This window comes from Plectropomus leopardus, chromosome 11 (genome assembly GCF_008729295.1).
Source record: "Plectropomus leopardus isolate mb chromosome 11, YSFRI_Pleo_2.0, whole genome shotgun sequence".
Lineage (NCBI taxonomy): Eukaryota > Metazoa > Chordata > Actinopteri > Perciformes > Serranidae > Plectropomus > Plectropomus leopardus.
The window spans coordinates 9,893,561-10,037,739 of record NC_056473.1 but is presented as its reverse complement, the minus strand read 5'-3'; the positions used below and the strand labels follow the sequence as shown (position 1 = coordinate 10,037,739).

Sequence of the window (144,179 nt, the reverse complement as noted above, 5' to 3'; positions counted from 1 at the left end):
TAGGATTTCCCATTTGCCTCTTACAGTACACGGACAAAGTGCTTGCATGGTCTGAGAGCACAAGGAATTAAGGCTAGATGGACTTAAATGCAAGATCAAGATAAAATGCACAGTGTAGTCTCTTCAAACATGTAGATTTCAGTGGGAACGCAGGGGACACTCTCCCCTCTGTAATTAAGACGTGTGCATTTCTCTCTCTCCAATAAGAACAAATAGCGTTTCCATATTGGCAAAATTAAAGACCCACCATAAAATTATACAGAAAAGCCCAAAATGTATGCATCAAAATCCACTAGACTGCAAGAAATTAAGTGTTCACGCTCAAATTGAGTAAAAACACGCCACACCTGGTGGCTGTCAAGTGGATTTCACACACCTGCCCAGTAATGAGGGTGCCTTCTGAGGGAGGACTGTGCCTCACTTTTGAAAAGAAGAAATTTGTGAAAAGAGTAGAAAGATTTTAGGCCTCAAGAGTCATAAATTTAACAATACTGAAATTAAATTATGTTTTTGGCTGAAAATATGTTGCGCTCTAAATTGTTTCAAAATGGATGTAAATGTCATTTAAAAAGTTCTCTTCAGAGAGACAATATTTTATTTAAGTTTTACAAAAGCCTTTGAGCTTTAAACACTATGCATGACTGTACTTTGCATGCAGAAACAAAACATCCAGAAAAGAATAAGAAACCACACTACATATGACAAATATCAGTTGATTTCTGCTTACTCTAATGACCCTAGTGCAAGTGAGATATAGGTGTTGCTTTTATACTACTAAAAACTTTAAAGTTCTAGTGTGTGAATTACGTAGTATCTAGGAGGTTGCAGATTGCAGCAAACTGAAAATTCTCCAGTGTGCCAACTGCAGAGGAGACCTACGATAGCCAATGCATAAAAATAAGCGATTGGCCCTAGAGTCAGTGTTTGGTATGTCTGTTCTGGCCTACTGTAGAAACAACATGGCAGACTCCACGAAAGCTCCACATATACAGTATATGAACAGCTTTTTCTAAGATAAAAAAAAACATGGATTTTTATTTTCAGATGATTATACCATAATGAAAACATAGCTGTGAATATTTATTTCTGCCAATAGATGCTCCTAAATCCTAAACACTGGGCTTTATAGTAAGCACCACTGCTGTGTACATAAATCAGCCTTTTGCTCAGGACGGTAGATTTTCTTTATCGTTACCTGGACATCTTTAAGCCATTCTTTCTATTAATTGTCTAATGAGTCAAAAAGATGAAAAAAACCAACAGCTTTGATCCTAATTGCTACTCTGAAAGACATTTCATTGACAGGGCAGTGCTAAAGTTAACGCTAAGCATTTTCCTCAACATATTTCAGTCTTGTTTTGTGCCAGAGGGAGCAGAGGTAAATAGAAGACTGTCAAAGTGGGTTGTACCTACAAATCACAGAGATAGTGGGCCCAATAGTAAATCTTGTCGATGGAGAGTTGAAAAATGTGTCTCCATCTGCCCCGCAGTGGAATGCGGCGTTGTCTCCGATAAGAGTGAGGTCTCTCTGGAAAACCTGAACATGCCATAGGGGCAGAGGCCCTGGAACCATTGCTGATCTAATGATACGCTGCACTTTTACTTTGCACGTCTGCCAAGAGAGAGTAATAGAGAGGGGAGGGGAAGTATGAAAAAGAGAAATCCCCTGTTTAGAAAACCATCATTTAGAAACATGTCTGCAGCAACACAGAATATTCCAGCCTTGAAATAAAGGGCTGTGTTCAGCAGAATTATCTTACTGAAGCTGCAGCAGGGGTGGATTTTGGATTCACGTGTGCACTGTCATGAATCTCAAATTAAATACTGATGCAAACTTCACCTGCCATTTATAGTCAAAACTAATAAATTACAGAAATGAATGAAATCCATCGATCTTGAATAATAATGAAGAAAAAGCCAGCGTTGTGACTCATGTGACCTGTCTCAGTGTCAGCCATGACCGCCAAGTACAGCTTACCAACCACAGGTAACACAGAGTTCAGGGATAATCTGGGGATAGCAGAGGTTTTATAAACTCTCAGCAAGCTGTGTTTGTGATAACATTCCCAAAAGCCTTGACAAAATATTGCCTATAGTTCTAAAATCAGCCTGGAGCAATTGAAGTAAATTGATGTTTTTCTTTGGACAGTGTCAAAGACTACAGCTCCCGGGATACTCAAATGCAATCAAATTTGGCTTGTTTGTAGAGGCTTTCAAACTGTTGTCGGATTCTACGCTGTAGGCTAATGCCTCTGCACTCATTTTGACTCTTTTCTCATGTGGTAGTGTGAACGGCAGATCGAAGAGCTTGAAGTGATGGACAGTGGAAAAAATCAGATCCACTGATGACCAAGTGCAGAATGGATACTAGAGGGAAGTAGTTGGGGCTTTTTGAGTATTCCTCAAGTTCTGCTCATAAACCTGTGTGAAATGTGGCATTTAAAACTAAATGCTTGTTTTGTCTAGAAACTCTCCATTCAACACTCAAAATGCGATTTCAGTTTTGAGTATGACCCCATTCAACCCCATTTATTCTACGTCAGTAGATTTTTGTCTGTAGGTTAGACAGCTGAAGTACAGATGGGTTTGTGTGTGTGTGTGTGTGTGTGTGTGTGCGTGCGCGTTTAAATTGTCTATCACTTTTCTCTGTTATTTGTGTTTTACTGAAATAAAAAATTACAGGAAAAGGACTTCTTAAATGCCTTTTTTTCTATATTGTTTTCTGCTTGAAAAATTGTATCACTGCAATTCTTCACAAAAAGGAAATTGATTCAAAAAGAACTGCCCTAAATTGAGATGCAGCCTTAAAGAGTGTGTTGCTGGACTTGACAATTCTAGTTTCCTGTTGCCTCACTACTAACAAAATGCCACTCAAAAGGCTTGGGATTGGTTGACATAACCCAACAGTCATACAACCCATACAACCACATACATTGTTTGTTGCTACTCTCTAATACAACCAATAGAAGCATTTTCTAAAATAGCACCCCTACCGGTGCCATACCTAAATGACAGAATAGGTGTTATATGGCTGTGAACAGTCACAGGCTCAAACAGGTGGTTAACAATGTGAAACGTTCAGTTACATGAAAACTACATCGTAAAGACTTATCGTTAAGGTGAAAAAATGATTATCGTTTGGGTTAAAGGTTACTGATGTATTGTGACATATGTCATGTGATGTAGAACACACACATATATACATACTACATTAAAATTACTCACACAATCAGTGATTCCCAGAGTGAAGTCCTGTAATTTTAGCCATCCATCCACCTATGACCATTTGAGGTCACTGCCTAACAATAACGTAAACATAGGTTGTCAAAAGCAGCTTGTATTTTGGAGGAGGACATCTTTAAATACCCGGTGTTTATAGCTGCTCCAAACGGCCATACTCGACGACAGACTTAATGCCTGCCAACATGGAAAAGGGTAAAATGTGAAGAACCCCCAGTTCTGCAGTGGAAAGGTATGGGTTTCACAGACTGTTTTGAAGATCCAACAGGCACTTTGTCTGAAGCATACGGACACCTCAGTCTAGTTCGCCTAAAATCCCCCATTTTCTCAGAATGACAACTATTGCAAGATGTTTACTCATGCAGTTACTGATGAACCACTGTCACAAAACACTTTATTTACCTTCCAGTTTTGTCAGTCTGTCATATTTTGTGGCTTCTGTGGGAAACCCGGGTAAATATAAAGCTATTATTTACATATTTCCTGCCAGTCGTTTCACAGTCTGGGAGTTTAACAGAAATGCAGTGGGTCTGCTCACAGCCGATTTGTTTCCTGTTGATATGTACAATATAAGTGCTTAATATGGGGACTGATGAGGCTCAGCCAGCTGAAACCAATAACTCCAGCACGAGTGGAAAACATTTTTGGGACTGAATCATTTTGTGGCATAATCAGGCCCAAAGGGAGTGTTGTTGATTATGTCAGCTCTGTGTATTCACTGACAAACACTGCTGAGTTGGAATTTTGATAGGCGACTCAAAGATTTATGAGACTACATATCTTACACAAGCATATTTAACAGAAGAAACCTGCTCTGTAAGCTGCTTGATTAGCAAGCAAACTTGGCAGGATGTCACAAACTCAACACAGCTGGTGGCAGTTTAAGATCCAGTCCTCTTGACTTTGCACAAACTAATCATGAAGCAAAACATTAGAGCAGATAGCAGGGTTTTCCCTCCATTTTTACAGTCATGACCCAATGAATTTAGACTAAGACCCACTGCAACAGTGACCTGACCCTCACCACTCTAATAAAAGTCATGTTATCGGGCTCTTAACAGAAGCTTAGCACACACTGGGCCCCATGCACCACAAGCCATGCAACCAAACCTCCAGAACCCAATAGACTTATTAAAAGCGCAAAATAGCTCTTCCTTGGCAGGCTTGCAGCTCTTTCCTAGTCCAATACTTAATGTATGATATTAACCCTTGGAGACCTACCATAGACCCATTTTTGTCTTTTTTAAGGAGGGAAGTGGATCTTTAGGGATGTATGGCAGGTCAACAGTGCCACATAGAAGTGGTATACATGATCTGAAAGCTGGGAATTGTCAAGTTTTTCTTGTCAAAACATTGTGATGGAAGTATACAATGGCCATTCACATGCTCAGTTTTGTCTTGTGAGTTGTGGCAGCAATTTTTATTACACAGATTTGATGCAAAATGTAACCATTTTTGACCACTCAAATTAATAAAAATGGTCAAATCCCTCCAAAATGTCACATTAAGACACAGAGACTTTGGCAAATGCCACAGAAAAACCCATGCTCTGATTTGGTGTCAAACTTGGATGTTGACATGAAAATTGCATTTTTCGGCAGTTACATGGCAAGAACCCCCTTATAATTATTAGTATACCAAGGAAACCCTTCCCACTTCAGGGTTTTTAAGTACATTAACCCCACTTTGACCTTGCAGACATTTGGCGAGCAACCCTAGTTTACATCAGGACCAGGTTCAGGAGGGGAGAAAGGTCCAGTTGGGTCAAAGGTCAGCCTGTTGATTTCATGCTCCAATTTAGACAGTCACACACACATTACAATTGGAGACAACTAGAGAGAGAACTTGAGGCAGAGTTGTCTTTAATTTCTTTTCTTTCACAAGGGTCAGAATGACCTAACGTGTGTAACTGTAGCTTACCACTGAGCAAAACAATGCCGACAGGAAGATGCTGGGATACTTTCCCACTGCAGAAAAGCTAATGTGAAACACTGCAACATTAGCACTTTCATTTATCTGCTACTCTGTTCAGACATATGTTTGAAAGTATTTTGATCCATGCATCTTCACACAGTCTATGAGAATGTGGAAGAGTGTAGAAGCTGAAATCAAGAAAATGGAAAATTTTTGCATCCTTCTGAAATAGAAAATGTATCACCCATTTAATGGTGTTTAAGATGGGATGCATGTGTTCAGGAATGAGGGTGTGGTAAACAGCAGATGTATTTACTTTACACACAGGATATACATTGAAGACTCAATCGCCTCCTTTTCAGTAACACATCTATCAAATTCATCTCCACTGTAAACCTTTTACATCAGTCTGGGATGTTGTACCGATTCAATGATCAGCAAGCCAATATTATTGAAGCAAATCGAAAACATTGGTTCATATTGTTATTTTCAAGATACACCTTTTAAAATTCCCATGGCACATCCAGGTCACCATTTCTGTCCAAGCACACCTCTTTCCTAAAGATTCAAACCTTACTAGTATTCTACCGCCACACAGACCTCTGAACTGAATTGAATCAAAATTGCATCGTGGCAGACTTTGTAATATCAGCAAACATTGTATGGTCATCCAAAGAATTGATATGAAACTTGTGACTTGCAACCCAAGTATTTACCCATGCATCAAGTATGAATCCATCTTTAGTTAACATGCTGAAGTAAGACCATGATGCTGTATGACAAAGTGACATTATGTAACTTCGTTATTACTGCGCTGAATTGAAACTAATTCCACATGTCTTGCTAACTTTCTCCTCAAGCAGTGCTTATATTCTTATGAGATAGAAAAAACAAAATCTACACATTCCCTAGGATGGGATTTAGAAATAAGGGTATAAATTCAGTAAAACATCAGATTTACAGTAATACAGTAAAGCCAAAACAACACCACTCAAAGCACAGCAGAGCGATAGCATCACATTTGAACCTGATCAGGGCAACTCTCTGTGGACCTAACCACCCAGAGGCTTGCAGCCTCCCACTTTGGCCCACCCTGGACACTTCCTGTTGGGCCACTCCTCTCATCTTTAGTTGTGGGGGCTGCTGGATCTCAGTGGAGTCTGGCAGAGTTGTACTTAGCATTAGGCAGCCTTGCTTGGCGTGATTGTGGCGAAGTTTGTAGATGTGGAAGTGGGTTTGATGTTATCAAAGGTCCTGGTTGGTTGGGGTTGGGGGGGTTGGAGTGTCTGGAACGTGGGCAGCAGCTCTCTGTCTAATGACCCTCTGTCGGCTGGTAATTGTTGCCTTGGCTTAGGCTCAAGCCTTTGTGCGTTCCAGGAGCCAGCAGTCGTGATCAAAGTTGTTCTTAACCTAGCAATACCTTAATCCCTCAGTAATAAACGAGGCTCGGTGACAGAGGCCGCTCTGGTTTCACTGTGGATTAAAGCGGCCTTCCAAAGCTCCTGCGTCTTTATTGATACCCTGCGTTTTTACCTTTGGCCAGACAGAATGCTGGAATTTGCTAGGCCTGATCAGCAATCGAGTCCCACCTGGATCTGAGCCATGTTGGTTTGCCACTCATGTCCTATAATGACCAGTGATGGATACTCTGGTCAGCGGAGGGACTTCTTAGCTTTACACAGAATCCCTTATTGACAAGATGAATGGAGCTATTCTTTATATCACCTGAGATATTGCAGGATATGCCATATCTGAGTGGGATTACAGGTGGATCAAGATGATCTTATAAGAACTTCAACAAGACGTTTAGCCATTCCATAGATTCCACTGATACCTTGGAGGGTATGATAATGTAAAACAGAGGTATATAGAAGGAGAGAGGTGTTCCCAGTGAAAAGCTGTTGGGGACTTTTCTGAACACAAAATCTTTATTAGCTGTTTTTAGTGGTACTGAACAATTTTTAAATATAAGGTCAGTATAGGACACCACAGTATGTTTTAAACGGGGTAAAGTTCCCCCTAGGTGTGGTACCACAAGGGGTACGTGAAATTTAAAAAAAAAAAAAAGTTTATTTAAAAAACATTAAAACAAAAAAAACAAAAACATTATTCTGTTATGCATTAGTTATGATACTATATTACTTTTTTTAAGTAAACTCAACTTTGATAAATCATATTTTACATTTAATAGTCCTGTTTTTGATGCAGCTGGTGACTGCTGTAAACTGTCAGCTACTGCAAGGAATGCAATAACATTTACATTTTTTCACTGTGTGTCTCTGACCAAAATGTTTTGCACTGGTCAGAGCAAACTTGGGTCAAAAAATATTTCAAAAATGATTAATTGTTGCAAAAGGTTTATGAATCACTGGCATAACACACCTGAATGTCCAACTGAACTGTGGACAGTTGAACTGTATTGTGTACAACCTGGGAACCAGGTTTTGACAAATAAAAAGACAATATTTTTGGTTATGCTGCATTGATCTTTATATGTTTTAAATGGCCATCATGAGTCTGCCAGTGTTTTAGCACTGCAGTGCTAAAGCAGTGGACTAACCTTTAAAACAGCTCCTTGCCTCATACTTGGCGGTGGCTACCAGCTTACAATGTGGTGGTGTCTGAAGACATGTGAAGTTACACGTTTCATTGCAGAGAGGTCCAGTCTCTCTTCATTCTATCGGGTTCCCTGAAAAAAGTCCTATAACCCACACTGTTTCAGCAGAGGATTGGGTTGTATCTGGCAGCTCCCAGATGGATGTTCATAACTGTAGGAATGAGATAAAGAAATACTCATACAGTACATTCACCCAAATGTATTTGAAGTCATACCTTTGCTGCAATCAATTATCTGAGTCAGTGAAAATACTCACTGATCAATAATCCCTCAGTGATACAAGTCTGTTTTCAGTAGAAGTCCAATAAATCTTCCCTTCCACAGTGTAAACATGTTATTGAGGCAGACAGTGCTCTAGCAAACACATGCTCCCTCAGTGATTGACAGCGGTGGTGTGAGCACAAGCACCAATTTATAACTCCAAATGTCACACAAATATGCCACAATGTCCTGAGTGTCGCCACAGTGTTCCTCTGTGGAATATGTGGTCTATCCCTGTACCATAAACCAAATGTAGCTATTGTAAATATAGTTTTTGATATCCCCCATGATACCTTCAGTACCTCTGGCCAAGATTGTAGATTGGCAAACAATTCCATAAACTATGGTTTATTCAGTACAGAGCATGAGAACAACAGCATGAGCAATGATGAATAGAGAGAAAAATTATAGGTCGATAGAGGGGAGAGCGGGGTCTGTTGGAACATTTTTGCACCAACATTAAATATCCTTACATTACTCACAGACTACTTGAACAGTCATGATGTTAATCTGATCCATAAACAGACAAAGATGTCTGCTAACAATTGATCAAGTATTTAGAGCCCAATTCAAACATGAAAGGCACATTTTGGGCTTTAAAAATATCTTCTAAATTGAAAAAATCTGAATACTTTATTATTACAATGTCAGTTGTTCACACAGTTCTTTTAGAAAATGACAACGTATTTTGAAATATTACATTTTCGCAAATTACTAAAATATGTAATTTGGCCAGGTCAACATTTAGTGGCATATCAGATCAATGTGTTTAAGGCTACATACAGCCTATAGATTTATGCAGGCTGTTGAATTTGTTGCATTTACTTAAAAATGTGTGCCTATATGATACTCATGGAGTAAACATTCAGTCAGGGACTTTACAGTGGGGTTATTTTCTCCAATTAGGACAAGCCCTTGTCTTGTTTTTGTCTACTTTTTGTGAATTAGTAACAAGGTAAGACCTATAGGCCTACAGTAGATGCATGATAATACACCACATAGATACAGACATACTGCAGACAGTGTATGTCTCCATACCAGCCACAGCACTGGACACCTGTTTTCACTTACACAGCATACCAGTATCCACTTGCTTAAGCCAATAAACAGTTTGAGTGAATTATTGTACTGTAAAAGAAAGTAGCAGTCAGCTTGCAATTTTCCTTTTAATGTTTGAGAATGTTAATCATTTTCCACTTCTCTGATTAGAGCTTTTGATTAAAAATCTTCAGATGGTATGCTCTTTAAGATCATGCACAGATGAATAGCACAGAGTAGCTTCACATTTGTACTGTATAGATAATGAGGCCCTGATGTCTGCCTCAGTCAATCATGGTGATGAATACTAAACCACTTATTATAAGAATACTTCTAAACTTAACAGAAGTGAGTCGTCTCCTGGAAAATATTCACCTTTTCTTTCTGTTTCTGCTTTTTGGTTGAATCAGAAATTGTTTTGGAGCGTTAACAAAATTGGAAAACATGATTCATTCTAGGATTCACAAACACATAAAACATCATGTGATCATCGCAGAAGATTTGGAATATATTAAAAGTACAACACTGTCCAATCTACAGTAACTGCTTTGTTGTGCCATGAGTGCTACTCTTTTTTCATCTTGCTTGCTTCAGAGCAGACAGTCCATATAGAGCCTGAAGTTCTTGGTGTGTTTCGTCCCGTCTCACGAGCCCTCTGTCACAACAATCATCGCTCCAGAACAAAAGGCGTAAACAGCCAGCTCTTTGGTATATTTCTGTGTTTGAGCTCTTATGATTTATTATCCAGCTGCCCTCAAATATGTTCCAACTTGGCAGCGACTTCTGCTGAGGATTAGCAGCAGCCGTGGCTAACAGGCAATTGAATATTTATATACTGCTGAGCAGCAGCAAACAAACCCCCTTTTGAGGGTCAGCAGTGCAAGCTGTGAAATCGCTCTATTTATGCGCCTGTTTACACAACTCTTACAATATTTTCATGGTGAATGAATGCAAATTCTATCTCAGTCATGACCTAGCGCCAGGGTTAAGTGGTAACAAAATGCATATGCATAAAGTGCAAAGGGAAAAGTCAAACAATCTGTTCTTTGTGCATAAAGGGCTTTGAAATAGGGGTGGTCACCCTCTGGCCAAAATGGCCTCTGGTAGCGGTTACAGCCAATAAGGGCAGTGAAGGCCGCATGTTGTTTGCAAACAGTGGACCGGCTTAGCAGCCACAGAGAAGGGATCTTCCTCTGGTCCCTAACCTGAAGGTGTGCGTATTAACTTTGTATGGCTAATCCTTATGCCATGGAGAATAGAGGAGGATTAAGACTTTAACCCCTTCAGAGAGGGAGTCTCATCCTGGAGCAGAAAGCGCCCTTAGCCAGCATCTCTCTGCTGGAGCTCCCCTCTGTCCCGTCACGAAGGCCAGCTGTCAGTGTCCTTGGGATGATGAGATGAATGAGGAGCCCTTGAGCAGTGCGTCTGCTCCCTCTGTTTACTGTGGGGCCTCTTGCTGTGTAAATCACAACTTCAGGGCAGAACAGGGCTTAACACTGGCAAAAACATCAAATAACTTTCTTATATATAAATGAGTCTAAACTTTACAAGGCAGAATAATCCATTGTTGTTAATTGTTTATTTATTTTGATCTATTTAGCTCTTGCTGGCCAACCCTGTCACCTTGACTTTAGGCGTGCACTACTTAGCTGCAACAGTAAATATTTTTTGAGAGAAACAAATACTTTTTTCAAACTTTCTAAAATCTTACACCCCTCCCCAGACACCCAAAATGTGGACCAAATAAAGAGAAAAATATCATAGTCATAATCATATTCATAATCATAATAATCATTATCATAAAACATAAAAAAGAAGTTAACGAATAGTGTGAAAAATACATGTAAAAATAAATAAGCTTTTTAAAAAAGATAAATGTGGAAAAACATACATGCTTGTTACAATTGGAGCAACTCAGTATTTAGCCTTTTACAAAAGTATACATGTACTTTATTTATGAATAAATGAAGATTTAAAAAAAACAACAACCAACAAATCAAAGCCACAAGATGATGCAAAACATTCAGGGACCATGTATTTATTGGTTTTCTCTACAATATCCGCTCACAGCAGCTGTAGCATGATTAATGGTTCTTATAGTTATGTTTAGACACTTGCAGCACATATTAAAGTTAGAAGGATCATATTCTTAGTTAAATATCAGAAAAGTGAAAGATGACTTGTCACATGAGACACAGCGCGTTAACTTAATAAACATGCACTTCACTTCACTTTGTAGTGAAACCAAACACAAACATGCCATGTCTCTTTTTGTGTATTGGACTTTAGATTGAATTAACTGCTAGTGGTCAAGGCTTTGCAGCCATTTTGGTTCTATTTTGTTGAAAATACTGTAGCTGTCACTAATCCCAAATATCTCCAACTCTTATTGTCAAAACAATATTATGTGGTCATAAAACTCAGAATCAAAACAATTTGAAAATGTTGCTCTTTACCTGTATGCTGTATGGTTCCTTGAGTTTATTTTAGGGCCTCATAATAATAAACTGTCTGGTGGTTAAATAGAGATGTAAAGACAGGAAGACAGAAACAGAGACATGAGGAGATGAGACAAATCCACATGACTTGGAACTGACAGCCTTGGTACACCTGCACTGTTTAGGGGGGGCTGGGAAGGAAATGTGTCCTCTAGGCTCCGACTGTAGGTGGTCCGCTCCTCACACCTGCCTCTGCATCCTGGACTTGTCATCCACACAGCTGCACCATAGCAGTGTTTCTCACTTAACACCATGTTTAAACAGTGTTTCTGCTTCACAGATATTCACCCCCTTTGGCTTATATGATGTGGAACCTGTGGGGGCTCCACTGAGTGATCCCTGATCAAAACACATGCCCACTGATAAGGGTACTGGGTCACCAAGCTAAAAAACTCCACTGGGCTGCTTCAACATAAGGCCAATCGGTGAACCAATGGACCTAATGTGTAATGTTTCACCTCACTGCTGCTCAATTGGTGGTCTTCCCCTCTCATACCTCCTCCACATTTTTCTTGACTCTTCTCGCTGTTCCACATCCATTATGCCACCTGAGACCCCGCATGGGCTTGCATGATCAGACTTCTCATTGTCACTCTCTCAGGTTCAACATACGGCTAAGAAAATACCACCAACAGGAGGATTTCCCACACACAGATGTCCTGAGAAATCCCTCACATAGGCTTTCACAGTCACCCTACAATCATCCAAGACTGTCAAAGCTCCCATTGATGGTGTAAGCTTGAGATAACAGTCAACTGTCTGGGGGTTGTGGTTGGCGGTAAGGGGAGTGTCCACTTGATGTGTGACTCAGCTCTTGCTAAGTGAGATGAGTGATGGAGGATGGTTGGCAGGACCAGCTGTTTTCCTGATGGTTACCACAAAGGTCTGGACCCTGTGGATGATCCTTACCCATCTTGACCTGGAAGTCAGCTCTGCTGTCAACAACTCTTGGGAATGAAGACATTCATCCCTTTCATCTTGAAGTCTCAGTGAGATTGGCAGCACCTTCCCATCCCACCATTTCAGTGAATCAGCAGCTAATGCCTGTGGGGTAAAGAAAGCTGATCCTGCATGTTACAGTCAGCTCAGAACAATCTCTCAGCTGAGAAAGAGCTCACATTCATTGATCTTTTCATATGTAACACTGAAATGATTTCACGACTCTTCATTTGAAAATTATTTTGTTCCTGATGCAGTTAACCTTCAACACATTTAGACTAAGGATGTCAACAGCTAACCATTATATTGTTAACCACTGAGAATATTTTTGACTGGTTATGTAAGTCAGTCTATTGGTTAATTTTGCTACTCTTCTGTTAACTGCACCGTGCACCACCTTGGGTCTGGTGGGAGCTACCCAGCTAGTGGCACTGATTATTCAACAATTCTAGCAAGTTTGAGTTTGAGCCCCCTCTAGGTTTGTGTTGGCATGGCTAGTTTTTGAAGCACATTATTATGTTACAGTGAAGTTGACCTTTTGGTTATGAAATGTAATCACTTCATCACCAAAGTCTAATCAGCTCAAGTGGACGTTTGTACAAAATTTGAAGAAATTCCCTCAAAGCAGTCACGAGAATGGGACGGACGGAAACCAGTAAACATTATGCCTCCAGCTACAGCTATCACGCGGAGGCCTACACGCAGAAAATAAAAAGGCAAGACATTTACATCACAAACATTAAAATTTCACCACTTCTAAATGGATAGAGCTTTGAAATGGATGGAGCTAAATCTCACTCAATCAATGACGCACCAGACTTGTATTTCATCATTTTGTGCTTTTCTCTTTAAAAAATCAAAAGCAAAATTAATCATTCCAAAACTGACATCCCTTATTCAGAATAAAACTACTTGACAGTGCCTTGGGAAATGTCAGTGATACCTTCAGGATGGTTAACCACGATAGCTCCCCCTCCCCCAGACAGTCTGCCCACTGTTTCCAGTGCAAGTGCTCTCCATTTGTCTCTGTGGATCAAATGTCCCAGCCACTGCTCTGTTGATCAGCGAGCCTCCTTATAAGGTCTGAGCAGAGCACAGCCTTGTGAGAGCCCTACCAGCCCTTTCCCTTTTATTTACACAGACTCTGGGTGCACACAACCATGGAAAATCTACCCTATCAGACTTTCTTCACGAGCTCCGGGAATATCTTTTATTGTCAGAGACCCTGAATGTGGCACAACCAATTCACTGTAATCTCATTTTATTCACTGCATGTCCTCTCAATTTTGTACCAGACGGTGGATATGCTTTACACAAAGTTATGTTTGACCTTTAAACAGGCTGTGTGAAGTTGAATTTTTTTTCATTGCCATCCCATTAAAAAGCCCTGTAAACGTATGTGTGTGGCTCAGTATTTCAACCATATACGAAATGGCCAAAGTCTGACATGTTGCCAAACACTGTAGAAACAACCATCTGTAAGACTTAAACGACTGATTTAATTTCAAAACCCCTTAAATTTAAAGATTACATTCGCAGAGGTCGTTACAGCACAGATCAAAATTCATATTGTGCCTAATGTAGAAACGACAGAGTCCCTCATAGCATGTGAAACAGGAATTTCCTGCGCTGGAGGGCTGTTAACCTGAATCTTAGGGTTAATCTGTCTGGAAAACGGTAATATGGCTTTTTTTTCTGCTTAGATTTGGACATGTGACCGGTTGAGTAAACATGTATTCAGAGAGGGCCTTACATGAACAGTACCTGCATTCAGCTCAGCAGTCTCTCTTAGTCCCTTTAAACCACTCGCTACAACACGTGGTAACATTACTTTGTACTATGAAATCTATTCTGAGGAGTTTTAAAGCTTATTTAAAAGTTTTAAATCAACTCAAAACATAAAAGGAATTAAACATGAATTGTTTTCCACCACAGCTGCCATTGATTTTTGTTTTGCATTTTTTTTCATCAGCCAGACATTTTCCCAGCTCCTCTACATATAGTTAAAATGCTTAAAGGCTCACACATGCTTAGTTTATTGGTAAACCACTAATGGAGGCTAAGGTACAAGGATTGTGGAGCTCTGCCGTAGTAGCAGCTCATTTGCCGAGACTTTACATTTTAATTATCACAAGTTGCAGTCCACCCCATCCAATTAAAAATGATGTATGGCTTTATGTTGAGAGGAGTGCTGGCCCCCAGGAAACACACATCCATCAAGCTAACAACACGCTCATTTACCATTTAGGGCAGAGGATTGTGTCACTTTGATTGGCTGAAGTGACTGCTGTGGCGAAACAACTTAAATTTGAAGAAAAACTGTGCGTGAGAGGGATGTTGTTATTGTTATGGGTCTCGAGCTGAATTTAATGAAAGGTTATTCATGTTTTCATTTGCCCTCTGCAACATTTTGTGTTGCAGCTATTGTCATTTCATTAATTCACTGACAATAGACATGCATATTATGCAAATTCTTGATGATTTTTATTTTTAAGTTTTCCATACCTCTTTCAGCATTGTCTCTCCAGGTACATTTAGCCTTTGTTTCTTTGGTAATTTGTGGGGGGACATGCTTGATGCATGTCTGCACAGCAAAAGTTTACTTATAGAGGTATACTGTGATACTGTGAAGGACTATCAGTTATTGTTTATTACAATACAATACTTGTGTTTTTTGGAGCTGTGTCTCTTGGTTGCCTGCTTCTTACACTCTGGCAGCTGGTTGTTGAACAGCGCAAGGCTTTGAAGTTAATTTTACTTAGCAGTCACAGGTGGACTTACACCTTCTGGGTCCCTCACATGATGCCATGGGGCCCAAAAAGACTTTTCCTCAGAGTCTAAAATTGTGAAAAAAGATGTCTGGAAATCAGTGAATACATTTTCTTGAGTGTCACAGCCCCCACAATATGACTAATTTCACTGTCTGGATTTGATCCATTCTATCTGCTAATATTTCTAAAGTCTGGAAGAGCCACAAAATTAAATCATTTTATCCCTGTTCAAGTTCGCAGAGCGAACCTTTAGGCTGGTCGAAGTAAGGCGCTTGGCTACATTTAACTTCACTCAGCCACTTTAAGTCTCTATTGCACTTGGTCTATGGGCCCTACAATATGGAAGTCCTGCATAATTTTATGGAAACAGAGGTTTTTTGGCTTTGTGCACTACTAAGCCACTTTTATATGAATGTATGGTGCTCTGCCTCGAATGCTATATCCAGGTGTCTTAATACATCCATGATACACACCCATCAACGCACCGAACACAGAAAGAAATTATTATAAAGATAAAATAAGGTCATAAGTGATGATTGAGAGAAATATTTTCTCTCTTTTTCTTTATTTTAGTCCATACATTTTTTTTTAGAAAATCTTTCAAATTATATGTTTTATCACAGTCCTGCAAATATACAGTCTGAATTGATGGATTTGATTCTCAGTCCTCCATGTGAGACTCTTTTTCCAACAGATTTAATGAACATCACGACAGCATCAACGCGTCAACATCTTAACCAAATTAGTGAGGCGAGACAAACATATTCATGTCTCGGAGGTGAATTATCATGGCTGGGATGTTTGTCTGCATTGTGGAGACTTGGTTTGGCTGCTGAGCAAAAGGTCTCAGACATGCAGTTACACAGATAATGAGGGAGTGGAGCCGGACACAGGACAATCAGACCTGTGTGTGTGTGTGTGTGTGTGTGTGTGTGTGTGTGTGTGTGTGTGTGTGTGTGTGTGTGTGCATGAAAATGTGTGAGCACACGGGCAGAAACAGCCGTCAGTGCGTCAATGCAGCATGAAGGCAGACAATAACAACTACTGCAACTGATGACTGCCTTTAGTGGTCAACATACCTTGATGAATATACGCAAGGAGGCACAGAAGCCCCAATGCTGCAATTCACTGAGTTGACACATCTGGGTAGGTTACATTTCTAATGCAAAAACATTCCGGATAAATGACAAGAATGGAAAAAGCTGAACACATCCATTAAAACACCTCCAAGCTGCTTTCCATTAGAAAGAATCCCCCTGCTTTGAGTCTGACTTTTATGAAGGTGAGTTTACAAGCCCCTTGTGAATGCACTCCAATTCGTTAATGTGGGGTAAACCTGTTAGGAAATGCATGCATGTTTCTTTGAATGTCTGTTAGCTAGTAAAAATCAGCCAGCCAGCCTGTTAGCCAGCCAGGCAGCGAGCAAGGCCCTGGGGCAGTCTGGGTAATTACTGGCGAGTCATGAAGGCCAAATGGAATGTTTACTCTACCCTGGGGTCAGCAGGCGTTATGAGAGCGCTCTTCAAAAAGCCTTGACAAGATTTGCAATGGGCCACTTTGTTGTTGATGTCCCTCTTTAAAACATAATTAGCTTTGCACCATAGCTAGTGTAAAACATTAAAAGCTTCACTGTATGTACGTTTTTATGGCCTTAAGATGAATATGGTGGTGTGTTCAGAAAGCTATTTTTGTCGTACAGTGAGAAGATTTCCTCACTTTTCTGTGACATAGTTACGCATAGCTTCCTGTCTTTGCTGTAAAATATCCTGTGTGTTGTAGTTTTACAATAATAGGCTGTAAATTATGTTTCAGGGGCAGGACTCAGGTAAACACTTAGGCCATAAACAGCTTTGTTTGACAATCCCGCCCATGCTCTATGTAAACCCCACAAATCAGCTTGCTGAGTATGATCCGTAAGCATAACTGTCAGCTGCTGAGGCTGTGGCCTGGCCCCGGGCTCTTGACCCTTGACCCCCCAGACACTGAGTTCACTGAGTGGTGAACCTTGTGGCTCTGAGGGCAGACCCTCCACGACTGGTCGGGAAGCAGGCAGACGCCTCAAGGGCCAGGTAGACATCAACTTCTGTGTTCACATGAGTCAGGACCATAGAAATAAAATGAGTAGAAAGGACATCAAACTCTTTGCTGTGGTCATTTGACTAGTACAAAAGAAAACTATGATGTTAGTGGGGCTCTAAAGTGTATCACACTCCTGAGTTTTAGAACTCCATTTTGGCCTTTTCTTACTATTATTTTTTGTTATTAAACTGCCTTGTCAACTCACCATAAAACACACCTCAGGCAAACTCGATTGAAACACAATAAAATTCACCAAAACTGATCCTTTGTGAGTCATCTAGTTAGTTAGTTCGTCTACTTTTCCAACAATCGTCAGGTCAAAACAAATCCTTAATTCACAGAGTGACAATTACGCTGGCTCTATACATACTTTTTGTCCCGCAACTGTCCTCTAAGCAGCAGCTCCTTCTTCGGAAGCAGCTAGAGTGCATCATGTTTCAACAAACATGGAAATGATAGCATCAAAAGAAACATGGAAATAGAACTTGAAACATCATGGTCCTAGTTCACTGCTCATTTGGTTGTTACTGCAAAATGTACTTGTATGGAAGTTAGGGCACTACAATCAGTGCCCTCAAAAGTGCAACAGGCTTTAGGCCAATGTTTGTAAACAGTGAAATTACAACTCCCAAATCTGTCATGTGATGCCACTGGGCAAAAAAGAAACACTTTCTCCGATTTACTTACTTGAAGAGACATCTGTAAAGCAGTGGATAAAGTTTTTTGATTGTCACAACCCCCATAAACTATCTGGGTCTGATCAATTTTTGGTCTGCAAACATTTAGAGAGTCTAGCAGAGCTGTAATATTACATGATTTTAACAATATTAGTTAGCGGAGCGCTAAACCAGAAGTAGTAGCCAGCTCAGTTGTCTCAAGTGTGTTTATTCTGTGAGCCCACTGATGCAAAATCAGTGATGCTCATCTGGGTAATTCTGCCTTTATGTGCCACTGAGCAGCTTCCATAGAAATGATCAGTTTCAGTGGGAATGTCCATTCTATTCTCATTTTGTTTCTATGGTCAGGACTACACGGACCTCAAGACAGCAACAAGCTCAACCTTTTCATGTTAGACACTGCTGAGACTTAACTTTATAGGAGGTCAGCCTTTTCTCTTGTGCCTTTCTTTCCTTTCTCTCTGCACAAGGAGTGTTACTAGACACCTCCAGCATCGTGATGTTTATCTGACCCCTCATGCAACCCCTGAAACTCGTGTCTGTGCTTTAGATATTATCCTGTCAAGAGCAGATACTTATTTACAAAGCAGCTCATATTTATGGGAGAAATGTAATGTGGGAAAGCCTCCCTTCCAGTGACTTAAGTTATGTGAGCACAGCATTGTGTTCATCCAAGTTACAACCATATAAAGCTTGAAATCAATTTATTCTTAATTAAACTTGGTCAGTAAATGGCGTGTTCCACAAGAGCCGGGGACTCGTTTGGAAAGTGTCAGAATGATCTTGTTTCCTCGGCTGAGTTGCTGTTCTTGGCAGTAAACAACCCATAACGTCCAAGCCAAAGTCTGTGCGGTCGTAATCATTTTCCCTTTCATTCTGAGACGCCGCTTTTGCCTTCAGCTTGTTTTCAACAGTTTGTCCAACCTACAGAGCCAAGTGAGTTTTTGACATGGTTTCTTGTTAAAGGGAGACATAGTTTGTCTTTCCCTGCTTGCTATAGGTGTTTTCCTTTTAGTCAGGCCCACAACACAGTTTTCGGATAACATCTTGGTTTGTGGGAAAGTTTCAGCTTTTATGAGATATATTGTATCTCACTATCTGCTCACATGATGTAATGTAATGATGTGAGTCGCTGTTGCCTCTGCAAAAAGTCAACTGGTAGAAATTAAATAAATATGGGTTAAGTTACCCCCACGATAAGGAAAGATAGGATCTGTTTCCGCTGGGTAAGGTATAGGGGAAGTATGATGGCACAGTAGCAACCAGTTCAGGGGATTTCATATGAAAGCCCCTCTTGTTGGCTTTCCTGCTGTCCGAAATCCGTGCGACAGAGATCTCTGTTGGGATAGCAGCGCTGCTTCCCACCACAACAAAGCAAGCCGGGGCCTCCTGCTTAAAGGCCAATACTCCAGCAAAAACTATGCCAGCAGATATCCGCTGGAAACTGAGCAGTGAATCATATCAAGATCCTGCAAGAAGGGAATGTGTTTCAGTTCTCCAAACTGGACTTCTCAGTTTGCTGTGGAAGAGTGATCACACTCAGGCATGGGGAGAAAACTGAATAGTCGAGACAGGACTAGCGGAAGAAGACATATGCTATGTATCTTCAATGTCTGGCCAAGTCGAGGCCTCCAGTAACCTGCTGCAGCTACAGTGGAGACTTGTTCAGCTCATCCACATATCACGCCATCCGTGAGAGGAAACGGAACTGGCAGCGTTGTTTTGAAAGCCTGCCCTGTTGAGGGCTCTCTGTGTGGTGCTAGAATCTCAGCTCTTCGTCAGTACAGCGCATCTCTCTGGTATGAGGTCATCTGTGTGATCCAGGATGCCATAGGGGCAACTACCAAACTGTGAGACAGACAGTCATCCATGCTCCTGGAAATGAGATATGCAGAGGCATTTACCTCTTTATCGCACCAGCAATCGAACAAATCATTCAGTAAATATGCTCGTATAACACAAACACAGCACAGTCACACGCTGACAAGTTTTGGACTTTTCTCTTGTTTGTGGTGAGAGTAATAAAACTGCAATCTCTTTATTTTAGTCCCATGAGGTAGATTAAAGTAGATTACCTTTCATAATCACCACAGTTGAAAAATGCTTATTACATACTTCCACATTTTAAAGTAACCAGGTTTCCAATGGAGGAGCTAAAATCATATTGTAAATCATCAACCCTAACACGAGAATAGATGTTTGCATTGCACATTTCTGCAAACTACAGATATGTTACATTAGTAAGGGATACATTTAAAACTGAATGTTACAACAACACTGTGGTAAATATGACTGATTTTTTTTACAAAAAAATCTTGGCTATGGTTAGGAAAAGATTATGTTTTGGCCTTAAAACATCAAGTTTGGTGGCAAAACATTGGAAAAGCAGGGAAGCCTTTCGAAGAAAAAAAAAACCCCACCAGTGTTTGGTGGCACAAAAACCGGTGGAAATGCTATGCTGCCGCTAAAGAACACAAACGTCAGTGGCACTAACACCAGTAAAATACAGAGGTTCAAATTACCACATTGTAAAAGCCAAATAGAGGCAGAATGATTCATATTTTCAATTCAGTCTGGATGTAATCCAGCAACATTGTGTATCCGATTTGTGGAAAGAAATGTTAATGTAACTTAAACAAAACAATGAGATACATAAGACAGATTTACTGTACACGCTGTAGCTTGATTAAATCCAAATTAAGAACCAGGTCTCAAAAAAAAAAAAATCCAAACAGAATGACAAATGTAATTACAGATTGTTAATATATGGTGGTACAGGTTTCTGAGGGCAGGAGGTGTTCAGCCAAGTCTCATTCCAGTAACAGGGCTGTGAGATGACACAACACGTTCAGCTCAAACCATCTGCAGAGCTGCTGGCCAGACTCAGGATGTGCCAGAGCATGCCAACCGCTTCCTGTCTGCTGCCCAGGCCCAGAATGTCAGAGGATGTCATCTGGATCAAAGCAAAAAGACTCATTAGCATCAACATGGAGTAACAATGTTATGCCAGGCTTGATGAAACCACGATGTGTGTGTTTATAGAGCGGTTGGTCATGGTGTGGTGGTGAGTGTTCTTGTTAGCTTTTCACTGAAAGCAGAGGTTTAAACGTTGACCCCAGGTTGCCTATAAGGAGTAGAAAACCTAAAACTCTTCTTGGAAAATCTGTGTCGCTTTATTTGGGAAGGATCAAACTGAGGGTGAGTTCTCTAATGAAAAACTAATAAATGAATGTGTACTGGAGGAAGTTTCGTGTGTCTTCCATCCAGGCTGCGCTCTGATCAGGAATGTTAGTTCACTTCCTTACCTTCTGTATCTGACTATAATTACAGGCCTTGATATTTCCTGCTCCAGTTTACAGTGCTAACAGAGTGATAGGGCCCCTTTTTGAGTGAAACAAAATCATGTACATACAGCTATTTTCAGCAGCACTAATGGCCAAGATAAATGTAGATTTCTCTGATAAATGAAGGATTAGGAAATATGTGTTTAATCAAGCTTCACCTACAGTTTGTTTGCATGTCTGGTGTGCCAAAACGGTTTAGCACAGAAGGAGAAATGGTGCATATTTTTTGGGCTGTGCTGCGTAATTGAAAAATGTTGGGTATCAAATGAAAGGCCGCGATCCAGGTGTGTGTAAAAGCAAATGCTGGCACTTTTTTTTTGGTGGAATGTAAAGACTTGAGAAAACATTTTTTTGTGCACCTAGCGAAGGTGGGGGAATGAAAACAACGTGGAATGAATGCAGGGCCTCAGAGCGCTGTGTCCGGCATGTGCTGACGAGAGCCAGAGACCAGACCTAATCCGCACTGCCGGCTCGGACGCACACAAGCAAATGCATACATGCAGAAAAGTGCCTACTCATGCACAAACACCTCTGAAAACTGCTCATGTTGCTCAAAACCAGGCAAATGGTATGGGGGTCAAAATGTGACAACAGTCTTTCAAGCTAATTTGCTAATTATTGAACTAAACAGTATCCAGTGGTGGAATGAACTACCTGAATGAAGTACCTTTACTCAAGTACCTTGCACTTTACTTGAGTATTTCCATTTTATGATACTTTATACTTCAACCCCAACTACATTTTACTCGTCTGTTTTTATTTAACAGCTATAGTTGCAAGTTATTTTTCAGATTAAGATGTTATACTCAAAACCTCTGGTCAGTTTATAAGTGATGCTTTATTACAAATACTCAAGTACTCAACAATCATTCATTCAGTATCTGAATGGTGCTTTTTTGCATATGGAATGCCTCAGTTCTGATACAAAGAGTACATTTTGCTACCAATTCTTCTGTTCTTTTATGTCAAGTAATGAATGCAAGACTTTTACTTGTGATGGAGTATTTTTCTGATATGATATTATACTTAAAGGTATCGTGTGAAGCATTTAATGGTTTCTAGCAGGGAAGTGGTGCTAAGCTTGTGGAAGAATTACCATAACACAAAAGGCCTATCTAGAGCCAGTGTTTGGTTTGTCCATTCTGGGATACTGTAGAAATAATGAGGTGAACTCTGTGGAAGAGGACTCGCTCTGTATGTAGATACAAATGGCTCATGCTACGGTAACAATTACACAATGATTCTCAGTTTCAGGTGATTATGGTCTTTAGAAATTACAGTTATGGATATTGCATTCCATTTCTGCCAGTGTATCCCCTAAATCCTACAGACTGGACCTGAAGAAAAAGCCTTTATCTTAGTATTTCTTCCACAACGGACTGTATTCAGTCAGGTAAGCATTCACGCCAACGTTTAGGATTAAGGTATTTAAAATGTCTTCTGAGACACTAAAAGATGGGTTTAAACATTTTTCCAGCATGTTTAACATCTGCTGATAGTTTAGTGGTTTGGAGAGCATTCCAACAAGGTGATGTTCGGAAGATGACACATTAGGAACTGTAATATCCTCCGTCTGTGCAGGATAAAGTCATGAAATCACTCCCTTTCTGTATAAAATGTAAGGGAAAAACTCTTTGCACCCTCTGAGGACCAGACAAGACCATAGGGTTACATTTAAATGCCCGAGACTCAAATGAAATTGATATTTGGTATGTAACAAACTCACTTGCAAACCAACTTCTCATTTAATGAGACCGCTTGCTCTCTGCTGTTTGGAATAAGCTACAGTGCTGCAGTGCATGACTGGCCAAGACCCAGCAGGACCAGAGGCCATAAAGCATCCTCTTTATTCATTGGAGAAAGCCGTCTTGGGGTATGAGTGGGAGCTCTGGCTGGACTGCAAGTACACTGGCTGGCCTTAACTCATGGATTCTCCACCCTCAAACTCCACACATACATTTTTTGCACACATGAAAAAAGATTTGGTATGCAGCTTATGATAACCTGATGAAGAGTTGAGCATGTATGGTTCCAATTTTCCCTACATGTGGACAATCATGGCTCTGAAACAAAGATTTTTTTTCACTATGAATATCATTAGATTCTTTATCAGACATATTTGAGTAATCGCCACTGTTTATTTTTTGGAAAAATCTACCTAGTTATGTATCCCTTGTTTCCAAACTGAAGCAGTAACAGTCGTGCTTCCATAAAAAGAAAAGCCGACTCGCCCCGTATCAATCACTGAGCAGTTCATTAAAAACCCTCCCTCACATGGATACACAGGGAATTCCTCTCCTCTGAGTTCTGTTGTGACCTAAATAGAAGACCACACCTACAAAAATGGAAACAGGAGCTTTTCAGAGAGCATGTAGGAAAGTATATTCCTCAAAGTGAAACCATATGAGTCAATCCCTCGCCATGTTTCTAACTGCAACATAGCCAGTCAGGGGAAAAGGTGTCGGGGAATACAGAATTATTCTCAGCACGACTGAAAGTTTATTATGGTCTTCGCACATTTTAGGCAAGCACAGCTCGGTCCTTTGGTTCTTTGCAGTTATTAATACAGTATCCCCAGATCCCAGTGTGAGGAGAGATTGGATTCAGAGTACATTTTGCTTATTCACAGCCAGGAGTTTCTGTGTTTACATAGTTTACAAAGATGTTGAAAGATTACTGTCAAACGATATAGAGGGGGAAAGCCACCATGTAAGTTTCGTGGTTGCTTGACCAGAGGGTGTCTGCACCACATGGTCTTGTGAAAAATCAAGACCCTAACCACGTGCCTTTGTTGCCTAAACCTAAAGAAGTTACCTTGGAAATATTTATTTTGTACCATTATACTTACTTTATTGTGGAACAGACTGAGCATTTAACAAGCATAAACTGTACATTTCGGATGAAAACTTTTATTTTGAAAAGAAACAATGCTTACAGTATAGGTTAACACACATTACTTGAATTTCCAAAACTGTCACAGGAGGGGTACCTAGCGTGTCATATTTTGATGCTGATAGCTACTGACCAAGCACTAGTGTTTGATGATTTGGAAGTAAGAATGAGCTGCTTTTTTAAGCCTGCAGCACCAAAATTGCATCCTCCTTTTTCACATAAACTGCAAAAGTCAAAATTTTGTATTCAGTATTTTAGGTACACCCCTTCTCCATTATCGTGCACATGCATCAGTGCATTTGGGAACAATTGAGTCTGTAGTTTCCTGTGACAATCTCTCTTTTACCAGTCTCTTGCCATTACTCATCAGTGACATTCAATTTGTCAACGTAGTACTCGTCGTCATCTATTACTGTCTGGCTGTAGATGCTGCACAGCCCCCTGAGCAGGGATTGCCTGTTCTCCCTCCTCAGAGTAGACACAGTCCCTTATCACATCTCACTGAGCTCACATCTATTAAGATACACCATCTGCACTGCAACGTTGCTCTTATTTCATCCAGGTTTTTCTTAAAGTCTCTCCCCTGGCTCCTTTTTTGGGGGCGGATCAGTGTGATGTGGAACGAAACTTTTGACAGCAGCTTACCCGCTGAGGATGGTTTGTTTTAATGCTCCCTCTTTTATTGCTCAACATGAATGGCTTATTTAACTTTGTAAAGACACCTAAAGTGTGACCAAGAGTTTCATGATTTTTTTTCTATCTACAAATAGTGTTTTTTTTTTGTTTGGATGATTTTTTTTGCTGACTAGTTGTCTTTGCTCTAGTATTTCTTGACAACAATTATGGTGGCGAATTCTGTAATGCCATTTTTCTGCCTTTTGTGTCGTTGAAGTTTGACACTTCACCACTTGTGCATAGCTGTAATTTAAAAACTTTTTTAGTGTAGCTAAAAGTGTGAAGTGCACAATCTCTGCACACCAACACACCAGAGGACGATGTGGTGTTTACTGCAGCAAATATCTAAGTGTGTCATTGGCTGGGAGCCACTACTGAATCACAGTGTTATATGAACTGACAGAGAGAAAAACAGACTTTTTTTTCTATAAATGAAAAAAATGTCACAGATTATTACTAAAAAGCAGCAAACCTACACCAAATCTGTCTACCTTCCCCTGTCTGTAAGAGCAGCTGAGCTGTCAGGGGGAGGATGGATGGGCCCAGGGCCTCCACATGTCAAAAGCAGAAGTTACTGTAGCGTGGAGAGAGAGAGGGCTTTTGGTACACCCTCAAATGACCCACGCCCTCGCCTCCCTCCCACCATCACCAGCTCCCAGACACAAGCAGAGGGTGTGGGTTGTTTGGACACAGCTGGTGGACAGGCCGCGGGCTCTGACAAAGATCAGATTGAATCAAAGACCACTGGTCCCGCTGCTGGATCCCTCACTCCATAAAACAAAGCCTAAAAACCCCTCCTTCAGTTGTGGCTTTATAGTAGAATAATTTATTCTGCTTGATTATTATCATATCCTGTAAATATGGCTTTTTTCTTCTTCTTTTTTTACACAGTTAAAGCACATAAAAAGATAATGTTCCCTATAATTCATGCTACTCACTTGAAGTGGCACCGACTGCTTGAGGGTTTGGACCATTTTGGGTTATTTCAGCTGTGGTTTGTGCTCAGGCAAAAGGGTGTAAATCCTTGGAGCTCAGACCTAACATAAATCTGTACAGACTGTCAGGCCTTCTTGTGCTTCCAATTTGGCTTTATGACAGTGTACACTTGATATGTGTTTTATTATGAACAACCAGAGATATCTTGGAGGGACTGGTGCCGCGGGCTTTTATTAGATTGTTAAAATGAATCACAAACTAATAACATGGCATTTAAAAAAAATGTATACAAATATTCTGAATCATTTCCAAACGCTATCATGCAGATGCTAGTTTTTTGTAATTTAGATGTCAGACTAAACATTTTTTCTTCCCAGTACGGTGCTGCTGGGCTCATTTGCAACTGTTTATTTAACAGTCTGCAGTCTAGTCATTAAGAAGATTTAACAAATGACAATGAAAACATTCAGTTGAGACACAATCACCTCTTTTCTCTTTTGTTTTCTCTCTGTTTCACACACATACACACTCACTCTTCTGCCCTGCCAGCCCAGAAATATGTTGCTGACTTGGGCAAAGGAGCCAGTCAGATGGCTCAGCATGAGAAACAACAGGGAGGAAAACAGCCTGCACGGTGACTCATGTCTCTTAAACTATGTCATTCATGACACCGCTTCAATCCTGTCATCATGGCTTGTCTCATTCACAGTGACATCTGTCTGGCATTGTTCTGTGGTATCACCATAATAACAGACTGGAACCAGTCTCATTTTCCTCTGATGCTTCATTGTAACATTCACCAGAGTTTAACTGCCCTGGGGGGAAGTCATGAATAGCTGTTCACATTAGCTGCAGTCCCCTTTTATGTACAGTTAAGCAGTTGTTAAGACATGAGTATCACTGTGAAGGGTGAGTGTCGACAGTTGTCTCCTTTATTTAGGATCTTAAATTAAACAGAAACTAACTATTCTGTTCAAGTCATAGTGTAGGTGCAACCACTTCTGTTCGTCTGTCTCGTATGGAACTGTCTATAGACCTGCAAGAAGAGAGCAAGCAAACAATGCCTTAAAGCAACATGCATTTTTGGGCCAGAACAAGTTGGCCTTATGGTTTATGTTAGCAAACAGTTGCCTACTTACATTCAGCAGACATGCAGAAACTTTAGAATTTATTTGGAGTTGTATTTCTGGTGATGTGAAGAATTTAAGTCCAATATTTACTTTTCCTCAAGCTCTGTTTTGGTCTACACCACCTCTTGAAAAAAATACTGCTTCTGCTTCTTAAGCCGTTTTGTCTGTCTGTTATTATCTTGTGCAACTCAGCAGCCAGATTAAATGCTGGCATTGTACATTTTTGCATGTGTTATATTTATACATTATATAAAGCAGATAAGTTGAAACTTGCTGTGGCTTTCTGTGGTTTGCAGAAACATATAATGCATTTTCTTCTGGTGACTGGTCTAAAATGAGAGCAGTGAAAGTTCACAATGTAGTAAAGTTGTGGCCAGTAAAACCAAAACATTGAGCTAAAAAATATGAAAATGCTCTGTAAAACCAAAAGAAATGTAGAGTGATAATTGTGTATATGAGGATTTGTCACTCTAAGCATCTCAGTTCATATTGCATATGGCTATCTGAGCCCCTGTCATTATAAAATATTATTTAGTGCAGAATTAAAGCTTCCTGCTACATAGCTTGAGAAAGCTCAGTTGAAGCACTGCTTTGCTTTACTTTATATTACTTCAAAAGGAACCAAATAAGCAAGTTTATTTAGAAGTGGGTCTATAAATAACGTTGGGTCTTAAAAAAATGATGGTGATCAAATGTTTTTTTGGTTTTTTTTTTAAGAATATGTGCCTTTTCAAAGATGGATATTTTTTGCAGCGTGATCCTCTCTTGGCCCGCGCTCACTCTCTGAAATAAATCCTTGCCTAATATAACCCAGAACAATATGTGTGCCCCGACAATGAGTTATGCTCCAAGTTTACCCTGTATTTATATCTTCATACTGGCCTGATCGGCCCCATTGTCCAACTCAATTGCTTTTTCAGTGCCGGCTGAAAGAGGATAATTTGTCTTCATCAAAAAGCGCCCGCAGAAAATGCAAACACTTAAAAAAGCTTCCTCCACCCAGAGCTCTTATTTCTCTCTCTTGCAGGCATTTTTTAAAAATCCCAACCCATTATGATGGTGACAGACTATATCCACAGTGATGGACACAGCTCTGTCACTTCAACCGTCACCTCTCTGACCTGAAAGTATGTAGCTGTAATTTTGCATGTGCCTATGTGTCTGTGTGACTGCACACATGATCCATAGCAGAGTATCTCAAATGCCTCACGCCTGAAGTAAGGAAAAGAGGGCAATGACACTCTCGGTTGCTCGCGGCTGTTGGTCGCCTGGGTGCTCGGATCACTCCACACCACACTGATAATGCAGGAGACAGTGAAGGAGTGTTGGGTTAAACTGATGGATGAGCACTTGAAGAGGAGAAAGAGAGCAGTTGACAGCGGTGTATACACAGACGTTATGCTACACCATCTGAGTGGCAACACCTTTTGTTCATATGACAGCTCCTCAGACTTTTCTATAACTGATTTCCAAGTGGCTGCTGCCTCTATTGTATGACAAGCTTAGAGGAAACTCAGGGTCAGAGATTTCTACAACTACGCAGTGTGTAATGTGGAAATTTTTATGAGAGTTTTTATGTTAAACATCCAGAAAAAGTGCAGGAAAAGTACAGTAGGACTGACTTCTACACCCTGCTGATGAGGCCAAATATAGACTGGGTACAGTTATGTACTTTGCGCTGAGATTTTGGGGGTGCTGTCTTTTGTTGTTCTTTACAGTGTTGGCCATGTGGTTAATAAATCAACTGTCAACCAGCTCAATGAACATTCATTTTAACACTCTCTTTTAAAAGCGATAAATTAATACAGAAACCGAACTGATTTTTTGAAATAAATTATAAAAACTTTAGTGCACAAGAAGAGAAATGGTACTAAGACAAGCAAACAAACAGCTAAAGACAAGAGCGTAAAATTGAAACAAAATCTTTTATTGGGTAAAGCATAAATGGTTCATAATTGTTTTTATCATTGTTCGCTAGTGCGCGGTAAATTTCCTTTGGGTTGTGCTGTGAATGTGCTAATTGGACAACTAGCATGCTGTCGGTCTTTTGGTTTTATTTATTTAATGTCAAATACAGACTACTGCCATTGGCTGGTATGACGAGTTATTTCCTTTGTATGATACCCCCTCCAGTTTTCTTTTTTTGCCTTATTGCATGATCATATTGTGGTTTGAATCGCTGAACTGTGTTTGCATAGGCATGTCCCAATAAATGAGTTCAGTTGTGTTGCGCACTTTAATTTGTATTCTTCAAACTTCTGTGACTCAACATTTTGTTGACCTTTATTAATATGCAAATCTAATTTTGCACAGTTGCCTGAAGAAAGGAGCAAAAGACTCCTATTCAGCTGACCATGCAAATGCTAAAACCCCTCAATTTTAAGCTTTACAGTCAAGGTTGGAATCTGACTAAGAAAGAAATGAAAACCCTATTTATCAGCAGTGTGAAATATCACACAATGAGGTCACCTCCATGACTGCTGAAATCAACTTCCTGAATTCTCTTGTTTCAGAGTGTAAGAAAATTATCTTCTTAAACTAAATGAGTTTAAAGTGAATTCATTGCAGTTTCTCCATTTTGTTCCAGGCAGCAGTTCATGAGAGATATTCAGCATGGAAAACTGAAAGTAGCTTTTGATTGATGTATTTCACCATGAAGTCACAATCCATCACTTTTTCCTCAATCACAATCATCAGCATGTCACTTCCATGGAAAACATTTATCTCCTTTCCCCACACATGGCAGCTTTTGAAAATGAGTCATAAATATTATAATGGTGTTTGTCTCTGAACGTCACAGAAGACTGGCTGTTAATGGGCCAGCATGACCTCCAACTCTCTCGCTTTCCATTTGTCTCTGTAGAAATCTGCAACACTACAAAAACTCCCTTTTGAACCTTTAAAATTGGTGTATGCTTACAGTGGCCTTGCCACGTAAACACACGCACGCACACACACACACACACACACACACACACACACACACACACGCACACACACACACACACACACACACACACACACACACAGGATCAAAGGTAATGATTGCTTCCTCAAATATCAGATTCAGTAATTCCCTGCCTGGCACAGGTGTTGGATTGTTTTCCAAATTTCAAAAGGTCAAGTGTGTGTTTTTAGAAGCTGATCTCAGGGGAAATCCTCTTTTTGGCTAATTAGACAGATCCGTCTCTCAAAGGCTACGAGTTGGCTTATTTCGGCTAAAGAAGTGAAATCTCTCTGGTGACACTTTTAATGAGCACAGTGTACAATAGAAATCACACAGTGGAAATGGTAATGATGCACTGTGACAATAGTAATAGCTGGGTCATTAAGAGTAGCACAGAACCCGTGCACATGGTCCAGCTTTCTTTCATTGTCCCCACCTCATTAAATTCCAACTAAGTGAGAAGACGCAGATCGAAAGACGCTCAAATGAAACCAGGCAACATTCACAGATACAGTGTGTCTAATTAGGAAAGTGTTGATTGACAGGCAAACTGTCTTTATGAGGACACATTCCCAGTCATGCAGTTAATGCCACCTTGAGTGTGTGTTTACATAAGAACCAGCAAGCCAGTCAAAGCGACGGAGATGGAAAGATGGTGCAATGAAATGTGTCACTCGTCTCTATTCTGGGCTACTCTCTTCAAATCGCGCATCTGGTCGTCACTGTTCGGTTGGCAAAAGCACATCTAGGACACTGTGTTCAAGGCCGTCAAACATGAGAAAGGCACTCAAGCATTATAAAAGAACCAGACAGCTTAGAAACACACTTTAATATATTTTATGACATGAAATCAAGTAGAGGAGACAATCTTGATCAGAAAAGTAACAGCATCAGTTGTTTGTTCAAATACGTAAAACAACCTGTGTGTACCTTTTCCTGGCAAGTGACCTCCTGTAATGAGCCTCATCGAGGATAATTGTAGGTTATAACAAGCATAATTGTACTTTAAAGAAGTATTTCACCACTAGAAAGGTTGTCCTTTCATAAAACTGGGCTGTCTATGCAGTCAAAATATACAAATACTTGATGCTTCCAAGTAATTTGGTGCTATATGACCAGAGAATACACAGTAAAAGGGCTGGGGCAATCACTTTTGGTCAGGAGTAAAAACATATTCAACTACCAGAATGCACTGAACTGTACCAGACCAATAAACGCTCATGCTGATGGGTGACACAATGCAAGCTTGACTTGCAGAAGCTTCAAATATTACTGAGGGGTATTTACTGATGTGTTTTATGTCGTTGAACAAAACATGAAAATCTGTTAAGGTTGTGTTAACCACAGACCTCATCTAAGGCATCTAACCAAAAACCCATTGACTTCTAGTCAAAGGAGTGCTAAAATGCTAATTCATTACCTGATTTTAGAACTCATCGGGTGCATTCGGAAGTCCTCAATCTGAGTGCCTGAGCACACTCATGATCGTTAATTCATGAAGAAAGAGAAAGGACCATTTCTTCAAATAACAGTGTCCTCCTCTTAGTGTAAAGCATATGATTGGAGTTACGAACGCACATTTTGTGTTCATGGTGGGGGGCATACAAAAATGCGGAAGTACAATCTATAGCTGTTTTACAAATACTGTCCACATTGTTATGATTAAAATCCCTTTAATTGACTTATTTTACCCTCTTTCAGTGTTCAGATAATGTTAGTTAACAATTCACACATAGGAGAAGACTATGACAATGATTGAAGAGATATTAACTAACAGGGAATGTTGGGAAAAGGAGATCATAAGCAGTTGGCTTCACATATGGTGTCCTGTAGTTGCTGCCAACAGCGAGAGCTGAGATGGATTAACACATTTTATTCTCACTGTCCATTCCAACGTTTAGAAGTCTGGGTGGCCGTGCCTTCTGGGTAATGTAGTGTAGCTTTGGAGTCTGACGAGGCCCGGAGTGGTTGGGTGGTAGTGGTCCTCTCTTCAGACTCATCCAGCCTGTTTGACCCGAGTCCAGGGGGGTGAAAGGCGACACCTCCTGCCCACAACCTTGTGTTTTATATCCTGCTCAACATACTTTCCATTCACCATATAATTGCACCAGCAAGGACAAGCGGGCAGTTTTACATGTCCTCTTCATGTTATCTATATTTAGATCTTTTTCATAATGCCTGTTTCCATCTGCCTTTAACTCTCGCTCACTGGCACATTTTCTACCTCCCTCTCTGTCTCACTTTCTGAGTATTTCTCTCCCTCTCCTTTTACTTGTCCGAGGGTTGTTTTGACATTTCCGCTGTTTATAGCCTCCACAGGCACAACCATCTGCGGCTGACCCTGACCACACTGCGTTGTCCCCCAGGCACAGACCCATGTTATTATCATCCCGAGCAACATTCGTAGAGTGGAAAAGGATTGTCACGACCACAAATACACCAGTTTCACATTAGGGCGGCAGAGCTGCAGAGGGAAGCACACACAAATCCCTCATCCTGGCTCAGCGCTTGGTCGGTGAAATAAAACAAAGGCAAGCGGCGAGCCCGTGCAGGGATGGGGCTGCTGATAAAGATCTGTCAATGGCGCATTTCCACAGGACAGAGGGTTGGAAGGAGGGAGGGAGGGAGAGAGAAAGGAGAGTTTATGTGATTGTGGAAAGGGGTGCAGAGCAGGGGCCCTCGAGTTTTCCACAGAAACGACAAACAAGCATCTCTAATTGAAACATGCTCCTCCAAAGCATGTTACCTTGCAAGGAATTTTGGGAATGGGACAGATTCCTATGCTACCCTCAGACTACCTTTCCAAGACGACCCCCACCCCCCCAAAACAACATCCCCCATCAGCCTGTCACTTTTGCAAAGGTGCAGAAAGAGTTGTACTGGCAGAGCCCCAGGTTGATGATCCTCAGGATCTACAAGAACACGAAAAAGCCTTGCACGGAAAGATACCTTTCATCAGAGCAAATTCCACGATCACGGTGTCACAAGTTGAAGTAAAATCCAGAAACCTTTGCCTGCTAGTGCTGATACTAGAACCAGGGCTGTAAATCAGGTTATCTGGCCTTTCTCAGCTTCTAACAAGTCTGTAAAAAGTAATGTGCGGTATGTAAAGTGTCGCCCAGAATTGCGGCTGACCTCATTTTGTTAATGTATTTTTTTGCGGCGGAACAAAGCTGTTGATGGTATTTTACTGAAGCAATATGACCCGGCTCTGAATTCCACAGGCACACATTAAATTACAGCCTAGTGCTGCTGAAAGCTGCACAGGATTGCAGTTGAAGATGTACAGCCCCTGTTATGAGGGAAACAGACACTATCCACTGGGTCGGCCCTTTTTTGCAAAAGGTTCCCATTGCCAAGTCGAGAGAGGATAACGCTGAAAAGGGATTAGAAATTATACAAATAGCTTCCAGGCGACATCTCTCAACCACAAGCCTGTGTTGAGTTTATAAAGGTGTGGATTTCTTCATCAGTTTCTCCCTTGGAGCTGCAATCATGCAATCACACTCTGGGTATATCTATGCATGAAAAATTGCCTGGAGCATTATGTCAGTCTTCCCAAGTTCTTTTAACAAGGGGATAAGTGCTGTGGAGGAGGTGTTGGTTGCAGTCTGACGTGCCAGAAAACTAGAGCGTCAAAGAGCCACCAACAGTGATACCGAAACCAAACACTGGAGCCAGTGTGCTGGTTATGATTGGACAAAGTCTGAAAACTGAGAGATGGAGCAAATACAGGAGCATCAGGAGTCCTTAGTAAAGACAGGGGAGAGGAGGAAGGAAGCAAGACATTATAGATGCAAAAAGAAAGTAGAGAGAAAGCAGAGGTCGTCTTATGTCCCTCGTCTGGGTAACATAAGGAATCTTAATAGTAGTGCAGGTTGTGTGCTCTGCCCTATCTCACAGGCGACAGAAGACTGGCCTGGGGAATGCAGCATGCCTAAAGGATCTTCAATCCACAGCTGGGGAATTAATAGCAGAAGCATTTCAGTGTCTGGGATAAGAATGAAAGGCTGAGGGAGGACACAAAGATGGAGAAAAGGGAACGGAAACCAGCTAACATCAAGGTCTGATCCTTTGACAATTTATGTTTGACCACAACTTTGGAGGGGCATGAAAAATCCAGCGGGAAACTCTCCCACACGAACATAGATGCAGACCAAAGTATTAGAAAAGACAAAATAATGCATTGAACTCAGATCTGTTTGGTGGCATGGCTCAGTCAAACCCTCTCTGTGTTTGTCTTTCGTAAGGGTTCCTGGGTTTCTTGCTTGGAGGCCTACAAACCTTCAGGCAGTGTGCCTCAGACTGGGAGAGCATTGTGTATGATAATTCAGACTCTCCACCGGCACATGCACATTTCATGGCGAAATTAGATAAAATAAAACCCACAAATTGGCCCAAAATCAAATTCATGTTACACAGATGCAGAAGCATCACCCCTGCCCAGCCTCTGATAGGTGTTGTAAAGTGGTTGGATGGTTGTAAACATCTGTAAAGGTGCCTAGCTTTGCATGCAAAACTCTAATTTTTCAGTATGTAATTTAATAACTGGTATTTCATCATAATTGGGTCACACCAAGTCTAATTTTATGGTAGAAATATTACTCCATTAAACAACATACGCTTCAGGGAGCAGGATTATTGCATATGTAAACTTCCCTTGGGCTACACCTAAATCAAAGAGTGGAAACTCCATTTGAAAAAATGCCAAGGATGCAGCTCCTTCATAAATTAAAATGAAATGGGAGAAAAGCAGAAGTATGATTGCAGATGGTGGATACAAGATCAGGAAAAGACATTAATTTTGAATAACCGCTGAAAAGAGCCTCTCCAACCCAATGTGAACTAAAATTTCATGTGTGTTCTTGTGTAACCTCAATCGCTGAATTGATAGTTTGACATTTGGGAAAAACACTTATTCATTTTATTTTCATGAGTTAGATGAGAAGATTAATTCCAATCTCATGGCTCTTTGAGAAATATGTAGCTAATGTGAGTGTTGGTTAGCTTAGCTTAGTTTAGTTAAGCATAAAGATTGGAAGCGAGGGGAAAAAGCTGCATGGCTCTGTACAAAGTTAACTTTGGTTTCTTTACTTGTGTGCTGAGCTGAATAATAATTTGCATCAGAGTGAGTTCATTCACCTTAGGTCCTGCTTTCTCTGATGCTGATTAAACATGCTGAATTGGCCGTAAAAATGCCAACAATGGCCGACAATGGCTGACAAGGGCCAAGGGTGGGGGACACCTTAAACAACTAGGGCAAAAAATACTCACTGATGGCCTGACATTGACCGATGGCTGACTCAGCTTGGTGTGTCAGGGCTCTAATGCATTGTGGGGAAGAGAATGCATGTGCACTGGCAAAATGAAAGCATCCTCTAAATGATTAAAGGGTTCCCTTGTATTCCCTCCTGCTCTGCATGTAGACCATTAACAGACAATGATAAAACTAGCAAGCCCCAATAGAGATACAGGGATGGAGGCCAGCAAATATCATGACATTGCAACGAGCAGTTGGCTGCTTCTGCCACGCTGTTACAATTCCATAATTAGCATGCTGTCAGCAAACAAGCCTTCTCTTGTTTCAGTGGCTGTTTGTAGTTATTTTAGGAGAGCTTGAGCAAGAGCCAATTAGAGACTACAAAGGCTAAAGTAAAGCATATCAATTATAATGGTCTGGTATTCACAGAATGCCTGATCAGCAAGCCAAACAGAGTGCCATGAGCCTATTGTTCCTGCAGCAGCCCATGTGGGCCCTTGAATCTATTGCTGTCTTTCTTACAGTTGAAACCAATCATGACTGACTGGCTGCATCTCCATCCCATGCATTAACTTGTTTGTGTTGGTAATGTGATCCCATTTGTCAGTCTGTGACAAGCTGTCCAACAACAAAACGAGTCAACAGACTGAGTAAAGCCGGGCCTTTTGGGGCTCTGGGATGACCAGTGGTCCTTAATTGGTCACCAGTGTTTGAGTATGGACAGCAGCCAGGTGACTGGTCAAGAGGTCCAGCTGCTCTGTTGACTGGTCCCGCCTTTGCCGTCAGCCATCAGCCTTTGCCAGAGTTACTTGTTTGTTTGTTTTCCTGCCTTTGTTTGGACTGGAGATTTCCTGTGTAAACTCAAAGAAACAAGAACCCTTTAGAAAAAGACTCCCCTCCCAAATTGTTTGAATGCGCCTTGAGTGTGGATTTATTTTCTCTCTTTGAGGGAGTAATGTACCAGCAACAAGCAATTACTGCATATCTCAAATGGAATTACGGGGAATATGTTTCAGGGGCAGACATAGTTTCCATCTGTATCTCTTTACAGCTCAATCACCAGAATAAATGTTGGCATTGTATGTTTTTGCAAACAATGGATATGTAACATTTGTATTAATGTGAGAATATGTTTAAACTCTATATTTCTACAATGCTGACCCAATCACGGCTGGAAATGCTGCTGATGTCTTGGTAGTACAATCACCACTGGGAACGCAGCAATAGCTCGCTTAAATACACTTTTCGGTGGCACAACCACTGCAAGAAATGCCGCCAATGCCTTGCTAGAAAACTACCAGTTTTGATGCCACAATTGTCACTGGAAATGCAGCAATGACTCACTAAAGAATACCCAGTTTCGGTGGTACAATTGACACTGGCAATGCAACGATGGCAACAAACAAAAACTGCTTGTGTTGTTGTTTGATGGTCTCCCACAGTGGCCACGTTGATGACAAAGCCGGCTCATATACACATAATCACAATGGATTCACGTTAGAAACACTGAAATGAAACTTACAAAATGTTCAAACGTGTCTGTGGTTTCTCAGAAACGTACAATGCCACCATTTTCTCCTGACGTCTGTGCTGCTCTTTATCTCACATCGTGCAAATACCCCAGAAGGTTACAGGAAGTCATAACTAGTAATATTTTTTTTTTTAAATCTAACTATCTCAGCAAAATTTGTTCATATTCAATCACCCTGGGCAGCAACCCTCAGCAAACATGCAACCACACATAAAAAGTAGAGCAAACATAGACGGCAGAGTGAACCACTTCATTAAGACCAAACTAACACTCCAGCAAATATCCTCACTCAGCCTGGCAACCAAAATTTTAACTACATCACTGTTGGTGGCTTGAGGTGTTAAACAGAGACTTGTGTCTCTTAGAAAGACTAATCACTTCAGGCCAAATATCAAACAACCCTCGTGGTATGCCGCTGTTTACTACTCAACTAAATGCATTTACACTTCCTGAGTATAAAATATAGATGCAGGGATTCACTAAAGCTGAATGCAGAATTCCCACAAGCCTGTAAAACTGGGTCTCCAAGTCAGCGGCAGTACTTAAAGAAATACTCCATTACCTGAAAACACATAGGTTTTTACATTAAGGATTTTCCTTTAATAATTGATAGAAGAGAGCTTCCACTGAAAGACAAATGTTCTCCAAGACAGAGGTGTGCAAAGAAAAGTGTGAAGTCATTGCACCCTTACATGGGTCTACATGCAAACAGTAAATAGCACTTATAAAGAAGAAAATGTCATCTGTAATTAAAGCAGATTTGTTGGTGAGCTCCTGTTTCAGGGGTTGCAGTGCCTTAAAGCTCCTAATCTTGTTAAAGGGATCGACAATTCAACTGACACACTCACTGCTGCTCTGTCACACAGCATGACAAATACAAAACAGCTGTGACAGGAAAAAAACATATTGGTTTGTTGACCAATTGAGGCCCTAATGCTCAGCATTTCCCCAGGATTACATTTGATACACAGCAATCAGAATCAAGTTCTATGTTATTAAAATCATGGGGGGAAAGTCATATGCCACATAACAAGAGATATGCTGGAAAGTATGCCGAGCATCTTTATGGTCCAGAGTCATGTAAGTGATGCTGCTCAAGGATTTTTTTTCCAGCGCAGCCATAAATATCTCATTAGACAAGCTGGAGATAAGCTCTTAAAAGAGGCAAGATAAGTGATCGAGAGAGGTTTTAACATTCAGGTCTAGCCTGTCGAACATTCTGGTTTAAGGCAAAATGCAAAATGACTCCTCAAAATAATCACTGGTTTTAAAATCTATCTGCTACAGTGCTATGTTACAGAAACTTGAAATTTGTTTATAACTGTCCTTATTTCAGATATTGTCCTATGATAAATGCCTCCTTGCCTCAAGATAATTCTGTCAGGGTTGCATTTTTGGCCTATTCTGTCTTATTTAGATTATTTCCAATGTTGTTTTTTAATAATGCAAATCAGGGAATTTCTTCTTTTTTTTTTTTAAATTAGGCCGATCTCTGATGCTAAAATGAGAAGAGAGAAAAATCATCGACCCCGTCCCCAAAAGAAAAGGTTGGCCATATATGTTTTCTGTAAACCAACAAATAGCAAAACTGGTGGTTTTTTAGCAAGACATCATCAGGTTTTCAGTGGCTTTTTAGGCGCCAAATGTGGCTGTTTTTCAGCAATCAGTCGCTGTATTTCAACCCAAGATAGTGCCAGGAGAAGTAATTGTTTTTTACCAAGACATCGCCGTTTTCCCAAAACATTACTGCATTTTCTGCTGGTATAGTACCATGATAAGCAGTTATTTCTTTTCCGAGACATTGCTATGTCTCCAGCTGAAAAGTTCCATGAAAATGGTTGTTTTTAACCAAGATATCGCTGCATTTTCTGCAGTAACAGTACCATGAAAAGTGGTTGGTCTTTACTAAGAAATTGCTATGTCTCCTGCCGAAAAGCACCACAAAATGCGGTTGTTTTGTACAAAGATATCACTGGATTTCCTGCTGGGATTGTGACACTAAAAGCAGTTGTTTTTTAACAAGACATCGCCGTTTTTCCAAAAAAATAACTGTATTTCCTGCCAGAAAGTACCATAAAAAGTGGTTGTTATTTACCAAGACATAGCTGCAAAAACATTAAGGTTAGTTTAATGGCGTTCTTTGTAATTGATAACTTGGGCTTTATGAGGTAAAGTGATGGCTAAATGAGGTATAACTCATGTGATACCTCAGTAGGATTAACTTGAAAACCCTTGATATCTGCAGCTCTGATGAAGTGGATACACAGTGACCGGTTGCAGTGAAGTGTGATACCAAATAGTCGCTTATATCCATCTGGTCCATATAAGATCTGGCTTGCAGTGCGTTCCTTTGCCTAATGCTAGTACTGTGCAGAGAATGACTGACAGGTTTGAACTTGTTAAACCTGTTCTTACTTAAGATGCACTCACACTCTCAGATCTATGTGACGGTCACTGGGTCGCAACCGAGGTCAGCAAGAGATGAAGCGCCTGTTCCAGTGAGGCAGAGAGAGCCATGACGGTCAAAGGGCAGCCAATTAAATGAGTGCATTTGTCACATTTATGTTTTATGTTTCAGCCATCAGGTTTTCGAGATGGCAGAAGTTCAGATATTGATTTCAAATACGATAAATGATCCAGATTTGGTTGAGTTGTTTTGGGGAGCAGTGTCACTCTTGATGTCATGGAAAGGTCTTATCTGGGTTGCAGGAGGTCAGAGAGCTCTTTAAAGGTCCACCGGTCAAAAATCTTATCTTAGTTGTATTTGGGTTGTCAGCACATGACAACCTGATATGATTAGCGCTCACTCAACAGTGAGCTGATTCTGCAAGCAAAGCAGTTCAACAAAACCAACCTTTTGTGTGACGATGAAAGCTACACAAACCTGAATCTTTATGTATTATGCTCATGCACTGATTTATGGGTGGTGGCTATTTTCTCCTTGGATCTTTGATCATCCCAGAACATTTTGTCTAACTCAATAGACAGTGCAGTAATAGCCTCTTTTCAGTGTATGCATATAGACTTACCTTTCATGGTGTACTGTAAGCAGGAGTAGTGTTACACAGTTTGTGTGGAAGAACATAAAGCACATTGTGATATTTCATATTGGTGATAAGAGGGACAAATAGGTTTGAAAAAAAAAGATCATATTTCTGCACAGAGTGACAAATTGTATGTGGGGATGGAGGTGCAAATGAGGAGGTCTTTGCACACCAAGTCTTTGTTACTGAATTATTGAACACATAGGATTACTGAACAGGCCCTACAAGCCCAGGGACCAAAGTGTAAGGGGGGCCCTCACCTGCAAAATGTCACTCAAATAAGCATGTACTGACCAGGAAGAGATTCAAAATGACCACAGAGAAATGCAAATGAATCACAAAGAGACTAAAAAATAACAACAACAAATGCAAAAACAATCCGAAAGACACTACATTATCCCAAAGAAGCACAAACACAGCAACAAAAATTTACATTAGAACTACAAAGAGATGCAAAGATGCAAAGCAATAATAACAAACAAAATAAAAATAAAAAGGAGAGGATGGGGGGGGGGGGGCCTGGATGGACAAAATTGTGGGGTGATTGATTTAGAATAAAAGGATTAAATTTTAAACTTCATAAAGGCTTTAATGGTTTATATGTGGGCTAGACTGAGACAAAAGTTCATATAAAGGTAAGGTCAGTCTGTAGGGAAAGGTAACAGAAGAAGATTAAGTCACTTAGTAGTTTTTCAAGCACTTAAATTACGCAAACACTTCTTAAACTCTTCGCTGCAGCAGCAGGAGTTAAACTCTAGGAGCACTTGTCCACTGTGCTCCAGACTGCTCCGTCTCTCCAGGATTGGTGGGGGCTGCGTGTTTAAACCAATAGGCAGGGAGAAACGCTAATGTCATTTCACTGTGACCGCCGAGAGGAGCACCATAGCGCACCGTGCGCCGCTGTAATGACTGAGATGTGGTGACAGCGGGTAAAGTCAGACCAGGTTTTCTCTCTCTCTATCTGCGCTCCTCTTCAATGCAGCCAGTATCTGGAGTTTAAGCTTATCGCTTTGCACAACCTCTGGGTTCAGCTTTGTGGCACAGTGGTGTACCCTCTCTGGACGTTTCATCTCATGCCAATGAGACGCAGCGTGAATCGCTTTTCTCACTTCGGGAATATTGGTTCTGGATACTCGGTTCGCTGTGACTGAACGCTTTGGGGGTGAGTGGACCAAGTCATTTGGTGTGTTTTAACAGTTGTTTTGGGACCATAAATCCACGAATCTGGGTAGTTTTTGAGTAATTTTACCGCCAGCGATTCAACCAGTCTACGTTTTACGCAAACAAAATGCTCTAAATGATGCACTGGTTGGAAAAAAAACGGGACGATTTAGACCTTAGTGGTGTGTTTGTCATCAACAATATAAAGTTCAAACAACCCAACTTCCACTCTATAGAGGTCACTCGTGTCAGCCACATAAAGCCATCAAACTTGTTTAATCCTCCAATGCTCCTTTTTGCGTTTTTACGCAGCAACGTTTCACTCTCCCCTCTGAGTAACCTCATTTCTCTGACGCTGAAAAAGACTTGGGTCACTCAGAGACGTGGGGCGGGTGGAAGTGTGCCGTCCCCCCGGGCCTCCAGATGTATGGACTCAGCTGTCGCCTGTCACTTTGGTGACAACTGGTCGGCGCTTCGTGACCGCTGCTTGTCCGCCACTGCAGGGCACCATAGCTGTCAGGAGTGCTGTTGAGTGAAGGAGAATGTGGTCACACAGCGCGGCCACATAACGCGCGAGAAGTAACTCTCACTTTCTTCATTTTCATCCATGATGGATAGGGTGGGAACGACTGGATGTAAAAATCACTTAATCTAAGATTTAGTACTGAAGTGTTTTATGAAAGTAAGAGAATTAATCTGGGAATGATGATTTATATAAACATTTTAAAGAGCAAAGTCTTGAGTCAGTTTCTCAGCTGCACTATACTGCAAATATGTAAACAGAAATGCCCGTCTTTAGTGGATGTTTAAAACCTGAGCATGAGCTGAAAAGAGTTGTGGACATTTTTGCAGTGCAGTCAGCCCCTTAAATAAAACTAAACCTGCTTGATGCTTGAGTGAATTCATCCCTCCTTGTGGACCTTATGCAGAGCTAAACATCCCATAAAGTGTTTCCTTTTGAGAACAATGACACACCCTCAACTTTCAAACATTTCCATTCTGAGCTGTTATACTAAGTGCTAAACCTACAAGGCACAGGAGAGCAGTTATTGTTATATTTAACTGACGCTGTTTAGGATAATATTTTGCTCTCATTGGAGCACCAGTAAACATCACCATAAGCCATTAAGTCCCGTGCATGCCCTCTTGGGAGCTGACAGAATGACAGACCCACTTGGCTCACACCAAGTGCAAAAGAACGCAGAGTCAGACTGGCCTGAAATCTGTCACCATGGCCACAGCTGACAAAAACAGAGCAATGCTGATCCCAGGACAGCCTGACAGCTAGTGTAGTGGGCAGGAGATAGCATGGTCTTTACTTGGACATGTTGGATAGATTGTGGGAGTGATTTGGGGTATTTGCAGGACAACACAAGTGAAAATCGATTTAGATAAATGAAATTAAACATTGGACTTTGACAGTACAAAGGAGGAACTGCTGGCTCTGCGCAATGTCAGCGGTTCCACTTCAAAGTGTAACGCACTAGGTCAAAATCTTGCTGTAATTGTACCAGAAGGTATTTTCAAACATGATCACTTTCATCCATGATTGCAGCATTTCAACCATTTTTCTCACTGGGACTGTGGCCAGTAAAGTTAAAGGGTAAAGAAACAAATACTCAGAGTGAGTGTGAGTGTTATGGACAGAGATACAGGGAGGACAGAGCACAGAACCAAGGTGGTGGTGTCACCTAGTGGCTAGAATAGAGGTTGACGCCTTTGTAGCTCAGGAGACATAGAATCTCAAGTGAAGCATTGTTTTTGCAACCTGAACTACTTCACATTTTCATTAAAAAAATAAAAGTATTACTTTGAGTTTTTTTTAGCTAAGGACCAGGGGTGGATTATAAGACATTGGGGCCTTGGGTGCAAAATATGTAAGAGGCCCCACCACCTGTCTTACATATAAGTAAGAAAGAGGGACTTAGTGGTGGTTGTGCCTTGTTCTTTGTTGTTATTTTGAGTGTCTTTTTGTGGTTTTGTGTCACTTTTTTGTTCTTTTGCATCTGTTTGTGGTATTTTTGTGTCTCTTTGTGGTTATCCTGAGTGTCTTCCGGCATGTGTTAATTTGAGGGACATTTTGCAGAGGTATGCCGGGGGGCATTTGGGCTGACACTTTGGGCCCCATTAGGCCCTTTCAGTAATCTATTCATGCCCAAGACAGCTGTTTAACTCTGGGTCTTTTCTGTCATTTAAACTCTGTCATACATACAAATATAAAATCGTGTCATGTTGAACTCCATCTGAGACCCAAAGGAAGTGTTGCCAAATGATTTATTCTACATTTCTTGGGATGTATCAACATACTGTATAAGTAAAGCGTGGGTCTCATGCTTCACAGCTGCAGTTATTCAGTGTTTAGATGACATAGCAGGTGAGGCTTGAGTTAGGGGAGATGTGATCTGAGCTTTACTTTAATGATCTGTTGCAGGTGAGATCTCTCTGAGAATATTAAACTATTTATAGACTAAATGATTTACAAGTTTTTGGAGGAGCTCCACGTGTCACACGGTGCTTGCTCATGCTTCATTTCCAAGCCTCGAAGAGAATCAAGCATTCCATTAATAGAATCAAAAGACTTGAAAGTGTTTAAGATTTTTGTGTGAACACAGGAGGGGAATAAAATAGCTGGCCTTATCACAACTTTTCTTGGACACAGCAGAAAGAAAATAGAGATCCTCCTCTGCCAACTTGATGTTTATGAGTGCTCGCTCAATAAATGTGTAATATGTTGATGGTTTATTTGAAAGTGCATATAGTCTGCAGGATTTTGGCAGCAGAAAGGCCTGTATTTTTGCATGAGCACCTCATAATGCGCCTTTCAACTAAATGAGCTAGCTATAACATTAGCACTCTTGTGTGCCATTGCATTAGTGCACAGGAAGAGTGGAGGTGGAGACAAATCACAGACATGAAGCCAGTCTCAGACATAAACATTGGGGCATTGCGTGGTGTGTGTGTGTGTGTGTGTGTGTGTGTGTGTGTGTGTGTGTGTGTGTGTGTGTGTGTGTGTGTGTCTGAGAGAAGCTGATGGACAGCGACAAAGCTTTCACCTATATATGTGTGTACAACTGCCACACACTCATACACTCTCCGACACCTCCAGACAGACACCCAGCTGAGTGTGAATGAGCAGAACGTAAAGTCCCTGTGCCCGTGTGTATACGTTCCCCACTGTTGATTTAAAAGCCCAGTACCAGTGAAATGTACACAGAGGCCTGTTTGTGCAAAGCTAGAATGAATCACCCTCGCGTCCGTGTAAATCGCCTGCAAGCCAAACACTCTGGCAGCCTTTTATCCCCAGACGTGGTCCAGCTCACCGCAGCAGAGCTAAAAGCAGAGCGGGACAGGGCCGTGTGTTGTGAGGAGCTGTCAGAGGACGCCAGTCTTTCATGGCTCTGGATGGGGAGATGTGGCACGGAGTCGGGTTGCCATAGACAAACTCCAGAGAGCAGAGCGCATTGACTGTAAACTGTTTGTGGTAGGTTGGCAGGAGGCTGGATGAAATATGGCTTGTTTAAACGCTGGTGGTCCCTGGATCTGTGGTCACTGGGGCCTGGCTAAATGGACGTTAGCCTGGATGGTCAAATTTAGGGCACTGTTACACTGCGGTTGCATAGATTTGGATACATATTGTGGATGCTACTGTCTGTCTCATACTGTAAAGTTCCTCCCTTCAAACAGCATCATGTATGAGCGCCTGGGGCAGTTGCACACATTGGATGCACATGCTAAGCATTATTCTAAAGTGATTAAAGGTAGCTAGTGATTTAGCGCTTCCAGGCACAACTGTGTTTATTAGGAGCTGCAGGATGATGTTAGAGGGAAACGGGTTTGGCTCTCACACTGGAGTTTAATGCCCCAACAGATCTCTGGTAACCACACAGCATAATTGCGGGACTAACCGTCAGACCACCATGATGATGAAAGTCATCCTTGACACACATGTTTCATTATCACCACCATGTATAGGCGTGATGCTCAGCTCTGGATGCAGAATATAAGATGCAGCGCTGCAAACTGGTTGTTGTTGATATGTCTGTTTTTGATAAAAGGGGAATAACAGCTGCTGAGATGCCAAATGTCAGATGGAGTTTTTGGACAGTTTGTCCGAGCCAGCTTGAAACGGACATGGCCGTCGCCGCCTGCAGGAGGTTTTCTCCTCTGTCCTCCTCGTCTGTAGGGATCCATCTAAGCAATCACAGCATCAAGGCCTAGGAGCAAAAGAAAACAGGTTACCTTGAGATAGTCATTAAAAAGCCCAGCTCATTTCCCCGGCGCACAACAGGGGATTCAGTTAAAGCTTTCCGGACCCGCGGCTGGAAATATGCAAAATACACACTGCTCCCCCTCCCCTTCCTGTGGCCCTTGTTCCTCCTTCCCTGTTGGCATTGTCACAGGGGTGGAGTCAGTGAGCGTGGATGATATGGAAAAAGGTCAGCGGGGTTTAAAAATGGACTCTGCAGGGCAAGGGATTTTTTGGACTGACAACAAAGATATTTCCTGAGATTTTTTTTTTTTCTTTTTTCAGAAAGGTTACAGTTACAGACAGTAGGGACAGTTGCTGGATGACTGCCAGAATATTCCTCTCTGAACATTTCCTCATTAAAAACTTTCACCCTGATGTATTTTACTATGCTGTTAATTAGGTTTGGAAACAAATGTATGCATACAGAAGTTTGGCAAGATTCCCAAATCACACAGTGGTGGATTTAAGCATAATAACTCATTTAAAATGTCTCCTGAAATACATCGTAAGAAGATTAAAAAGGATAAAAAGGAACACAAAGCAATAAATCGATACCTTACCCCCCCCCCCCAGGGGAAGATTTAAACTGCTCCTTCTTCTATTCTTCTGTTTTCAATGGGGGAGTTTTTATTGTGAGCTAATTCGAAGATAAATCCTTCACGGGATCTTACATCCAAGAATAGCTTGTGCTCTTTATATCACCAGATATGTACTATGGCACATGCTTTACATTCATAATGAAATACGAGACCCATTTGTTGTATCATCTGGAGCATTAAATTAGTTTTGCTATGGGAGCCTTGCACATTGACAGATTTACAACAACTGACACATTTGTTTCATTTATGCTGATCAGTTGCTTAAAACAAAGTTATGTTTATATCATGCTTACCTGAATGTTCTTATCTTTAAGACAGTTGGAAGACAGCTAAAGTATTTTCATGCAAAGAAGGTAGATCAATCAGAAATGATGGTGTTGTTAAATGCAAGATTGGAGATGATTTTTTGCTGTCCCCAGTTGTAGTCAAATGACCCCTAAATCAGCATTCATCACTCAAGTAAAAACAAGCATAAGACAGCAAACATCCAAGTTGTGCCAGGCCAGAAAATTAATAGATTTGTCCTGATTTTCATCGCAACCAGTAAGCATTACAAAATCTTTCATTGTTGATGTGAAATGACTGTTTACAGCTGCCTCAAAAAGCTCAAAATAAAGTGTTTTTTGCTTTTAGAATATTTTGATATCAGTTCTTAGTAAAACAATTTACTCCAAATTGGAACCAGGATTCAGCAGAAGCTGGATTTGATAATCCATAGTCAATAAAATAGAGTTGCAATCAGGGTTGGAAATAAGCACCAGCCATCAGCCAAATGCTGGTAAAATATGCAAGCTGCTAAATTTGCTTCACCAACCACAAAAACAATAGTAATCTGTTTAGAGGCTGGTAGATTTTGGAGTCCACCAACCACACTGGTGGGTGGACATTTATTTCCAACCCTTGTTGCAATCATAGTTTGATTACTTTTTAACTATAAAATGTATCCCCAGCTAATTTAATAATTAATTAATAGGTTTGAGTATTTTTCTAATGGACAAAAGGTCAAAACTGTCTGATTCCAGCTTCTTATTTTTTTTTACTCCTCTTGTGACAGTTAAATGAATATATTTGGGTTGTGGACAAAACAAGACATTTGAGGGCATCATCTTAGACTTTTGGGAAACACTGATCATCATCATTTTTTTTTAGCATTTTATGACATTTTATAGACCAAACAACTAATTGATAAATCAAGATAATCAAGAGATTAAATAATGAAAACAATGCCCACTTCAGACAAGGTATGTTCCCACTTTTGTACATGAAGAGACACAGGTACATACAGTAGGTACATTGAACCATTACTGACTAAGGCTACATTATTTCAGTCTAAAAATGTTCTCTCTGTGTGTCTGTCTCCCACCTTAATTCAGGAAGTCTAATTTTGAATGACTTCCTGTCAGGTTTTTACTCACAGCGTTACTTTTGTCTTCATTATTTATTTTCTTTTTTTTTACCAAACATTGTATTGAAATGTTAGATTGAAATGCATTTGTCACTTAAATTGGTTTACAGCATTTCAAGTCCAATGACTATGAAATGTGTTCTCCAACCTCTATTCTTACTCAACTTTCAGATTTTGACAGCTTTACTATCGCAGGAGTTACATTTAGAGTTTGATGCTTTACAACCTCACTTATAATTGATCCCGTCACACAGAGGGAATACATTGTATCAGTTGGAAATACATCAGAGAAAAGGTCGATGTTGTAGGATGACATACAGATGGGTCAATATTGACAAAGGCCAACTGAGGACATGTCTTGCAGAGCAGCAGCCTGAGGCCCACAATGAGCCCAGTGAGCTGACACAGAAACAGTTCGTTTGGCCACAACAACCTGACGGCAGCTCCTAGTGAGAGGCCGGTTCAAAGAGCCGGGCTTTTGTTTGCTATACTCGCACTGTCTTCCTGTTAGAGGCTGGGCTCCCAAAGAAAACAAGAGCAGTGGCTCACCAGATGTGTACATCTGTCTGTGTGTGTGTGTGTGTGTGTGTGTGTGTGTGTGTGTGTGTGTGTGTGTCCAGTCCAAACACACACACTTGACCGTTCAGGAAGAAAGTTTCATGATGTTGGAAAGGAATAAAAAAGTTGAGAAAAAGGCACCTCAGATTTTATAGAAAGGGTTTTTTTGTGTTTGTGTGTGAGTGCCCACTCTGTCACATGTTCCTTTATGCTGGTCCATGATGCTGAAAACGGTTTGGTGTCATTAGTGACCTCAGTATTAGCAGCTCCAAAAATAACACCCTGATGCTGACAGAAACGGGCGTATTACATGTGAGGTTTCTAAGAATAAGCTCTGCCCTGGAGGACTGCTATCCTTAATTGGGGGTGATAAGGCAGCCAGTTGTCCTTTTTTCCACTGTGCACATACAGTACATTGTGCCAATATACACACACAGGCATACACTCACACACATATAGATCCCTGGCACTAATGACCCCATGTCTGGCCTGTATATCTGCTAAACTGAGTGAGGCCTCCCAGGGGCGTCAGATTGGATCTTACACACACATACAGTGCATAACATGCACACTCAGCTCACACACATATTATCAATATCACAGGCAGGCTTTCCATACTCCATCCCATGCTAAACTTGCAACAAGAACAAAACTTCACCAGTGTGCGTCATCTGTCTACACCACTATAGTGGTAAGAAAAAAATGTAAACAAAACATGAACTGAGACCTTGCTATAGTGGCATTTGCAGTTGTGGTTGGGGAAAGAGGCCAACTATGAATGCCAATTTTGCAATGAGAGCTCAAAGTATTTATTAGCATCTACCAGCATTTAACTTTCACTAGTCATGCTGATCAGTGCGTCATGTCATTTCTGTTGGGTGGTTAGTAGATGTAAGTCGTAACAGCAGTCACACAGTTTGATGGTCATCCCAAATTTCTGACACTGTAGGAATCCTTGAACCTCTCTCACTGTGCGACGTAGGACCACTGTTTTAGAGCCACGACCAAAGATATTGCTATGTTTCTTTCACATTGGTCATCTTTTGTCTGGAACAGCACAGAATTGCATAGTGTATGGGCTGAAGACATAACATGAGCCAAATAGCAAATAAACACCATGCTGAGTGTTACGCTGGGGGAACTCCAGTGTACTGATGACAGTTTGAAAAACACAGATTCTGACTTCCAGGGTTTGTTACGATACAAACCTAAGCAGTGAATTCTGTCAACTTGTAAAACAATGGGTATTGCAAGATCTGATGTCAACAAGCAATAGGTATCAGTGATACTCAATTCATAATTCACTATGAAAATAAACTGATTACCCTTGGCAAATTTATGTATGTATATATATATATATATATATACACACATACATATTTACTATTATTGCAATAACATGCAGAGTGTATTTTAAAAAAGCACCAAACAGAGATTGTTTATTTTAAAAAATATGACCTAATGCCTTCAGACGTTTGGAAAGACTGAACTTAGCGTCTGTGAAAGATTCACTTAGGTTTCTTATATGTGTTTTTGCTTTTCCAGACCTGCTTTGCTTTGTCTATGCTTTCACTCGGTGGGTTTATTATTAAGAAGGTTATGTTTTCTCTGTTTTTGGGTTTCAGTTTACTGTGTTCTTCCCCTCCTGTGTTCTTGTGCTGCGTTTACCCAGCTACACACCTGTCCTGCATCAGCCTCATTAGTCCCTACCTGCAGCTGAGATTTTTCCTAATCAGCTCTCTGCCTGTTCTTCTGCCTCATCATCTTATTCCCCTCGCCTGAACATCTCCACCTTTTTCTCCACCTGCACTTAATCCCCTCGTCAGTGTAGTTTGCATTTAAGCCCTGGTTTCCAGTCCAGTCTCTGTTTGATCCTTGCTTTGGTTGTGTGGCCCTCTGTTTACTGTTGTCTTGCTCTGACCTTGACTGACAATGTATTGAGTTTGAGTGACAGGACATGACAGGACTCAACTGCCTGAACCCTTGAGTGTCCTTTAATCCCAAAAACACCCCTGTGAATTACTTACTTCTGGCTGCAAAAACATCATCTATCACCAGTTCACCCACTGACAATATATCACAAGTGTCAAAAAATATACGTCAAAGCCACAAACGACAGAGAAAGGCGTGTCAATGTGGAAAACAGATGCACAGATCATCAGTTATATGTTGCCTCCCAAGATGTAAGACCTCCAAACACGTATAACCTTTGTCCTCTTCAGAAAGGCAAATACAGCAGACACGCAAATTACAACCAACATCAATACATTCTCAAAGTCAAACAAGACTGCACCTTCAGTTGGACATCTCATAATGAGAGCAGGTCTGGATTTGAATTTGAAGTGAGTCACGTGAGGGGGTTAAAGGGTCAACAACATCAGAGCAACAGGGAGCCTTACAGCAGAGATCATTTGGCCTCTCCTTTGCTCTCTCTGCTGTTTTTACTACCACCTTAATGACTTAAATTGTGTCCAATTAAGCAGTGCTGGAAAGAAGCATCCCCGCTCTCAGTCGTCAGAGTTCCCTCTGTGCTGTGGCACTGGAGCATGTGTTTAATTAGAACGCTCTAAAAAGACTGTAACGGAGTGTTTCTCCAGGAATGTTAATCATTAGTGGGATCCTGACTGAGCAGCTCTTAACTGTTTCGGAGTATTGTTGGATTCCACGGTTTGCCTTTTGAAGCTGTGTGGCTGAGGAAAATGCTTCCACGTGTTGGAATTGCCAACTTTCCCTCCTTTTAAAAAAAATCAGCATCCTCTCCTTCTACATCAACTTGCTCGTCATGCCAGAGTTTTGCCTGTTTTGTTACAGCGGTCTCATTCATGTGTCTGTTTGAGCCCGGGGCTGGAAACACACAGGAAATAGTTTTCTTGCTATGAAGGATATAGTGTTGAACTTCAAGGAAAGGTGAGGAGCAACACCCAGATGTGTGAAGTAAAAGTGGGGTGTGAGTTTTAAAGTGTGAGGTCATAAGCTAAAAATTTAGTGAAGTCTTGAAGGTTGAAAGTGTTGAACCTGGACGTTGACAGGGTTCTGTTTCAGCCAGAGTGATCAAACCTTTTTTCACATGAAGGCGTGGAAAACGTAAGCTCTCCTGGTCATGTGGAAAATGTTAAGTTTCTTGAAGAATTAAAAAATGATGGTGAACACACTGGTTTAAGGTGTTAATGGGGCTGTTTTGTAATTGTATGTCTATATTCTTAGTTGGTCCACGGAGACCACACATGACAGACTTTGCTGATCCAGTGCTTTTGTCAGTGCCGTGAGTAGTGTAAGAGCAGCCCATTCATCCTCAGTCCGCACTGTGTGTAGACAGCCACAGGCTTTTGTTGAATTATAGTGTCCTCAAATAAAGGGGCTTCCTCCCTTTAACAGCCCCAGGAGCTCTGTCGCTCCACTTCCCATTGTTCACAATGAGGTCCGCCTTTACAACTAGGTGAGAGGGTGTCAAATTGAGGGTGAAATATGAGACGTCCCAATGGTACATCTCTGCAATGTTTGGCAAAGCAGTTAGAGAGCATTGTGCTTTTTGATAAAGCAAAGAGACACAACTAGTGTGCTGACACCGGGCTTTATTCAGCATAGGTGTGTTATGTATTACAGGTTGCTCCATGGAAACTGGACAGCATTACATCATGCATGAAGCAACAGGGTTACAGCAAATTCAATAAATGAGTAGATAAGTTAATATCGTTCATAGATTTCTTCCATGAAATCAGGACCAAAGTGACATCATTGACTCAACAAGTGTTATGTTGTTGGTTTTATCCAACAGCATTACATACCATAATTTAATAATCAGATGCAGACAGCTGAGGATTTAAACACTGTGACCTTTTTTGTTGCTGTTTGGGAAGTCAGAAAATTAGATTTTCAGTCAGAGTTGAAAAGTTCAGGAGTAGTCCAATGAGTTTTTCATTTGGATTTTTTCCTACTCAGCGCTCTTGAGAAACGTGATTTTATTGAGGTCAAGTGAGTAGATATCTGTCTTTTAATTTCCATAAAAGTCTCTTGTCAGAAGCTTAGATCTAAGTTTTGCCCTCAGCTGCCTCCGACGTGTCAGAGTGAAACAGTAAAAGGGGTTATGTGCGGGTTATAGGGCTAACAAGCCCACAGTCTGACCTGAGTTGGTCAGCACCAATCTAGTTAAGTCAATATCAATGCGCTGACTGCTCCACCAGTTGACCTTTCCCTCCCTCTTTCAAGGCGTAAAAAAGGATTGTTGTTACAGTAGAGTGATAGGCTTTTATTGGCCTTTATAAGTGAGGCTTTTGTTGGGCCTGTGTCCTGCTAATACCCGTTGGCAAGTCATTTAAACCTTGAGAATGCCTACTTTTCTAAGGTAGCTCACACACCAGTGAGAGCTGTTTTTTAACAACGGTCATCAATGACGGTGAGTTAGTGACTGACCTTCCCTTTGCCCTCTTTGGCACCCCAGTTTATGGCATTTCTGGGAACTCACATTTGTCTCGTTTAAACACGTTATCTCAGACTTAAATTAATGCTCCATCTTTACACAAAGTCTGTGAGATACAGTGTTCAGCTTTGACCAGATGCTTTGTTTTATGGGTCCCTTTCTTTCAAGAACGTGTTTGGACCAGAGAAGAATGCAGCTTTATCGTCGGGCGTTGGTTCTGATGATCATCATCTCTGTCCTGTCATTGTCAGGGCATGCTGGTCATGGACTGCCACGCCGCTAGCACAGGGCGTTTTTTACAGCACTGAGAAGGTGCAGACCAGGTGTGAGGTGCTGTTCAGGTCATTGTGGCTATGACAGGGGAATGGGCCATAAAGCCCCAGGGCTATAGATTTATGGGTCATCTGGTGCTCTAAGGTCAAAGGTCAGGGATGCATGACTTGTCCAACTTTATATTATTCAACCATCTGAGGCGAACCTTGAACTGTGCAGCCAACAACCTTTAACTATGAGACTCCGATAAAGGTTACACACATTTCAGTGTACGATGTTGAACTTCAGATATCTGTAATCGCTTCTTTAAACTTATTTTCAACTTTCTTAGAAAACTGAAACTTTAAAATCAGAAGAAACCATTCAAGGAAAGGCAAGTGTCTCTCTTAAGCCCAATTGTGACTGTTTAAATCATTGAATTAAAAGGTGATTAATTTTAAGGAAATTGGGCAAAACTCTAGAGTTGCAGAATATGACTAAATTATTTGCAATTATCTGCAAAGTTCCTGCACACTAATTGGCTAAAAAAAGAAAAATATCATAAAATTAATTTAGGTAACCTTCATCTATGTGGGTGTTGATTTCAATTAAATCAGTAATAGTTTATTTTTATGATTTAATCCACTGGAGAAGTGAGTCCAATAAGAGTCATAAGAATGACTATTCTTAGGACTGGTTTCACTTCCTTCACAATTATTTCTTTAACTGTAAAACTATAAAATTCTAGTCTTGATGATATCTACCACCCAAAACTCCTTTCAGTGGTCCCTGGAGTGAAATCTTATCAAATGGGTATCAGTGACCAAATGAGTATCATTTTAGGGGTTGAGAAGCACTGGTCTACACTAGGGATAGGACAATATATGATTTTATTGTGTATTATGATAAAAAAAAACAAACAAACAAACAAAAAACCTACAATAAGTAAACTGTGTTGAATTTACTTTATCAGGATAATTATGAAAATCATGTCCAGCAACACATTAAGAGACTGCTGTAGGACCACTTTTAAAAGAGGCAAAGCCAAAACAGGCTAATGCACCATTTTCCAAAAATACAATATATCCTAACCAAGTATTGGCTTTTTTCTTTTGCATTGTTTTTTTTTTTTTGTAAATTTTCACTACAAAGGATGTACACAAAAAATGTCCTATCTGTGACGCAATAAAACTATTTGTTTCTCAACCAAATGTATTGTAAAGTCAGGCATACTTTGTAGCATTTTAAGACTTTTAAGCATATTTTGATTATTATCGGGATAATAAATCACAGTTATTTTGGTTAGGATAATCGTGACATGATTTTTTTGTATCATCCTATGCCTTGTCTATATGTCTAGTACCAAAACTTTTTTCTTTTTGCAAAAGTCTGCACAAATTTGTCTGCAACTCTTGTTCAGATTAGTTTAGCTCTGCATTTCATGAGTGTCCTCACCCAAAGGCAGGATGCTGTGTTGGCCCTCCCCTCTAAGAATTGCCAGTGGAGCAGGGTGCAGACTCATTTGGACCAGCACAAAGGCCTGAGGTTTGCTCTGAAAGGGTGCCTCTCCTCCCTGGCCTTGGCTCTTACAATGGCTTTGTCCACACACTCACACACCTACAGCAGGTGCCTTAATATTAGTCTGTAAACCTCTGAATGTCAATCGTCAATCATGTCTTTCTGTTTTGGATAACTTACTTTAATTTCATCAGAAAGGACCTCATCCTGTCTAGGCTGCATTAATTTTAATTTAAATGAGAGGAAAATGATGGTCAGCATTCACCGCCCACACTGTGATATTTTAGCACATGATGGTGTGAATGTGACGAGTGTAGGCGAGCAGAGTCACATGCTGTCAGTCATGAAGAGGTGAGCTAAGCAAGTAGTGAGTGTCTATCTTTTTTCCGATCTTTTTTTTGGACGATATTTTAATGAAACAATACAAGTTTATTAGAAGGTTGTGTCCCCAGTTTGCATGTAGACAGTGATATTCTGCTGTCTCATTAAAAGAGACTGTGGACTTTGCAGTAAAATAGCTTTGGATATACTGTTGATTTGTCTTAAATTGGCAGAATTGTGCACACAAATCAAATCCTCTGTAGTGCTTATGCCATTTTATTCAATCTGAAGATTCCCTGCTTCTGCTGCATTTCAGCTGAACTTTGTGAACTCTGTTATATAAGCCCCACTTAAAAAACCCTGCAGTGTAAATGCTTCACGCATGTGTTTGAGTCCACCGAATTACATCCTGACGTCATCTCCACAAAATTAAACAGCCCCTAAATGTTAATAAAGAAAGCAATTGTAGTTGTTTAATAGATTCCTTGCTCCGCAGTAAAACATGCTATGGCTTTGTTTTACTGTCTCAAAGTATGTTAACCCTCTGCTGCAAAACTTTGTGTAGAACAGGAAGAGCTTTTTAGTTCTCTTAGTCACAATTCTGTTCACTATAAAACTTGTCCTTTTGGGAGAATGTAACACTTTGACATTACAACCAAACAACCGTGAAATGATGCAAAAGGTGCAACTGTCCGAAGTTTGACCTGAACTGGTCACTTTTGTTTTTTGAGACCACAGGAAGATTTTCAAGTTCTGACTTTTCTGCAGAGGTGAAGGAGAGGCGGAGGTCAACTGCATCCCAGGGAGTTTCACTGGAAGGATGGATATGTGCATGTGGGTTTTATAACATAACACGTGTATGCTTTTAGTTCCCGTCCTATTTACAAATGATGAAGGCAACAGAGAGATTGGCTATTAGTTAGTACTAGACATGTAGTTACGATTGCTTTAGACTTTTTCTAAAACTTAGTTTCATAAGACATGTTTTGAATATAACTAAACTGTGTCTGAAACTAAAAATGCCCAACACAAGTTTCCAGATTCTAAGTTGCCATATTCAAATAGCTTGTTTTGTCTGAACAACAGTGACAAACAGAAATATATTCACTTTACTGTCATGAAAAGACAAAGAAAAGTAGATTATTACATCTCAAAAAAGAGAACCACCGAATTTCTGCTTTAAAAATGACTGAAATTATAATTTGATTATCAAACTGTATAAGATTTATTTTCTGTCAATGGCCCAATTAGTTAATGGACTTATTGTTTACTATCGGAACTGAACATTGTTTAGTTTGTGTATAAGGCAGTAATAGAAAAAAAACAAGGAAAATAGGCAATAATGATGAAAATAAGCTCTGTGACAAACATGTATGATATGTTTCATTTGGGCAAAATAATCTTCACAAATTAACACCACTTTTGTGATTTTGTTAAGCAAAATTACAATTTCCAGAAGTAAAAAGCTAAAAACACTACAACACAGTCACTTCTTCCACGTCATAGACAGTGTTCGCCAGGCTGTAAAGCCGTGCACATTTCGATGACGCTCAGTAGTCTCATTTCGCCTCTTGTTAGCAACTGCCTTTTTTTAGACTTCAACATTCAGGAGTTCTGGATTTTCTGATGTATTTTATGTCATAGAACACAATGCAAAAGCTTGTGTTGACCACAGACCTTATTTCAAGTATCTAACCAAAAAACCCGTTGACCTCAGGACAAGAGAACCAGGAGTGAAATGCAAACAAATTTCCAGGTTTTAGTACCCATTCCTGCAACAGTATGACTACACTATGATTTCCATAGTAGCCTACAGCTACATTGTGCATTTTGCAGGACTTAGCAAAGTTGAGCTGAACAACATTGCATTTTTAACCTTCAGTCAGACAGTGTTAAACAGATACTTCAAGCTTTGTGGTTGAAGGGATTTCTTTGTATAGGCCCTCTGTGTGTCCCATATTAAAGGCCTTGATTGCTGAACTCATTTAGACTCGCTGACATCATGTTCAGCCAGAGGGATGGGTTATTTGGGGCTGAGCCAGGATGTTGTAGATGCTAGGAAGCAATATTTCATCACAGGATAAATAAAGCGTCTTTTGTTCACTGGATTTGACAATCACTCTGTAATCATAAAGCCGTAGTTAGCAAACAGCTCTCTGTAACTTAGTGACATTTTAGTGCACAAGAGAGGAGAGAAAAACCACTGCATAAACCAAAGGCTGACTCTAATGTTCACCACCTTCCCCACATCTTGGAGCCGTTGATAGGGAAGGAGAACGAAAAATGTCATGTGAATGCTGTTGTGGAGATGGGGCGGTCAGTGTGGTAAAATGATCTCTGCCATCACTGATGTGCTACTTAAAAGTGCAGTTCCTGTGTGCTGAATCTCTACCGGTGGTTCTCATTTGGAAGCATATGTTTGAAGGGAGGGTCAGCGGTGCAGAGCCGCCTTGCTCTTCCTTTCCCCGCCATGACTGGCTGTTCTGAGGTTAAGGGGCCGGCACTGATGTTAGGAGGGCTGGGTTGGGGTAGAAAGGGAGGAGGAAGGAGGAGGAGGAGGAGGAGTGGTGGGTGAGAGAGACAGGGGTGGGATGACCATCTGGTTGAGCTCCTCCATGTACACGCACACGCACACACCCCTCTCAAACACTCTCTCCCACACACTCAGACAGACATCTCCCTGACTTTTTACAGTCTCAGCTTTGATATGGGCTCTTACTGTGCTGACAGCTCTGGTAGAGAAGGCTGACTGCTTCTGTGCTGGATTTAGAGCTTTGAGGAGGATTTTTGCATAGATATGGAACCCAGAGGCTGAGGTTGAATCTAGGACTGGATATAGTGGTGATAAGATCCTTTTTTTTTCCTGCTCACCTCAGGAGAGTTGGCCTAAACTGAGGTAAGTCAGCAGGGAAATGACGGAAGATGTGATGTTTTTTACAGCATTTTTTGTAGTGAGGCTTAAAGAAAAAAATACTTTTATAAGTGGATATTAAAGTATTGCAGCATAACTCATCATGAACTGTCTTTTAGAAGCTTCTTTGACTCTGATGCAGATTTATAAATTTAAGACATACATGAAATCTCTTGGATTATTTAGTTTAATAGGAGGGTGGTTTAATTATTGACCTGTGTTCTGCATGATTCACGAGACATACGGCACATCGCATGAATAGATGGAGATTAATGCATGTTCTGATCAAAATCTACCCTCCCATGAGGTGATGTGAAAGAGTTGATTTTAGGTCCCCTTTGCTGCAAACTGAATCAACTTGGATGTGTTTGATGTCTATGTGACAGCAGCACGTGTGTGTGTTGAGTCTTAGTAAAGTCTGGCTGGCGCATGCAGGTGGTCTCCATAGTGTAGATCTCTGTGGGGATGTCACTCCCATCCATTTGGTCTTGGAAAAACACTCCCCTGGCCCTGAAAGGAGGCTTCAATGAGTTGACCAAGCCATGTAGCACCTCAGTGTTGCATAAACTCAACTTCTCGTTTGGTCTTCAATCAACCAACGTCAGACTTTAAGCAGCATTTTCACCATTGCATCTTCAAGCTAACTGGAACCAAGTCCTCTGCTGACAGGAATGATGTGACTGAACATCCCCTTCAGTTTTTCACCATTGATTTAATGATGATCAGTTGGTTTATTGGATCATTCACTTGCAAGTTTAACCTTGAATGCTGATTAACAAAAAGATATTGCCTATCTGGCATGACAATGTTAGTTTGTTAGATGACTTTTTTTTTCAAAAGGGATGTAACAACAGTGCCAACAGTTGACAGGCTGTCATTTGAAGATATTTGTGTATACAGGGATAGCAGGGAGCAATGATATGCTACAAGTTCAGACATAGCTCTTCTGACATAAAAAACAGATTTGTTTGACTTCAAGCTCAAGTAAGCACATATTTTGAACAGAAAATCTTGTTTTTCTCTTCAAGTAGAGCCTGTCCTGCGCTGCTGAGCTTGCAGGAGCCAAGTTAAACATGTCGGGCCGGTCCAAACTGACAGAGAGCACTGTGTTGGCTTGTGTGTATGTCCATCATCCACCTCCTAGAGGAATATAGACAGTAATTCAGACCAGAAGCTGCTTATTTTCCCTGTGCACTCTCTCAAGGGTTGTTAATGCAATGCCCCAGTGTCGGGGGGGGGGGTTGGGGGGGCTCTGGTTTAAGTGTTGTTGGATACTCTTTAAAAATGTCATTGACTGCTATATTTATTAGTCAGCCATAGTAGGAAGTCCTGTGAATTTGTATTCCAGAAAGTGATAAATAACATCACTCAATAGTTCACACATAGTCTCTGCAGTGCGTTTTTGGGGTGAATACAAATGTAAGGTTATTTTCTTCCTAAATGAATCAAGTTTGCACCCACCTCCTCACAGAGCTCCTGTTATATAGAGCTTCTTGGAATATATGTACTATCAGAGTCATTGTGCACTTTTTTTCTTGAGCACAACAACTTCATTCATTCCAAATATCTTGTGGGATGTTTTAAAATCTTCATTCATAGTGTTCCAGCTTCCCTCTTTCACCGGCCACAACTTTCATTTTATCTCCTTTGTGGAACAAGACAAATTAACATTTTCATACATGTCAGTCACCCTGTTTTAGTCTCAGTCTTGTAGCACCCCCATCACCCTCTGGCCCTCCGTGGGCAGATCAGTCAGATATGCAGGCCTGCAGCTTCCAAAGCCATGTTAACAAGCACCTTTACAAAAGAGCAAGGGGCTGTTAAACATTCAGGACTGCAGGGGTCTGGCCAGTGTGGGAGGAGGGCAGGGCAGGGGGAGTGGAGCAGTGAGAAGGGGGAGATGAAAAACTAAGCTCACAAACCATACATCCCTTGTTGGGAGAGGTACTTAAAAAGCCAGCACAAGTGATGAGTCAGTGAGTTAGAAACATGAATGGATTTTTAAACAGGACTACTGGGCACAGGCTTAAAGTGTCAGGGGGGGCCCTTCACCTGCAAAATGTCACTCAAATTAACACTTACCAACCAGAAAGAGACAATAAAAGACCACAAAGAGATGCATAGGAACTGCATAGAGACATAAAATATCTACAAAATGAGCAAAACAACCGCAAAGAGACATATATGACAAAAAGGAGACACAGAATGACCAAAAAGAGACTCACGATTACCGCAAAGACACATATAAAAAAGACACAATACCCCCCGCGCGTGTGCTACAAATTTAGTTGTGAGAGACTCACTAATACTACAAAGAGACACAAAACTATAAAAAGCGGTGAAACAACCAAAATGACACACAAAATTACTTAGAAGACACACAAAGTGACCAAAAAAGATAATATTACCCTAAAACAATCAACCTCAAAGTGATGCAAAAGGACAAGGAGACACAAAACAACCAAAAAAGACAAAAAATGACTTTGAAGAGAAATAAAATGACTACAAAAAAATTGAATTATCACAAAGTCTGTATGCGTATTTTCAGTGCAGTGTAGGAGAGGTGGCGGGGCCTTTTACATGTCTGTGCACAGGGGCACATTGTCTCATAATCCACCCATGGTTGGCAAGTCAATATGGTGAAGTTAGTTGGCTCAGTGCTTCTGTCATTCAAAAAGTTAAGGAAGCGTTCTGGGCAAGGTTGGAGGAAATGAACTGCATGACATATAAAGGAAAAATTAGCATGCAAACACATGTGGTTGTATCAAAAAGCCCCTTTGCCTCACATCGAGCTGTGTACCTCCTTTATTCCTCTTTGCGGGCCTGGCCTAAGTTCAAGCCTGACATTCCTGTGAGTCAGGTTTGGCTGCATGATACATCCTTGCGGAGACTTAGCCAACATGTGAAAGCAAACATCTTTCTAACAAATGTAGTGCATGAGTGAGTCTGTGCCTGATAAAATGTGGGGCTGTGAAGTTGGAGTCTCTCCTGGCTCCTGACTGAACCTGCCTATAGTTAGCTATCTCCCATGTGAAACCCAAGCCGCTCTCAAACAAGGCCACATTTTTGCAGGTTATTTTGGTCTCATTTGCAAGTCAATAGATGGGAATAGAACAAGACAGTGTTTCTTGTTCGTCCCCCCCTTCTCTCATCTGAAGACAGGTTATCTGGGTTTGAGGGCTTTAACTGTCATGTATAAGGAGATAACACGCTACATCTTCAGGAGGAAAAAAAAATTCCATGGAGATAAACAGGCTCTTGATGGAACAAGCCTTCAGTGGATTCCTCTACAAAGACGCCATTGTTCAGGACATCAGAAGCGTTTTAAGGGGACGTGTCATAAGCCAATCCGCCTGACTTGACACTTTGTGGTAATGCAGGCACAAATTCCAAAAAAAGCACATGAATCCACTGCCACTATCCATTATGCGTAACCCTGATAGCCTTTGGGCAGGCTAGCGGAGGGCGTGCCAGTCGTTGGCAGCGGCGAGGCCACAAGGCTGACTTGTCCTTTAGGAAGATGAGTTGATATGAATAGCCAGTAGCCGCCTTGCATGGTATGCTTTATGTGCGGTAGTTAATCATCCTCAGGAGGGTCTGGTGTGCCACTATCTCAGAGAGAGTTGTCACTGAACGAGAAGCAGGGTACATGAGTGTACAGCTGACTCTGACAGGGTGTTTATGTTACTGTGTGTGTGTGTGTGTGTGTGTGTGTGTGTGTGTGTGGACCAGCTAGCCTGTGTCTCTATGTCCGCACGCCATCATCAGTGTTGGCTCCAGCATAAATGTGTGCATTCCCTCTTCATGTGTACATAGGAGCTGCACACTCCCGGGGCAGCCAAGCATATATCATTCCAGGAGAGAGCGCAGATTTTCAGGCCCTTTACTGTCACACCGGCGTTCAAAGGCTGAACTCGAGTGTGTCTGGTTTTCTCAGCTGTCTCTGAGCGGCCCTCAGTGCCCTTGCCGGCCATAGGGGGTAGAGGCTTTTGGGGGAGGTGGTGTTGTAAGGGCCAGGCTGCTGGACACTGGCTGGGCTCCCATTTGATCTCAGCAAGAGCCGTTGGCCTATGAGAGATGACCACAACTGGACACACATTCATCATTTCGTGTCTGCTTGGTCCTGCAAAGCTAACAGCAGATCAGGAAATGAAGCAGGCTTTTTCTTTTGTCACAAAGAAGAAAAAAAACTACATTTGTCAAATTGCTCATTTTAAATGCTAATATATTACTTAAAGGAAGACTTTGCTACATGTAAAAGAATACACAACACATTCCTTTCAGAAGTTTAACCTGTAATTCATGCAACATGCGTTCTTGCTCAGTTTAATCAACTAAGGGGTATTACTTTCTTAGTGTGGTATGACCAGTAGCATTGTGGCTAATGTTGGCAAACTTCAGACTGATGTTTTTGACAGACATTACTGAATGAGCTGACTTGACAAAGATAACATTAATTCAATGACTTTTAAAAAGATATCCAACTATGCACTGTTTTTTTATCTTAAGGCAAGTAAGACTGACTTTTATTTTTTTTTATTTCACTTGCAGTTAAATTTAAGACAAATTTTAGACTAACCAAAACTGAAAGCAAAAAACATAAGCTGGAATTAATCACAGGACAGGAAAATTTTGCTCAAATTCTTGTAACGTCAGACATGATTTCTTTTTTTTCTGTGTGTGTGTCTTTTGGTGGAGACAACACCTGGATTGGCAAGTTTCCTTGCCCCTTTAATGCTTTTCACTCTGCATAAGGGATTTTACTTCCTTGATTGTAATCGAGATGAGTTTGAAAAATGTTTCACATAAAATACACCGAACTTCGTATTCACTGCTTTTTTTAAATAGCAAAATCTTGATTAAATAGCCAATTTTCATTGAATTTGAACTCCCCAATGTCATCCAGGGTACAGTGACAAATTAGCAGTGGTTCCTCTGCTCTGAGCATCTAACCCAAAAGAAAAATACTTGTCGTTGCTATTTCCTTCATTCTTAACTGCATGTCTTTAATGTCCAAGTCATTTGGAAACAATTTTTTAAATTGATTTTTACCATTTCTCTTGAAATTTTTCAATGTAATGTCGAGGAAAAAAAAAAACCTTGCATTTTTTAAAACTTTGAAAGCTTGATTAAGGACATTTTAATACAAAGAAAAGCCTAACTATAACATTGATGATTTCAGTGCTTTTCAAGACTTTTTAAGGATCCGAGGGGACCCTGCTACTGTAGTACATTCATGTTTGCAAAGGTGTGGATGTAAAGAAAAGCACTGGTGACTATGGCCACCACACACATAGATCAACAGTCTTTCATCTCCTTGCTCTATTTTTCTCCTTCTATTGTATTGTCAGTGTCCAGCCGAGCGTCAGTCGACCCCATCCAGCCAAGTGCCCCTCTGTTCATCTCTCTCTACTACTTCACCTGTCCGCCATTGTTCTGTCTTTCTAAAAGATGAAAGGATGATCAGACATTCACTGCAGCAGGTTGGAAAACAAACAGTCCAAAAAAAAGGGGAGATGAAGGGAGCGACCAGGCCTGTGGACATTCCCCATATGGTGGCCCACGGTCTTGAGGCCAGGCCTGTGTTTATACAGACCTCAGGCTCAACTGATCAAGCCAGCATCAGATCCCATGTGGTGGCCCCTCTCGGGACAAAGTATGACGTAGCACCTCAGCAGGCTGAGTGATGACTCATGCAGACCTAAGCACCATAGATAAGGTGAAACCTACAGATTTAGCAGGCACTGTCTGGTGTGTTCTTGCTTTCGAGTTGGTGGCAAACTGAGTTTACAGCATAGGACAGGAATGTGAGGTCTGTGCTATACAAGCATACATATAAGTAACTGTGAATTCACTGTGTATTTCTGAATAGCTAACCGCTTGTTATTGTCACTATAACGAGATCAGACGTCACCTCATGAAGCTTTGGGAATTTCCTAATGGTTGCTATATCCTCAAAGCCACATGAGGAGGGCACATGTTTAACTGCCACCACAATAGCAGTGAAAGGGTATAGTTCTCTTTATGAGTGTCTTTATGAAGTCGACTCATCACCAGAAGCAAACCAAGAAAAGCTTGCTCAGATGCCATAATGGGCTTTTGAGGGGGGCTGTGGGCCTCATGAAAGAGACAGTGATGGTGTGATTCAGCCGGCGGTTAACATTTGGTGGAATGGCACTGACACGAGAGAACAGGATTAGATGGAGTGAGGAAAGAGGAGATTGGTTAATGTTACGGCTTGTTAACCAGTATGTTTACTTGTCTACTTCAATTCTCCTTCTTCTTCCTATTCTCTCCCCCAATTTCTCTAAATCATTTTCTTTTCTGATCATTTATATTTATTGCATCCTTTATATTTTTTGTCTTGTTTGCAGTAAAAAGAGAGTCTGATGAGCTTGGCGAGTGCGGCAGTGTCGGCGGCTGGCTTCCAGGGAGGGGCACGCCAGCGAGACTTGATGATGGAGCACAAAGTCAGTAAGCTGAACTCTGGCTTCCAACGCAGCTCCACCTCTGACGATGACTCAGGGTGTGCACTGGAGGAGTACGCCTGGGTTCCACCTGGTCTTAGGCCTGAACAGGTGAGCACAATATTTCTCACAAAGGACTGTTTTGTGTGGTGGCTATAAGGGTCAAAACACTACATTTTAGAAAACACAACTTCCTGGGCCTGCATTTTTACACAGAACCAATCAGCATCAGTCTGCTCCAGTGTATCATGATACGCTGCATCGCTGTATCCCGCAATCAAAAGAGGCCTGATGGGCATGACATTTATCGCACCAGCGTCCGCCTCTAGTGTGACATATAACATTGTCAGGGCCTTCTAAAACAATAACAAAGGCATGAATGTGTCAGTCACACCTTCTCTGTTATATGGCTGCTGATCTTGTCCTCTGCTCAGAGGTTTAGGAGCTTCCGAATCTCATTGTTTTCCCAATTTGTTGACATTTGCGGCTGCCGTTCTTCTTTGAATTAGCTGCTATGCTAACAGTTGCTCATCTGTTGTGTTGGGTCACACACATAAACACATCATCAATATGTAACACCCATGCTGCCCAAGATCACGTCTTTCCATCTTTCACGTTTTACACAGACCTCGTTTTGGGCCTGTTGCTACCTCCGTTCCCAGCTCAGAGGCAAGACAACTCCGTCCTCCCTCTCTGTGATCATGTTATATACAGAGCAACCCTTAAGAGGATAAGTCGTTACGGATAATGAATGAATGATTTTCCAAAAAGAAAATGTTTCAGAAAACACCATAACATTTAACAAAACTCTCTTCACAAAACATTGTATAAAGCACAACATTTCAGAAAATACTGCAACATTTTACAAAAGACATTTCAGAAAACATTTCAGAAAAAACGTCATTTAAAAAATACACAAAATTTCACAAAACGCAACGTTCAAAACATTTTGCTGAAATGTTCAACCATCAGGGCCACAGAAATTTTTATTGCTTTTGTTCATGAAATTATTTGAAAAGAGATTGTTCTTGTCAATTCTGGTACCTATTTCACTGGTTCACCGCACTGAATGATTGTGTATCCTCCTGACAGAGAGTAAAAACAGCTCTGACCTGATTTCAACTCCCTTTAGCCCATTTGCCTGGCCCAGATAAATGCTGTTCTGCACGTTACTGAATGACATACCAACTGGATGATGACACTTTGAGACAGACAACATATTTCATAAAACTTTTGCTTTGTCCCTTTGTTTGAGGCAGACTTGTTAGGCTCCACCAGGCAGCCACTTACAGACAGGATGTGTGTAGTTTTATTTACAAACTGCGGTAAGGCAAAAGTCTGCTTGTGATTATCAGAGATCTGTTAAGAGGAGGACTTGGTGGGTCGAGCTTACTGCTGCTGGCGGTATCGGGAATCAAGGGGCCGTCTTTTAACGAGCCCTCTCCTCCACAAACACAAGCAGGGCTGGAAGTTGTGTCCGCAGGGCAGCCAGTGTGATGTGGCACTTTTCCCAAATCGGCTGCGTTTTCCCCTCTTTCCTCTCTTCTCGTTTCCCTCCTTTCTCTATACCGCTTCCCTTGTTAAACAACACACATGGAAGCAATGAGGGGGAGATGGGCAAAAAGAGAGCAACAGAGGATCTTAAATCCCAAACATGCAGGGCCTTTTGTTTTAGAAAGGCAAGGGTCAACTGTAATGCCTTTACTGCGGTCATTGCCTTGAATGGGCCATGTATTATGGGTCATCATTACAGTGAAGACACAAATAGGGTCAGGGTGATAGCTGACTGTTCCCCAGCCCCTAGGGAGCTGGATGAGGGGTAATAGCAGCATGAAAATGTGCATAATTTACGGTGGGGGGCAAACGTTAGGTTGATTGTCAGGGTAAATTGCTGTTTCCCCCACTCTAGACGGCCAAAGCTGCAGGAAGCCCCCCCCCCCCCCCAACACACAAGACAAGCACATCCCACCTCTTTATCTGGCTGCCTATAATAGCCCCTCCCTCATAAAGTTTAGTTTTCAGTGGTCGGCCCCAAGGGTCAAAGTGCCACAGCAACAGGCTGCTTTGTCTTGTCCCTATAGAGACAAGCATATGACTGGAAAACACAACCATTAAACTGATTTGACCTGTTGACCTGTTTTGAGTTGTTTAACGCAGATTCATGGAGAAAATGTTTCCTTCAGTGCCATCATCAAAGAGCATCCATGCTCTGTCAGCCTTTTGAAAAAAAAAGCTGATTTGGGGGTTTGAGCAAACGCATTGATTCCACACAGTCAGTCTTCCGTACATTTTACACAGAGCTGTCCCAGAATGTGTCTCATCCTAAATTAATGTGTCGGCTCTCTGGCTCCTCTGTCCAAGATCATAACAGTAATATATTGCTGCAATTCAACAGACGAATATTTGGGTTTAAAAAGAACAACTTCTCCGGGAAACAAAAAGCAGCTATATGTTCAGATTGATGACCACACAGTCTTAAAAATACATCATTTGGAATGGGTTTCATTTGTCTTGTGTGGGGATTCATTGAATTACAAAATGTTTTTTTGCTTCATAATCAGTGATATATTTCAATTTTTTAAGTGTTTTTTCAGGAGTTACACAAAAAACAAGTACCTGTCAATGAAGCTCTCTAAAATGGCTTTTTTCGATGCCTAATGTCTTTACTCCATGCTATGATCTCTCCAGGTCCAGTTATATTTCTCCTGTCTGCCTGAGGAGAAGATCCCCTATGTGAACAGTCCGGGAGAGAAGTTTAGAATCAAGCAACTCCTCTATCAACTCCCACCACATGATAATGAGGTGAGAAGATTTTGTGTGCATGTGCGTAAATGCAAAAATCATAAAATTCACCCCAGCAAGGCTCTCTCATTTTAAGATTTACTCCGCATTTTGTTTGAGCAGTCGTATCTGTTGCTGCCCGCTAAACCCACAGCGTTAACAGCCTCGCCATCTCCATGCCATCCCACTAATGTGAGCCCTTGGCAATCACGTTGACATCACACTGGGGGATTTTTGTTCCACAATCTTGTAGACATGCAGTGTAGGCACAATGTGACTTTTGACTTGATGATTTTATGATGTTTGCCGGGAGCCCCCACCAGCAGGATTCCTGTCATAGCAGTGGCTTTTACGAGGACCGCTCAGCAGGAGAGAGGGATGCTGGTTGAAAGAGGCTTTATGTGATGCCACCACCGCAGTGGCACCATGGTTCGACTTGGCTGTCTCTCTTCCTTTGTTGCCCGTCCTCTTGATTTCACTCTAAACACAGGCCTTGTTTGTGTAAACGTCTGCTTTCCCTCTTGTTAAGGCTTTGGGACACATCAAAAAGGCCCGTTGTAAAAATGATGTTCTCAATCACGGCTGTGGGTGGAGATATGTAGGGGGTGTAGGAAGGGCAAGCTGGGGTCAAGAGTTGCCTTTGTTCAGCATGCTCTGGTTTGCTCTCTGCCCTCTCTCATACTTACCTATACTTATATCCTTTATTACAATTTTGGCCCTTAAAGGGTTTAATATGAAAGGGCCATTTGAAACACAGAAGGTTTTTCTGTACTAGACATTAAAAAAAAAACCTATTCACTCATGTAAACCATAGACTGTATATAAAGATAGACAACATGTCTCTACTTCCTCCCACATTACAAAAATTAAATCAAAATATCCCAGATGTGACCTCTGCCATCTTGAGCTGGTGGTGTTATTCAGAGCAGGATTTCATGCAGTTGGTATGAAGTTCCAACCCACACATCCATCAGACAAGTCTCCAGAAGCACCATTGATGGTGGGAAAACCAATTGGCACAAATAGCTGTCAATAACGATGTCACACCCCTTTTTTATAGCATCAAATAACTAATTAAAACCCAAAACAAAAACAACAACACTTGAACATACTTCAGAGTGATAAGAACCTATAATGACAGTAACCATCTTCGAGAAAATTGAATCTATACTTTCAAGTTTTTCGTTTGGCTCATGTCCTTTCCTCTAACATGGAGGGGGGCGGGGTTTATCACTTGCCAGCCAGCCAGCAGGAGGGGATCAAGATTTCCTGGCCTCACTTTAGGGGAGCCATCATGTCCTCCATCTTTGTTTTCCAGTCCATTATATAAATGTGTGTGATTGGGAAATTGACCTCTGTACCCCTAACTTATCACGTTCCTTCCCAGGTGCGATACTGCCAGTCCCTCACTGAGGAGGAGAAGAAGGAGCTGCTTATGTTTAGTGTCCAGAGGAAGAAGGAAGCACTGGGGAGGGGCACAGTGAAACTGCTGCCCCGCAATCTTCTGAACAGCATTTGTGAGCATGTAAGTTCCCTGTCTTGCCTGTGTCATTTACCAATATTGTTTCAAATCCCAAAAGCCTTTTTCGCTATTGAAATAAGATTTACTCCCTATTCAGTTCTTTGTACATCTGCATGTATTTGGTATTTGGCAAATCTGAATCCAGTTTCAACCAAAACCCTAGAGAGGAAGCTAAAATAAAGATCTCAGTGTCAACCTTGCTTTTTAAGAGTTCCCTAAACACAATTTGCAGCCATGCAGACCTCACTGCTGAGCGGTTTGGAGCGGCTCGTGACAGTGTTTCACTTAATATTTACAATGCTCATTGAGCAGTCAGAGGGTGCATATAAACCTTGTCAAAACATCCCACTGATGTAGCACTCCACTAGACATCCATACTTTCTCCTGTTTTCTTTTCAATGTCACTAACCGTGTTCCCATAAACTTACTTTTATGCACATTTTTAAGTATTGCATAAGAAAATCTGAATGGAAACAGCAGAAGTTCTAAAGCTTGCTTGAGGTGGTTTTAGGCTCCATCAAAAAAGTCGTTTCACTAAATGGGATATGAAAGCGCCCTTGTCGAATTTGTTCTAAAATAGCAAACCTGTAACTCACACGACTGCATCTTCACAGATATACCCATTTCATTACCAGATTGCATGAAACATGGCCAGTACAAGCTGACGTGAAAGAACAATTAAAACTTGCCTAATTGAAACAAAGTCTAGATAACTTCTCTCCATTTTTCTCATAGATGGGTTAGATGGCCAAAAGGGCTTGTTTGACTTCAGGTTTCCCACGTCTACCTTTTCTGCTCTGTTACTGGCAGATTACAGCCATGCAAAAAAGCAGATCCTATACCACCAACTGCTTAAACTGCTCTGCATAGCCTACTTTATTAGCTCAAAACCAGTTGAGTTAAGATTGGCTTGACGACTGAATAGAAACACGGCCATTGTAGTTGATTTGAAAATGCATCCTCATATAATATGTTGGCCAGGAAGACAGGCCATGAAAGAGACACAAACTCTGGAACTGCACTTTGGAGGACTTGATGGAGTATTGCACAGATTGGGACATATATCCGCCTCACATATGGGCTTGAAGCAAAAACCAAGTCCATGCAGTTGTTTGATAAATGTAAACACCTATGCAGGATTCAAATTATCTTGTTACAGAATAATTGATCTACAGTCATTACAGGAGGCTCTAATCAATCACATGATCATGTCTGCATATTACAGTGTGGTGAAAACATCAACGGTGGAGAAATGGCAGTGTTCTCCTCGAGGGCGGGCCCTGGGCTTTGCTGGCACCCTGCATGCTTTGCCTGCTCCACATGCAGTGAACTGCTGGTGGATTTGATCTACTTCTACCATGATGGAAAGATCCACTGTGGAAGGCACCATGCTGAGCTACTCAAACCACGCTGCTCAGCCTGCGACGAGGTATAAACCACCAGACTGAAATGCTGACAGAAAACGGTGTAGAGAAGGAAAAACATCCAGAGTTTGAAGTTTATGGTCTTTCAGAATTACTCTGGGATGGCAATAAAATTTAATTTATAACTCCACAACTGTCTTGGATAAATCCAGCATGAAAATACAGACTGATGGCAGTCAGGAAGGCAAAAGCTGGCAGTTTTATCTCATCCAGTCTACATCTGTGTCTACAGATTATCTTTGCTGATGAGTGCACAGAGGCAGAGGGGCGCCATTGGCACATGAAGCACTTTGCCTGTTTTGAATGTGAGACAATCCTGGGGGGACAGCGCTACATCATGAAGGATGGCAGACCATACTGCTGTGGCTGCTTTGAGTCTCTCTATGCAGAGTACTGTGAGGCCTGTGGAGAGCACATCGGTAAGATGGTATTTCCAAGAGTAAAAATAAAACTCCTGTCATGATTGCCTAGCCTATAGAGAAGTATTGCTAACCACCTCAACATTCCCCATTTTCCAGGTGTTGATCATGCTCAGATGACCTACGATGGGCTCCACTGGCATGCAACTGAGAGCTGCTTCAGCTGTGCCCAGTGTAAGAGCTCTCTACTGGGCTGCCCCTTCCTGCCACACCAGGGCCGCATTTACTGCTCCAAGGCCTGCAGTCTCGGGGAAGATGTGCATGCCTCGGACTCCTCTGACTCTGCCTTCCAGTCAGCGCGCTCACGTGAATCCCGCCGCAGTGTGCGCATGGGCAAGAGCAGTCGCTCAGCTGACCAATGCCGACAGTCACTCCTCTTCTCACCTTCTGTCAATTATAAGTTCCCTGGCTTCAGTGGAAACCCTGACGACACCCTGACCAACAAGCTTGCACACACGAACTTATCTGATGAGCATTTCTGGAGGGAACGTGGTGAGGAGACTGAGGCCCCCGAGGACCCGGAGGAGGAGTGGGCTGAGCATGAAGACTACATGACTCAGCTGCTATTAAAGTTTGGGGAACATGGGGTCTTTCAGCAAGCCACTGACTCCAGACCCACGGATTTCTGGATTGCTGAAAAGGATGCCAAGTCAAAGCAGGAGTCATTAAAAGCTGGCAGTGGAAGCGGGGGTGGAAGGGGGAGCCTGGCCAGTAAGAAGTATCAGGCTGACATGTACTGGGCCCAGTCACAGGATGGGCTAGGGGACTCAGCCTATGGTAGCCACCCAGGTCCAGCGAGCAGCAGAAAGATACAGGAGTTGGAGCTGGATCATGGGGCTGAAGGAGGCTTCCAGGGAGAGGAGCCACAATGGTACAATGACTCTTTGGAGTGCATCACGGACGAGTTCAAGAAGACAGATCAGAGTGTCCGAGACTCTATGGACTCACTGGCACTCTCAAATATTACCGGTGAGTAGATATGACATGATGCATCAGACCTTAGAAAGTAATATTTTATAGGATGGCAATCATTGTTTTATAAAATCAGGTTCTGAGTCCATGCAAACATTTTTTACAATTTTTCTCTCTCTTCTCCAGGCGCCTCAGTAGATGGTGATAGTAAGGATAGACCTTTGGTATATTCCCTGCAAGGCTTCCATGAACTAGAGACAGAAGACTGTGAGAAAACCAGTAATATGGGAACCCTCAACTCCTCTATGCTACACAGAAGTGCAAATTCCCTGAAGAGCCTTGTATCTGAGCAGGAGGAGGTGGAGGAACACCTTCCAGAAGAAGAGGTGCCTCTCCCAGAGGACATACCCAAACCTCATGTCCCTGCCCTCAGGAGGACACGTTCACAATCTAGGCCACAGCAGGTCAAGTTCTCTGATGATGTGGTGGACAATGGCCACTATTGCGATCTTCCAGTGCGCCAACCACCTATGAGTGAACGGACTCGCCGGAGAGTTTACCACTTTGAGGAGCAGGATCAGGAACTTAACTCTGGTCGCCACCATCACCACCACAGGAGGCATCGCAGTCGCAAGTCTCGTTCTGACAATGCTCTTAACCTTCTGCCCAAGGAGAGAGCCCAAATGCGCTACAAAGTGGACCATAGAGGGAACGCCCTCGGCCCCAAGATGCACCAAGCCTTCCACGGCCACCCAAATCCTGCCGCCATGTCAGACTATGGGCTACAGAGTCAAGCCATGGGGAGGTTCTTGGATATGTATGGGGATGACGATGACTGGTGTTCCACATGCTCTTCTTCCTCCTCCGATTCTGAGGAAGAAGGCTTTTTCCTGGGTCAGCCCATCCCTCAGCCCAGGCAACATAGACACTTCTACACCGATGACTTGCCCAGCCCTGTGGCAGGCATGTCCTCTCCTCCTTACGGCCCACGGACTAAGTCCAAAAAGAAGAAAGGGCACAAGGGAAAAAACTGTATAATTTCATAGTCTATCATGGCTCTGTTATCCTCAGCTTTGGGTAATGCTTTGCTGCTCACCTCTGCCTCTCATTTTCCACTGTTTGAAAATACAGTCTGCTTGCTATTAAATGCTTCACAGCACTCAATTTTACCAAGATGTTTTTGAATACACAAGTCCTTACTCTGAATCTTCAAAGGTGTACGCATAGCATTGCAGATCTTGCCAGTAAAGTAACAAAGTATTTGAGAGTAATACATATTTATAAACCACCATCTAAACTGTTTATTTAACAGTGAAGATATTAATGTATATATTGTAGAATTAAAAAACAAAAACAAAATGGCTATTTTTATACCCTTGAGTTCATGACATGCTTTTTACCAGAACGGCATTAACATTTAACTATTGGCAGTTGGTACAGAGCCATTTTTCCACGAGGGTGTCACAAATTGACAAGCTGACACTGACCCAAGCTCTTCAATGTGTTTTTCTTCCAGGCTTGTGCAGCGCTAACATAAGAGCAACACTGTGTGTATTAAAATGCCTGGTTGAGTGGTGTATTTATGGGTCACTGTATTGTAAGCAAATCATTGTAATCTGTAAAAATGTACAAACTGGAATATAAGGCTAAGATAGATGATAATTGTAATAAAAATATCTATATATCATGATTTGTGTTGTTCTTTCCTGCACGGTAGTACTTCATGGATGTAAGAAATGAGAGGAGACATCCCATGATTCAAGGCCTTAGCTTTATTTACAAAAGTTATACTAAAAATCTGAAAGATAATATTCACAAGCTGTTTCATTACAACTCAAAATAAGGCAAAAATGCACAATCTACACATAGAAAGTCATTCTTTTCTATGTAAAATCGCACTGCACTGAAAAACATCACATAAAGTTGGACCCTTTGATACTGGTTTGAGAACACTTGTGTGGCAGTTAGCATGAGTTGCGTTTCCTGTCTCATCTGCCAAAAATACAGATGCTAGAAGCATAATACACTTTACATCAATATAGACTCATTAAATGGCTGTGATATAAAAGTTTCATAATCTGATCCTGTCATTCTCTCTGCTGGTATTCTCATAAGTATGACTCAACAAAAAAACAAGCAATACAAAGCAAATATTTAATTATATCCAATATCCAACTCCTGTGTGATTGACTGAGCAAAATCATTTTTGACTACGTGGTTCATGGTAAAAATGTTGCTGCAGCAGGCTTTCCTTGAAACTGTATCTTGTGTATTTCACTTCACAATGTCCTTTGGTTTTACTCATAATACTATTAGTATTTCACTGTAACTGTGCAACCATTTAATTTAACGATTTAATATAGCACAGTCTTAAAATCCTGTTTATGTTTCAGCAAGTAAAAAAAATACTACCACTGGATATCCTGTCATTTGATGATAATTTGTGTGAATAATACAATAGATCACTGTTCCTATTATTTTATTAAAGAATAGAGTTAAAATAAAAATGATCAATAAGCGCATTTCAGTGCTTTGTGATCTGCATCTTACTCTGAAATGTCCGGCTGCTTTAATACCTCATCTAGCTCCTTTACAAAGTGCCTAAGTGAATCCAGGCAGCGGTCCTTTAACTCCAGCAGGTTCTTGTCCAGTGGAGCCTGCAGCAGATTATCCAAACTAGGTTCCTTGGCCACCAGCATCTTCACCACTGTGCGAAATGTCTCACAGTCCTGCCTGTAATGCTGTACATAAAACAATCATGTAGGGAATGTCAATATTCATACTGATACAATGAAGTATACAGTTTATAAAAACAAAGTCAAAGCTACAGATTGGTTTGTCTTTGAGGCACTCCAAAGTAAATTAAAGAATTATTCATACATTTGACTTAAAGCTTAAAAAAAAATGTGTTCTGCTTGTTTATCAACGTAAGGGTAATGTAATCCAGTTTTTTGGATTTTGGTGGTGTGGTTACCCTCGAATTTTAAGGTGGGTTTTATATATATATATATATATATATATATATATATATATATATATATATATATATTATTAATAGTGCCCTTTTCTAATCTAAAATACTGCCTTTTTTATGGTGTTGCCATTTCAAATATGATGCCTGCATTGGTCATAGGAGCATTAACTGACTTGTGCCAATTAGTACGCGCTTTCCATGTGTTCAGGCCTTAACTGTGCCTTTATTTGCAAGAGTCTCTGGTATAAAGTCTCTTCTACATATTTGGAAATCTTTGGCCAAATAACAAAACTGAATCTATTGGTATTTTATGCACACAGAATACCTAAATTTAAACAAAATAAAAAATAGAGAAAAACATTTCATTTTTTTAGAAACAAGTAAGCACCTCTATCTGACAACTCTTTGATTTCTACACTGGCTCTTGCATTGATGCCCAACTGTGAACTTAATGAACCCAGTTCTGGTAAACTGCTGTATTCCATGAAAACAGGTGTGTGAATGTGTGTATGCAAGCCCATTCAAGCGCGTGTTCGCCCATAACAAAAGGGACGTGAGGTGTCAGAGTGTGTTACTGGTGCTGCAGCATTCTTTCACACCACATTGTAACAAGCTCTCACATCCCTCTCAGATTTTACTGCTGACCCAAAACGGCTGTTAAGTCCTTTATTAGAGTCCCAGGTGCAAGCTCACAACATCTTTATCACCTGGAGAGAAAAAGGAGCTAAATGTGGGGCCCTTGCACCAGAGCCACATGAGATGTTTAGGGCTACAACCAGCAATGTCAAGGAGTGGTCTGAAACATCGGGGTGCTTCAGGGTTGAGTTAATGCAGCCCAGATCACCCCTCTCCTCAAATTAGAGTCACTGGAGCAGACAGAAGGCTTCTCTGTGGCTTTAAAAACAACCGCACTCTTGGCCACTACAAGTAAGAAATCAAATCCAATTACTGGTAAAGATTAGATACAGGTCTACTTACAAGATCAAGCTAATGTATGTGGTCACAGAGGTTATATTTAACCCCCTAAAACATACGGTATAATCTCTAGAAAATATCTTTTTTGTAATTTATAAATCAGCTGTAGGTAATGGCGTTATCAGATCGTAAATGGTTAATCTTTGCATCAATTCAAGGGAAGTGTCAAGAGATACGGCCTACTTCTAACCATTTTAGGAATGTGGGTCTTAGCTGTAGAACAAAAATTAGCTGACAGTATCTCATCAAACATTAACTGTCTGTTAAATGCAATAAAAAACAAGCCGTCAGCTTTGTTCGCTTTGAAAAGAAAAATGCTGCCTGTCGACTTTAATCAGCGTCCAGTCCTGAGCAGAATGTGAGGTTAACCGGTTAAACGGCTGTATTCCAGGGTTCTGTCAGTTATGGGGAAATTTAAAGCCACAACTGCTGTTACCCTGCCTAGATACACATTACATAATGTGTATGGAGGCTAACACATGATCCTGTATCCATCAATTTGTATGGCGATCACAAGAGCTTGTGTAAATTCCTTACATCACATATGTCACATGACTTAACTGGACTTGATGAGAATTTCATGAGGGTTTTGAGAGGGGAAAGTCTCTGTAATATATGATTTACTGAAATATGTGGCTGTCACTATTAAGAGAGAGAGAAAAGAAAAACAAATGTAGAGCAGTGAGTCCACAATATTTAAAGAAATTTGCCACAGTCAGTATCAAGATGATCTTTTCCATCAAAACCTGGGAGGGAGCTCAGCTTGGTGGTGCTTTGAACCATAGAAAAGGTCAAAGAAACAAAAATAAAGTGGCATTCAGCTTGGAACAATAAGGATGGAAACAATGCACCACATGGGAAACACTCACTGTGTTTACAGTGAAAAGAAAGGTCCCAAAGTAAAAGGCTAAGGGCCCTGACACACCATGGTGACAGCTGAGACACAGATAATGTGACACAGACAACGTGACACAGGCAATGTGACATTAGCGACGTGGAGTGACACAACAGTCGACCTTCACTGCCACTGAATCTTTGATGTCATTTAGTGCGTCTGGAAGAGGCTTGACACATAACAACAGTCGGCTGTTAATGTTGGGACCTCAATGAGCATCCGTTGCTGTTGTTTTCGCGGTGCATCCCGCACAGTTGGCACTAGTCTGCTTTTTGTGGGGGGTGGTTCAGCATGCTCATTCGCCCTCAGAGATGATGACGCCTGTCAGTAGATGAAATTACTCTGATTGGCAGTTCAGCTTAGTGCAAGAAGAGAAAATGAAGTGAGGAAAGCAAACAAAGACTTAAGTCAAGAGGGTGTGAGATAAAAAAAAAACTAAACAAAACAGTTAAATTAGGTTAAGATTATTATTTTCAGCCACTGAGCTCTTTAGCAGAAACGTTATTGTTTGTTATTGTCTGCGGGTGCATGCTTAATATCCGTTCTCTCAACATCAGGCTGGGTTGTGAATGTGCTAACTGGCTATCTAGCGCTCTGAATCAGTGCTTCTGGTCTTCCGGTTTCCCAATTCTGATGACAAATACATACAATCGCTGCCTGCTGCTTAGGAGAGTTATTTCCTCTCACGCAGGCGCAGAACGTACTTGGTAGTTGGCGGCTGGCTGTAGCCTTTACGGAAGCTTCTTTGGCCAGGACAGGCGACGTGAGACAACGCAACAGTTGGCCTTCGTTGCCACTAGATCTTTGATGTCAGTTTGATGTGTCTGGGCCTTAAAAAAAACGTGCATACCTGTTGGAGAGAGAAAACTCCCAGGTGCACAATTTTGTGTGTGTGCCAGACCAGGACCAAAGTAGGCCAAATAAGGTTACATGAAATTATGAAAATAACACATAAAACTTGGTAGGAGAAAATGAATGGTCTCTATTTTCTGCTCTACCTGCTAATTACAATGATGTCAAAAAGCTGCAACGCCTCCAGCCCCTTTATCACTTCAGTTCGCCTTCATGGCTTTAAAAAAAAAAAAAAAAGTTTTGTCTCTCTTCCCCAGATAATTCCCCTGCTGAACCAGCTGCAGCATGTTCAGAAAGCTGCTGCACACCTAACTGTTCACTCCTGCATCCCTAACCCACATTCTGTGGTACAGTACATGAAATTTTTATATGGTAAATTGTGTTAAATGTTACAGTAGGTTACACAGAGTATAAGCATAGTATATGACTGAATATTTTAGCAATACAGGTGATGATCATCGTATCAAAACATGCATCGTACACACACATGGAAGAAGGCAGGTCGGGTAAACTCCGACAGAAATATCCCAGACTGTGGGGGATGTTTGGACTCACGCTGATGATTTAATGTCTGCAGATCATGTCAAGCGAATTCGCGGCCCCACATAATGATAGTCTTCAGCCCCGACCACAAGGAAGTGAGAGACTCACGACACGTGTGGCCAGCTGAGCTCAGGGTCACTCACCAACACAGGTTTCCCTCTGACTAAACATGAGCTGTCCCCTCTCAGGCTATTCTCACTCTTTTTAAATAATCTTAATTTAAAAAGAGACAAACAAGACTTCTGAGATTTCAACACCACTACCTCTCAAGTGCAGAATTTCTTGTTAAATTCTCACTAATTGAGCATTATTTTGGAAAGGCAACGCTTCGTTCCAGGTTTGTAGATGTGAGAGGAAATGTAGGGCTAATTGAGACACTAACATGTGTTCCACAAACCAGCACCCCTCTAATCACTTAGGGTTAATTATGTTTGCCATCTTTCAAAACAAAACCTTCCTAAGCTTTTCCCAAGCTGCAGCCTTTGTTGACGGTGATTTCATTTTCACTCCATTATATTGCGAATACACAGTTTTAAACACTTAAAGCACTTGAGGAAAGGGTTGGAAAAAGCGTCCTTATAATGAACTATGAACCCAAATTAAGAGATTTCCCTTGATGGTCCTGGAGCTTAGAAGGCTGTGAGCTATCATGTGCGTACAGGCGCATGACTATGCATATAAAAATGTGTTTAAGATGAAAAGCATCTCTCAGGTTTGTTATAGTGCTGAACAACTGCAGTGTGACTTTGATCGGCTGGCTATTTTTGTAAAAGCTGCTCCCATGTTACTTGAACAAACAGGAAGGGTGCTTTTGACCTGAGCGTGCTCTGTGTGTTGTGAGAAAAGGTTGAAGGGAGGTTCTGCCTAAATTCCCCCCCTTGGAGTGGGAGCTGTGAGCTGATCTTTAAGCCTGATACTAAAGGGCCACACAGGACGGGCTGGAGCCCCAAGAAAAAAAAGCCACACAAGGGGCCTTAAGGAGGAGCCTTAAAAAGTGGGCCTTTGCCCAAATCGGATGTTTGTGGAGGTCCAAATTGTGAACATACTGACAGGAGTGTGTGCTGGGGTATCGGGGTGGGGGTTGGGAAGTGGGGGGGTTTGAGTGTGATTATACATAAGGCACTCACATGGACATTTAGTGAGGCTCTGTTCAAATGAGCACTGATGCAGGCAGGGGTCCTGCATAATAAGGGAAGTGGGGTAATGACTTAAGGGCTGGTACACATTAAGGGATATTAAAAGAGCCATTTTAATCACTCAAGCTGCAAACCGGACCTCTCGATGGAGGGGCCAATAGTTGAAATGGATATGTTTCATTTGCGCTGATTGAGATGATGAATGTACTTCTCTTAAAAATCACTGCCAGGCACTTAGCTTCATTCTGACGGGACATTTTCTATGTTCTATGTTGTTGTTGTTATTTTACATGCTCAAATTTGTCCTGTGGTCAGTCTCCCAAGAATGATAAAATGCTCCACTGGTCGTCTGTGGCATCAGAAGGTTTACTAACAAAAGCATGCTGGTCATTCCTCCTGTAATAAAATTTAACATTTTGAAACATCTTGACAAGCGGTGGAATAAACAGGGATGTTTACTGTGTCGCTGAATTTGTTTGAGGTTTCTGATTTCATTTATAACCCTGAAACACCCACAGAAAGAATGCATTACAGCAAGCTCTTGGCCCAAAAACAATGAGCTATGCTGGTGTGACAAATCCATTTCAGAGCGATCCGTCCCATGCTAACAGGGCTGTACACACAATATTAAGACCTTGCTGATCAGAGAAAAAGAGCCAGGAAAGACGATAAGATTAAGTATATTTTGCAGTGTGTAAATGACCTGCTGTGGATTGGAACTGTTCCATCAAACCAGGAGGTCCGAGATGCAGCTCTGCCCTCTACCTGATCTGCTCAGTTTGGCAATCCAGCGCAGCAGCGATGGATCAGTGTGTGTTTCACCGAGCCCGGGGCAGATGTTACAGTAAAGACACGGTAGAGGTTTCTGCCTCTCACCACGTCTGTAGAGGCAGTTGGAAATGGCAGGGTAAGCATGTGTGTGCTAATGCCAAGAGACGTACCACACTGTGGGTGGGCCGCCTGCATCCTGCAGGGCAATTCCTGCCCTGCTTTAACGGGAATAGATAAGTGGTACTGTAGTGCAGAGCGATGAAGGGGAGGGAAAAAAGTGCAACTCCAAATAGCAGGCCACAAGAGGCATCACAACCTGAGGTGCTAAGGACTTTTCTGCTGACTTATCCTCCTTCCCTCCACCAAAAAATGTGCCTCAATTTCTTAAATATTACGTGCAGCAAGCCGAGGCACATTTATACACCTTTGACGTCAACCACCTGACTCTCAGCCAAAATCGTAAAGCCAGTGTAAAACAGTTGTCTAGATACATGGCCCACCTGGGTAAAGCCCTCACACAGCGACGGGCAAACTCTCAGTGAGGTGAACTCATTAGGGGCCTCAGTTTTGGGGCTGCAATGTTTCAGCTGCAGCAAACACAACAGATTTCTTTATGTAAACCAAATAAACAAGGTGTTTCCATGTGTGTGTGTTGAAAGGGATAGTTTTGGTCTTTTGAAGTGAGATTATATGAGGTACTTATCCATAGTAAGTGTGTTACATACAGTAGATGTCAGTCAGCATGCGCCAGTTTGGAGAGGCAGGCAGGAGTACCGACACAAAAACTAAGCAATGTACTGCTGTGAATTTTATTTTTAAATACGCACTATATTTAAAATAATTTCACCTCTTTACTGTAAAATATCAGACAGCAATTTCTAACAGGGAAATGAAGGCAGACTCCATTGAGAAAAACAGTGACTTAACATCACTGAACATAGAAGTTGCTGGTTACTGCTGCCTCGATCAGTTTGTTTGTTTGTTTGTGTTTTTGTGTGACTTGGGGATTTAAAGGGCTTAGTTCGGATTCAACAATGTTTGTAGACCAGCAGGCCTCTTGTTCATCAAGGTAAAATTACTGAGAAAAACCTTTTTGTTGCTGCCACCCCTCTTTCCTGTCGGTATTCCTGCAACCTCTCTCAATACCTGCCCACTGACACACTGCCTGACCTGGATGTGTCTGCATATTTATTGTACTTCGCTTGTTTAAAGGCTTTTTGTAAAATGAGTTTCAGTATCCCAAAACAAAACAAAAATAATAAAGCAGATATGTAGTTCCTTTAATATAAAGAAACCTTCAAATAAAGCTAAAGTTGGTAATGGAAACTCACTCTCACTTCGTAGCAGATTTTTCCACTGTTTTAAGAAAATAAGATTTCAGAGCTCAGTAATAGCTGATGATGTCTGGTTGAAATGAAGCTCACTGTAGAATATCAGAGACCCAAAGTTACAATTTTAGAAAGGATCCAATCTAACAAAGACAAAGTTATATTACGGGGAGTCAATTGAATTAACACAAGTACGGTTGTTTCATGGAAAGATCTTACTACCTTCTCAATTTCCAGAGCCTTTGCCTTAATGGCCTCCGACCGGCGAGCCTTGAAGTCGTCCTCTGGTGTCAGCTTTGGCTCCATGCTGGCAGCCGCCACCTCCTCCTCCGTCTCCGCTACGGATGCAGGAGTTTTTTCCTGGTGGGCCAAAGGTTAGGGGTTAGAACTGAGGTCACCAGGTTTAGAAGCTGGTTCTGATTTCAAAGAGTTTCAAATAGAGATAACTCTGCTCTCTTACCAGTGTTGAGTTCTTGTTGTGGAACATGCCTCATTATGCATGCCATGTGTCAACAGTAAACAGCAAAGAGGTCCCATATACAGTACATCTCTTTGATTAAAGGAGCCTTACAGTCAAAGATCAAAGTAAAGGCCCACTGACACAAATAGATGCGGCAGTTATACTCACAGTTAAAGGAAACTTAACCTAAATGTGCACAAATTAAAGGACATATTCTTTTTTGTGTTATTTTAGTCTTTATGGTACCATAGTGGTGCTTTTGCCTGTATTGTATGTACTGTATATTTTACCTTTGTATGTTAAAGTTAAATCATCACTGCATAGCAGTTGGGGCCTTGTTGTCTTTAGGGAGGCGCAGGAAAAATTTCACTTCCTAAACAAAAACTGTTAACATTATGTGCAATTTTTGCCAACAAAGTGTGACCATAAATGAAGATTCTGGGGTAGAAAAATAAAACACATTCTGCAGTTCTATTAGACACGAATGAAGATAAACAAAATAAATGAATAAGACAAGAACAAAAGTCAACGCAAACTTGGATAAGAATCTTCACAAGCTATACTTTTTGAGGTTGGTTTAACAGGAACATTCATAGGGTTTCAGAGTTATTGACAAATACTGTTTTTACTGTAATCTATTTGAAGTTACTGTAACTTATTTAAATATAGGTCCCACTTTAGTGTTTTTACATTTTTACCTGCTTATGTGCACATTATGTATGCTTAAACCAAATCATGCCAAAGCCCCTCATTAGTCTAAGGTCATCCCTGTCTACATCAATCCTGAAGAAAGGGGAGAATACAAGATTACAAGAATTATGCAACAAACCCAATTTGTCTTTCTGGGAAGTAAATTTAGTCCAGAAAAGGTGTGGCTATGCTTAGGAAATGTGTAGTTTATTGCAGTATTGTAGAAGATTAGTCCAAGTAACATCTTTGCACAGCTCACATTACAAATTCACATGCTTCTGTGCTTCATTCTTATTTTACTGACTGAAACATTTTTTTGCAAGAACAACAGTATATGAGTTTGCCCTAAGATGGTGTTTTTTTATTTTTTACCTTTGAAGATGCAGAGCTTTGAGGAGCCTCCTCCACAGAGCTGCTGGGAGTGTGGCTCGTCTGCACACTGGGCTTATCTGTGGAGGAAGTATCATGACAGATGGGAATGGAAAGAACAGCGAGAAAACATCAGATAATGATGTCAAATACAGAGATATGACTAAGGGGGGACAACTACAAAAGGAGGTTGATCTAAATAATACATGAGGGCCACCACAGTATTATTTTAACTTATTTTGCTCTGTATAAAGTACCCCAGTCCTAAAAGAGGACCTAAAACCCAGAAATCTGTTAGTATTTCAGTACCCCGGGTTCTCTCTTCTTAAAGGGAGCATCTTGCTGGGTCAGTGGTCTGGGACGCATGCCACATTAACTGCAGCATCCCTGCTTTGAGATCTGGATAGAGACCACACATCCCTTAGCTCTTTCCACTGTGCTGTCTAATGACTGAAAAATACCATTTTTTTTAAATACCCTGGTTGACAATTACTTTCTACTGTGAGACATCAAACAATCACTCACTTGTCATCATGAACAATTGTGAAGCCGAAGTATTACGAGGCAGCTGAAAAGTATAAATCACTGTTTTCTTTAATACTCCCTTGCGGGATCCTCCCACACAATAGTGGTCGAGGAGTTCAGCTGTGCCTAAATTGAAATATTGTCCTCTGCTGGCTCCAATGTGTCTAGAAAAAACTAATATGACCAAGTTATTTGTTTTTACTGAAGGAATGTCCCACAGTGATTAGAGGGAGCCAAGGTATAACCTCCATCTTCATTTGTGTCCACAAAGCAGACCTTGCAGACACAGAACTGTGTCAAGGTCGGGGTATGCTTAAAACAAACTAGTTAATATGACATTTTTTGTATGTCCAAAGGCAAAGTGTTTGTAGCTGTTCCAAAAGGACAGTCTGTCCTTATTGGCATTCCACAGATGTGTTTCTCAGATTGTCAGTTTTGAGAAGTTACAAAAATTGTTGTATGCAGCCCCCCCTAATGATGCACACTTTTGTCTCTGCGACATCCACGACCATAGATGTCACCCCCTCATTCTCTGAGGACAACTGAAGACAGCTGAGCTAAGCCCGGCACTTCACACCCTCAGTGCCTTCCAGTAAGCTGTAAGAGAATCCTATTCTCCATAATTGGGGTAGGGGGGTTATAGGAGCCTGATCTCCTGAACTAGATTTTCTCAGCCATGTTTAAAGGTAACAGGGTTTCTAATTGGCTTCCTGACCATGAATGTATATGTATGTATGTGAGAGGCAAAGCCCACAGACAGGAAATGCGAGGCAAATTCACAGAGTGATGCATCCTTGTATTTAAAATAATTCGATACAAGGTTTTACTGAAACTGAAACATAAAGTAGCCCCAAAATGTCTAAACATGCGCCAATTAGCAGAACAAGACAACAACAGACTGTAAGACGAGTCCTTTCCCTCACAGCGTTCAAGGAGCTTCTCACTGCAGATTCCAGCAGTGTGAAAATAAAGTCGAGTGTTTATGGCTGTGTTTATGTGATTGTACTCATCATAGTGGATACTGAATTAAAGCATATGGTCAAAGCATTTGAGCCCTGCTACAATGTGCCATCATGTGTGTTATAGCAGGTTTAATGATCCCAGTTGCCATTATTTGACCATGATTGTCATTATCTGTAAATGTAAGATTGAAAGTATTTTATTTTAATGTGCTTTATTTTTGTCAAACATTAGTTTTCCACTGGGACTTGTGTTAATTTGTTGTTGAGTGCCCCTTAGCTCAGCCCCTGCAAGCTGGAGCAGGAAACCCCACTTGTCGCTGCCAGTCTGCTCTACACTATCCATGTGGTAAGCTGCATTTCTGATAAGCTTTCTTTAAATGCTTAAAACACATCGTTTTGTTGAGTTGTAAGATTTCACTTTGTCATGTCGCAATGTTAAAAAGCACTGCTTTATTCAATATCAAGTGTTTGGGTGCTGATATTGTTTTTCTGTGAAGTAGTTTGTCGTCTAACCACGTTGGGACTTACCAAAAATTTAATCTGTTTATCGACTTTTAGCTGACTGATTTCTTTCTGTATTTTAGCCTTTATTGTAGCTTATGTGACAATGGGGGTGCTGTGAGCTCTAATGTGATTCTGTTGTCATCAGTCTGCAGTATGTGTTCCCATGAATAAACAGCTGATGAAGCCGAAGAGACAAGATCTGTGCCCAGTTAATCACACAACGCAAGAGAGTGAGTACACAAACTGCTACATGCGTGTTTGTTGTGCATGCCCTGAAGAGGAACTTAGTTGTTTTTTTTTACTTTTTTACAACATGTAAGTATTTGGATGTTACAATAAGTAATTATGGCCAATCGTTTTGTTTTGTGTATTGTTACATCCCAATAGATTATACCTATGTAACCTGGTTTCTTAAGTGCATGTAAACACACTGCCTGGGTAACTACAAAAAAGGTGCAAGTCCAGCCCATATCATGTGTTTGGTTCTAAAGGCTTGATCATATCTAGTTTGAGATGCTCTCTAGGTGACATCCCACATTGTATGAGCCAGATTTTGTATATGGGGCTCAGATCTTCAGGGCCCAAAAGGTCTTCAACTGCTCCACTACTGTCAGTTTACTAGAACTTTATACCAGGCCTTACAAGTGGTAAGCCCATGTGGCAGAAGCCTGTTATATTGACCAAAATTTTGTAAAAAAGACACTGCACACAGCTTCTGTGCCTGTGTCATGTGCATGACTGACCCCAGTATACACATTCTATCACTAAAACCCCATTTTTGTGCTTTCTGCTGTGCCGGCCTAATTAGTATCCCAGATGGGGTGGAGTTGGGAGGTACAACTGTTTTCACACAGTTTTATTGCCTCTTCAAAGGGTGGTACGACATGGAGCTAAGCTTTCAGTGCATTAATATGTTTATGTGTCTAAGAAATCAAAGTTACTGCCCACACCTCTTTGCCTCAGACTAATAATATTGCTTATGTAAGATCTCTTTAAACAAGATTTTGTAAATCCATAAATTTCATTAGCTCAGCATTGTTAATTAAAGTTCTAAGGCCTGTAAAAGTCACATGAGAAAGCATGTGAAATGACGGACCCAGAGTAAGTTTGAAGACATCGTTAAGTTGGTGCATGAACTGCTCTCTCACTGAGGAAAAGGTCAGGCTCTGAATCTAAAGCCAAACCACATCAGTAAACCGAGAGTATCCTTTTTCCCAGCCTCGAAAGTGTGTGTGGTGTTAGTGTAATTAACATTTTAACGTGTTTCAGTGCACCCTGACCCTTCACATTACACACCACTTCTGAAAACAGATGCTTCACCTGGAATGGCTTAATACCTTTGTACTTTATAATTATACGTATGCCTCTGAGAAACGGGAAAATGACCTCTTTGTTGTCAATGTAGCCTATTATCTATCGAACAATTTCACCAGTAGGTCAATTTGGTTCGGGCAGTTCAGTTTGGTATGCTTTTTTTTGCATTTCCATTGTTAAAAGTGGTGGTTTGTACCTTAACTACCTTTGGAACCATTCCTATTGTTTTGGCCATCCCTTTGCTTTGGATACCTAACACACAGATTTTGTACTAAAAGGTTGAACGGTCCGTTAGAGAATCAACACTTTGACCTGTGGCTGGTTTAACCAATGTTAATACTGTGACAAGTTTTTCATACATTAGTAAACTTTAACTTTAAAATGAAACAAGATTTTGCAGCCTCTAGCAGCGGCTGTGGACTGAGAAAAAAAATGTAGTTCACTGAGCCGACTGCTAGCAAGTCGGAAAGTTTACTTGTTATGTTACTCAATGCATGAGATGACGATGTGAATCCATCAACACACCTTAAATTTCAAAACGACAAGTCTGACCACTCCACCTTTTTTAAAGATATTCCTGAGTAGGTTTTGTGAAGAAGCATGTTCAGACTCAATAATGTAGATTTGGTTACAATGCAAAATTGTAACTGTGGCTTTTTCAAAGCTGTTCAAGATCCACAAAAGTCTTAATACTTACACTTTTGCTGAGCCTGCTGGTAGTTGTGGCCTTTCTCCCTGTCTGGGGAGAAGGTCCTGTTGCTGCTGTTTGATGCCGAGCGGACAGGTACGGATGGTTGGGCCTCCCTCCTCGCAGGAGAGCGATCCCGCTTGATGACTATTGGCGGAGACCTCCTGTAGTCGTCACGGTCTTCTCTACCAAAACAAGCAACAATCAAGAAGTTCAGGAGTCTTGAGTGGTTTAGATCAATCATGTCTATACAGCTATTTATGCTCTTTTATCTGGACGGCTTGTAGAAAGAACACAGTTTTAAAAGTGTCCTGCACTGAAAATAAGGGATTTAATACTGGCCATGGGAATTGATATTACTTTCCTAAAATGTAATGATTGTATCTCTGCAAATATCTTTGGCATTCATCCTTTTGAGGAAGCTTCAGCTTTGCTTTTAGATTACATTAGATTATATTTCAAACATGTTAAAAAGATCTAAAAAGACAAAATATATTAGTCCTAAAACTAAACAAGAATAGTTAGCAAACATATTCAGTAAACAAAAGAAGTATTACATGTCTGAAAAGAAGTAGAAGGAAGTGAACACTCATCAGGTCCTACCCCCCTTTTTTAAAAAAATATTTTATCAATATAAATCATACATATTTCATCTTTCAGTGTTTACTGGGTTCAAAGTACAACACTAATTTTGTCAATTGAGATGTGAAGCCCACATCTTAAATCAAAAACTTGATACTTGATTTTGAGTCTTGCCTGTTGGCACTTTGTTAAATGTATATTAGATAGCTCTGCTGATGGCAGGGATGTGACGGCAGTGACGGGCCTCTCTGTCTGGCACTGACCTTATAGGAGGGCCTGACCCTCGACCTCTGCTGCGGTAATATGGACCACCTCTTCCGTTGTTCCTAAAAAACAAAAAAATACAGCCTTTTTAAATACAAACAAATCAATCACTGGCAGAGCTGCTCTGCAACTTGGCAACAACTTTTTGGAAAAAAAAAGTCCACGGAAAAAATATTATGAATAAATCAATGTAAAATTAACTTCTTTTTTTATCTTTAATGGTTTAAGAAGAAAAAATGTTTGTCAGTAAACTCTCTCGGATGGGTAATGGAAACAGAATAAAAAGAAGACAAAAACCACGAAGACTTAACTTCAGTCTCAGTGGGGCACTGATCAATTTGTGGAATTGAGGCAATCTTCTACTTTGGCACACGCAACCGTTGGCAGACAGTTGGACCAATTTTGGTCTTCTTTCACTACTATCTGTCTCCAATTGGAGGCAGAACCATGATTATGCCTAAATATGGAGCTGATGTCACAAAGCGCTGTCACCAAACATGTTCAACCATGTAGTGTAATAATTATCTTAACAGGCCTAGCACAAGTACTGAGACTTTACTGTTCACTGCTTGTTGTTTTTTAATGATTTTTTGGATTTAAAGCTTGTGTCTGAACAACAACCTTTAGGTTCAGAGGTATAAATGACCCAAAGGCACCTGGTTGTTATGACCTCTGCCTGAACTCAAGCAGCATCTCAAACAAAGAGCAGGTCTAACCTCAAACTTTTATGACTCGAGGTCTGTTTGAAGTAGCCAGGACTCAGCCTGCCAATTGCCAAACACTGAATTGCCATCCATGCAGTACAAAACTAACATCAAAAGGCCACAGACAGAGAAAGAACTGAACTTTATTTTGGGAAAACTAAAAAGCCTACAGGGAGTAAATCAAGCAGCTATCAGTCAGACACTTGCCAAAAAATGACATACATCTGAAAGGCCATGCCTCAGTGCAGAATCAGAGACATACTGCAGAAAGTATTCTCTTGCTACTGACTGCCACTGCACTAAAATATTACTGTGACAATGCAATATTTTGATGAGTCATGAAGCCTAAAAATAACTGTGAGTCCCAGGAGACACAACAGACTAAAATAACACCTGATAATATTGGCATCTTTATTCCTTTTGCTTTTTTTTTTATACCAAGTGAAAACAAGGCTGGCTTATATGAGGATAAAAATAATGAAATGGATGAATTTTTTAAAAGATAGTTTACAAAAACAAGTGTGTCACCAAGATGCCACTGCAGAACTTTATGACACTGATGCACCGCTCGTCTTAATCCCACATTCCTTAAACTTGAGGTTACAACGTTGGTGCAGAGTTTTCGACGTCGCCGCTGAAGTTACACTGTTAACCCTCATGATTATGCAATTTTTTGGGCTTACAGAACCTGGAGTGTCTGGAGTTTCTGTCTTGTGCTAGGATTTAGGATCATACGGACAGACCTCCTGCCTGGTTCTCTGGGAGATAGGAAGAGGTCAGAGGCAATCAGCTGCTTCTTAACAGGAGAAGCTGAAGCACAAACTCCCCCCATACCCAAATGCTGCTGTCCTGACAGAAAAGATGGAGCATTATTATGTGGGTGCCATTATAGGATGAGTTAGGCTTGTGACAGTTCTTCAAATCTGTCTTAAAATGATAGTCAGCCGCAAATGCCCGCTGTAATTGTTTCTGGTTGTTGTAATAATTTCCCTGTTAAACCTGGCCTTTAAAATATCACTTCCTAATGTGCTTCCAAAGTAAGTGATGGAGGTTTAAATCCACATTTCTGTTCTGAGCAAAAATAAGTGATTTTGATCTTTATATATCTATATAAATGTAAATTTCATGCAGAAAGGACCAAAAAAGACACAAGGCATACGCTGCTCAGAATATCTGAGAACTGTGTGGGTGTTTGACTGAAGAGGGAGTGGTCCAGCTGTTTTTCCTCTCAGGGTGGGGTAAGGGGTGGGGGTGGGGTTGTTTGGCTGAGTGAGTAGACACTAGTGCCCTTTGTCCCCCTCTCCAGCCCGGTATGACTCCTGGAAAGGGGAGCCTGGGCCCGTAAACTGTTGGTATGTTGAAGAGTGTGTGTTGATGTAGGACTTATAACTGCTGGACTTAGCTGCTCCATGAGGGGTTAAAGCTCTTCAGCTTACCTTAAGAGCAGTGTGGTCACAGATAATTGAAAAATGCTTTCTAAATATATTTTCAAAAGCTTTATGTTTCTTTCATGGCATTTGCCAAAGCAACAATTTAAAAAAAAAAAAAAAAAAATAAAAAAAAAAAAAAAAAAAAAAAAATTATATATATATATATATATATATATATATATATATATATATATATATATATATATATATATATATATATAGATGCTATCTTCCTTTTTTCTCCTATAGGCTGGAATGCAGGAGTATAGAATTTTACATTTTAAACTCAGCTTGCTTAATCCATTACATTCAAAGAAAGTCACAAACTATGTTCTATCAAGCTATTTTTCTTCACCTTTCAAAAGACTGAACTCTGCCTCCACCTTGTGGGCAGTTTTATGCATTACACAAAGAATTCAGTGAAGAAAGAGACTGAAATCATCACTGTAGTAAAAATTCTTTTTTTGCTTTATTTTTTTGTGTTCCAATACCCATACTACTATACTATATAGTATACCAGAAAAAGACTGAGTATATCTCAATGCATACTATGTCAGACGCAGTATGCCAAAAATACCAGGATGTTCTACTGCATCTGGTGGATTTTGTAGTGTGCAAGTTGCATGCTTTTCTGGCTATTCTGACCCGCAATTCTCTGTGCAGCCGGAGATACTAACATCGACTGGGCTGCAAACAGATAACAGATGATGACAGCTGACAGAAGTGGCAGTGACGGTTAACAGCGCATTAAAGTGACCGATGACCAGTCCAATAGCAGTATAATTTTCTCATAAATTAATTGTTTAAGTGTACAAAATAATCATAGTGATTACCCACAAAGAAAAAAAAATAACAAAAAGTGATAAAGAAATACATATCGAGGATGATTTTAGTAACATAAAATGTTTGAATCCAAAATGTATACAGTTATAACTGAAGGGTAAAACTACATGCATTGCCAAGTAACAACAGCAGAGCTCAGCAAATGGTGTTTTCTTTGATCTCCATGGTGATGGATATTTGAGTTAGAAGTTTTTAATTTTTAAAATTTTCTTTATTGACTACAAGATCATTACAAAAATGCATACAAGTTGTTGTGAAGATATAGTATTTCCTGGCTGTGTGCAAACCACATGCAACAGTACATACTATTTTAGTGCAGCAATGGTACTGATTAAAAATAAAAATAATGAGTATGTGATTTGGAATGCACCCTTTGGCACTTCTTCTCCTCACTTATCTCACTTCCTTTACCTCACTTCCTTTCCTCCCCTTTCCTCAGCACTGTTCGGTTCCTTTCACTCTTTGTTCACTGCTCATTATTCATTGCTTATTGGTACCACCTGTTCACTCCCTATTTAAGCCCTGCACACCTTTCACTCACTCTTTCCTGATGGTCACATGGGGCGGCGGTGCTGGTAAGCAGAGTTTCTGTCTCTTTATTTTATTCTGTGCATGATTATTTTAATCCTGAGAACATTATTTATCCTAAATACAATAGACAGTTGGCAAACTTGACTTAAGTTCTATTTTTTTGTATCTCTTTCAGATTTACAACCCCAAGTGTTTTCTCCCCCTTTGTGTTTATTTGCAGTTTGACTTTGGGAAATAAACCATTCTCATGGCTGATACTTCCTGACTGATGCTCATGATGGTACACTTTCTTCTTCTGAACCTCCTTAACAAACACAAATTAACAGAACAATGAGTATTAATTACCTTGAGACCAACTGATGCCTCAAATCATCTCGTCCATAAGACTGTTGGGAGTACGGGCCGTCCTAGAAAAGGGGGGAAAAAAAAGCAATTACAAAAACCTTAAGGTTCCCTGTGGAGTTTCATTGTTTTGCCTTGTTTGTCTTCTGAGTGCAATGTACACGCATTTCAGAACCGGCGACACATGCAAATGGTTCCACTGATCAACACGTGTTAATGTGCAAAGATGATATGCTGCAACACACCAGCAAAGACAATGAAGTTTGTGAAGTAAAAAGTTTTAACTGGAAAATCTTACAAATTATTGATGGAAACAACAAAAGCTCCCATGAACCCACTTTAATGTATTTGCTATTCTGTTTTTGACATTTAGTTTGGAGTCAAACATTAGGATATTGTTCCTTGTTCTGACTTAATCATCTAAAAATTAAAAAATAAACCTACACTTAGAGCCTCTTTTCACTTTTTTTCAAACCTGAGTTACAGTAACTTGATTTTAGTTTATAAAGTGTGCATGCCAAGCTTGTCTTACATGTCGTGGCGGTGAGTTATTTCTGCGGAAATTGCCAAAGTTATCGTCATAGTATCGGCGATCATAGGCCCGGTAACTGTCTTCTCCGTGAGATTCTCCTGCTTCCTGGTAATGTCGAGGATCACCGTACCACTGGTCATCATAAGCTCTGTCATATTCCAAAAGTGGCCGAGGCATACGACTCCTCTTCTCAACAATATTAACAACTCGATGGCCTGTCACCTGAAATTAAACATAAGTTTATTTACATGAAACAGCTGTTCTTTAAAAAAGATTAAATTTGTAGGTGTTTGGAACTTCCCCCTATTTCAAGTCTAATATTTAGGCAATGCAAAACAATGTCCTCCTTACCTCCCTTGAATCCGGGAAGCACTCTTCATATGCCTCTCTGATTGATCTTGAACCACGTCTGTATGCCACTGCAAAGAAACACAGTGAGTTTGACTATTAGTTGAACAATGAGTTCAAAGTAAAGCTGTGAAGATTGTTGTTTGTTTAATGAATATGTGATGAAAATATGCTGTGCCCATCACAGAATCATTTATCGAAAAGCATGTTAAATAGTCATATTTAGTATGCACATTTGAAACTTTTTAAATCATTGCATATTATACTGATTGGTCAAGGTTCCAGCTACCCTGTTATTTTCAGTGGGTCTTTTTCCAGACTAAAAGCTCATTGAAAACCGGTCTCTCAGGAGATTTAGTGGGAAAATCCCTTTTCACCAAACCAGAGGAAATAATGAAGGAGCAGGAGTCTGCAGAGACGGATGATAATGAATGCATTCTCCCCAAAATTTTCTGTGTCAAGAAACTGGAAATACAAACAGGGCAAAGCACCACAATGTCGTATAGGCTTTATTAACTTGCTGAGCATGTGAAGTAAAAATTTCAGCCTGCTGGAGACCAGACCAGCTCCCCTAAAAAAAAAAAAAAAAAGTCCAGTGTATCTGCCCTTCCCAAATCTGCTTTACATACATATAAAGCATGCGTGAGCTCTCTCCTGGTTTAGATCATGTTTGCATACAAAATAAGACCTTTCAGGAGAGGGGGGTTTCAGTATGAAATATGTATTTAAAACAATGTTTATTTTTTGTTTTAATGAGTAATTATAAATCTTAGATTCAAAATTAAATTTGCGTGTCATTGCTTATTTTTTTGGATAAACATGATTTATTGCTGGCTGCCTTGGGTCACCTTAGCAGCTGGGTCCCTGTCAGCTTTCCCCTTTTTCATACCTTATAGGCAGACCCAAAACAGACCGGTTATAGGTTGAAGTCTGGGTAAAATACTAATTACATTTTCATACTTGTAAAACCAAGTACTGGTACTCACTCACTGTGGAAGGAATGGTTTTGGTCCCCTGCCTGATATGCTCAAGATGTGTCAGTTGAGACAGATGAACCCTGAAGAGGAAAAGGTTTAACTTTATCTGACTCTTAGCATATTAACATTTACACATCCACACACACAGAAAACAGAGCCTTGTCACACTCTCACTCACACACACACACACACACACAAGCTGACCTTGACTTCTCCACTCATAACTCCAACAGACAGTATCTCTGCCATTATTTTTATGCATTCACATATTCCTACATGTCTGATATGCCAGTCCAAGGTAATTGTTTAGGCCACTATTCAAAATATGAAAATGTATTTTAAAAAAATCAGTAATGGGTCCCCTACCACACTCACACTTGTGAACAGTGAGTTCTTGTCATAAATGGTGCCTTCTGCAGGGACACTGCTGCACCACTTTTCCTTTAAACTAACAATCATAAATACCAGATTTTCTTATGACCGATAGTGATTGTGAGGGACTGATAAGAGAAACACGGACTTTGCGTTGTGCTGAAATATATGAAGGTATTACAACTGACTTGACAAAGCAGCGCGGTGATGACACTGTTATTAGCAAACCTAGCGAAATAGCATCACAGCACAAGAGGAAGTCGTAAAAAAAACAAAAACAAAACACTCACCAAATAATGATTTTAATACTTCTGATCACAAAGTGCGTTTTGCATACTTCCCCTTTCGCTACAGGACAAGTAGACTTAAATCCAAGTTACACATCAGTCTCTTCTTCTCTTCTCTTCGTGTTCATCTGCAGGGAGGGAAACCAAAACAACCGAAACTACAACAGCATCACCTTTTCCTGTTTGCTGTTCTTCGCTGAACATTATACTTCCGGAGCAGAGTGCGCTGCCGCCCCTGGCGGCGACTGATAGGAACGTGCAAACTTTCTCCTGTTGGCCAACAGCGGAAGATCTTTTACTTCACTAAAAGTAGCAATACCATAGATAAACGCATTAAAATTTAAGTATCCAAAGTGAAAGCACTCATTGCATATCCATCTTCACTTTTTGCACACTTATTTGCACTTTTTTTATTGCTATTTTTTAATCTTTTTGTTTGGTTATTCTCTGTACATACTGTACATATCTTTATCATTATCATTTGTAGTTTATTTTATTTTATTCTATTCTGTTTTATTCTATGTCAAGTGCCTTCATTTCTATGTATATTTGCTTGCTCGTTTGCTGCTGTAACAAAACTATTTCCTTCACAGGATTAATAAAGTATTTCTATTCTATTCTATTCTATTCTAGATTACAATATGGCCTCTTTCACTGTTATATTTTATATTATAATCATAATATAGTGCATGTTATAATGTAGGCAGCATTGTAATGTTGTAGCTAGGCTATTTTGTTTTTCATACCTCAGAGTGTAGTTGTCCATATCAAAGATAGTTTAACAGTGACATATTTATGTGATGTGACAGTTCAGTTTCTGTGTGTGTGTGGTTGTTGGTTGAACCAGTGAGTAGTTTCACATGATGTTCAATATCTGTCGGAAAAGCAACAATATCAGGTTGTTTTATTACTAAACTTGCATTTATGTGTGATTTACTTTGCTTAAATCATTGCCAAACTAATTATTAAAAGTAGTTTGTCCTCTTTTCTTGGGTAATTGAGGAGGCCAAACACCACCAAATAATGTAAAGTCTTATATGGTCCATAATGAATCTGCAAATGCCCTTCCATAATTTCTTGGTGTGAAACAAAGCCAAAAAGATGTACAACAGTTTCAGTGTTCATCACAAAGAGCACTGCTTGTCTATATGTCTTTTTTATATATATTTCTGCGTGTAGTGATTTGCAGGGACCGTGCCGTAAAATCTACAAAGCGCCTTTCATCACTGTTGTGTCACATTTATTGCTGCCTCTGTTGTGATTACATTAAAGGTGATTGGGTGAACCCGTGTCACGTGACCGTCCTTCGACAGGAGTTTCCACGACAGCTGAGTAGCAGCTAAATGCGTCTTTTCACCTGTAACATAGACCCTTTTTAACACCAGTGACTCCAAGTTTCGTAGCATGGCAGACAAGAAGAGCCCTACAAGGTAAAAGTGTCGCTCGTGTCTCTGCGTGAAGACTTTATCGGGCCGTGTGAGGACAGAAAGCTCGGTGAATGGATGGAGCTGTGTTAAGTGCTCATGGCGGCTGGCTGTTAATATGGGGCAACTGCCTGTGTGAAACTGAAAGCTCTCCTCTCCGCTATGACTCACTCATGAGCAGAAAACAACTTTAGAGTCGTGTCAGTTTTGCCTTTCCGGTTACCGTTACCAGACAGGGCTATTTGTAAATGACCGCGCTCGTTGAAAATGTGGCGTTATCACAGTGTTTATGTTTTGTTTTTGTCTGAAGGCCAAAGCGGCAGCCGAAGCCCTCCGCCGACGATGGGTACTGGGACTGTAGCGTGTGCACGTTCAAGAACACCGCGGAGGCGTTCAAGTGCATGATGTGTGATGTCAGGAAGGGGACGTCCACTCGGTGAGAACAACTGTTCATTTTTTACACATCAAAGCACTGCACAACTATTTTAATAGCATGGTAAAAAAAAAAAGTACACCCAGCTGCAGTTGTGTAAGGTGCACCTATCTATTACAACATCCCTGCAAAGAGTTATCTTCATATTAATGTCCAGTTAATGTGTTAATGTTGAAAAGGTTTTAGGTGTTGTTGATTCAACTTAATTGACCTTTTTTTTAGAGTGTAAAGCTAGAACGTGGTAGGAGTGCTATGCAGATTATCAATGTTGATTATTCTTGTAGTGTTTGTGTTAGTACCAGCCATGAAGAAGATGTGTATTTCAATCTGTGGAATGAGTTGGATGAGGAACTCAGGCGATTCAACATTTCTTGTTTCAACATGCACAAAAATATTATTTTGCAAAGGTAAAAGAATGAGGAAGGACTTTAATCACAGTCATGTCTGTCTGACACAGTATGACTGGCGTTGTGCACACATTTCAAATTACTGTTTATTAACTGTATATTGTAGGGGTCGGCTGATATTGGTTTTTCAGAGCCGATGACGATTATTAGTAATGGGACGAATAACTGATATTTGAACCCCACATGCATTTACAATAAAAATGAAAATTTTTCAGTTGAAATTTAGAATTTGGATTATAACAAAACTCCAACAAAAAACTTTGTTTAAATGCCTAATGTTTAATCCAAACTGAAACTTTCAACATCATATACAGCAAGTTCCCTGCAACTTTTTTTGAAATAAAGTTCAGTGAAAATTTAAATAAGACATGAATTACTAAAAATAGCTCACTGAGGTTTTACGAAGTAAAAGTTCCTCCCATGCTGACACTTTCTTTGCATGTACTGCAGACTGCCCTCCGTGGTGTCGGCTGGGTGTAAAAGACACACTTTTTCATGAATTATTTGAATTTGCGGTCATTAAAGTAAAACAGTGATACAGATAATCAGCAAAACCCCAATAATTGGCCAGGCTGATAATTTTTTCGACCTCTGGTATATTGTGTGTATGGTTGTGTGCAGGTGCATGCATGTATGTATGTACGCATATTATGTTCAATATAGATTAATATGCATGTATGTATAGGCCGTACATGTAAATTTGGTGTGTGTGTGTGTGTATGTACATGTATGCATATTTGTATGTATACGGATATGTGTGTGTATGTATGAGTCTGTGTGTAAATATGTAAGTGTATGTGTATATGTTAGACATGAAATTCACAAATTAATTAAGTGATAAGCTTAAAAGGGGTTGTTATATTAATAAGTTTATACTTCCTCCTACTCCTTTCTAAACATGTAAGATGCAATTTCTCATTGCTTATTGAATCTATTCATTGAGTATAAGTTATCATCTACTTTTGTTCTTGCCATTTTGTTTTATTTTCAATCTTTTCTATTAGTTTGTTTTGCATGTTTAAAATAATTATCTATATCTATGCCATGAAAAATGTCATAAAACGATCCTATAAACATCATGGCACAGTGCACTTTGCCCTTGCGGCCCTGAATCAAAGGCTCCCTAAAAGTTCAGTCATCAAACCTTTCAGACCCTCTGATCTAAGATTCTTGTGTCAAAATTCTCTAAAATGATACTAACTTTTCCTCCTAAACCCCCTCTCAGATTGGGTCGCAGAAGGTGTAGATTGAAAATGCTGCAATAATTTCTCCCGTCCAAAGTTACTGTTACTTTTAGTGTGAAATCCCCTCTTTATATCATTGTGCCTCCACTGCAGCACATTTAAAAGCCGTGACACACCAAGCTGACGTCAGAGAACTAGCAGCGAAGAAAGCCCCCTGCTGCATCGCCATCATGTCACCGTGTCAACTGCCAGCCAGCACCAACGTTCTGTGCCGGCATGAGAGGAGATACGTCTCCATACCAGCAGGCAGCGGTCGTCTGTAATTATCATTCAGAGAGGGAAACCGGAGGACCGTCATGACACTAGTTACCCAGTTAGCACATTAACAACACACCCTAATGTTGACAGAATAAAGCCTATTTATCGCGCACCCATGAACAGCAACACAAGCCACCACAAAACTTTTCTTCGTCTTAACTTCAGAATCAGCAGGAAAAGTGGATCAGGTCCAACGGTGCAAGACACACTGCAGCGACAAGGGGCGTGGATGTTTGCCGTCAGCCCAGTGTGGGCAGACAGCCAGCTGTCAGCTTGGTGTGTCAGGGCCATAAGCAATACAGTCGGGAGTAACAGTAAGAGGGCTTTTAAAGGTTCAGTGTGTAGGATTTAGTGCCATCTAGCAGAGAGGTTTCAGAGAGCTAAAACTTCTGCCATGTGCAAAGTGTGTAGCAGAATTATGGTGGCCAGTGTGAAACGAAGAATGGCCCTATTTAGATCCAGTGTTTGTTTGTCTGCTCTGGACTACTGTAGAAAAACATGGACATTGTGGAGAAGGACCCAACCTGTATGTAGATATATAATCACTCATTCTGATATTACAATAATACAACCTTTCTTATTTCCAGGTGATTATATTCTAATGAAAACATAGTTCTGAATATTATATTCCATCTCTGCTGATAGATACCCCTAAATCATACACACTGGACCTTTAAGAGTGCAACTCTGAAACGTCCACTTGACTTGAAGTCAGACTACTGAAGCGTCATGTTAACTTCAAATGACCTTTGACTTTTTAATCAAAGGTTCCGTTTTAAATAATTGTTGTAAGCCCCATGTTCCTCCTGGTCATACTGAATAGTTACACGTTGAGCTGCAAACCACATCCTCAGTCTACTTGCAGGTCCAATGATATAAATACAACTATAAATCCAATAACTGTTTTTTTGTCTCTTCCAGAAAACCACGACCCGTTTCTCAGCTGGTCGCACAACAAGCAAATCAGCAGTTTGCACCCCCTACACTCCCTAAAAAGGAGAAAAAAGAAAAATCAGAGAAGGACAAGAGTGATAAAGAGCCGACACTGAAAAAGAAAAGCCATAAAAAGACGAGGTAATGAATTCATGTTTTCAAAGGACTCATCATACTCAGCGGTCTTTGATCTTGTCGCTGGGCTTTGTTACCACTGAATATTCAGTATCCTCCGAGCAGTTATGAAAATCTGTTTGTGTTTCTCCGCCTCCTCACCAGGCCCAGGTTAAAAAACATAGACAGGAGCAGCGCCCAGCACCTAGAGGTCACAGTTGGAGACCTGACTGTAATAATCACAGACTTTAAGGAGAAAGCCAAACCCACGTCCACTTCAACAAGTGCTGCCTCAGCAGATCAACACAGTCAAAGCGGCTCAAGCTCTGATAACACTGAACGAGGGCTCTCCAGATGCTCTTCGCCCCACAGGGAAGGCTCGCCGGTCAACGGAGAGACTCACTAACCTTCACAATCCCAGTCAGCACAACCCATTCTTCTGCACTCTCAGCAACCTCAACCAGAGATTAAACTTCAACATGCACGTTTTTTTTTTTTTTTTTTAAATAATACTATAAATGCCAATATGATAGCATTCACTTCCTTTGGGGCTGTACTTTTCACTGCCTTCTTATGATGATATACAATTCAGGAGTCAGGACGTACGCTCAAAGAACTGATGCAGTGAAATCTGTCATGATCAGCTGAAAAAAGGAACCGTAGCATTACATCCTGGATGTCAGTGGAACTGTGCATTGTGTTGTGGTGACGTGTGTTGTAACACCTCAGTGTTATGTCACATCACACTGGGCTGGTCACTGCTGCACTGAATAAATGACACATTATGAAAGAAAATATGAAGACGTCATCTCAGAATTGTAGTTTATCCTTGAATTTTGTTATCGTTGTTTGCACTTAATGGCATCCTGCGTTCATAATAACATGTTGTTAGCATTATTTCCACTTTGTCGTTATCAGTAAATCATAACAATGTTGGTTACTGGCTTTCATTTTATGCCATTGGATGCAATTTTTTTTTTTACTGTCTAACGTGAGTAAAAATATTGAATAATTATTCTAAGTATGCTTCTCCTTCACTTGGTAGAGTTAAGCATGATTTAATCTATAGAATGGTTTATATTGTAAAATAATGCTAAATAAAATAAGTTGTAGATACTTGGATATGGTTTTAATTTTTCATTTGTTTAGTTATAAAAGTAGTTTTACTGTAACTTAACTATTCTTTCCCATGAGTTGCTTTAGCATTAGTTGTTGGACTGTATTGTTGAAATTTTAACCTTTTTTTTTCACACAGACCGACACATTCCATAAATGCAGGCAATGAAAAGCCAATAAAATAGGTATTTACGTGGCCAGTTCAGGTCAATCAATGAGTTGCACACAGCTCACTGTCCTGTCTCAACCCTCATCATGTTCCTTTTACTTGTAGTTTGGTGGGGGAAATCGTACTAATATTTAAGAATTTCCACCTGCTATTTTAAGTCGCTGTATTTTATATATTTTAGAGCAAAGTTTTGCACTTTTTACACCTCAACATTATTTGAAAGCCAGGCACTCTACATATTATGATTTTGCAATGAAAATGTGATTCCTTCAAAAGGATGATGCATTGTTTCAAACAGTCCAGCAGCTACAAGATTTAAACTTCTGTTTACACATAGGTAGTATACTCAGGTAATACTATGACTTTTGATACTTAAGTATAGCTTGCTGCTACTACCTCCGTACTTTTACTCCGTAATGAGTGTCCAGTTGCTGTATTTATCATGCATACTACTTTAACAATCCTCATTTTTAACTACCACATGGCAAGAAAAAGGGGAATTGGACTGAATCACTTTGGCAACCATCTACAACCATGTTTTACCTTGTATTTCCACTCTGTTTGGCTTATTATTAATGATGTACTTATACACCTTAGCTTTGAGTCATTGGTAGCATAGGTGTAGATGTTTTGGGGGTTGCAAGGGGCATGTCGACCATCTCAATATTTATAAAAAGCATGTTTGTCTCTAAATAAGAATATGAAAGTAGCAGATGAAGTTCATTTTTTGACAAAATTAAAGACATTTGCATTATGAATTGATGCAGCAAAGGAACAAATTGGTGCATAAAAAATCATGAGAATGCAGTAAATTAAGTGTTTGATGCTAATTTTTTTCTAGCAAAGAACCCCTCAACCCCCTTGATCCACATGTGCCCCCCCCCCCCCCTAACGTTAAAAATCAAACCTACGCCCTTGCAGCTACCTGTTTGTCCACTGTACACACACAGTTACTGATGGTTGATCAAACGAAACACGTGTGACAGACGTGGGAGGGGCAGAGAACTGTAAACACCAACTGTGCTCTTCGGCTTAGCTCCTGACTTGATTTATGAGATGGATTAGTTAGCTGGTAGCGCATCAGATGGTAGCTAAGATCAATAAAAATGTTCCCTTAGCGCATAAAACTTGAACCGCAAAATGCGATGCTACCTTCAAGCATTTTTGCTGTGCTTGGTCTTCACCTTCTTTTCACTGTTGTATGTGTTTAATCAACTCGCCTCCATCCTGGAGGACAGAGACGACTGGGACCTGAAAGAACAGCGGGTACCCGACAGGCGCAGTCATGACTCCGGGCACCCTCTCAGGAAAAGCCCGGGACCGGCAGGCCTTCGAGATGGCGAAGAAGGGCTTGACAGGTAGCTAAGCTAACTAGCTAATCTGTCATTTAGCGTTAATTTCATTCAGTTTCTGAACATAATAGTAGTTAGCTGGTGCCAAGTAGCTTTAGCTACATTTGCAGTTGCTCTAAAGTCAGCGTGACTTTTAGGTTGGGCCAAAATATTACACAATGTTTCAGTTAAAACGTTCATTGACTTGCTAAGGTAACGTTAGCAGCACGTATGACGTTAAAGATGGCTGGTTAACGTTACCAGACCTACGTAAAGAACAGCTTTGACAATAGCTGTGTAAATACAGAATATAGTCAGCGTTTCAATTTCGCTGTTTTATACCCATGGTCTATGTCTTCAAAAACCGCTAATGCTATTTAGTATGCTTATAATGTCGATAAAATGCCACTTGTTAGCAAACTAGTTAGATAATTAATTAGCCATTAATGTAACAGCTAGCTGACTGATTCTTTGTCTATTAAGCTTTTGGCTGGATTCATTGGACGGCCACCTGTTAAACAACTAACTCTAGGAGTCAGTTCAGGACAGATCTAATCCCAAAACATGTCTGATGTCCAAGAGATAAATTGAACACTGAGGATCCCAAAATCATGTTTTTATTCTGTCAGGTGTAAATCACTGTCAGTTTCTTACTGGGATCCATATTGGAGACTGCCTGCTGATGTTTGTGGAGTGAACTGCTTATTGGGATCACCTCTTAGGTATGAATGGTTTTGTGCATCTATATACATAGATTACAAAGCTTTTATAATCAGTAGACATTAATTTACAACTTCCCCCTACTTACCAGGCCCTCAGTTCAGAGTAAATGCTGGATTATGGTGGTCTACACACAGTGTAACTTGAAACTATTTGTGAGTTTTTAAAGTCTTAAGTATGAGTAGTTCTCAGAAATCTAACATGTTGACAACTTGGTCAGTGACTTTGACTTGCTCACGTGGAGCCATCTCATTATCACAAGTAGGCTTTGGGGATTTGGTGAAAGAATACTGTTCTCTACATTTCATTTTAGCCTGAAATCTATAGATTGACATTCACTACACTCCATGAAACATGCCAGTAGCTTATCAACAGTCTTGCTACAGTTTAACCAACTGTATGTTTGCTTCATCAGATTCAAATGTGGGGGATAACTAGAGCCTTGTATGACATAAACATTATTTTGTCAATTATAATTGTGTATAGGCTTGCCATACTATGATGTGTAGAGATATATGATTGAAAAATGGTTAAGTGGTCTTTGAAATGTGTGACAAGTTATAATCATGACTTGAAAGTAGTAGTTTACAAGGAGCGCTTGGAGGTAGCACAAAGCATGAGAGACCGTCCTGCTCTACATCCTTTCATTAATGACAGTTCTAACCCTACAGGGCCAAGCACCCATCAGCTGATCCTGCTGATATCTTCATTACTTTTCTCTCTCTGCACTTGCCAGTGTATCTGTGCTGTTGTATAAATAATCTAATCTAAGACAGGGCTTATTACTGAATCATTTTATTTTGTCTTGGCTCCTAGAAAGAGGTCAGCTTCTGCAGTCAAGGAAAAACGTGATGAGAGAAGTCACCTGGCTGTGGTGGCCTGTGGCCCCAGGCTAGAGGAGACTCTGACCATGTTGAAGTCTGCTGTTTTCCTCAGCAGAAAGCCTCTGCACTTTTATATCTTTGCTGAGGATGATCTACATGACCGCTTCAGAAATGCTGTAAGTGTTATCCTCAACAACACCAGAACTTTGATGCGCTTGTGTGTTCATTTTCTGGTTGTAAAACAGTAGCCCAGCTATAACTAAATCTGTGTCACCAATGTCTTATACCATTGTCAACTGGTGTATTCAGCATCAAATTAAGAAGCCATTATTGGAACCATTGCACACATTTCAAAAGCAAACTAGAGGCCTGTTTGAGAAACTGCCATTCTGCATGCATCTTTACAGGAAAGCATTCTTTTTGCACAGTTGTTGACACTTTTTGGCCCAAAGGCTGAGATGCATCATTTTTGTGGATACTGTTGAGGTATAACATTTTTTTTTCTTAAAGCTGGATTCCTGGCCAAGGACAGTTCAGACCAAGTTTAACTTCACCATCTATCCCATCACTTTTCCCAAGGAGAATGCAAAGGAGTGGAAGAAGCTCTTCAAACCTTGTGCCTCTCAGAGGCTCTTCCTGCCAGTGAGTCTAGAGTCATCCTTCATGTGTTTGATTTTAAACCATTACAATTACAAAAACAGTAAAACATTTGCAAAATGTGCTCATGAGTTTTTGGCGGTCTGTTTTCAGCTGATCCTAAAGGAGGTGGATTCTTTGCTCTACGTGGATACAGATATAATTTTTCTGCAGCCAGTAGAGGAAATCTGGGCCCTTCTTTCTCACTTCAATTCGAGTCACTTAGCTGCCATGGCTCCAGAGCACGAGGAACCACGCATTGGCTGGTACAACCGTTTTGCCCGCCACCCTTACTATGGCAAGACAGGCATCAACTCAGGGGTCATGCTCATGAATATGACGCGCCTCAGGGAGAAATCTTTTAAGGTAATTGTTGTGGGTTTTTTTTCCTTATGTAGTTTTTTTGCAGCATGTTGCAGCTGTTTGACCATTTGTCACAAAGTTTTAACATTTTTAACATCAAACATATCATTTTTGCAGAGACTAGATATCAAACAAAAGCCAGAGACTATTTTTTAAGTTGCTGTGAGCTGTAAGTTCACCATTTCTTAGCAGAGGGTCTCTTCTTTCTCCTCCTCTGTGCCGCTGCCTGCATGTCCACAGCTCCCATTGTTAAAGAGTAGAGTGAAAGTCAAGAAAATTCACTTTGCAGCAAAATCTGGGGAACAAAACATCCCCAGAAGTACACTGGAGACTTAGGGTCTCTGACTGATGATTCTAATCTCCAACTTTCAAGGGGCATTCCTCTCTTAATGTGCATTTTATTATGTCCAGGTCCCAAATATTTATGAGAAAGTACGGTTCCGGTTGGTTCAAACATTACACATTTAATATGGGCCCTGTCAATGTCAGTAGGCGGATATTTGTATTCTTATCTATGGAGTAATATAATGTCATATTATCCAGTAATATTATACATCAGCATTTTTGCTTGATTCACATGACTACGCTTTTTTCTAGGGATGTGTAAAATTTAGACAATGAAAAACAGTTCAAAATACTGAAGGATTCTTCAGGAGTAGCTGTACCACCAAGATTGACCAGCTGAGGTCACTCTTGTGATTCTTTTCTAAGCCATCACAATGCGCTTGCTCCATAGGAGGAAAAAAAAGAACTGTTTCTTTGAGTTGTTGTGAAGTGTTGACAGAGGGATTCATTTTCCAGAATTGTAGGTTTATGTTATCCTGATGCAAAATAACAGGAATGCTCTTTTGATTGTTGCATTTTTCCTTCTAGAATGACATGACAACAGTTGCACTGAAGTGGGAGGAAATGCTGATGCCTCTTCTCCAGAAGTATAAACTCAATATCACTTGGGGTGACCAGGACCTTCTAAATATTATATTCCACCATAACCCAGGTTTGTGCAACTACATATACAGAGTTATTCTGAGCCATGAATGTTACATTAGTTTAGGATACTAACAAGGTTTCACTAAACACATTAGGTGTTTGAACATTTACCATCAAATAAACAAATATTTGAGGGTTTGTAACAGGTTCTTACTAAACAACAAGCTATTCATGATGCTTATCAACCCACTTATGTCTTGCTGTATTACAGAGAGCCTATATGTGTTCCCCTGCCAGTGGAACTACCGTCCAGACCACTGTATTTATGGCAGTAATTGTCAACAAGCTGATGAAGAAGGTGTCTTCATTCTCCATGGTAACAGGGGAGTTTACCATGATGACAAGCAGCCAGCATTTCGAGCCGTCTACGAGGCCATCCAAAAGGTAGAAACTGTCTCTCCAATTAAAAAATTCAGGATTTCTCTGAGCCCCCACAGTAAAATAAAACACCTGAGATATTCCTATTTGTTAACAATCACATTGCCTTTGAAAAGTTTCCTGAGTCAGGGCGTTTGCAGGTCATTAAAAAGTCTTTAATTGTCTTAAATTCAATTTTATAAATTTTAGTCCTAAATGTTATTAGTCTTACATTTGACTTTGTGAGGTCTTAATTTCCTTAACATTTGTATAATTATATTCCTTTGGTCAAAATGAGTCAAAATACTGTCTTTTTATTTTATACTTGAACTTACATGTTGGCAAACTGTAGATTAACTCATCTCACTCTAATAACCATATTCCTACATAAAACCACCCTCTGCACAGAACAACGTATAAACTACATATATTTGTCCAAAAATCTTAAGTTCGTTTAAAAAAATGTCTTGAAAGGGTCTTAAAAAGCATTAAAGTGTCTGATTCCTGCAGACACTCTGTTTTTATTCTTTCCAAAGTTTGCTAAGAGTTCCAGACACAGTTGGCTGAGAGACTTAACGTAAGGGGAAGTTAATGTTTGAAAGGCTTTGTTTATTCTACTGAGGAGCAATCATTTTTATAGATTTTCTTTCTGGTGCCTCTGTTTCTTCAGCGGGCAGTTGTGTAGGTAGACCAGGCTATTTGGAGAACCATTTTCTTGTCATTACATTATCAATAGGCACTCCAGGCCATTGCTTTTCTCTCATAGATGCATCCGTCCACCAGTGCTAAATCAATAGCCTGTTAAATATTTCCGTCATCCTGTCTTCGCTCGTCCAAACCAGAAAATCAGCTACTGGCTTCGACCACTGGAATGGTTACTCTAGATGTTGTCAGCTAAAAGGTTAAATTTCATGAAGTAAAGAGGCAAGTCGGCCAGTCAAAACTCTGCTTCTCACTGATGTGCTTTTAAATGTTTTTGGACAACAATGGAGGTCTGTGGCACAGAGGGATAAGCTATATCAGAAATGGAACACAGTTAATAAATACTTCTTAGCGGGAGCAATTTATTGTTGTTTTTGGTCTTTTCATTGGACTTGTTAATAATGAGAAAAATCTAAAATCCCCACCCTCGTCCTTTAATATCCTCTTGGGTTTGTGCGTAGGCCTCATTTGATTTGGAACAGCTGGTGAGGTCTGGCTGTCTGTCTACGCCTTCTGTGTAAACTCTAAACTTTTTCTCAATTGTAGCATCCCTAAGTTGGTATTACACCCAACAGAGCACTGCCAGTGCATTGCTGGCACTTGAAAATGAAGACAGAACTTGGAATAAAAAAGTATGACATCTGTCAGATTTACTCTGTGTTATTTATGCTTTTAGAGCTTAAAAGTCCAACACACATCCGTCATCAGCGGGAGAGCAAGTGAGCCGGAGAGCTCTCTCGCTGCTTTCGATCTGCTCTTGTTGATTTCAGCACACCGGTCAACATGCAGGCAGCAATCGGGGGAGTAAGGGAAGCTTCATTAGCTGGTCTCCATCCATTACCGCCACAGGGCCCAGCCTGGCCACTATCAGTGCGGGCAATGTTCTCAGCCATTAAGTAAACGAGCGGGCTTCATTATGGGGCACTCGGCGCTCGTGCCTCCATCAGTCTCTCCGACAGCACAAACATACGGCATCCAAGACAGCACATACCAGACCTGATTTTAGCAGGCGGAGGAGAGCCGTGGTTTGTCATTAGTAATCACAATATGTGTCCTGTATTAAGGAGATAAATTTAAGATACAGGGCTTTGTAGTACAATTAGCTTATTAGAAAACAGCTTGGACTAACTGAGGAGCGTTTCGTCCTCTGTTGTTGTATATTTTGTTGAAGCTTTTATCAGTGCTTCCTGTTGCTCCAGCTCCTTAGGCTGCCTCCCACTTTGTTCCCACTCAGTCCTTTGAGGACAGCATCCCAAAGCCTGGAGCAGACAATTCTGGAGGAAACTCTCATTTCCATCCCACCAAGAGCTCCTTAGTCAGCCGGGCTCCCAAGACAGGCTCTCCCAGCAAGCAGACGAGCTTGCAATAAAGGGCACTACCATTATGCAGCCAAGCCCACAGAAGTGTTGTAAAATTTTTAGTGCTGATGCTAGTTTGAGACATCATGATGGCTGTGTGGACAACGCACCAGCAGCATCCACATAAAAATCGATAGGAGGCTGTTAATGGTGCTTTATTGCCTGCTGCAGTATGTGAAAGATAATAAAGAAAGTGTGCTTTGAGTTACCTAATGCTCGGCCAAACTGGTGTCAAATGAGACGCTGTAAAATACTGATTTCTTCTTATTTACTAGAGCAGTAAAAGAATGGTGTGCCACAAAACAAAAACAAAAGGCCTGCATCCTTATTTACATACGGTACGTGACAAAAGCCTTAGCTGCCTATATTAACTGGCTGAAGAGCTGGAAGTTTTATCTTCGCTGTTCACTTGGTGACACAAAAGCATCCAATAATGAAGCATATCTGGAATGCTGCAGCTGTAGCTTTCGCCAATGCTGTTACACCCTACTGAGCCCATTCATGTGTAGTTTTGGTAACAGATATTCATCATCCAAGCACACTCTGAATTGACAGTTTTGAATCAAATGCAGAATGTTATTGTGTTGAAGTGACAGTGATAAATGTGGCACTTAATTTCTGCGATTTGAATGCAGTGCGCGTTGTCCCATCATGGCTGTCACAGCAGGCAACAGGTGTAAAAACACACACCGCTGCTTTATTTTTTTTTGCACGGCATGTTTTGAGTCTTTCTTGAGCAATTCATGTGAAGTGGGTTGAAAGTAAAGACACAGGAAAGCGGTAATAAAATCTGAAATGTATTCTAAAATCAGAAACTAATAATACCTACAACCTTTTCATGGCAGTACCCATTTGGTGAGAACATGGAGACCTCACTGCTTCAGCCGCTGGAAGCGTCGTTACAGACTACCACAAATACGTACTGTGGGAGAGCCAGTCATCTGTTTACGAAGAGGTTAAAACAGAGCATCATGTCTGTTCAACAAGACGTCACACAGAGAAGATGATCAGGACGGCACTCTGATATCATTGATATCTTGATTAGTGTCTAATTTCTGTCTGGAAGTAGAGACGTGGATGTAAGACACTCCTGTGGAGACAACGAGCTGGATGACAAACAGACTCAGGTCAACACTGAACTGTTTACAAACTGCATATCAAGAAGGGAAGGATAATCCATGGAACAGGTTATAGTTTTTACTCTTAAGTGAAGCCAGTGTTGGTTCATATCTGTCCGATGAACACAATCGGGTCTGCTTTCTCGCAGTGGTGGATAATGCACTGAATCCACTTTGCCCTGCAGAGATTTTTGACTCCATAGTTCTCAGAAAGGACACTTGCTGTATTCTAGACAATCAGATTGCATTGTTTTTGTTCTGAAAAATAACCTACAGTCGGTTTGTACAGTTGTATAAGGTATTTTGAGGGAAAACACAGCAGTGTACTTAAATATGTACTCTTATTGAGATTACTTTATAAAAAGTTTTTTTAATATAATTTTGCTTTCAAGTTTTGTACTCGTGCCCACTCTCATTCCCAGGGGGTCAAATATCAACGCTTGTGACGTCCCTTTATCGATATCGATGCCAAAGGCATGCTTTAGCGTCTTTCTGAGACACACCAGGCTTTCAGTTAACTTCATTTAAACCCAACTGCGGCAATACTTAACTCTGAGAGCAGCTGATATAACGAAGAAAGGCCACGGAGGGAGAAAGAAGAGAGGAAAGGCGGATGGTTCAGACAAAACTGGACTCTCATCCAGGAGATCAGTTTGTGTCCAGTATGAAACCAAAAGTCAGTGTTGTTGTCACATAACATTACATCACTTAAATTCCTACGTCCTGTGTGATGTTATGCAGTTTGTGAAAAGTCGTTGCGCACTGACTTCAGTCGTGATGTATTTACATCATCATGTCAGGTTGTATAACGAACATACTTATTCTGATCCAACCAAGTAGTTTTGTTTCACAACTGTTTTGCACAGGGGAGAAGTTTTCCTTTCAGACTTTCCCCCAGAAAGCCTGTTTTGATAGCAATCTATTTATTTCAACCCAAACCACAACTTTTGTCCAAACTTTAACTAAGACATCCTTCTCTGGCAGAAAACTTCTCTAAGTGGGTCCATTTCACAGCATGAATCATGTTTTTACAACATGTTTTAGCTATGTGGCCTGTGCTTCGCTATCAGACGCTGTGGGGCGTGACTATTTGTCGGTATTTGACAACCTAGGATGAGAACGGTTAGCAATATCATGGAAAAGGGTTGTCGTTATTTTCAGGTACATGTTAGTTAGACAAGTTATAGAATATGATCTGTATTTATTATTATTGGACATCTGTGACAGAAAGCACTTTTGATGATAACCTGAGGCTATCATTTCATATACTCTGGTATGGGAGTATGTGGAAACATTGTTAACTGTATGCTCTGTTAGCATTTAAGTCATCTCAGCAACTTCACCAATATGAACATGTTTTCTTGTAACTGGAACAGTGTCAGAGAGAGAGCAGTAAGTTTTCAATCAAGCCAGGTCGCGTCATGAAATCTGCCTTCAGGTTTAGCAAACAGTTGCACTATTGATTTGAGAATGAGGATTGTAATAACACAAAAATATCTAATTATAATGTTTTACTCATAAGCCAGCTTTGACATTCAAGTGTTTATCAAATGAATGGGAAATAAATCTTTTATTAAAAAGCATTTCTAATGGTGTCTGTGATGTAGTATCTCAAAAGTATATATGTTTGTGATAAATTAAAGCATTTTAAATGTGACAGCTCTTAAGTATTTGATATGGGTTGGAATTTCCTTTGTTGCTTGAAGAGTAAATATACAGTCCTTTGGCCTCAAATATCATTTTTATTATTAGAACCTCTAAGAGAATTTTGTTTTTAGTAAGGCAAATTAATTTTGGGGTAATTAATTATTTGAAAATCCCTCATCTTTAATTTACAAGGCTTGGTTCTCAGTTACTTACATTTTGTTTTTTAATTCTTCACATTAAATTTTTTGCATGAGCCATCATTTCCACTTTGCATAAACTTTTCCTTGTTTCCCACTCACACCACACCAAAACTGAGCATGTTTAAGAAGGCAGCAGCAAGCTAAAAATAAGAAATTAATGTCTGAGTGTGAAGACTTGAGGAAGTGTTGTTAGATGGCCGAAAAGGAGCTGATGTGTCTGGGTCAGTAGCCTCTGGCTCTTCATTTCACAGGCAGATTGACAGACGTGCCTGGAATAGGCAATAGATCTGCATGATGAATTTAAAGCGGTCTCAATTTCTAAGAAGCTGTGAGATAGATCCATTTTCTTCATGAGAAATTACGAAGTGTGCAGCACCAAGTGTGTGTGTGGGGGAGTGTCTGTGTTTTAGGAATTACCCCTTAGCAAGTTATACAAGTCAGACCTAAAGCTCCATTTTAGATGTGAAGCCATTTAAAACTGGCAGTAATTCTAAAACATTTGCATATTAGGCAATTAATGTTTGTGTTGTGTAAGCTAATGAGCAGTCACAGAATTATAAAGCTGGAAGGAGAGGCTTTTAAGTTTGCTCTGGTTCAGCTTTTTAATAGATGATAAAAGCTTATAGTTCTACTTGCATATGTTGGTTTGCTGTGTGAATACAAAAATCCCTGCACAAAAAACACCGGGGATTAATTTATTTCTCCCATGAAGTGATTATACATTTGCAGAGAAATGCTCAATGATATTGAATACCTTCAAGTACAAACCTTAGTAAGATGGATGTTTACAACCTCAATATGCCAAAGCACATTCAGTTTTTAGGGGGAAAGACTGCTGCCTGGTTTCACTCCCCCTGAGTATAATAGTGATTGAGGTCTCACTCTCTTTCGGTCTAACAGGAACTGCCAATGGATTATTCATGTTATTGCTTGCACCACTTGGCCTCCGTAATGTTCAATAACGATTTAATGCCCAGGCATAAATTAAAACAGTCGGAGGCAAATGGCCCAACACAGGAGTAAAAAGGGTCGCAAAGTAAGGATTATGCAATATTAGGCAGTGCAAAGTTATCAACATCCTCTTTACAAGCAGCGAGTGTGGCACTCACATCGTCAACACTTCCGTACAGAAGACGGTTAGAGTTTCTGAGATGACAGGATATGTTTGTTCAGATTGCAGAGTCCATTACATCAAGGACCACATGTGAAAATGATGTGCACTCACAAAAACAATGCACGCATTTTTACCACTCAAAAACTAGAATGTATTACAATGTCCACTGAGAATGTGTTTACACACCATGCATTCACGCAGTTTTCCTACCTTACCTGCAATGACTGATTTTTTTTTACCACATGGGGGCAGCAGAAATAAAGAGTGAACAAACCATTGACAAATCACTAAGTTGATATGACAAAAGTTACACCACATTATAATTATTTTGGGGGCATGTTTCTTCCTACTTCTCAAAACTAAGTAGGATATTTTATCTTTTTTTAGCTTTGTTTTTAGTGTCTACCAGAGGTGTGGACTCGCGTAACATGACCTGGACTCTAGTCATAAATTTGATGACTTAAAACTTGACTCAGCAAAATCACAAAAGACATGCAACTTGACTAATGACTCGTAACTCTGCTTAAGCTTGAGCCTTTTGACTTGAAAAGACTTGGTACCTCACCTTAAGTCATTGATTAAAACTTATGTAATTTATAAAGTGTGCCACAAATTAATTTACCTTCCTTTCTTAAATTATTCTTGACTTATCGCTATTCATTCCCGTCAAAATGACGCCTAATTCCCCAGATGGACTTTGTTTGAACCAATCCGACAGCATCTAATCAAGCTTCGGGAGAGAACTATGAAGAGCTAACATTACATTACTGAGCACCAGTTGGAAAAAAAATGATGCAGAAGGTAATTTTGTTCAAGTATAAAAACTAAGCAGGTCAACTAAAAGCTACACATATGCAAAATATGTAGGTAGAAAACTACAGATGGAAAAACAACTTCCGACAAACTTTACACAACAAATAAATACACATTTCAAAAATCGTTCATAATTTTTTAAAATTGTATATTGTATATATTGTATTATTTCTTGTTAAAAATGGTATTGAGCGAGGTAAAGAGCTCATAATTTGATTAGGATGTTCAAATTTAGGGCTTGGTACTTGGCCCATCATTAAAAATCACAATTTGCCTCAGAGGACTTTTCAGAAGACGACATCCTTTTGTCCTTCGACCCTAACAGCAGATAAGGAAAAATTACCCCCAAAAAATCATGTTAACAGGTTAAAAAAATAATAGAAACCTCAGGAAGACCAACTGAGAAGGCATCCCCCTTTCAGGACGGAGAGACGGGCAATAGATGTCATAAATAACAATGACATTACAGTAGAATATGACAAAGTGCCTGGTCAGATAAGATGAAATCATAATTCGGCAGTGACAGCTGAGGTGACAGAGAGGATGAGAGTGGGAAGGAGAAGTAGATATTTACTCGGTTTAATAAAGGCAAAAGATTAGGGAAAAAAGATTTCAGTGACTGTACATGCCTTAAAACCAAAATAATAAAAACAGACTTAAAAGCCCAACAGAGCTGTTGAGTTGGGTGAAGATTTACTCCATTTCCAAAGTTTAACGAAGGCTTCAGACGTGCATTTCAGCTTTATACAAAACAAGTAAGATTAAATGAAAGGGCTGTTGAGGATTACACAGGTAAATTCAATACGTGATGAGAACACACAAGTTTTACCCTTGAAGGTACTTATAAAGAATAGCTGATCCTCAATCTGCTCAATTTGCAAGACAGCCCCTCTGAGCGAAGATGAGACTCCAGTTAGTCGAGACGTGCACCTGACGGCGAGTCGTGTATCTTGTCAGTTTGATAAACTGAACAAAGTGACAAGGCAGAGCGGGGATGAGAGGAAAGTGAGAAGTTTATCACAGTCGAATGGACCAGGTAGAAAATCTGTTCCCCTCTTGTGCATCTGTCTCTCTGCGCTCTACCTTTCCTGCTGCAGACGGATATCATTTAACAAGTGAGCATTTAGATCAATAATACATTTTCCAGCACTGCTGAGACAGGTATTTGGCGCTAATACTATATGTCAGGTGTTAAAACAATTAATGTAATTTACCGTTGAGCATTAGTTATGCATGGATCCTTCGGTATCATGCTGAGAGGTGAATCTGCCACTGTAAGCAGAACAAGATGAGAAATATGCATAAGGAAATAAAATGAAATCACTAGTTCAGTGCAGATGGTGAGATATCATTGATATCATCTTGTCATTTTAGAATTATTAATAGACTGCACTGTAAAATTAGATTCTTCCTAATTTCAGTTAAACTTTCTTGGAACACGATTAAAGGAATACTTCAGCTGCAAAATGACCATTTATATATCAGTTAGCCTACTTAGTGTTTAACCTTGAATTTGTGAGAACTTTGTTTTTCTTGTAAGCCTATGCAGTGAACAGAGAATTTAAAAAAACATCAGTCATGAATAGAAGTAACCAGGGACCACGTTTAACAACAGAAAAACTATTTAAAAACACACTTTTAAAAACTTTGTCACAACTCTTGCCATATAGTCTAAGTTTCATTTATCCAGCCAAAGCTGAGTACTTTCCAAACTAGTGAATTTTTGCTACAGCATTACGATTTGTCGCACAGTCTTATGCAAGGCCAAGTGGCGTGCCTTCAGGCACAGATGCAAACAAATGTTTTGATATAGTTTTACTGTTGTTGAACATAGTCCCCAGTTACTAAATTTTTTGAACAATATTCGCCTATTTGGATTCCTCATCCACTGTGAAGGCATGCAAGAAAAAACATTTTCTTCACAAATTCAGTGCAACAAGGGATGAGTAACAGATAAGCAAATGGTCATTTTGCAGGTGAAGCACCTTATGCTTTTAAAATTTTAAAATTTAATTTTTGACCTGATAATGACACTAGAAAAAAGTCTAAAAAAATCGCCAGAATTATTATCCTGAGCAGGGCATAAATGGCCTTACTTCATTTTATGAAGCTATTATTCCATTCAATAGCTGTTGAGCCATTTCACTCCAAAGCTAGGGACCATGTCCTCAAATAGAGTAGTGCAGGTGGGAGTCCTAAAACTCTGAAATGAGTTGGCATTTTAGCTCTCCTTCTTCCCTCGTCTTGAAGTCAATGGGTTTTCTGGAATTGGTTTTTAGTTAGGTGCCTGAAATAAAGTCTGCAGTTAATACAAGCTTAAGAGACTTTCAAGTTTTTTTCTAAAACATAAAATGCGTCAGTAAATATCCCCCTTGTGAATTTTGAAGCCTTTAGGTGTATTTTAAAAGATGACTGCTAACAAGTAGCTAAATGTGACTACAGAGTGTCATAAGGCTGAATACAGCTTTACAGCTTCATTGTCCTGGTGACAGTGAAGTCATGCATCACTAATGTAGTTTGTTTATAGGCTAATGTTGGCTTTTTACTTCTGGTAATTGCATATATGCTTCAAAAATCTTATAAGTGGTGTTAATTTGTAATTATTACCTCACTGAACAAAGCATATTGGTATCATACTTTTTTGCCACAGAGATTTATTTTCTGTAACAATCCAAAATCAGATAAAATCCCACTGGCCTTTTGTGGAGGGAGCCAAGCCAATGTTAACTCTCGGGATGTTGTTCCACACTAGACCAAGTGGTTGACCGACAGACATTGGCATCCTTACACCCACACAGCTAGCAAGCCAAAAAAGGTTATTCTTGGATCTACTTTTCTAAACTCGCAATTCAAATCCCATTTGAGCAAATTATTTGAATTTCTTCCTCAAAGAACAAAAGGTAAACTAGATTAATGACACACTGCCTTACAGCTACATAGTTTGGATCAATGTTTCAACAAATAATCCATACCCAGCTACCCACGGGTGGCAGCTCCTCTCCTCTCACTCAAAACCCATAAACAACAGCTCAAAGAGCTTCGACATTGACCCCAAGGGCTCTCGCTTCTGCTGCCATCACATACAAGCTAGCATGGCATGTTTTATAGATGCATAACATTCAAACACACAAAAATAAGGATGTTATTACTCAGCCTCACTCTCATATTGGCTTTTTATGGCCCAGTTGGAGCAAATGTCATTGAGATTGAGCATTCAAAATGCACAAGTAATACCATCTGTATTACCACTCATAAAAGAGGGAATCAATCACCTGAAGTGACCTTTTTTTCCCTCTGATAAAGTGTCTCATCAATGAGCCTCATCCCGGTGCCTGAGGCCGAAAGGACTATTGGTTGAAATCAATGCGATGCCAAGTATTGTTAGTGAACAATATGCGGCATGATTCAATACTCTGCACTTTCTTGATTGCGTTGTAGACACCACTGACAAGCAGCATTAATGGGCCGAGCATGTGATTCATGGTAACGGATTGACTGCACGGACTATTACGAGGCATCCACTTTCATGCACCAGCATGACAGCAGCATCAGTGGCTATAAATTGTATGTGACTTGGCCAAATGCCAAAAAATGCCTTCTGTTTGCATGCAAATGAATGTATGGTTATGTCTTTGTGTGTGACTGTTGACTTTTGGGAGGCGTGCCAACGTCCTGGGGATTTAGATTTTCAGTTTGTTTACTGAAGCTCTCCTGGACCTCCTGTGGCCTTAATGACTTTGCTCAACACAGTGACTTCAGCTTTACGATCTAACATTTCCTGCTCTGACCCAAGTTGTTTTAATTGCTTAATAATAACAGTGAACTGAGCAAACTTTGTCTTCGTTTTTATATCAGTTGTCTTTTCCCTTAATCTTTCTAGTCCCTTGAGTCCTCAGACTCATATACTGTAGGTCATTTAATTGTCTTCCTTGTGCATCCCTCCTTCACTGGCATTTCTTAATGAATGTATCGTCCCTGGGCCCACACACAGAGGTTGCTTCATTGACTATTGGAGCAGCTTGACCCGTGCATGAAACCTTTAATTGTTTTTCCTGGAGTTTGACAGCTGTAGACACATGATGGATTTACCTCAACATTAGTCTCTGACACGGAAAAGGACAATCCTTGTGTACTTTGAAAAACATTTCTGATCAAATGAGAAGTTCTGCAAAATGCGGCTAAGTCAGTGCAAACAGATTTTTTAATGGGCGGATTTTCAGGCTTGGCTTTAGAGCGGAGAAGTGCCTCTCATTTGGAGTTGAAAGTACATTCAAAGGAAATCCCCAGGGCTAAATGGGCTGTTCCACAAACTCCACAATTTACCACAAATCTCTCTCCACCTCATGAACTGTTGGCTGTGATGGAAGTGTTAAATGAGCTGGGCTTTTCTGCAAAAACGTAGACATGCCCCTCATGTGAAACCTATTATAAAAAGCTAATCTCAAACTAATTTAGCATTCTATTTCTTGCACTCTAAGGCATTTGTAACACTGAAATAGATTAATCAGACACATTACTGCAACAATGCAATTTAAGGTTACCAAGCTGCAAAATGCATAGTGAGCTGTATGGTTTCAGCTAAGGAATATAGCACAAATTGCTCCAAGAAAGCCATTTTTCAGAGCCCTTTATTATTTTCAAGGGCACTTTGACCACCGAAACCCAGAGATGGTTCCTCATCAAAGCTCCTGGAAGCCATTATCATTATTTATGCATGCTTGGAGCAATGGAGAGCCTAATTCTTCAGTGATATGACTAATAGTAGGTGAGTGTAGATTACATGAAGAGGATATGATGGAATATTTCTCAAGAAAACCTCAGTCTGACTAAAGCAGATGTCATTTTGTAAAGTGAACTTCCCCAAATTGAAAGACAAATCCCTCCCCTCTTCCAGTAAGACTTTTAAAGATTGTGAGTTTTTACGGTAGCTTCTCCTCTGTTCTGATCCAGTAAACAAGTAGACTCATCACTTTAAAACATATTCTGCAGTTGAAAGTGTTCACCATGGGCCAAAACAGCCGATCCCAGATTCTCTACTGATGGACCAGTTTGTTGTATCAGTACAAGAGTGTAAAACTACTCCATTACACGTCAAATTCATCTACTGAAGCAAAAGTTATTATTCTACAGAAACTGGCCCCCATGATTGATGCATTATTACGTATAACATCATTAAACTGTTAAGAATTCTAATTTCCTGCTATAGCTGTCCAAGGTGGAGCTACTTTTACCGACTGTGTAAACTGTTAGGTAGTCCAGTGGTTCCCAACATGGGTCAGGCTCCCTCCAAAGGGCAACAAGATGGAAACAAACAAAAAAAAAGAAATGTAAAATATTGGATTATTGTACATTTTTGTGCTTTGAACAGCTGAAAAACTGAGAAATTTAAGTGTCACTGTATTTTTATTTTTTTATTTTTAATCTCAGGACAAAAAGTTTGACTACCCCTAATTTACTGATTAGAAATTAGAAAATGTTTAGTCCCTCAAATGATCATTTGTATAGTAATAACACATCCTCTGTTATGTTTTTGTTTTCTTGCATGCATCCAGTGAACTAAGAATCCAAAACCAGTGAAAATTCTTAATGAACCAAAGCAAACAGGGCGACATGTTCAACAACAGACAAAACTATACCTGCGATAACTGCTACATCAGAAAATCAGTTCTTAAACTCTCACAAAACACATGCAGTATAATCCAAGTCTCATTTATCCGGTCCCATGCTCAGCACTTCAAACACAGACAGCCCTTTCCAATGGTGAACTGAAAGTAAAACTATTCTCTCTTCAAAGCCAGACTCCATTTATGAAAACAGTAATTTTACCTCGATGAGTTTGGTGTTTTTTAAAGGGTTAGTTCAGACTGAGCAAAGTAACACCATATTCAAACAAACTACCCATCAAAGAAGAGGTAGACCAGCGGGGTGAAATGGCTTTGGAGAGCACAGCTATGTTTTACTTTTAGTTTTAAGATTATGTCCATATGTTTCTTTGAGTATAATCTATATTAGAAAACTATGACTATCTGTCAAACTAATTTAGTGCAGAACTGTCCACCATCTTGTAGGCCTCTTGTAGGTCAACTCGCCTCACCCGATGGACTCACGACTATTGATATGTGAATTTGTTAGTTTGCCATTTTGTTTGGTGTGACAATTTGAAAACAACATTGCTTTAAGTCCAAGAAACATCATTTCAACAACAATACTAGGAGTGAAACTTTAGTTACACGGAAAAACAGCCAATACAGAAAATTCAGAAGACTTAAAATGTTAAGCTGTTACTGTGTCGGGGAAATTATTATTTTAAAAGTTGTCTATCATGACTAGAGAATAACCAGATTTCAATTAAGGGGGAAGATCTTTATTGTCATGGGACTCAGAGCGAGTCACTGGAATGTGCCTTAAGGATCTGATTTCACTCTATTTCATTATCTCCCTCCTCCATGCATGGATTTCCTCTTACCTTTACCCGGCAGCCATTCAATGTTGCGTTCACTCAATATTTTACCTATAGAGGTGTTCAAGAGAAATCAATTGAAGGGCTGTGATGTGGAGTCAATTCCCTAATGTAACATTGAGTGAAAAATTTACCCTTGGTGTTCTGAGTTTTTATAAATTGATTACTTTTGTTGCAATAAAACCATTTTGGGGATTATAAAATGTACATTAAAAGTCTTAAAGTGTTACTTTAAATGCTGAAAGACTGTTTAACCTCATACCTACCAAGATATTGAAGTGTCATTTGACACAAAACCATGGTCTATAATTGTGCTTTGTTCTTTCTCGACATATGGGATGAAGCACTATACAGTCAAAGAACAAACGTATGCAAAATGCAGGTAGTATTTGACTTTTTTAATACAGGGTTGCAACTTTATATAGAATCTGAATGACAATTTAATAAGAAGATTAAGTTCTAATCCTGTTTGCAGATCACTGAGGTCTGCTGTGTGACATTGGCGGATAATCCAAGAGGCTTCTCAAATGATTATCTCACCAACACATGAACACTGATGTAATAATCCTTTGTGCCATTATTGTGGCTGAGAATATATATTACGGGGTTTAAATTCCAGCGCATATTACACAAAGGTTAATAGACGTAAACGGCAAAAGTGCGCAGGATAATGTCTAGTGCACATTATCTTAACTGTCCACGGCTGAGTGTGTAGGAATGTACCAAGCCAGCATTCTAGTTTGCAAAAGTCTATCTTATTTATAAATGGTGAATAAAATGTGATAATAATTTTCTGTGATCTTACATGAAGGTTTGATCCCCAGACTGGCAGGATAAATCTGGGTTAGGTAAGTAAAGAGACCTTGACTCTCCAGCCCTCAATCTCCAACTGCCCCAGTGGAGCTTAATAGGGGCTGTATTACAATATGGCTCTGTAGCCCGTGGCGAATTTTCCTATAGGCGCATGTTTTCATTTTTCTTTATCCTTTTTTTGGATATCCAAAATAATTGAACATAAGGGAAATAGTGGAGTGAAATGAATGAGGAGACAAGTAGAGTAAGAGAAAATGAAAAAGATTTCTTATTAGCTTTGGTTCTACTTTATAAATACAACAATAATGATAATAATAATAACATGGTTTCCACACATTTCCATGGACAAATGTCAAAACCTTTCCATGAGTTTTTAAGAACCCATAATAATAAAAAAAAAACTTCTCTCACTTGCTGGGTGTATGAGATTCAATCTTTATTCTAACATAATTTCAACCGTCTGGAAAACAGAGAAAGAGAAGGAACGCACTGATGTATGCAGAGCTTTGCTAGATCGACAGCTATAGAAAATAAATTTAACATGTGACAATATGTGGGAGGTTATCCCAATGAGATTACAGTAACAATTCCATTGCATGTAACAGAATTCCATGATTATTCCAACACTTAATTATTACGAATTTATTAATTTCTAATTTGATTTATTAATTTATTTTTAGGTGGGGTGGGGGCTTGCCTAGGGCATGTAATGTGCCAAGTCCAACACCATGTAACTTATGAAGTTTGAGGTTGTATTAGGTTTTCAGTGTCAAACTCACCTCTAGAGAACCTTAAGCAAAAAAAAAAGTTAAAGGCTAAACTTTTCCGCTCAGCATTTAGAGTAAAATAAATACGAGTATGACTTACACTTTTCTTCTAGTGACTGCAATGTTATCTTGTTTTAGATCTGTTTTCCTCTGCTTATCCTATTCCTAATATTGTGTTGTCAGAAAATAGACATCCTTTTATTAATTTCTGAAAACCTGCTTTTAGGATAATAGGCAAAATAGGCTGCGCACAGCTTTTTTATTTGTTGCACAGTAGGAGGTTTGGCATGGTAAGCTTTTAGAGTGTTTGGCACAGATGTTGTAGTGATATTGTGTGGTGGTTTGTTTGTATTAAGTTGATTAGACTGCACACAAACAGCTATATTCAGTGTTATGAGCACGAGCTCCTGTTTGCATTGAGATGAGCAGTAAACAACTGATCTCCCTGGCTTGTAAATATTGTCTAAGAACCTGCAAAATATCCTTGTTTGGCCACATGATCACTCTCATAACAAACCAGTAATGGATAATAATCAAGCATGCAAGTGAAAAATAGTTCTCATTCACTTGTTCTAATTAGAAGAGGAAGCCTGACTGGGGCTTTTTAAATTAAATGCAAATTCATTGGAATTCAGATTAAAGATGTAGACATCACCCTCCAGGTGTCGGCCTGGACGGCCTTGTCATGCATTATGAAATGATGGCACTCGCTGATTATGTATAATAATATGGCAGCATTTTCTCTAATGCTTTCCGCTGCAGTCTTTCCTGCTCTGCTTTCTAATGAACGGCACTTTTGAGCACCAGAGCAGAAACTCATAAAAGCATCCTTTGGCTTCATGCGACCACTTTGAACAGCCTTCCATGCCACTGCACTTCCCTTTAATTTCATTAGAAAAAGTAGAAATGCAAGGAGATGGCGAAAAAGAACAACTCAGCAGGGTTATTTAACATCCTCATGCTTTTGATCAAATTAAAATCAGCATGTGCCCCGCTCAGCAACAGATACAGGTTTGAATCATCACGCATTTATCTCGAGCCATTCGTTGGCTCTATCCAAATTCCTAATTCAATTAACATTTCGGGGGAGATGCCTTATCCTAATCATAATTACATGGTCTGGCATTTTATATGGCTTGTCCACAAAGAGCACCATCCCATTTAATCTTCTCCTGCACTTTGTGATATTTCCCTGCCTCCAAGTGATAGCCCCTCCACACAAGTTAAGAGCAACCATTCAGCTGATATAATATGATTGTTCTCTCCATCAGCTTTGCTAAAGGTGTGAAATGCATGAACACACAGCTGAGGTGAAGCCGGCGTTAGACAGAGTTGGATGATAATCAACAGTGGGGGCTTTATTATTATGCTAAATCCTGTATTTCTTTCGTTGCATTTTGATTCCTCACGCTTAAATTATTCATGAAACCATAAATGACTAGCTTGAGAACACACTCTTACATAAAGGGAGGAGATATAATCATGTGCACAGTGAGTTTAATGTAGATTTCACGGTTATAATGAACTGAAAATGTGAACTTAAACTCTTAACATATGCTCGACTATCAGCTGTGCCGCTCTGTCCTCTCACTCTGCAATTTTGCTGTGAAGGAAATGAGGATCCACAAGTAAGACCTCTATTCTCCCCATGTTGCCTTCTGGGAATTCACCAATCTTTGGCACAGTGACTAAAAGCTATAATCCCTTTTCCTTAAAATACAATTGTTTTGGCTCTGTTGTGACAGGCTCTGTTTACAGAAACCACTCCTCTCTTCTCGATTGTCAGTCGGTGTCGTTATTATTCAGGTGTTGGTGTCCCGGGAGAAATTCTCCCATCGGATGCTGCATCTCCTGTTTTTCCCACATAGTCCTCCATTATACAGTGAATACAAATAACAAACACTCTCTCTCTGTTTGCTTCTGGCCGGTCTTGCAGCCTGTGACAACAACATGCATAGTGGTTGAATAGAAATCCTCCCCTGTTATTGTGGAACAAGTGACAGTTCTTTGGGTAGCACAGCACATCTTTTTCAGTGCATCTTTGTGGTCATAGTGCAAGTCATCAGATGGTAGGTAGGTTGTTTCCCAGCTGTGTAAAGTCATTAGCCACATTTACATGCATATTCAAATATGAGACCACAGTGTGACTAAAGCAATAATACAGTAATGTGTTGGTGTAATAATGCATTGTGGCAGTACTGAGTAGCTGCTTCGTTTCAGTGTTGTTTGTATGCAAAGAAAACACAGCTGACCAACCAAATAATGTTAATATAACATTGAAGTGATGACATGACAGACCTGATCTAGTTTTTCTCTTCCTTCAGCTCTACTTGAAAACACAAAAACAGTCCACTGGAAAGGCTACTAACAAAACTTTAATCTCAAATAAAAAGTTTTGTAATCTTGTACATTTTTTTCCTACTGTCGCCCATAACATCAAAGTATTCATTCATCCCTCAATACTTTTAAACTTCTCCTGCCTGTCAGTGGCCTCCAGACCAGAGCCTATTTGTTCCTACCGATAACATGAATATAGCAGCGGTGTGTAAGATTTAGTGGCATCTAATGGTGAGGATTGTAAATTGCAACCAGTTGAAACTTCTCCCAGTTAGAATTCCTTCAGTGTTCAGGAGGGTTTTAATCAGCAGCCCAATTATCGACATAGTCTCCAAAACAAACAGACCTGGTGATTTAAAGCGGTAAAAATACTGAATAAAGCAGTCTGACATTACAAAACTGTGTTTTTCTAACGCTGCTCGTCATGGAGGGGCTGCTAACTTTGATGACTAAGCCAAAAATGCAAATGGAACTATCCACAGCATGTGTTTTGTTTGTCTGTGCTGGGCTCCTGTACAAAAAAAGACAGTGAAACAAGGTGATCGATATTGAATAGGACCCGCTCCCCATATATAAATGGCTTATTCTGAGGTAAATAAAACACGATTATTATTTTCCGTTGATTGTACACTAAAGAAAAATATTATTATATGTTATTACATTTCTGGCAATATATCTCCCTAAATCCTACACACTGAAAACAGGTCACAAATAAATACTTAACTAATCACAGCTGAGCACAGAAAATTTCAGTTTCTCAAAACAGGTTTAAATAATATATTTGTTGGGTACTATGTTCTTCTGTGGAGTATGCTATCTGTTACTCTTGTAAGTATCTACAGGAGCAGGGTGTAAGTGAGACTGATTCAAAAATAAACTACAGTGCCCACGCTCCTGGTAACAAAAGATGTTGTGGCTCACTGATGTATTTTTTTAATTGTTTTGGACAACAATGGAGCTCTGTGGCACAGAGGAATAGTCTGCATCAGACAATAATTGTATAAAGCGTTAGTTTATTGTTGGTTTTGCTCTTTTTGTCAGCCTTGGGGCAATAAGAAAAACATAAAATATCACCAGACTTATGATTTCAACATATCCCCAAAGCATTGTAAACCCATCAAAGGACACATACTGTCAGACAAACACGCTTATCATCTTTTTAGAGTTTTGGGAAATTTAGAGTCTGTGATCCAGCTGACCTGCATGTGTTTGGGCTCATAAAAACAAGATGTAAGAAAGTTACATGTGAGTGTTTTTTTATTACAACATGTCAAAACTAATCACTGTACCAGTACCAGAGACATTATTGTGTGGATACAAACTTGTAACTGGAAATTATTTAAACACTCCAAATTCATTTTCTGTAACCTGCGTAGCATTTCGTAGTGAAATCTGTCATTGTTCTTCTCCCTCAACTGAAATGTCCAAGGTTTCAACAACAGACCTTTTGCTGCAAAAAAAGTCCACTCTCCTCCCCATCTATTTAGCTCACTATTAATCAATAGAAATACTGCCTTGCAGCAGAAAGCAAAGCCAGGCTGTAAACTTCTGACTTGCTTTATAAATTGCCTTTTTTTCTCTTGTAGATGCATCCAGAAAGTGCTGCAAACATTCAAAGTAGAGATAGGGAATAGTTATCTCTGTACAAATGCCTGCAAGCCAGAAAACCTTTTGTACTTCTTTTGTACTCTCGGCGTTGCTCTCTCTCAGTCATGCTCCAATGGGGATAGAAGCGTGGTGAATGAATTTTAAAAAATCTCAACAGGAGACAAAACTGACATATTAAAGACAGAACCATTTAACGGCTGTGAGGAAAATCTGGGGAGAATGTGCATAAAACAATGAAGCCGCGAGCAAATGGCTCTCCTGAAAAAGGATACTGCATACAGAGCCTGGGTGTAATATTCAATGTGGGACCTCTTCATACAGCAGTCTTCTTTATATCATTTAACACACAACACTGACTTTAGATACCCTTGGCCATGAATACTGCAGCCAATTGAGCAACTAAAACTCTTACAGCCTGCATCCTAAATAGAGGACAAAGAAAGCTACTGAATGAATGATACTTTTATCACCAGACTTTAATCTGATTTAAAATTCTAAAATATTCATTTTGCTTCTCATGTGCTGGATTAAAGTTCACCCGAAACACTTTCAATAGTAAAATATTTATCAGCAAATGTAACATTTCATGAGCAAGAGGCTAATTAACAGAAAAATATTTTATTAACTGACCACATTAGAAATTAGATTGATTTACCCAAGACCACTTTTTATTGAGATTACTGTAGTGAAACATTTTAAATGTTGTTGGTGACTGATAACAATTTGCTTTTCAAAGGTTTGATTTCCTTCCTTAAAGACATACAGTATATTAATATAAGTTCAAATGCATATGAGTATGAGGATTTTGTCCCAATAATGGGCAAGTATGGACACTATTTGAAAAAAAAGTCACCTAAATGGACACATACTGACCAGGAAGAGACTCAAAATGGCCACAAGGAGACACAAAAAGACCATAAAAGACACAAAATAAAATCAAAGAGACTCAAATGGATATAAAGAGATGCAAAACTTCCACACACAAAATTACCACACAGAGACAAAACCACATAAAGATGCATAATGACAACAAAGACACACAAAATATTGAAAAGGAGGCAAAACCACCACAAAGTATGTGTCTCTTCCTTCTAGGTAAGAGAGGTGTTGGGGGCTTTTGCATATTTATGCCCAGGAGCCCATTCTCTCATTATCTGCACATGACTGTGTAGTCTACTGTATATCCTCTATAGTCTACTGTGTAGGAAACCTCTTTATATAATGCATTGATGTACACTATCATGTAGTATGACCTCAATTATAAAACATATAAGGGATTGTTCGTCAGCTAGGCAGTGACTTTGTTGCTGTTTTTTTTTTCTTTTTTGTCTTTTCTTTTTCTTTTTTTTAAAATCTTGACCCTCTCCGTAGCCACAAGTATTTTTCCTTAATCCTCCCTGGGTGACCAGTGTAAAATGCATGACTCTCTCTCAACCATAAATAACCACATTTTTAAATATTTACACCAAATATAGATACTTGGAACAATGCAATGAGCAAACAGCACTGGAGTGAGAGTTATCACCAAAACAATCAGCTAATTTAGAAAACAACAGACTTAAAAAAAAACGACCAAAAAACAATTAAGAATCCCGGAGATGACAAAAGTTTGATTTTTCACAATTATCATGCCCGCTGGAGCACAGAATTTAATGGTTTGTTGTTGCGTTTGTTTTTTGTTTTTTTTTATATGATTTGTGCAAATGGTTTATTTTTGTCAGAATTTTAAATGAGACATGTAACAGTGGTTTTGATGAAATATCACTATGCTTGGCTTGGTTATGTTTCTTGACAGAAACATTTGTTGTGCATAGTATTTTCTAGGATGTTGGAAATTCAAATTCAAATTCATTTTTACAGTCTCCGGCTATAATAAATGGTGTGATTTGGGCGATTTTCAAATGAAAAATGCTTGTCAAACCTACCAACAATTCAGAAGATTTTTAAAAAATAAATACAAAACACAATCATTTTAAGTTGTAAGCCGCCCCCCGGATGTATTGTGACCCCCCCCCCCCGTTTACACCTGGTCACCTGACTGTCATTAGCCGCCTCCTGATTGGCCAGTTGCCGGATGTTTGCTCAGAGCCTACGCATTTCAAAGCAAAGCCCTTTACTATTCTAGTGCACTATTTCAAACTATTTCAAAAACCGAAATCATTCAAAACAGCGACCACCGTAAGTTGTTAAATTGTTGCTGCTACCGTATATTCACATTTTCAAGCTAGCAAAAACATTTAAATGACACAACCGGAGAGTTAATGTTTGCTAATTGCTAGCTTGTTTTCCAGAGTTGCTAACGATATCCGCCATATCCGCTAGGGTGTTTTGGATCATCGCTTCTTAGCTTGCGGAGACGAGGAGCGATGAGGGAAAAACAAAAAACTAAATCACCATTGCAGCAACAAGTGCAGAGGGACCTACGTGACTTGGATATGGACTTCATCACAACAGAAAAGAAAATAGACCTCGATGTCAGATAAGGTGGGTCAGATGCAACCTGTCTCTTTGCCGGCTTGTTTGTTTCCTGGTATTAACAGTTAATGTCCCTGCTTGTCTTATCACTGTCTTGCTGCAACGCTTGTCATTGAAGTTATATCGCATGTGTTTGTCACAGAACACAGACACGAGTTGCAGGGACAGATCCTGCTTTGAATAATTTGGGGTTGGTGCAGTTTTGCGTTCACTGGCTGCTCAGTCACCTGTTGTGTGTTGTACTTCTGAATGAGCCCATGCTAAATGTTTGCTCGATGCTTGTGGGAATGTCGCATATTCTCGTTTAGCATGTTAGCTGTGCTGTGCGGTGAGTCACTTGCTTGACTAACTACAATATTGTACAGGTTGTCCTTTGGCATGCCAAGCGTAAAGATAAGAGCAAGTCATGTGGGCCATTTGATAGGCTAACATGGATTTATACTTTTATACTGCTGTAAACATGATTTTTTAGATCTGTGAATGTTGCTAGTGTTCAGTCTGTTCCTGTATGAGAGCATAAGCTATAGTACATGTTAAATGTATGTTTGCTTACAGTAGAACACTGATTTATTACACGTGACCTCTGACTTGTAAACAGTCTAGTGAGCACTTTATATTTTTTATTTTATTTTATTTTTTTACTTCAACTCCCTCTAGGTCTGACCCCTTCGGTTTTTATAGATCACAACTGCCACCAGACTCAAATGTTCACTTTTAGTTTAGTTTTTACATTTATGGGAGAAGCAAGAAATGTGTGTACTCAGTGTATTTACAACTTTTTGGTACTCAGACCTTATCTGTTGCATATGCCCTAAATTGTCCTTTTGTGCATGGGCAGAATATGACAACGGGCCCCTGGGCCACAGATTTGCAAAAGGCTCCAATACCTATGTGGTTTGTGGTGTTTTGTGTCTCAGCATAGTTGTTTTGTGTCTCTTTGTGGTGGTTTTCCTCTTTTTGTAGTTATTTTGTATTTCTTTACATCCCTTCGTGTTCATTTTTGAGTCTCTTCCTGGTCTGTATGTGTCAACTTAAGTGACATTTTAGAGGTGAAGGCCAGAGGGGGGCCTGACACCTTTGGCCCCTTGGGCATGTGCCCTGTAGGTCCGTTCAGTAATACATCCATGTGTGCATTAACTTCTTTGTGGCAATTAACTGCTATGTTTTTCAGTATTTGTTTTACTTTTCTCATCTTTTGTGATTTCTTTGGCAACTCTTTACACAAAGTCTGTTGACTTTATCAACATGCACCAATACCACTTTTTAACTTTCTGAGTTAACATTAGTCCTTCCTTTAATAGAAATCATAATTCAATTTGTACAACAGTAATTCACTACTTAATATATATTTCTGCATGAAGTCAGTATACTTATTCTGGGGGGAGTTGGGGAAGAGGAATTAATCAAAGAACCAATCACTAAGCTATCTCAAATCAGCCAGAGCTTGAATTGAGATGCTGTTGAACTTTTAAATGCCTGAGCCACTTCTCTGAAAAGTTAATTTGATTTGATCTTTGGAGACTTACTGTGATTGATATTAATTTACCTTCAAGTTTTCTTATAGAAAACTGAAAAACTCAGATCTTATTCAGGATGCTTCCAATATTTAAGATGAAATGGCACTATTTAGATCAATCTATAAAGACTGTAGGGACTGTTGAGGTACTTATGAAATGTCAGTTTGTGAGACAAATGAAATGTGACAATTGAAAACGTCGTTTTTAGAGTCTGGTTGAGACATGCTTCTTAAGCAAAAATTAGATTGTGGATTAATTAGACAGAACACTTAAGCTGGAGAGGAAATCAATTTTCTCCATATTGAGAACAGTAATTACCCTCTTCCTCAGATAAGTTTATTTTCCCCAGAGTTTAACTTAAATGGAATCACAACAACATAGAGGTCACAAAGGTTAAAGCCTCATATTGATTGGAAAGGTAATTAAGTTGAATGGGTCATGACAAGTACCTTATGCAACAACAGAAATGCTCAGATGAGACAGGAAACTCATTTCATGGAGCCATTTTACCAGAAAATGAAAGGAAACCACGGGTGATGGACAGACAGATGGGTACACTTGAATATCTAGTGATCACAAACAGGTTTTGGGTGTTTCCCTTTGACAGCAAGTCCTTTTAAACAAATGAGCGTCTCAGGCTCAAAGTCCCACTCCAACCTCTTCACATAGCTCTTCATCTCAGCAGTAAGTCATCTGTGTCTGTCATTCAGATGTAACATTTATCCAATATTTTCATCCTCAGCAACTCCCCAAAGCAGTTTTTCCAAGTCCCCAGAATAGCAACAAATTTAGAGTGAAGCATTTACAGAAAGAGACAACTCTTTCATCTTGCCAGGTGGCAAAATCAACTCCTATATTTAATAAAAAAAAAAAAAAAAAAACTTGATTGCATTTTTTTTTTCACTCATCCTTTTGTCCTCTGGTCACAAGAAACTTGTTGCTGATTCTGGATTTATTTATTTATTTTTGGTGAGGCCTCAGACACACCCATATGAAATATCAGAATTTAAAAATAAGATGGACAAATGTCAATTTCTGCTATTCATATCTTCTCAGAATGCAGTAATAATGATGTGAAGTTTAGCCCTCAGTCACCTCCACTATTCCCTGTCATTATAACTGGTAACTGAGTTCCAAGTTGGTCAGAAAATAAGGCAGTTGTTGTTTTCAGACAGTTTGACAATCGTGTCAGTGTTTAGCGTAATGAGGGGCTGTATATCCTTATGGGCAGAGCAGGGCATTAGTACAGCTGGAGATGATTTGATTTGTGTCCATTTGTGGCCAGTCACATGACAATTATATGTCCTACAGCATGTGCCATATATCCAAAATATAACAATGTCCAAGAAAGGGCGCACAGTAACAAGGTTGTCCATAGTGTGCACATTTAATGACTTCAGTTATGATGAAAAAGTCCTGACATATTCTGCTCATAAGGACTGGCAGCTAAGAATTAAATCGGCAAGCATTGTGCAAAACAATGAACTGGTCATTTTTTTACGCAGGTGTTTAGTGCATCACGGCAGCTGTGTTTGCCTTGTATTGTTGGATCACACCAATGATCATTTAGAACATATAAGACAGGGTCCATGATCATTCAGATGCTTGCCTCTGACTTGGCTGACATATCAGAACAACGGGGACGACTCCAATTACTCCTCTCGGCAATAAAATAACCTTTAACCTATTAAGTTCACCTCATAATGCCCAAGGACAGAGGTACAACAAAATCAGCCAGCAATTTGCATTTAGATTGTGCTTCCATACTAAATACATGAATGAGCTTGAAAAGAGCCAATCCAGCTTCTATGTTTTGGCCTAAGTGAGATCTCTGTGGATGGCCATTGAATCAGGCTTCTGCGCTGGCAGAGGCTCCAGTTGTAAACACTCGAGCAAATGTACAGCAGATCCAAAGCCTGAATGATTTGATTGTAATATTTTGCCCGCGGGGAAAGCTGATAGACGCATAGTTTAAATTAAATCAATCCAATTAATTTTTATTATGGTCTGCTACTGGATATGAATTAAAAAACAATTTATACATAATTGCCATGTTTTTATTGCAGTTGAGAGATTATATTTGGTGAGGCAGAAAATTTCAAAAATTATGAAATTTTCAAACTTTATGACTCAACCTACTCTTTAATTCATATTGAGCTGCTTCACTTCAGTCCCATATGACTCATCATGCTCCTTTGGTTGAGATAAACCGCTTCACCGTGGGTGAAAGAAGTAGTCTGTAGTGCTGCAGATAAGATAAAAACTCTGTCATTGTTTCTATATCACGGGTCCATTCTGTCCCACTTGGAGGTATGACTCCTTTATTAGATGTATTGATGAAAGCAGCTCTAGCAATCAAGTCGCCTGGACCTGGCCATTCATTTTCATTAACGGCTCGTATTTCTGTAGGCTTCACGGGGATGGAGTGTAGCAGACCATCTATGAGGCTCACCGTGGAATCATCAGCGCTACCTTTCGAAGGATTACCGCTCAGTTTATAGGCCAGCACTCTGCTCTGCTCATTTTATCTGATGCATGGCTCTTCCAATGCACACTGATATAAAAGCACAGAGTTTGTTGCTGTGCAGGTCTCAGATTATCAGATCCTTCATATTACCATATTTACTTAAGCGCACCTACCAAGATGTCTGATGTGACTTGCTTATTGTCTGAGCTTTATTGCACTGCCTATCTGTCTCATTACATTCTGATATCTGAGTAATTTGACAGAGAATGCATTTGGAAAAAGATTTGCTTCTCAGACAATGGCACCCCTGCATATTCGACTGCATACACATGTTCCCTGCTCTCCTCGCCTCCTGGGTCTTCTGAATATGAATAGACAGGTTGAATGAAATGATGATATCTTTGGATAGTGCCTCTGTCTGAGGGCCACGGCTGACAACAAACGATAGCGTATCTCCCCATCAAAAGGCTCATTATCCCAGACAATTTCGGTACATTCATTATTTGCGGCGTTTCTTCATTCCCTTGCTTATTCCTTGTGTAAGAGGTATCGTTCGGCTGTCTTGCAGTCAGTTAAAATAGTGGCAGACCTATTCATGAGGGCCTTAATATTTCTCTTTTATCCATAGTCAACAAACCCAGTTCAGAGGCTTCTAATGGGATAATGGTGTTGTTATAGGCCAACCCACAAGGTAGTTTCTCTGTATGTTTCTCACAGAGATTGAATAACAACTTGAAAAGTAAGTACGAGAAGTTCATTATGAATGCTTCATACAAGGTTTATTTATCTGTTAAAACCAAAAGATGTATAGATGGCCTTTACTGAGCTGATGTGCAGTTGGAAGAGCAACAGAATATGCTGTAAATACATATGAAAGCATGCTCTTTTCAATATCTGAAAAGGAATTCAGTAATAGAGACATGAATAAAAGTTTGCCTGTTTGTGGAAACACACCTTTGTGATAGTGGTGGATAACTGGACACTTACATTACATTTTCTCTTTGGCTGTGACTGCTGTGTTTGTTAAAAACATTCAAAACTGAAAGTTGAATATATATATATATATATATATATATATATATATATATATAGCTAATGCCTTCCAAACAGTCACCTTAAAGAAGTAATTCACTGATGGAAAGATGGTCTTTTCATAAAACTAGGCTGTCCAGAAGCAGATATTGTGAATTTGGTGCTACATTTGCTTTTGATCAAGAGGAAGACAACCTATAACTAACAGAAGTCACGGCAGTGCAACAGACCAATAAATGTTTCTGCAGTTAGGTGGCATAACGCAAACGTGTCTGTTTGGTACAGTGGTGGCTAGTTGGTAACAAACAATTTTGTATTATAGTTAACTGGTACGCTAAAACATGTTTCTTAAAACATTTGGGGCTAGACATTGGCAATGCAGTAACAGAATCTTGGTTCATGTTTGATCAGTGCTGCGTAGTCTCAGTTTTTTTCAGCCTGTGTCTTCACTATTCAGGAAACAGTATGGCACCCACTTCCTGTGCACAAACACTCACTATTATAGCTAAACAGGGTATTAGGTAAGGTAAATAATAGGCAGTGCATTAACATAATCTTGATTAATATTGTATCAGTACTTCCTAGCTTTGCCATCTGATCAGATTTTGGTTTGATTTTTCAGAGAGCGAGAGAGAAAGGGGTAGCTCTGTTTCTTGAGGCACTTCTTCCCTCTGTGTATCTGTGTTGGTGGCATGAGTGGCAGGCAATATGAAAATGTACAGCCTGTAGATTGAGCAACAGCCCAAGAGGCAATAAAAACTTATTTTGTGTCAGTCAGGAGATCTAGGCACTGGTTAGATTGAGGGAAGTTTCAGTGATTTAAAAATACTACCAACATTTTTATGATACAAAGCTGGTTGAAAATCGTAAAAGTTTTTCTGTAAGGTCTAGATATTTATGTTGTAAAAAGAATATAGATCCTTTTCAATCATTTGAATTGCAGGTTACAAATCACAGATTTACATTAAAGCTTCTCTGGTATTACTAATTTTGACAGGTTTACACACTTTATGAACCATTTTGTGGGAACAAAGCACCAATTTGTTCACCCACATATAATAGTTTATATGCATACAAAGCTGGCAAGTTGCATGTCTTTTATGTGAAAATGAGAGAGTGAGTATAATATTTCTCTGAGTTGTGGTGTTGGAGAGGTCTGTTCAAAGTGTGCAACTCAAATCTGCATATTGATTTGAGTGCTGATTATCCTTGTGTACTGTTTTGTACTGACAGTAGCACTTTACATCACAAGCCTTGTCAGCAGGCAGTGCCTTAATAACTCCTCCCCTGAGCTTTTTACCTGAAGTAACACTTGATTAACAAATCCTGATCCATTATACAGTTTCTGAAAGCCTTATTTAATTATGCATTTATTCAACAAAATTGCAGGCTAATTATAAACAACATTAATTAATGCATTGAGGAAAAATCAACTATTGGCAAGTGGTTGAAATCATTTTTGAAACGGGCTGTATAAATCAAGATCGAAAACATTTTATTAAATTGTGGGCATGTGTTACTAATTTGTTTCAACAAATTATACATTTAAGTTCACAGATAATCAGTTTTTTTCTATTTAAATTCCAAATATGAACTACATATTTGACTTAATTTACAATGCTAAAACCAATTAAAAGAAACTGTCAGTCAGGAAACACCCCTGTCAAAATTAAATCACTAAGTATGAATGCTAATACAGTTTCATTTGGTGGTACAGGTTCCATTCTCTGTAGCGCTCCCAATATTAACCCAAGCAGCATTCAAACATTCATGAAGACTGCAACTAAACTCCCCAGAGATTTTCAGAACAGAGCCCTGCAGTCACATATCATTGAGATATGGAATATACATACTGCAGAAGAGATGCTGCGATAGTATGGTTAATAAGAAACCATACAGGAAGAGGCTGCAGGCTTATGGTAGAGCGAGAAATGAACCCAGCTACAAACAGCTGTGTATGAGAGTCAGCAGTACAAACAGTAACAAAAGTGTGTGGACGTGCAGGCAGTAAGCAACAGCATGTAGCAGTGTAGATACAAGAAGAATTTGATATTTCCAAATTAAATGAACAGGCGTCAAACATAACGGGAGATTGCTGGTGTCAGTCAATGGCCACCTGACGGGTTTTGCATGACATACATGAATTAATCATAGTTCAATAAAGAAAAAATGTGAGCTTAAAGATATCTGCTACATTCAATCTTTTTGATATGATACAGGAAATGAAAACCTCCTTTTTCACTCTTTTCAGTGTAATTTAAACCGTGCTATTTTTTTTATCATACAAATGTTTCATTTCATGTTGGTAGGATACATTTTTGTCACTTTATGTGCTCATATCCAGTGATGGTGACAGTTTTTCAGTGAGTCCTTCAGGTTCACTTAGATGACCACAGGGACTCTACATTGAAAATTGAGTGGGTATCCTCTTTTTTAAGATCCCCTCAGAGAAATTGTAGTGTTAAACATGTGTTTGATGTTATATGATTATATATAGGGATAGCATGATGTACAAAGTTTAACAGATTGGAATTAAAAAAGACTTTAAATTGATTGTAGCGAATTTCCATTATTGTGTTATCGGATGGCTGAGATGATGGATGGTGTCAGCGTTTTAATCATTCTCTGTGGACTCTCTGTATTCAGATGTTTTTGCAGGTCCGTGAATGTAGGGCAGGGGAAACTTATGAGTTATTTGCAAACTTAAAGACCCAACACAATGAACTGTTAAGTTTCACTTTCACTGCACCTGGTTTTCTGCTGCTGCGTCTGTGACAACAGTATGGACTGTGCTCTAAGAGTGTGGTGCATAATAGTGTATACATTCAAATAGTGCCCCTTAATGAACGGTCCAGCTCCAAAAATAGAAAATGTATTTGTGGCAGCCTGCCGCAAATAGATAAATGTGTGGGAAACCCTTATAGGGATAGGACATTGTACAATTTCATCACAGATAGCAATAAAAAAAACAAAAAAACAAACAAAAAAAAAACTCAATGCATTGACTGTGGTGAATTCCCATTGGGAAAATCATGAATATTATGTCCAGCATCACCTGAAAAGACCGCTGGGCAACCAGCAACAAAAGCCTGCTGCATACATACTTATCTAAAAAAAAAAAATGCAAAAGATCCTAGTCGAGCACTGGCATATTTCATATTGAAGGATATGATGCCATTTGAAGTACCTGAAAAGCCTGGCTTTATTAAGATTTTTTTATATTTGTTTTTCAGTACAAAGGATGAATACAGTATCTGCTGTCACAGCAGTCACAGCAGATGTTTCGACGTAAGGTAATAATATCCCACATATTCGTGAATACGGGTACATTTTATAAACCTAAAAATATATGGTTATTGTCTGTCGGTGGTCCCTGGGGACCTCTGTGCCGTGCTGCTGACATTGCCGCCTTTGCCAGGCAATGACAGTACACAGAGCTTTGTTTTAGGGATATAAGATGAGAAGAGCAAAGATTTTTAGGGGAAGAGTGGCATCTCACGTTTGAGCTGTAGATTCTTTGATATCAGTAACTGCTTACAGTAGAACCAGTATACTCCATAACAGAGGCTTGACTCTCCAGATCAACCTCATTGATTCACTTTGCAAACTTTATTTCCCAGATCCATGTGACACGTGCCAATGCTGTGCCTGCAGAATACGTTTCAAAATAAGAGATTTGATACACACGAGCCACATTTTTTGCTTTCTCCATCTGTTGTGAGGTTGTTTGTAGTGCTGCTGTGCCCCATGTATAATTCTGACAGGTGCCTTTCCCCATCCCACATGCAGCTGCCAGTGAGCCTGTCAGCAAACAAAAGAGGAGTTGGCATAGAGGGAAGAACAGCTGGTGAGTGTTAATATACAGGCCCAGTGAACTGCCAAGGCCTCTGTGGTACACATATGTACTCTCAGAGACATGCTTAACCTCAGATTTCAACCCCTTCAGGACCCCCAGACAGCCTTGCTGTCTTAATCCTGAATCTGGGTTCATACCTCCACCACCTGTGTTGCCGTACTTTCATCCAAAAGCCAGTTCAGGCAAAAAACACAGCTACAGCTAACGTATGATGGACAGCATGAGGCAATAATTTATTCAGCAGCCAAATTTTGACAAATGAGGAAAATTTGGTAACTGTGGATGTCAATAAGAGCTAATGTTTCTGGTTGTGGAGGACTAGCACGATAACAGTGAATGATTTCTGGCAGTGATGGTGTTTGCACATAGAAAAGATGAAAAAATAAATAAGCGTTTTTTTTTTTTAAACTGTTGTAGTAAGTGTAAAATAATGTGGTATTAGAGACTATTAGATACTGCTGTATATGTACCAATTATGGAATGTAGCTGACACTGAATTACTGTCACCCTATAAAGTGAAAAGACAAACGTGTTGTGTAACAGTTACCTATTGACACATCCAGCAGCATCCAGTGGCAACATTAGCATTTTTTAGGAGCTGTGTTTGTGGCCTCCTGACAAATTGTAAGTCCAATATTCCCTCTTTCTGTAGCTCTGGTCTGTTCATCTCCTGAGAATAATATCTGGCTCTGCAGCAAAGATGCTTTAGTATGTAATGCTCACTGGCTAGTTGCTAATCTCTATATATAAATACTACTGGCATCTTTGGGCAGAATCTGTAGGCACCTGGACAAGATTTTGGTATCTGAGGTGTTTTGGTTTCCGTGTTTAGTCCGAGTAATATGGACCAATCACGTTTGAGTGGCAGTCTGTCTGGAGACCAAAAGAGGCGTAATGTATTAGCTTAATATATCTGCATTCAGATACCTGTTTATAGAGATTAGCTGAAAAGACCAGGGCACAGAAGAAGACGTCTTGGCCCTGATATCCGCTTGCTACACCAGATCTTCGGAAATATTGGCTGTTGCCCTCCAGAGGTTTATCATCGTCAGACTGATAGCCGATGGGTTTGCTGACTTTGTCTGTTGTTTGGTGTCGATGAGGTAGTGCACTGTGGGATTAAGAGCTTTTTTTTACTACTACTATTAGAAACCAGGTCACAGTGAGTGGTGCGACTGATTAAAAACAGTGTGTTGTGTGCCCTGACAAGTCTGTGCCCTCCTCACCCCTTTCACATCACACAGTCATTTGAGCCATTGTTAATAATGAGTAATCCAGTTTTAAATATGACTGACGAGACATGGCTAACACCCGTGAAAACCTATTTGCATTAACATATTAGGAAATATAAAAATGTTCTTTTAATGGAGGCTAAAACTAGGCTTAAATCCAGCAGCACACAGTGTCATTTCTTATTTAAACCATATATCTCCATCCGTCACCTTCTGCTCCAGTTTTTTCCCTCAGCCTCAATTCGTAATACCCAGATAAATCACCCAAAGACCACAGACAAACAGCCGAGCTGCATCTGTATTCACTCCAACCGGGGGTCCTGGCCAGGTACACAACTCTGTGATGTCACATTAAAGCTGCGAGAGTCTGGGGATCTGGAAAAGAGATTGGGAAGTAGGACATGCAACAAGAGGGTAAAATCAGCTTAGAAAATTTCCTCAAGGGGCTCTGAAGGTACCTTCACACAAACGGTTGCCACACACACGCTCACACACAGATGCAAGGCACAATGGCTGTTGTGATCCATTAGGGGAATGATAAGAGGGGCGGGTGGCAGGGAGACGACTATAGATCTCAATGCAAATTCTCTGTCTCCTGACAGAATGAAAAGACTATTCTTTAGGGGAAAGCATGCTGCTGTGGCGGCAGCGGGCGGCTTCACTGGGGCGAAAGAGGAAGCCTGGTAAACAAGAATTAAATGATGCCGAGTGTGCACCGAGGCTGCCGGCATGACATTTCTGCTCTGTGAGATTAATAATGAAGGAGATTACAGGCACCTCGATGGGGACACACAAATGAGACAAAACCTAGGAAGATTATTAGAAGGCTGACAGCCCACGTCAAATAACGGAGCGCCCCAGACAGCTGTTGTGAAATTAATATTTTATGGTCTTCCATCAAAGACCGCAAGGAGGGATTTCGCTTTTCACAACGTGGTTGACTTTATATCGGCAAAACTGGAGTGCCCGTGCATTGAAAGTATGTGCCAGTTGTCATTTTCACTATATAATGAGATTGAGATTGTACCGTGAAGGGAGAGAATATGAAATATTTTATGTAGGATACAAAGAGTTACACTGTTTTTGTAAACATCACTGCCTAAGCCTGTAGTTTTTATTTTAATCACATGGGATGCCAAGTTTGCCAAAACAAGCAAGGCAAGGCAGCAACATCCGAGGAGCCAGGAAGGAATGGGAGGGGGCAACTGGAGGTCAGGAATGATTTATATGCTGATAAAGATATATTACTAAGTTTATAATAAGCTGTCATACAATTCAAAAAAATGTTCAGAGGCAGCCATAACTTTTGTTGCATCCTTTCCAACAAAAGGAAACACATTTTCTCTGCACTTTACAGCAGGCTTAAGGCAGACTAACACGCCTGAACACGGTTAGCATGCCCTGTTTGTAGTCTTCACATAATGCTGTGGAGAGGAATCTTGATGTAGACTGACAGTGAGACAGGATCAAACAGATGTGGATTGACGGGTGAATTTAATTTGCAAGTTTTTCCCCCTCATTTAGCCCTGAGTGTTGATTTTGATATCTGACAGACATATCAGCTTCCACTGCCAATTGCACTCCCACCCAAAAAGATGGGGAAGTCACTGCTGATAGACATCTCATAGACCAGGTTTATCTCCTCTCTGAAGCAGACAATGGATTTGTTTAAGTAAAGCCCCAAAGGTGTCATGGTAGAGCAGGGTAACATGTCTTTTTTCCCAACCTTAGGGGACAGGATGCACGTTTGACATACCGTATCCGCATAACCGGCTAAACAGTCACCACAGAAAAATAATTGCCTCTTTTGCAGATGTGGCAATTCCCTATGACAGGGCTTTGTGAAATGTAAGCCATTATAGTTGCATAGCATCCCTGGCATTTGAGCATGAGGCCAAATGTAAATAGCCGGTGACGGGTGGTGATACACGGTTATGTCAGGCTCCATCTCAGTGTAGCAGAAGGTCATACAGCTTTGCAAGAATTGTTTATCACCCGCCATGTTCACGTTGTTACAACAGGAGATAGAATTCACTGCTTTTTATTTGCCAAATCCATTTCATTTCACCACACTATGAACCCCATTATGCATACAGCAATGCAGCAGCATACTGCAGATGTGATATGGTAGAGATGCTCTGATGTTTTGATAGTTTTTCTTTTGTACATCCTTGTTTTTTGTTTTGTTTTAAAGAGGGTTTTTTTTTTTTACCTTTATTAGAGATGGGGCAGCTTCAGCATGAAAGGGGGAAAGGGTGAAATCCAACCCACAGCTGCTGCAGCAAGGATATAGCCTTCGTACATGGGGTCCCCGCTCTACCAGGTGAGCTACTGGGCACCCCTTCATTTAGTATACCCTAACCAAGAGAATCTCTCTACTATCACCTCTGTCTGTAACTGTCTCTGACTGTCTTTGACATTAAGGATCTCTCAGTTTGTATAATGTAATCTATTACAACATTTTCATTAAGTGCACACATTTCAAGTTTGACCTTTTTGGTGTTCGCCAGGTTTCAATAGTTTCAAGGCCTGTAGGAGATAAATAGTGAACATTAGAGTAAATGGGGCATGAGATGGAACAATGTCCATAATTCTCTTAAAAGACACAGGCGGATGTCAAGCTGTCTGCTGTGGATGTTTGTAGAAGCTGTAGAAGCGGAATAATGCCATACTGAGGTACACTTCATAGGCCTTATCACACCTGTTTATCACCGTATTGCTCTCACTACATCCACTCTCCACTTTTGGAATGGCCTTAAATGTGCTTATCTCTGTAGTTTTATTTCAGACACACAACAAAGTTTTTCTCAAATGGCTGTCAGTGGTATATTTGACAAATTTATTTATGTAGGTTACAGGCCATAAATGACATTGTTATTTTGTTTTCAAACTGTGTCATAGATGAAGGGTATTAATAAAATGCGTAACAGCACCTACAGTACATAAAGGTTGGTACAAAGGAAGGATTAGGGATAAGTAAGAATTTATATAGCTACAGAGCTTTAGAATAATGTTACTTGTGTAACAAAAAAGGAATATAGGATAAATAACTTATCAGCGAGAACTGTACAAATCATATTACACTACACAGAAGTAGAAATTTAATGCTTTTGTTTTCGCTCCCATTTGTCATGAGAAAAACTTAAAGGTCTAAGACTTTCTCAGTGCACACAAAAGGTTAATTTCTCCCTCAAATTTATGTCCCAAATTTATTAAAATCCATGTCAAATGGCACTTCGCCTTTTCTAAAATAATCGATCCACCTGACAGGTGTGGCATATTGAGATGCTGATTTAACAGCTTGATTATTACCCAGGTGTGCCATAGGATGGTCACAACAAAAGGCCGTTCTAAATTGTGCAGTTATATCACACAACAAATCCCACAGATGTGGCAAGTTTTGAGGTAGTTAGCCATTGGCATGCTGTCTGAATGAATGTCCCCCAGACATGCTGCCCATGAACTGACTCCTTTCACTACAATAAGCTGCCTCCAATGTCTGCACACAATGTCAGAAACTGTCACAGACAAGCTCATCTGCATGCTTGTCTTAACCTAACTGGAGTTTTCAGTGCAATAATCAACTTCAATCACAAAGGACAAATCCAATATAACCAAAAAAAAAAATCATATCTGTAGCTCTAGTCAGGTGAATTCATAGTTCAGATTGCATAATAAATGTCTGTTTTATGGTAAAATTGCACATTTGAGAATGGCCTTTTATTGTGACAAGCCCAAGGCACTCCTGCATAATAGCCATGCAGTTTGATTAGCATTTGTTTTGCCACACCTGTCAAGTGGATGGATTAAATTTTTGAGCAAAATAAGCCTCTAGTGTGCAAAGATAAAGTGTCAAGATCTTAAATTAAACTCGTGAAAAAAAAGTGTTGAGTGTATATTTTTGTTCAGTGTAGAAATGTTTCATGTTTGCATGATTCAGGATGCCCGAACCACCTAACATTAGGAGGAGAAATGACAACTGAGGAAGGGAACCGTAGCCATGGTGAAGGTTGTAGCCTGCGTCTGAGGGACAGCTCCAGAGGAAAGGACAGACGACTGTAGAGGAAATGCGACCAAGACAGGGACATGGACAGCGAGAGTGCAACCTGTATGTGTGTCTGTGACAGAGGGAGAGGGAGAGAGAGAGACAGGGCTTACTGTAATGTTAGATAAAGAAATGTTATCTTTGGGAGCCTTCTGCAAATGTTGTATTTCTCTGCCGGTTTCAGATCTCCTTTGCGAATCTCCTTTGTCTTGCGAATCCCTTCCTGTTTAGCCCCATGTCACTAGGCAACGCCAACATATCGCAAAAACGCCAATATCTATCTAGATCTGTATTTATATCAACCATAAAACATGGAAAACCAGCGATGCACCTTTTTAGACACCCTGCATAGCCAACATCTCTGATTTTTTTATTCTTCATATTTCTTATGTTGATATCAGTGTTTGTTTATCTCAGCAGAACCAGTACCAGTACCTTTATGTGCAGAAATTCTTTGTGCTCACTGGTCCCTGATTTTCATCAAAAACCTCCAAAGATAGGAAATTAAACAGGGTGTTCATATTTGAAAGAAAATATTGAGCCCTGTGGATCATTGGTAGAATTAATGCAATGCATTAGTCCAACAATATGACCACACATGAATGACTATCAGGTCCTTCTGTGTTTCTGATCATCAAAAGAAATATTAGCCAAGCTATTCAGCTTCCACTGTTGAATGGAATCTAATTTACAATATGCCTACAAGACCTTTTTTTTAATAATATGAGGTGGGCATGTGCATGTGTGACGGAGAGGAAGAGGACTATGCAATAAAATAAGAGAATATCAGAGAGGGCCACCATTCATTTGCACGGCACAATACAGTATGCTTATTTGGTCAAATAATAGGACGTTGAACTGGGAGCAAAGCCAATCTGTGCCATAAAGCCTGCGATAGCGCACCCACTTGTCTTTTGTCTGAGAATCATTATGTTATACCAGTGTTGAAAGGTGCCTGGCAAATGCATTGAAATACAAAATGATTATATTTTGCTTAAAACAACAAGATTTTTTTTTGTGTCCAGTACAATAGTAGATGCCCATTGTGCTTATTAAAGGAACAGAAACCTGAGAGAGTATGATTCATATTTTCGAAATGAACACACAAACAAAATACATTAAGAAGCAATAACCCCTGCAGGAGGTTTGGAATAGAGCACCTAGCAATAAGTGTGAGGAAATTTATAACAGCAGGACAAGAAACATTTCAGTCTGATGTTGAAATCAGGAAGCAAAAAAAGCACCTTTTTTTTTTCTTAATACCTATTATGCTCATTTTGTTAAATTTTCAAGATATTCCCAAATGAACTTTTCTGAAATGATGTTACCAACAGCTGGAGCTTGAACATTTTAAACTTGCAAAGACTCATCTTCACCGCAGGTTTAGCTGCCTAAAATGAACCTGCGTCTACTATGTGTGCTATCTGAAAACCCTTGATTGTAAAATTTAATTTGAGCACCATTATGGGAAAGAAAATGTTAAAAAGCACTCTAAGAAGTATCGCATTAATTTTGATAATGGCCCATGCTTATGGCTTGTGTGTGACTTCCCAACTCAGCCTCTACCAGCTGGTAACCATTTATCTCTTACTGATTACTGAATTGTTTACCAAGCAAACTGATTCCTGGTCTGATATAAATCAGAGTGAGATAGTGGTGAGGTGAGTATTGCTAAAGGAGTCTCTCAAAGTGTTTGGCATAGACTACTGGCCCTGTGTGCCTCATGTGTACACATGCTACACATGACTGGGGATTGATATTGTTTAGATTTCAACAGTACTACAACTCTTAACCGATTCTGCTTATTAATCTGGTACTTAAATGGTACTCTTATTGGTTATTTTGGGCTTTTTTAAAGAGAAATCTAAAAAAAAAATAAGAAAGGAAGTAACTTATTTTCAATTTGTGTAAAGTTATAGTATATGAATTAACATTCAGCAATAGCAGTGTTTTGGACAAATCATTTTTGATTTGTTATTATCTTGCATCCCTCATTATCAGAATCGTTAGTTAAATGCTTGTTTATTCTTAGTTATGGAAAACAACCTGATAGAAGTCAGACTACCAGTAGCTCAAAAGTTTGCTTTTGGTAACAGTAGTTCGCTCTGCTTTAGCTTAAAGTCAGTCACTCTTCAGTACATCTTAACTGCCTCAGTTTTTAGTTAATTGAACACATGCTCCACTCTACTTGATGTATCCATGTTGTCACAATAATAATACCCACTATTAATAATTGCTTTGATCCTGAAACGCAAAAGCAACTTTGCACTGTGGACAGGCATCTCTACAGGAACACTTCATTGTGTGTAATCTCTTATCTAACAAGCAAACTATCTTTACAACAATGCATACTCTAAATATTGTCATATGCTAACTGTAAGCTGGCTAACACAGTCTCAGTGGTGACTAAAAATTACCACTGAGCTTCCAAGGTGATTAGAAATGGCTTCCGAGCAGATGAATACGCTACTTATATTAGTTATGGAACAATTACATTTTTTTCTCATAGCAAGCAGCTCACTGAAGGCAATATCAGATTGAATAATGGATAGGTAATCAAAGTGACAAAGTGAATCTAAATGTCTGGCTTAAAACATAAATACAAGGACAAAAAAACTGTCTGTGGCTGTGGTCTTATTTAGCTGGTAATTTAGTACAACTGTGACTAATAACCTAATTTCCTCACCAAGGATGTCTGATCAGAGCCTGACGCATGTTTTTAGATGCTCATACGGGCAGATTTGCCAATAGAAGATGTTTCCTGTTTCCTAAAAATGCTGGCATAAACAAAACCACATGCACTTAAGCTGATGAAAATACCTTGTGCACCAATAGCCTTAAAACATGACTTATACTATGACTAATACTGCCCTCCATGAGTTATTTTAATTGATTGCAGTGCAGCAAAACAGTGATGCTCATAACTTTACATACTTAATGATGAGATGTCTTTGTTCTTTCTGTGCTTAAATCCCCAGGTGCCTTAGAGCAGAGGGCACACCTGAAGAGTTTTGAGCCCAAGGGTGCAATTATTCTCTAAAAAAGAAACACTGCAGCTTAATATATGAACGGCTTAAGATTTAAAGTAAAATTTTACATATTGCACCCAAAAAAGCAAAGTTGAAATGTCCAAAAGCATATTGCCAATATAAGCATATTGCACAATTGAAGCTTGGAATCTCCTACTGATACTACAAATATCTTCATTGCAACATCATATAATGATCCATCTCAAATATATATCTTGTGTCTCCTTAACCTAGTTTAGCAGGTATACAGAATTATCAGCAAAGTCGCATCTATTTGGAATCCAACCATACCGCTGCTCCCCTGCAACAATAAAGCAATACACGGGAGACAAATCCTTTTAAACGAGCGAGCCATGCAGATAGGATATTCAAAAAGGAGCATCCAGGTGACAGTGATGTATAGCCTATTTGCCATTGGGAGCATTGGTACATTTTGTGGTGCATGTTGCTCCCAATGAGTATTCTGCTGCTCCACTTTTTGAAACTGCACTATAGACTGTAAGGGTTGATATTAAAACTAATAGCAGGATTTCAGCAGCAGCCTATCTATGATGTATGTGTGGCTCCATATCCTCTTAAAAATGTGACCTTCTCTTAAATGTACCAGGGGGGTATCTTAATAGGACCAACTTTTTTCCACTAATGGAGAGAGGAAAGTAAAGACATGGCCAAGAAAGGGCAGGGGAATAGTTATAGCTTGTTGTGATGTGGGACTCTGACCCATTCTGTCAGTGTGTGTGTGTGTGTATGTGTGTGTGTGTGTGTGCGCGTGCGTGCGCTATTGTAAGGTGGTTGTGTTGCTTACCTGACTAGTTCAAGTCACATCTAACTTTACTTTTTGACACCAAAGGCCATTTGAAATAAAAGCAGTTATCTTCAGCTACTCCTCCGCTGTAGTCTTTTTTCATTATAAAACTCAGCACTGTCAAATGGTCTGCAAAGCACTATGAAATCAGTAGCCATGAATCATTAAGCCTGCACAGACTTCTGTAACCTACTGTAATAAAGTATAATGGTGCACTCCAGCCTCAAGGTCAGTCACTGTGAGAAAGACTCACTGTTGTGCAGTCAGCTACATCAGCCTCCCTTTACCATTAATCCCTCCGTTGTTCACCAGCCTCCTTTGGACAGCAGCACACCTTGTTCAGCTTACTTCAAAGGCAGATTATCATCTACAGGTTTAACACCATCTTTTTCTTGTGCAGTCATCAATGATACTTCAAAGGATTTAAAAAAAAAAGATAAAATTGTAAATGCACATCATAATGGAAGAGAAAGGTGCATGAATTAATGACTAAAATAGAGAGCATGTTTTGAGTTGCAGAATTGTGGTGGTTAATTGATAAAAGGCACTGTTAAGCTT

General features: G+C 40.1%; 4 protein-coding genes and 1 long non-coding RNA gene across 8 annotated transcripts; 4 read left to right on the top strand and 1 right to left on the bottom strand.

The window, feature by feature from the left end:
* The first annotated feature begins 40,675 nt into the window (after positions 1-40,675).
* On the top strand, positions 40,676-72,396 carry prickle1a (prickle homolog 1a). 2 transcript variants are annotated; one of them, XM_042496118.1, is made up of 8 exons: positions 40,676-40,722; positions 63,559-63,762; positions 66,340-66,453; positions 67,820-67,957; positions 69,180-69,383; positions 69,611-69,797; positions 69,897-70,766; positions 70,896-72,396. In XM_042496118.1, exons 2-8 carry the CDS (start codon positions 63,574-63,576, stop codon positions 71,753-71,755), a joined length of 2,562 nt encoding a protein of 853 aa, XP_042352052.1. In that variant the 5' UTR covers positions 40,676-40,722; positions 63,559-63,573; the 3' UTR covers positions 71,756-72,396. The 2 variants fall into 2 exon arrangements, with proteins under 2 accessions (XP_042352052.1, XP_042352051.1); XM_042496117.1 differs by lacking the exon at positions 40,676-40,722 and adding an exon at positions 40,778-40,955.
* Positions 72,397-72,462: 66 nt separating this feature from the next.
* Positions 72,463-93,060, bottom strand: LOC121950495 (periphilin-1). 2 transcript variants are annotated; one of them, XM_042496514.1, is made up of 10 exons: positions 92,911-93,060; positions 92,258-92,328; positions 91,275-91,342; positions 90,924-91,145; positions 90,395-90,456; positions 86,541-86,603; positions 85,705-85,880; positions 81,706-81,782; positions 80,406-80,543; positions 72,463-73,450 (listed from the first exon to the last, which is right to left on the bottom strand). In XM_042496514.1, coding segments are annotated over exons 2-10 (1,002 nt in total). In that variant the 5' UTR covers positions 92,259-92,328; positions 92,911-93,060; the 3' UTR covers positions 72,463-73,255. The 2 variants fall into 2 exon arrangements, with proteins under 2 accessions (XP_042352448.1, XP_042352449.1); XM_042496515.1 differs by having other exon boundaries at positions 92,262-92,328.
* Positions 89,872-90,836, top strand: LOC121950496. The gene is made up of 2 exons (XR_006106326.1): positions 89,872-90,093; positions 90,225-90,836. It is a non-coding gene; the product is annotated as an uncharacterized LOC121950496 (long non-coding RNA).
* A 1,137-nt stretch (positions 93,061-94,197) lies between the features above and the next one.
* LOC121950287 (YY1-associated factor 2-like) lies at positions 94,198-98,836 on the top strand. The gene is made up of 4 exons (XM_042496230.1): positions 94,198-94,337; positions 94,642-94,767; positions 97,595-97,747; positions 97,886-98,836. The coding sequence occupies exons 1-4, from the start codon at positions 94,312-94,314 to the stop codon at positions 98,124-98,126; spliced, it is 546 nt and encodes a 181-aa protein (XP_042352164.1). The 5' UTR covers positions 94,198-94,311; the 3' UTR covers positions 98,127-98,836.
* Positions 98,837-100,031: 1,195 nt separating this feature from the next.
* On the top strand, positions 100,032-109,172 carry LOC121950551 (glucoside xylosyltransferase 1-like). Of its 2 annotated transcripts, XM_042496584.1 has the most exons (8): positions 100,032-100,363; positions 100,966-101,058; positions 101,873-102,056; positions 102,391-102,522; positions 102,631-102,882; positions 103,753-103,876; positions 104,081-104,253; positions 107,132-109,172. In XM_042496584.1, the coding sequence occupies exons 1-8, from the start codon at positions 100,146-100,148 to the stop codon at positions 107,291-107,293; spliced, it is 1,338 nt and encodes a 445-aa protein (XP_042352518.1). In that variant the 5' UTR covers positions 100,032-100,145; the 3' UTR covers positions 107,294-109,172. The 2 variants fall into 2 exon arrangements, with proteins under 2 accessions (XP_042352518.1, XP_042352519.1); XM_042496585.1 differs by lacking the exon at positions 100,966-101,058 and having other exon boundaries at positions 107,132-109,165.
* The last annotated feature ends 35,007 nt before the right edge of the window (positions 109,173-144,179 follow it).

Bases quoted from the DNA above. Each gene is read 5' to 3' on its own strand.
- LOC121950551 (XM_042496584.1), top strand. From the start codon at position 100,146: ATGCGATGCTACCTTCAAGCATTTTTGCTGTGCTTGGTCTTCACCTTC. The intron at 101,059-101,872 runs GTATGAATGGTT...CTTGGCTCCTAG, and splicing joins TTATTGGGATCACCTCTTAG to AAAGAGGTCAGCTTCTGCAG. The intron at 103,877-104,080 runs GTTTGTGCAACT...GCTGTATTACAG, and splicing joins TATATTCCACCATAACCCAG to AGAGCCTATATGTGTTCCCC.
- prickle1a (XM_042496118.1), top strand. From the start codon at position 63,574: ATGAGCTTGGCGAGTGCGGCAGTGTCGGCGGCTGGCTTCCAGGGAGGG. The intron at 69,798-69,896 runs GTAAGATGGTAT...CCCATTTTCCAG, and splicing joins GGCCTGTGGAGAGCACATCG to GTGTTGATCATGCTCAGATG. The intron at 70,767-70,895 runs GTGAGTAGATAT...TCTCTTCTCCAG, and splicing joins GGCACTCTCAAATATTACCG to GCGCCTCAGTAGATGGTGAT.
- LOC121950495 (XM_042496514.1), bottom strand. The intron at 91,146-91,274 runs GTAAGGAGGACA...GTTTAATTTCAG, and splicing joins GCTTCCCGGATTCAAGGGAG to GTGACAGGCCATCGAGTTGT. The intron at 86,604-90,394 runs GTAATTAATACT...TTTGTTTTTTAG, and splicing joins AGGCATCAGTTGGTCTCAAG to GAACAACGGAAGAGGTGGTC.
- LOC121950287 (XM_042496230.1), top strand. From the start codon at position 94,312: ATGGCAGACAAGAAGAGCCCTACAAG. The intron at 94,338-94,641 runs GTAAAAGTGTCG...TTTTGTCTGAAG, and splicing joins GACAAGAAGAGCCCTACAAG to GCCAAAGCGGCAGCCGAAGC. The intron at 94,768-97,594 runs GTGAGAACAACT...TGTCTCTTCCAG, and splicing joins AGGAAGGGGACGTCCACTCG to AAAACCACGACCCGTTTCTC.